Source organism: Oncorhynchus gorbuscha, linkage group LG25 (assembly GCF_021184085.1).
Source record: "Oncorhynchus gorbuscha isolate QuinsamMale2020 ecotype Even-year linkage group LG25, OgorEven_v1.0, whole genome shotgun sequence".
NCBI classification, from domain to species: domain Eukaryota; kingdom Metazoa; phylum Chordata; class Actinopteri; order Salmoniformes; family Salmonidae; genus Oncorhynchus; species Oncorhynchus gorbuscha.
Genome location: NC_060197.1, coordinates 7,434,695 through 7,578,873, shown reverse-complemented (window position 1 = coordinate 7,578,873; position 144,179 = coordinate 7,434,695). Strand labels below are relative to the sequence as shown.

The 144,179-nt window shown below is 42.6% G+C and overlaps 4 protein-coding genes across 7 annotated transcripts; 2 read left to right on the top strand and 2 right to left on the bottom strand.

Annotated features, from left to right (window-relative positions):
* Nucleotides 1-27,945: 27,945 nt before the first annotated feature.
* LOC124013644 (chemokine-like protein TAFA-2) lies at nucleotides 27,946-90,881 on the bottom strand. Its single transcript, XM_046328000.1, has 6 exons — nucleotides 90,412-90,881; nucleotides 41,567-41,670; nucleotides 37,169-37,321; nucleotides 32,512-32,636; nucleotides 31,752-31,809; nucleotides 27,946-29,230 (listed from the first exon to the last, which is right to left on the bottom strand). Exons 2-5 carry the CDS (start codon nucleotides 41,667-41,669, stop codon nucleotides 31,780-31,782), a joined length of 411 nt encoding a protein of 136 aa, XP_046183956.1. The 5' UTR covers nucleotide 41,670; nucleotides 90,412-90,881; the 3' UTR covers nucleotides 27,946-29,230; nucleotides 31,752-31,779.
* A 977-nt stretch (nucleotides 90,882-91,858) lies between these two features.
* Nucleotides 91,859-112,508, bottom strand: LOC124013708 (transcription factor ETV6-like). 4 transcript variants are annotated; one of them, XM_046328150.1, is made up of 8 exons: nucleotides 111,978-112,508; nucleotides 110,388-110,517; nucleotides 96,853-97,017; nucleotides 95,551-95,685; nucleotides 93,004-93,579; nucleotides 92,725-92,867; nucleotides 92,515-92,615; nucleotides 91,859-92,398 (listed from the first exon to the last, which is right to left on the bottom strand). In XM_046328150.1, the coding sequence occupies exons 1-8, from the start codon at nucleotides 111,978-111,980 to the stop codon at nucleotides 92,296-92,298; spliced, it is 1,356 nt and encodes a 451-aa protein (XP_046184106.1). In that variant the 5' UTR covers nucleotides 111,981-112,508; the 3' UTR covers nucleotides 91,859-92,295. The 4 variants fall into 4 exon arrangements, with proteins under 4 accessions (XP_046184106.1, XP_046184105.1, XP_046184103.1 ...); XM_046328149.1 differs by having other exon boundaries at nucleotides 110,388-110,520; nucleotides 111,978-112,507; XM_046328147.1 differs by having other exon boundaries at nucleotides 110,388-110,520; nucleotides 112,137-112,507.
* Nucleotides 112,509-114,078: 1,570 nt separating this feature from the next.
* si:ch73-252i11.1 (uncharacterized protein LOC553517 homolog) lies at nucleotides 114,079-127,248 on the top strand. The gene is made up of 12 exons (XM_046328779.1): nucleotides 114,079-114,628; nucleotides 120,445-120,580; nucleotides 120,841-121,111; nucleotides 122,543-122,593; nucleotides 122,690-122,816; nucleotides 123,011-123,176; nucleotides 123,296-123,416; nucleotides 123,633-123,729; nucleotides 125,037-125,121; nucleotides 125,286-125,416; nucleotides 125,796-125,947; nucleotides 126,095-127,248. Exons 1-12 carry the CDS (start codon nucleotides 114,354-114,356, stop codon nucleotides 126,490-126,492), a joined length of 2,010 nt encoding a protein of 669 aa, XP_046184735.1. The 5' UTR covers nucleotides 114,079-114,353; the 3' UTR covers nucleotides 126,493-127,248.
* Nucleotides 127,249-133,861: 6,613 nt separating this feature from the next.
* LOC124014247 (ubl carboxyl-terminal hydrolase 18-like) lies at nucleotides 133,862-137,336 on the top strand. The gene is made up of 11 exons (XM_046329059.1): nucleotides 133,862-133,970; nucleotides 134,139-134,278; nucleotides 134,751-134,847; nucleotides 134,979-135,109; nucleotides 135,225-135,304; nucleotides 135,429-135,563; nucleotides 135,725-135,820; nucleotides 135,915-136,079; nucleotides 136,255-136,383; nucleotides 136,484-136,527; nucleotides 136,651-137,336. The coding sequence occupies exons 2-11, from the start codon at nucleotides 134,209-134,211 to the stop codon at nucleotides 136,721-136,723; spliced, it is 1,020 nt and encodes a 339-aa protein (XP_046185015.1). The 5' UTR covers nucleotides 133,862-133,970; nucleotides 134,139-134,208; the 3' UTR covers nucleotides 136,724-137,336.
* The last annotated feature ends 6,843 nt before the right edge of the window (nucleotides 137,337-144,179 follow it).

Here is a 144,179-nt window from a genome sequence, read left to right as displayed (position 1 = left end):
GGGGCCCCAAGCAATTAAGGGCCTCCACCCAAACATTCACCTATAGCCTTCACTAGAGTATTGCATGTTTGGATATGTCTGTTGAGCATATGTCTCAATTGTTGATTACAGTGCACTTAACGCATTCATAGACGCTAAATACCTTTAGCGCCTATTAGTGATAGTATCTTCTGTCTGGGGGATTTGTTAAGAGCCCTAACACTCATTCTGAATGTTAAAATGCAATGCTTGCGGTATGGTTTTGGAAACATGAGGAACATATCTTTCACATCAGTGAGAAATATTTTTTTTTAAATGACTACATACCTTTTAAAGGGTAGGCTTCCCACACAGTCATATTTGTTACAACACTCGTTTACGGAAACAGACAGAAGACAGAGGCCTGCCGGGTCTTAATTAGCTATATGCGTCTCCGAACACCTGTGTGTAAATGGAAGACGGACGCCACAAACGTGTTGTCACTGAAATATACCGTCGGCTGCAACTGTGTTAAAACCGGTTAAAATAGTTACAGAAAATGTATATTTAGCATTTGTGAAAATATTTCAATTTGATATGAAAGTAGAGCACTTTATGTTTCAAGAACTGTACCACAATTGAGAAACAATTTGCGTTTCGATGGAGTATTTGGCTGTTTTTGGATGCCAGAGCCAATTCACCTCTTAACAGAACATGTAAGGTCCTTGGACAATAAGGAGTAACATTAGTCTCCTTTAGTCTATTATTGGGCTAGGTCTTTGTAGAATGGAGGTGTTGCCCTGGTAACATGGTCCTTTGTAGCTTGGTTGGTAGAGCATGGCGCTTGTAATGCCAGGTTAGTTGTTTCAATTCTTGGGACCAATGAAATGTATGCATGAATGTAAGTTCCTTGGGATAAAAGTGTCTGCTAAATGGCATATACTATATTAGTAGGGCTAGCTATCACAATATACATTTTGAAATAAATGTTTTTATCATCACAATGAACATGTTATTGTAAGTGTATGCTGAACACATGCAGGCTAGATTGTATTGCCAGTGTTTGTTATTCCTGTTCTGTTTTGCCTTTGACAATCAATGTGACTGTAAAATAAAATGCTAGTGAGGTACTGCATGATCTCAGTCAGCCTGCATCCCAATCAATATTACATCCTCGTTAGAGAGACAAATTACCCCTTGTCTCAGTGTACAGATGTCACCCCGTCCTCATCGCTGTAATCCTGGCTCTCCCATCTCCCCGTGTTGAGATCATTTCTAATTACACCTAAAAGGAGCATTTTGATAGAGATTAATTGCATCCCTTGACACCCTCCCTCCCATACCCATTGATCCCTTAACCCTCATTTCTCCCTGGGGTATCAATTTAACCCTGGTAAAACAGCCCATACTAAGACAGGGTACAGTATCTGCAAGGAAGTGATCTCATCCCTGGGATCAAACTGAGTCACCAGGGAGGGTTGAGGCAGTTATGGAGAGGTGGATGCGGATTTTTGATTGTGTGTGTGTGCCTGTGTGTGCCTGTGTGTGTGTGTGTGTGTGTGTGTGTGTGTGTGTGTGTGTGTGTGTGTGTGTGTGTGTGTGTGTGTGTGTGTGTGTGTGTGTGTGTGTGTGTGTGTGTGTGTGTGTGTGTGTGTGTGTGTGTGTGTGTGTGTGTGTGTGTGTGTGTGTGTGTGTGTGTGTGTGTGTGTGTGTGTGTGTGTGGAGCAGTAGTTTTACCAGTGTGTGCGCTGGTCTTTTTCTCCCCCCGGTTCATACTCCACGCCTGAGTGGCTGCCAGATCTGACAGTTGAGCTTCCCGGGAGACCGACCTCTAGAGGTTACAGGGTCCCGTTGCTATGTGAACCACACAAAGCAAGATGCACCGCACCGAGGGCTATTTTTCCTCTCCCAACGGCATCTCAGGGCAGCGAATGGAATATGTAAACCACTGGAGCCTTAGACAGGGGGCAACGTCGGACTAAGCAAAACAAAAGGACTTGCTGATGCTCGATAAACACATGCATAGTCCCTCAGGCAGAGAGAAGGAATGTGTCAGGAACATTACCATCTGTCTGCTCATCTTTCTGTCTGTTAATCTCTGTTGGAATCATCTGTCTTTGTGTCGGCCGATATCTCGGAATATTCAAAGTTCTACTTCTCCTTAATGCCAGCAGCACCCACTGTGTCTGTTTACCAGACGCAGCACGTATCTGACTATCTTCCCAACTGCAGATCAGACCCCAGGGGGTTCGTCAGACAGGGAGATGGTCAGATGTGTGAGAACAGGTGTGAGACGAATGTTGTCACTGCAGAGAATACCTCCTCAAGTCTTCATCATCTGCCTCATTTCATTACAGGAAATGAAATGTATCTCTCAGACACCCGAAAGGAAAATTGAGCTCTGGGTATCAACACATTTCACACTTCTGACTATTATTACAAGTCAACCATTTATTGTTGGATAGGATCTGATTTTTATACCTTTCTCTTACTTCATCTTTGTAAATTGTGATTTTATAATTGTTTTTTATGTTGTTTACAAGTAGTAGTCATTTTGGTAATACTGTATAGCTAGGCTATGCTTTAGAGACAATCATACCACTGGACTAGGTCTTGCTCAGGCTAGGAAATATGTAGCGTTTGGGAGGAAATGGGTTCAACAGCATTTCAGGAGAAGGTAAAATAGAAAAGGCCAGATTCAAAAGAAACCACAGTACAACAACAGGACTACAGTAATGCAGTAGTGTCTGTTGCATTGGATATTAGATTATTCCTTCCATTGTGTTCCTTTTTTAAAAGATTTATTCGGCTAGTCTGTGGGTTGTTCCTTTGTCCATTTAATTATGGACTTTACCAAACTTAACCAGAGAGTCTTCGTGGTATCCTCAGTATATTGTATTGACTAACATATCCTGCATTTTGTCGAAAAAAAAACCCTGCATTTACCCAGAGAAAGTAATTTGCACATATTTTCCGACTGTTTATGCTTCTATACCCTTCAGGTATGCAATCAAACCAACCAATGGGATTGTGGTGGCACTTAAAAATCTGGAATCGCAAACCCAGAGGTATCACAGACGGAGATGAATGAAATTAGTGGCAAATTGAAATTCATGATTAATGCTTGGTCCACATTTCTGGCTGAGCTCCAGCGAGTGTCTATAAAAAGAGCAGTGTGTGACTCTCTGGCCCCTCTCCCAGTTGTGGCCAGGTGCTTGGGCTTATACAGGCCAGGGGAAAAGGGGTGGAGGGGGTAGAGGGCAGGGAGGCTTAGGTGAAGACGTTTGGATGTCGTGAGAGGGACATCCTGTCCCTGACATAGTCACTTTTGCTTTCAAGTCATCGCCCAGGAAATGGGGGGCTTGAGATCGCCCCTATCATCAATTACCCACGCCTAGTCTCTGACGGTATTTAATCCTGCTCCCTTAGTGAGCTGTGGCGACAGTGGTGTCAGTGTGCGTGGGCAGGGCGGGGAGATAGCTCTGTGAGGGATTGAGATGGGAAGCCTCAGAGGTAAAACTGGCAGACTCTGTAAAAAGTATATTTGTAGATTTCACAAGCTAGGTAAGGTCCAAGTCATCTGGTGGCTGGCAAATCACCTTTGCATTCAGCCTGCGTCTATATTGTGCAATTCGATCACCATTTGAAAACAAAGTGTATTTGTAGTGCTTATTGGATTTGAAATGAGAAACAGAATGGAACCAGTCCAGGTCTTAGGCAAACTGACTTGCTAATGTCTACTCTACTCTACATCTCATTACTGAAAAGCAAACAGTTAAATGTAACACTGCCCTGTACTTACTGCCATAGATGCCTCACACAGCTACACAACACATCAGCAAAAAATACATTTTATCAATAGGCTGCTTTGCCAGGAAATCATTCACCTATATAATTACAAATCGACAAAAGGCAATTTGCACAGTATCTGATTGCAGGTGAGAAATGCATGTGTGCAGGGTAAATATTGTTTACCTCAACCAGATCAATATCCTCCTCAGTCCCTCTTGATGAATTCTGTACTCATGAGGATGTGTCTGTGTTTGGGTCCTAACACATAGGCCTAACCATTTTCTCACCTCAGAGAAGCAGCTCTCTTTCACCCGTTTTCACACTCTTCCTTCAGTTTTTCATCTTTCCTGGCATTCTTTCTCCCCTTCCTCCTTCCTCTCTCTCTTGCACCGTCTTTCGTTACCCCAATCTCCCCAGCTGTACCATCTCTCCATTCTTCTCTCATCCTTTCGCTGCTTGATTCTACTGAAAACCTGCCTATCTTTTCACCTCCCCCCTCCCACTCCTCTACCTCTAACCCTCTCTTCCTTTGTCTCCCCCACTTTCTCTCTGTCTGTCTACTACCCTCCGTACCTGGGATGGAATGTGTGTCTCAGAATAATAACGTGTCTATCTGGCTCGCTGCTGCTCTTGATGATAAGAGTTATTGTGCTACCTGAGTCGGGCTGCGTCCAGCCTCCTGCCTGACAGGGCCACTGGGCGATACAGGCGTGGATGAAGGTGACTGGGTATGACAGCCAGCCAAATGCCTTTTTACCTGCGGCTGATTGCTAAATGCACACGTCCTGATTTAGACAAATGGGAGCGGGGGCCAGCCATTACAGCGTGGCCGACCTTCAGCCTGTGTCTGCGTGTCGGTGTTTGTCCCTCTTTGATGAAGCTGTCAGATGCTTCATGCCCGACCCTTTACCTTACTCTCTCCACAGACAAATGTACGCACACACACACACACGCACGCACGCACAAACACACACAAACACACACAAACACACACAAACACAAATGCACACAGAATCACACACATACTCACATGCACACACTTCTCACCTTTTCACCTGGAAATACGTTTACTTCCCTGATTTCTTAGGTATTAGGTGCTTGTATATGCAGAAATATTTCAAATGAAATTGATTTGCAAGCTATTCAGACATGTTCTAATTTGATGTATTCAACATTTTCACAATAAGCACTTTGTTTTATGACTCATTTTCTCAATGAATCTTCTATTATGTTCATTTATTATGTAACAACAGGTTCTTCATCACTCTCCGAAGTTTCTCAGGAAATGAGAAAGAGACAAGGGGGAAAAGGCCCCTAAATTCTTCATGTAATGATTCAATTTAAATACAGAGGTCAAGAGCCCTCATTATTTGCACTGAAATATTAAAATACTGTTAATATTTCATGGGCCCAATTATGCAGCCAGGGATGTAATGCACCCATTATTTTAGATGGGGCACGAAGTACGTGAAGATGGAGTGGAAAGTCGGAGAATGGAGCATTTTCCAAACACCTGAAACTTATTTTTCCTGGAATCTAGAGCCATAATCATTATGCCTAATTCTATGTCAAAAATATGTCCATTTCTCTGCATAGGTTATCTAAGCATACCTCTTTACCTGTTCGAATGTTAATGAGGGTGTCATTCTGACTGTTGGAAATCACACATCTCAATATACTGCACTAACATGCCTAGGATTTCTACATCATAGTGCAAAATTACAACATAGTACATGGTGGATCATGACACACATCATTAATACATATATATCATAATATTCTCATAAGGTGCCAGATTAAATTTTAACCAAGTATTTGTCTGCATATCTAAGCATACCTCTTGAGCTGTCTGTATCCTCCTGACTGGTGAGTCTTTTTTTAAAAGAAACTAGAATGTTTCTCTGCATCTCACCTAAAATACGGGTAAAAGATTGAAAGAATTTCTTCAGTACATGCTAGTAAATGCTAGCTTTTCTCAAGTCTAGCAACCTTGCCAGCAGGCATGTCAGCTAAGATAGTTAGACAGCTACTCTAACTTGATTTATAGTGTTTTGTATGGTATGTATTCATTTGTGGACGTCCATCACACATTTCGTATGATATGTTACGAATTACAATTTGTATTATATGCTACAAATTTTTAAAACGCATGATATGTTATGAATTCTAGCTAGGTGGCTAGGTGGCTAATGTTACCTAGCTGGCTAACGTTAGCTAGACTAGGGGTTAGGGTTAGAGTTAGTTTTAGGATTAGGAATTAGGTTAACGTGTTAAGGTCAGGGTTAGGGAAAGGGTTAGCTAACAGGGTTAGGGTTAAGGGAAGTTTTGTCTAAAACGGTTAGGGTTATGGGAAGGGTTAGCTAACATGCTAAGTAGTTGCAAAGTAGCTAAAAAAGTAGTAAGTAGTTGAAAAGTTGCTAATTAGCTAAAATGCTAAAGTTGTCCTTGATGAGACCAGGCTGAGGTTAGGATTAGGTTTAAAATCCAATTTCATTACTTTTTGGCTGTGCTAGCTAGTGACCACTCTGCAGAGCTTCATCCAGGTCAAGAGTCATGATAATGAATGCCAACCTGCCAAACATGTAGCAGAGGAATTTTTGCACAAGAGAACAATATTGGGATTCTAAAATGTTCAGACGCGCAGTACATTACAGGTGTCTCCTCTTGCATCAGGTGAAACCAGCATGACGCAATGAATCATGGTGCACCTGCAGATATGTTTACCCTCAGCTTGATCACCTTCTCTTGTCTCCGTGTTTAGACAGACTGGAATTATCCAGGGGGAGAAACACACCCAGGGAGTCCTGAATTTTCCAATGCTAGACATTCAATAAGAAGCCTACTCCTTCCATCACTTGGCTTTAAATGGTGATAGCCAGAGTCACGGTAGAAGAAAATACAAATATTAATTTCAGTTAAGCATTATCGCAACTTCCTGTTTCCAAATTATGTTTAGTGGTGCTTAAAAAATAAACAAAATTGCCATATCAAATGTACTTACATACTAGCTAATAAGCAATACTGTAAAATAAAGTCTAACCACTAAGACAAGCAAGTAAATTATTCAATCACAACATCCAGAAGTAACCCAGATACTCCAAAACAGAAAAAACAACAACACAATTCTAGAAGTTTCTGAATAATAATAATAAATAATATATGCCATTTAGCAGACGCTTTTATCCAAAGCGACTTAGAACAAGCTAGCGTGATGGACAGGTTTAGAAAATTGTCACATTCAAGCAGAAGCTTTTTATAACCTTGCATACATTCGGTAAGACACGTCGTGCATGGATAGTGAGGGAACTGTATTTTTCAGCTTTAATTAGTTCTGCTCTAGAAACAGGGAAAGTGGCGAGATAATTGTCCTAACTGTGGCGGGAAAAACGCTTCTCTGGGACAATGGTTCTCTGGTGGGGCACAGGGTTATGCTGTGGCACAGTGGCATTAGCAGTATTGTACAGAAAGAGGGACAACATAAAGCATAGGGTACATAAAGAATACAGTAAGGTCAATTTAATCAATGTACTGTGCTGACTACAGGACAGCTACTGTAACCCACTGTAATTGTGTTGTGTTGAGTGTGTCACATCAAAACCATGTGTCGTGTCTTTGAGCCGCCAAGTTAAATTGCCTCTGTCAGTCACAATTTGTTATATTTACACCATACACCGGGTGTTCCATGTAAGTGCCACTGTATGAATTACTTGACATTGTACTACCACACTGTATGATTTACATTTGTGGGAGAATCTCCACATTAGTTTAATGAGATGAATCTAACAATACACTTGGACATGTCATCATTGTCTTAGGTCGGTTTTGTTCCCCTAAAACCAGGTTTTTTCCCTAGGTTTGAGGTTTATCTATTCTGCACACGTGCCATGGTAATGTTTCAGCTGCCATGCAAGCTAGTAATGTGGAAAAATGGATCCCTCTCATTTTGACACACAGTTGTTAGGCAGACAGCACAGGGGACAGATTGCTATTATTTCCCTGTATACTATCTCCCTCCCAGCACATTGTTTCACGCACAGTCACACACCCCCTGTGTACAGTAATAAGCTAGTGCTGTACGGTGTGTCGAACGATAGTTTAACAGGAAGAAAACTGACCAATCATCTTGGGTTTGCAGAATTCTGTATTCTTTATTATCATTTTGGAAATAATTGCTTATCACTCCATACTGTGTATATTTTTAACTTCAGATGTGTGTTTTAATGGGCTACACACAGCCACATTGCTATTTTTTATGTTTTCCAGCCCACACAGAACAGTTTATAAATCCATTCATGTCACTACACCACACAGCTTCTCAAAACCTGTTTAACCCAGAACGCATTGGCACTGCATTGAGTGCCACCAGGAGAGCGTCCTACAGTATACCCAGAGGACATGGCAAAACACCAAGTGCAACTGTCACTGAGGTTTGTACCTCTGCCCAACTGTGCCAATCCCTTGTGTTGAGCGACATCCTCAGTCCCTCCAGTAACAGATCACAGTGCAGTCACAATGGTCGTCTTTTCACTGAAGTTATGATTGAATCACTCCAAACTACTCCCCTTATGTTGTCCTGCCCACTTGACTCAGTTCCTGAACGAACACAAATGTTTTTCTACTTCCGGGCTGGCTCATTGACAAACAAGCGAAACCATCGTTAAATATGAGTTACATTTGTCAAAACTATTAAACAAAGTGCACAGAATTAAAAAAATATTTGAATTATCCGTTGAGGAAATGTTTTTAAACATTTTTTTTCATGTAGTACAAGCACTCGGAAGACAACGTTAGCATAATTCGAATTTCCATAGATAACATGGCAGGTTAGCTAGTTAGCTTATTTGACTGTATCTAATGGTCGTTAACCATACAGGCTGTATTCCTTTTCAATCAAAGATCAGTGTATGAAAGGCAATGTTGTTCGACACAGAATGTCAAAGACAAAAGACAGAAACTGTTCCAAAATGTTTTATGTCGATAACATTTGGATATTTGCAATCTAATGTGTGACAAAGCTAACTAGCTAACCCACCATGTTATCTCTGTGAGAATGCTTATTACGCTAACGCCGGCTTCCGAGTGCTTATGCTAGTTGAAAACGACAATTTTCCTCACCAGAGAATTACCATATATTTCAAATTCTGTGCACGTTATTTCATAGGTTTTACATTTAATTTATATTTAATCACCAACTGCGTGTCAACACGCCAGAAGTTGGAAAAACAACCGCAACAAATTGGCTGCACCCTTGTTGGAAGGCTGCATAAAGTGGGTAGGCCAATTGTTTAAGGACAGACGCTGGAGTAGAGAAGCAGGTACGGCAAGTCAAACATTTAATCGGAGCAGACATGAAACAAGACAGGAACAGCGTCAGCACACGGGTATACAAGGGCATGTGGCCATCAATGCTGAAGCGGGGAACAGAGCGGGGGAACAGACAGATATAGGGGAAGTAATGACAGAGGGGATTGAGTCCAGGTGAGTCCAATAATCGCTGACGCGCGTGACGGGGGAAGGCAGCTGTGCATAATGGTGGTGGCAGGTGTGTGTAATGCTGGGGAGCCTGGCAAATATTGATTTGGAATTCAGAGTATGCTGACTTCCAAATACACATTGTTCTTTGAGGGAATATAGGCTAGTCAATCCCTGGCTTGGTTGTCATGGCAGTCTTGTAAAAGACAACGCATTAGCTTCTAAACCTCCCACAGTACAGTAGGCTCAGAATGTAATCACTGTTACACTTGTCATCATGCAAATCATGATTTAGATTGGGGTCTTAGTGTTACAAATTGTCTTTTGTCATATCCCATCCAATCTGCCTGTGGGTTAGAGGGGTTATTTCAATATAACACGGAGAGCGGTTTGAAAACAGTAAACATTCTCACCTGTCGTGCCGTTTGAACAGCAAACATTCTCACTTTCTCATCCAACAACCTCTACTCTCAAACTCTCAACTATCGACTTTTACTCTTCCTATCTCGTCACCGGCGCTTTCCCTACCGGTCCCTGTATTACCTGTCCCCTCCCTGCCTCCCCCTCGTTCAATCTCCTCCCTCGCTCCCTCTTTCCGCTGACTGACTCCTTGAGATGGACGTAATGAGACGGGCCCATGCAGAGGGAGATGGAGCGAGGGATGGAGGAAGAGAGCACCGCGGAGGTGTGCAACCGTAAACAAGGTGAACAATAATCAGGGATTGGGTCTCTCTGAGGGCCATGTCCAGTCCAGGGCTCAGCTGAACAGGGAGCGGGGGGACAATACATCACATTCTCTTTTAGAAATGACTCTTTACCTTCAGTCAGGTATGGTTAGGTATCCCTCCAGTATATTCTTGTTTTCCTGTTTTTGAAGATCGATGTTGAAAGATTCAAACTGATCTATTATTTCAAATGAGTCATGATAACACACCCTTGGCATATAAGAGTGTTTGTGCCTGCTGCACATACAGCATAGACGTTTTAGCATTGACCACACTTGATAATGTCGTATTCTTATTCCGTAGAGCCAAATTCTTATGCTTTGTACTATTTTTTTTTTTTTTACAAATTATTAATTGTTTTGTCTTCCTTCACAACAACTCTCATGATTGTCTGCACAAACAAAACACAATTGTAGAGTTATTGTAGTCCCACATGTATTTGCTAGTTTATAGCACTGTTGAACTGTAATGCTAAGTTCAATTAAAGAAATGACTTTTTCTTGGTCAAAGGAAATGTAATAAAGTACGATTTTCTTTAAGGAAATGCAAAACAGATGACCCGTCCAAGAATATGCAAAAAAATATTTTTAAAAATGGAAGAAGACTAACGTCACAATCACACGGGCACAATCATGTCCTGTTCAAAAACACAGACCTCCATCGTCCACATTCACTCTCTCAGTATTTTCCCAGGACAAACCACTTCCAATAGACTGTTCTCAATCTCTCCACCAGTCTTGGCTAAAAACACACTACTCATTGGCATTACAGTATGTAACCGAGGGCCTCAAGTACAGTTCTATAAGAATACAAACAACCCAACACTTTTATAGGCCACTACCTCCCTTTCCCAGCCTAGAGGATTCGCTTCAAGCACCCCTAAATGTTGCTGACGCGAGGGCAGGTATAATCAGATCCTACTGTGGATGCTGCCTCCCTCCCTTGGCCGCAGATCCAGATGGGATGAGTTGAGTGGGGCCAGTGTAGTCTGCGTGGTCCCCAGGCCTAGTGTGGACTTGGAACGAGGTGTGCAGACACAGCACTAAGCCACCGTGACGAATGACCCAAGCTAACGGCCCCTGGAGGCAATTAAAAATAGCTGGCGGACAGCCTTTCGACCAGTTAACCCTGGAAAATGTTACACTTCAAAACCCTCTCCCAGAGGTACTGTAGGCTAGGTTACCCACCGGCTTGTCTTGGGATACTTTGTTGTGATTATTCTGCTGGTAAGAAGCTTGGCTTCTAAAGGGAACAAGTGAGAGTTCTCATCAGAGCTTTGGCTCTTATACTTTTTGAAAGTAGTGTTATTGAGTTACTGTGTGCATCTCAAATAATAGGCTACCTCATCAATGGTAGTAAAATAGGTCTTTGATTTGTAGCTGTTAGCTGTTTGTTGATTGGTTTACAAGTTCAGCACAGTGCCATAGTGAATAAATAGCGGCCTTGGAAGAGCTATTAAAGACACACTCATGATTCACTATTTTACGACTGTATACGGTACCTCTTTTGTCCAGTGTGTTGATGTGTCGGTGTGTCAACTCTCACTTCACTTTCAAGTGATGAATTATTGGCAGTGTAGCTACTAGCCTTGCATTGAAGAATCAGTGTGTTCTGCAAATAATCTCTCAGGGTTTAGAGTAGAGTGAATGCTTTGATTTCCTTCTAAAGTGTACATGCACTTTCTTCTTGTAGTTCCAAGGCAAAAATTATCCAACCAATCCAAGCTTAGTCATCTATATTTTCTTTTCACCGTATATACCAGGTGTATTCTGATATTACCGTACAAGGTCCTGACTTCTGCTGGTTTTCTGATAATTAATTGCACCATCCGAAGTTCCAGGTCTAATTCAGTCCTTGTTTAGAGAGGAAGAATGGGGGAAAAAGCAGTGACTGGCTTCGAATTTGAGATTTGAAATGAAGGGCTGTAGACTCTTAACACATTAAATACTCTACTGATTTGGATTTCTGCCCAAATGATTACTGCTGAGAATCAATTTAGCGGTTGGGTAATTGATTGGTAATTGATTGGATGAAAGGCCATTTCTACAACCAGCAGATCCAGTGACTCCCAGGGTGCAATGGCAGGGGCCACTGAGAACTAAACGACAGGCTACTGTTTGTGTAACAAACAGTGTAGTGGCACTTGTCTTTTGTAAAATATTTTGGTCTTGTGCAATATAATGTGTACCAGATGATTCAGAGAGATATAAAAGTTTGAAACTGCAATAGACCTATTTTTGGTCCATTACTTTACCTTGACAGTTATTCAATAATAACATTGGTTACATTGTATAACAGTTCAAACAAAAAGACTCAAATAGGTTGTTTCTAAAATATATGGGGATAAAATATTTTTATTACCCAGCGGACTCAAAGGTATCATAATGCCCTTCACGCGGTAAAATGTATTTGTGTTTTACGAGGCCTCTCATAATTCGTTTAGTGGGCTTTAACGCACAAACACTGAGGAGGCTATGGTCATTTGCTCATGTTTAGCTGGGGACTGACCCAGCCATTCAACGAGTCCCCTTTAATCCTCCACTGTTTGAATTGAAAAATAAAACGCTAACCGGCCTTGATTGCTTCCCTGTGTAGACGATTAGAGGATGCAGATACGTGATTCCCTGCCCTATTACGATACGTGACTCCCTGCGACATGAAGATGTGAAGGTCTGTTCAATTAAAGACAATTCATCCTCATTGCCGTACATTTCATTAGTGCAGGTAGCAATCTGGGCTCTAGTCGAATTTGCGAACCTGTGCTCGACATTAGTGGCCAATACCCTCAGAGGCCTCCGCCATTACAAGGGGAGAAGCCGGTTTTCCAGGAAAGCAATTATTCATTAAACAAGTGTGGAAACGAGGTAAGGGTGGTTGCGTACTGATGAATTACAGCGGCGAGTAATTTGCACGGTAATTAAAGATTGGGGGCCCATGCTGCGGAGGTGAGCATAAATCACATTTGCAAAGGTGTTGGCGGGAATCTGTGATGCACGTTACCTTACCGGCCACCACTAACCTGTGTGTGTTTTCTCTATTTGACTTAATTGTTTTGCAGCATAGTAGAATTATCTATAGATCAGGAACAAGGGAAGTACATAGCACAGTCTTCATTCCATTAGATTAGCCCATTACATTCAACAATTTGAACAGTAATATTCTATCACTGACAAGCTTGTAGCCTGTGTGTTGATTCATTTAGTGGGCAGCAGTACTGAATGAGATGTGTAGAAGAAATGCTGGAAAAAAGTCCCTCTGGAAAATGACAGTTTCTAAGAGATGCAAATGTACAGCAGCCACACTCATTATGGTATGTAGGATTTGGCAGCTGTCGAAGATGGTAACCTTCTCATAAGTCATCATCATCCATTTATGTCTAAGTTGCTTTATACAAGGTCATTTCACAAAGATCTTTAGAGAATGAAATGTATCATCTACTCCATAATGGAAAGCCTAAGGCAACAGCGACAATGCAATGTCTCCAATAAATAATGTTTGGTGGAGGAGAACATCCCACAAACTCTCAATGAAATTCTCTCCCATTCTCACATACTGTATACATTTGGCAATATGTACCACTCAAATCTCTATGACAAGGATTCAGTATGTTCCAGACCAGGACCACATACCATATCTGCCAGAGATATAATTCTACATATCTTTTCTTCCTAAAATATCTATTTGTTTTGCTCTAGCTTTACGTTGCTAATGAACTGGGGTCTCGTCTGATATGCTTACACTTTCTGACATTCTTCCTCTGCCAGACTACACAGCAGATACTTGGCATTGTTTAATTAAGAGGAGCTGCTTTGCCACAAAAGGACATACATATTCTGGGAAGATGAAGGAACTCCTCTGCTGGGATTTCTTTCTTCTGTAAAAGAAATGAGTGTGTGGGTGGAGGAGCAGAGATATGAACGCTGGAAAAACCGACTCCCTCCCCTATCGCACCAATTCCCCAGTCCCCCTCAATACTGACAGAGCCCCGGGGGAGTTTGTGCAGAGCAGAGCATTCCTCCCTCTCCCTGAATTCCCTTTTCCAATAGCTTTGGCAATGAATATGACTTGTGTGTTGCTAATTCATCAGGACCATTTAAGCTCTGTCTTTGTTAGCAGTGAAGGCTTTGAATGAGAAGGAACCGTTTTCCAGAACCCTGTCCCTGGAACTGAAGGTGTGATTTAAGGGAATGTGTACCATAGAGAATAGAATAATCATGATATAGCATTCCGATCCATCATAGCATATTTCATGCTATCATATTCATCCTTATCTTTTCTTATAGAGAGTAAAAAAACCGAAATACAATGGAACCTGCGCCTACAGGCCATGCAGCAACTGTTTAATCATGCAGTGCCTCCATCATTATTTCGTTAAAAGTTACTCAGCTATATGATAGGCCTACGTCATGTGTGCAATAGGCTATATGATAGGCCTACGTCATGTGTGTAATATTGTCTGGAATGACATCATTTGTTGAACACTCAACATTTATCTACTTTACTCCACACTAGAGGTAAACTCTTCTTTGAGAATATTCCTCGAAGGCTTCCTGGAAGTGCACGAACCGAAATGGCTCAATATTGTCATGTCAAGCTGCCAGTGTCTACTCCCAGTTTTAATTACAACCCAAGCCCCGTTAGCACTGAAAGCTAATGGAAGCTCTGAGACTATAAACAGCCAAAGGCACCGAACACCATCTGCGACTTCGGCCAGACAGTTCCCTTGCCCAGCCCGATCAGCCAAGATCACACGCAAGACCTGCTGCATCAACACTTCCTGTTGAGATCTGGCGCCGCTCTCAGCGGCGAGAAGGGCTTCTCTTTACCTGGAGCCAAGATCTGACTGCAGCACTTCCTCTCTCCAGCTCCCTCTCAAGCATTGGGGAGGGGAAGACCAGGCATGCCTCATGTTTTTGCAGAGGAGGATGCTGAGATGAGAGAGACTGTCAAATTTTCTTTGGCACCTGATCCTCAAGATAGGATCATTCAACTGCTGCATGCCTGCAAACCAGTACACAGTGCTCCAGTCTTTTCATCCTCTTGTCTTGGAGATGCCCAGAAAACTTTGAATAGACTTTAGGCAATTGTTGTAGTGTCATGTTTTCAAGTAAGTGGATTTGAAATATTGGGTTCCTCTTACCACATCTGCACATCTGAATGAGACTTGTTGTTTAGCTGCAAGGCTGAATGATTGGCATAGAGTACATTCTGGAGGGAAAAAAACAATCCCCCCCCCCCAGTTTACAGTAGGAATGAAAATATATTTGTGAATCACTTTAAGTTGTTGTGGACTGTCCAAACTAAAACAGACATATACATTCTATATTGGCTAAACAATGTAAAGGATTTGTTCTGAGCGAAGCTGGTTTACACAGTTCCCCCTTGATCTACTGTATCTTAGTCTTTCATCCTATATGGAAATAAGATGCTTTTGTTTGACCATGTAGGCTTACTGTAATTTGTGTACAAGGACTGATTTGCAATGCACGCAATGTCTTTTCAAAGGCTCCGCATTAAAGTTGAATCAAAAGAAGATTAGTAAAACACTGAACAACTAATTACAGTGTTACAAATGAAGATGTTGGATTCCCCATAAACGTGTCTTCACATCAACATGATTAAATAGCAGATGAGGGAAACAGTTGTGCCTTGAACACAAATAGCGTTTGGTTTACAGCCTCTCTGTGCGTCACAGGGTACATAAGGGAGGGGGAAGCTAGCCTGTCGTGTGGCTGATTACTTTTCGGTGCTCACAGCGCCTGGCTCTTGGAGAAAGGGCCGGTGTGGTGCCTGGTACGGCATGAGGGCACCAGGTGGGAGCCGTGGAAATGAGAGGGTCTAATGTATTCATACAGGTGTCCCAGTACCCACTTCAGCTCAGCCTCTCACTAAGGCTCCTGTCTGCAAAACAAACAGTGGCCTATAATGTAATGAGGGCATCTGTTATTGAGTAGCAGAGCTCACAATGAATCAGTGGGCTGCATCCACTCATCATGGAAAGTAGAGAAATTAGTAGGAGGGCGAGATTCATTGTGTGTGTCTGTGGATGCCCCATTTGGTGATGAATGTCGCACGGGTAACATAGAGTAACATAGAGTCTGTAACTTCCAAAATAATCTTAATGACTCACTCTCATATTACACAATACTGGAAGGAGAAAGAAGGGGATTCCTTCTAGGAGGTAGTCCTATACATCTACATTTAAGTAGCCTCTCTACCATCATTTTGTTGGTTTTATAATTTGTGGATTTTTTCATTTTGTGGGTTCCAAATAGAGGTTCCCAATAAAGAGTTCTCCTTTCTTTTGTAACCACCACTGATATGCCATGTTGCTTTTGCCCATCCACACAGACTTGGAGTGTAGCAAAGGAGACAAGGAAGTGAAACCATTAAACTTATTGGGACATAAAAGGGATCTGCCTGGTCGCAGTCCGCTGTAGATCAATACGAAACAGCTGATCAGTCTTCTCCTCTGAATTCTCTAAAGCCTCTGCGATAGGGTCACCTCAGCCAAACAAGTCCAATTTTTCGCCTTCAGTCAGACAGAATACATCTTACCAGCTCATCCCTCCAGAGGACGCTGAACCGAGTCCTCCAGCCCTGACGGCGATTGCTGTTCCGCTTCCATGGTTCCTCCCTGTTCTACCCCAGCCCACCCTCCCATCTCTCTTTCTCGAACCAAGACCTGAGCCCAAATAGAGTTGTAGAAATGAGCGAAGGCCAGGCTTAAAGAACAAAAGGAGAGGTAGAGTTCAAGGGAGCCTGAGAGATTAGAGACGTCAATCCCAGTGTCTTTTGCACCATCCAAGGCCCCCTTGTGGGATCAACCAGAAAGTTGTAATGAAAGCGCAGGAACTTTTCTCTCCCTCCCTCCCCACAACCTCCTTCCCTCCCCATTCAATCTCACTGCATCAGTGTAGAGGTGAAGAGAGGTTTAGGCGGGGGTGAGTGGGTGGGGCGATTCTGATGCGGACCCGCAGAGAACTTTATCTGAACTTGTGTCGGCTTTGTGTCTCCTGCTTTCATCTCAGGTCACTGTCAGTGGAGGGTTTATCGCAATAAAGATGAGACAGCCCTAAAAATGAGGTTGTCCGAGGCCAGGCTTCCATCAGAATCTAAAGGATCATGCTTTTCTTCTTTCAAAGTGTAAAGTCCGGGTCATGACCTGGGATGTTGTCAAGAGGCTGATGCACACAGATGAGGGCAAGTAGTTCAGTATTGTCAAAAAAATTAATAAGTGAGTTGAAACATTCTTTGAAAGGGAAAAGTACAAGTTTACTAATTATACTGTATCACAAATTCAAATGACTTCAGAAACCCACCCATAAAAGTTTGAATTATAGTATTAGAGGTTATGATAAAGTTATTGTCACGCCTTGGTCATTGTATTTTGTGTTTTTGTTATATGTTTGGGTAGGCCAGGGTGTGACATGGGTTTATATGTTGTTTTCGTATTGGGGTTTGTATTATTTGGGATTGCGGCTGATTAGGGGTGTTGTATAGGCTTGGCTGCCTGAGGCGATTCTCAATCAGAGTCAGGTGATTCTCGTTGTCTCGGATTGGGAACCGTATTTAGGTAGCCTGAGTTTCACTTTGTATTTTGTGGGTGATTGTTCCTGTCTCTGTGTAGTGTTCATCTGATAGGCTGTAATAGGTTTTCGTTCCGTTTGTTGTTTTTGTATTTATGAGTTATTTCATGTATCGTTTCGTTTTCATTTATTAAAGATCATGATTAACAAACACACTGCATTTCGGTCCGACTCTCTTCCTTCAACAGACGAGCGCCGTTACAGTTATGCTAAATCTGAACGGGTATATAAAAAAAGAGGGCAGTCGTATAATAATTATTTGATTATGATTCACCATAATTCATTAGTGACAGACTCATCTAACAATACCACAAAACGACTTGGCCACCAGGCCTTGATCATAAATTGAACGGCATGCCTTCATACCATGCTTTAATCATGCAGATAAAGAAACAGGTCAGAAAACAAAGAACCTGACAAACTTAACAAAAGACACTACCCGCTTTTTCTGATGTTCCGCCAGAAATGTGACAGTTATTAAAGTTGCCTGCTTTCATTGAAAACCCTGCCATTTCACTCACTTTAAATTGGTTATCGTCAATCTTTTTTTTCACCATTGTTGTTGCAAGCAGGGTTCTCGCAAATGATCAATTCATAACACAACAATGGGCGATACAATAGCAGTGCAAATCACTGTGGCAGCCGTTGTCGTGTCTGCTTCTCCTCCATCGGATGCGTTGTTAGACAGGTATATAGTATGCTTGATGACAGTGATAGGGAGGGTCACCGGCTCATCCAAAACATCATTCGTTTGCTTTATTTATTCACAATTGGTTGAACTGCGAGCCAACACCTAATTTACCACCCCTTTCACAGGGAATGAATCCATTTTCCACACATTAATAAAGCGGGGAATGACAGAATATGAACAAATGGCTTTGTTAAATGTCTTTTCTCCCCAAAAAGCATCCTATGTCAGATGGCCAGATTTCTATCGTATATATGTTTGTTGTGTTGTTGATTTCTTGTGCTCACACCATAATAATGTGACGCTTTTTAATACATTTATTTTGGCTTAGGAAGTTACCGCTGCCATGACGTTGGCCTCTTTGGGTATAGCAAGCCCCATCCCCCCTCTCCCTTCCTCCCCCTTGCCTCCTTCAACTAGGCTGCTGTGGTCAGAGAGAGGTTGTAAATTCCTGAGAAAACCCTGCCACATGGCCACATAGTATAAGAGGAAGAGTAGATTTTCATGGAGTTTCTTCCACCTCACAGAACTTGAGGTACTAACAAATTTCATGTTCCGGGGAAAGTATAAAAGATCGGTGAAGAATCCAGCTACGAACTGGTCCGTTTGTTACAACTTGGAGAAGCTCATGGGAGACGGTGCGGCCACATTACCATAACACTGTTTATATAATAGCCTCAGATATGAGGTTTACATCTAATTGTTATATAAGATGAATGAGTGAGTATGATACTGTTTGTATAATTGTGTAATATGATTTTGGACTGTTTAATGAAGAAAAATACAATTCCCTTTTGATTTGAACTAAATCAGAGGACTGCCCCTGAGCCCAGTTAGGGTCAGGCGTCCTGGGACAGCCCTTTTCTGCCATTCCTAATAAAACCAAACTTTGAGAAATTATCACCAGACCATGTTTTTCTCCATTAGGAGAGGACAAGGGTTGTGGACCATTGCTGAATCTTTTAACCATACCACGTGGTTAAACTCTTAGACTATCGATACCGACAGAACAAGAACAAGTCTTTGATACTAATTACTAGTCTGCAGCTAGGAATTCGGTATCATTGAACGAAGAAGAACGACAACTGCCGATACATCCATCCTTAAAAAAATGAATGAATGTCACTCTGCACTATCCCCTCTAACCACAACCGAGAGAGAGAGGGAGAGAGACGGACAATTCTACAAAATAAACAAACTTTTCACCAGTGATCAAGACGACACACTGAGTGTAAATATATATATTGATTGCAATTGTTCCCGAATGAGTGAGCGTTCATGTGCAAAGGATTAGCATTTCAATTGTTATAATTATCAACTTTGCAGTGTCTTATCTCAGTCGACCCCCACTTCCCTTTTGTCTGACAGGCCGCCATGCCGGTTTAGCCCACTAGGGCACATTCTCCTATCATTTCTTGATAACACATTTACCTTTTTTGTTTGTTTATGCATTTCTGTGAATTCCTTAGTTAGGAATAAATAAATGATTTAAGACACTTGATGTATGCATGACTCATAGTGAAGACTGGGTTTGTGCAGATTTATGACGTTTGGAATGAGACTAACGTGAGGACAAGTAAATAATCATTAATTCGAAGAATAATTGATCAGATAAAATGTCTGAAAAGTTATTTTAGGAAATGATAACTTTGTCATTTGAATATTTTTCCTTGGTGCCCCGACTTCCTAGTTAATTACGGTTACATGATTAATCAGTCTAATCGCGTAATGCTAATTACAGAGAATCTTTGATAAAAACCATAAGTCTTCAGTTTAATGATAGCAAAGACACGACACCGCCTACGCAGGTTTATATTGATAATCAATTTTGGTGTTTTTTTCCCCATAATAATTGACTGACTGCTCCTCTAACTACAAGGTTCTGTGTCCAGAAAAATTATCATAAAAATAACTGCTATGAATAATAATTAGGGTGGATGTGATGCAACTCTGAAAGCAGGAATTCTTGATGGCTGCCCTTCACTTAGTGATTCCATTGACCTGATTACATAGAAACTAAACTAGACAAACAAATCCAGTCAGTTGAACTCCCAACATCCTACTGGGCAAAAACTGGTGGAATCAACATTGTGTCCATGTCATTTCAACCCCAAAAATATATGTGATGATGTTGAATATATGTGGAAAACTGACTGGATTTGCAAAAAGTCATCAACTTAAGGCCATGTCTTTTTTTTAGCCAACTTTCAACTTAAATCCAATGACAGAGTGACATGTTTTGTTAATTTCACATTGAATTCACATTAGTTGACAACTCAACCAAATGTAAACCAAAACTAGACGTTGAAAACGATGTCTGTGCCCAGTGGGATCAAAATTCCAACGTAGGCCTACAAATATGGCAAGGGCATCCCATCTTGCCATGACACCTGGAGAGAGAGACTCCAATTTAACCATAACACGTTATCGTGTTCACTAACCCTATCAACATACGGTTATGGAAGTACAGTGGTATCAGCCGAGCGGATGAGAACTTTGCAGATTTCCCTAGGCACTTGATTAGAGAGTGCACTGATGAAATGTGGAGAGCACAGCCAAGCCTGTACTTTGACACAGAGGCAAGGCATATGAGAAAGAGGGGCGAAAAGTATTTAATCTATCACTGGAAACGAATCTCCTCCGCCTCCTGTGTTATACCAGTATGTTCCCTCACTGTGCTGTATGAACGATGTTCCGGTGAGCTCGGGGGAATGAGCCTGCCCAGCATGATCCGTCATGGTCTTAATTAGTGTCTCTCGCTCTCACTGTTGAATGTGGACTGAGATAGACAGGACACATGTTGAAATATGATCAAATATCATCCAAAATTTCTGCTCAGTCATTTCCTGATCCTCCCCCATCCCCCCATTCCAATTCAGAATGTAGCTTTCACAGGGCCGGCTCTAGTGAAATTTAGTTGGGGGACCATGATCACTACAAGTTTAGATAGCTGGCTAATTGAGTGACTGACATAACAAGAGAAAAATTGGTGATGCACAACCAAATTTTGAAATTGCATATGCTGACAGATGGGCAAAGTAAAATAGGTTAATAAAAGTATCCTCTCTTAATAATGTATCACCTCTGTCAGTGCAATGTATCAGAGATCTGTGACATCGTGTGACCTTTTATGGGGTTAGCCCAAAAAATAGATGTCGCCCTAACTACTTTTTGAAACAGTAATCATTCCAGAAAAGGTAAGACATAAGAATAAGGACTAAAAAGTTTAAATCTAGTCACTCTTTTTGAATTGGCAATGCAGTATCATTGTCAGACTCATATATTGACATTGTCAAGTGAAAATGAGTAGTGAGCTATGAACTGGAATACAACCTGTGCTAATTGACTCAGAAAGCTTACTCGTTTGGAAGTTCCCGCAACTCCTTTTGTCTTTGCTAGACTGACTTGTCTCACTTCAACAGCACTTTACTGTAACACTACCACACATGGTCTAATGTTCTAACAGGGAGATTTTTAGCCACGCTCTCCTTGAATATTAAAATGTGTCAAAGGCAGATCTAGTGGCCTTATCCTCAAGTACATAATGAAGTCGGAAAGTAACCTTCTTTCAAATAATTGCAAGTACTAGAGTACAGTAGTACCCACGGGCTATATGAGATGGACCACTCTGAAAAACTCTAGATTTACAATTACCTTGGTATGTGGAAAAAATGCTGAACTGGAGACAGAGCCTCCAATTTGACTGCTGACATTGTTGCCTTATAACCATTTTGTCTTTAATGGCTTATTCATCTAGTTTGCTATCCTGCATGGCTTACTAGATCCATGATCTATTGTATAGGATACCTCCCATCCCCAAGAGCTAATATTTAGTTAACGTTGTTGAAAATATATTTCACATCGATTTAGATGGTACAATGATTGTTTTCTCACATAAACTGAAATTGAGCGAACAGTGTAGAATGTTAGCAACCAGGAAATGACAGAGTGATTTCTACATTGGCCATTTGACCCAATTTCCACTAGATAACACAGCCACAAAGTCAAAACAGCTTTCCCATTTTGACAACAGATGCCGCTCCGGCTTGAGTAATCAATAGGCAAATATCACAGCGAATCACAACACTGGCAGGTAAGTAATACTGTGAAACACTATCATGACACTACTACTGCAGATATACACGGAGTGTACAAAACATTAGAAACACCTGTGTAATATTGAGTTGCACCCCTTTTTGCCCTCAGAACAGCCTCAATTTTTCGGGGAATGGACTCTAAAAGCTGTCGAAAGTGTTCCCCTGGGATATGGTTAGCACCTTTAAGGGAAGGGCAATGCGCAGCGAGTATCGATTATTTCTATTGATTTTGTAGGCAAATTTGGTTTCGCTCAAATAATGTTCAGCTCAATTGAATGTGTTATAGCTGTATAATGGTGTGCCATAGCATTATTGTATTCTAAGTGAACTTTGCCATTTATGCTATGCATGATATATGCAAGCAAAATGTCCACTTGGCCATTAGGAGGGTTCAGAGTTTTTTTTGCTAGTCATGGTTGACTGGGTTTGCTGTTCTTTGGTTTCAAACAAGCAAACGCACCATTACAAGCCATGATTAGATAACGAAAATCGAACACTTGAAGTCTTCAAGAAGATGAAATAATGAGGTGTTTTACATGGTCCTTTCAGGAGAAAACGTAGGATTGTGGGGCTTTTCCATGTTGTTGTTTTATACAAGTGTTGGTGTTGTTAAATAGGTCATGTCAAGATCGTATTCACGATCGAACATGGAAGCATATGCAAATGACATAATTAAGCAATAAGGCCTGAGGGGGTGTGGTATATCGCCAATATACCACGGCTAAGGGCTGTTCTTATACAAAACACAACATGGAGTGCCTGGATACAGACCTTAGCCGTGGTATATTGGCCATATACCACAAACCCCCGAAGGTTACCAAAGTAATGTTTTATCATACCTGTGGTATATGGTCTATTATAAACTGGGTGGTTCGAGCCCTGAATGCTGATTGGCTGACAGCCGTGGTATATCATACCACACACCACGGGTATGACAAAACAGTTGTTTTTACTGCTCTAATTAAGTTGGTAAACAGTGGAATATTGGCCATATACCACACCTCCTCTGGCCTTATTGCTTAAATATACCACGGCTGTCAGCCAATCACCATTCAGGGCTCGAATCACCCAGTTTAGAATTAAGCAATAAGGCCTGAGGATGTGTGGTATATGGCCAATGTACCATGGCTAAGGACTGTTCTTATGCATGACGCAACGCGGAGTGCCTAGATATTATTATAAACTGTTTACCTGTCACACCAGCCTTCGCTTTGGCTCCTCCTCCTGTCCAGCTCAGGCGTTCTGCGTTGCCGGCCTTCTAGCTGCTGCCGAACTTGCTGTTGGCAAACGCCCTTCACTCCTCAACCCCGGACTTGTCTCATCATCATTACACACACCTGGTTCCAATCCCCACTCTATCGCTGTATATATACTCCCTCGGTCATTTGTCTTTGTCGGTCATTGTAAATGTTGCTTGTTTTCCTGAGAGGAATCTCTCCTACTATTTCCTGAGCACTTTATTATTTTGCACATTGGATTTCGTCCCGCTTTTATAATTATAGTGCTTTAATAAACTCAGTAGTTCTAACCAGCGACTGCCTCCTGCCTACTCCTCTCTACACTTGTGACATTACCAACGTAATTAGAGCAGTAAAAATAACTGTTTTGTCGTACCCGATATACCACAGCTGTCAGCCAATCAGCATTCAGGGCTCAAACCACCCAGTTTATGATAGACAGTAAATCACATTCATTATTGGTTATTGTGTGAGCACTATGGTCTGCTGCCTTGAGCAATGATGCATTTTATGCCCCCAAACCAACTTCAAATACTTACAACCTCATATACACTACACTCAATTTGCGTTCTCTCTCTCTATCTCTCTCTCGCATACAAGCATGCACACACTCATACAAATACCTGTACACACAAATGTATGGTAATGCAGCAGCTCGGTGGTGGGTTGTAACACACCCTTACTCTCACACTTCCAGTGAAACCCCAGTTGCATTTGGGAGTGCCGTTTGATGATGACGAATGCCCCATGTTGATCTTTGATCTCACCATCATCATTAGAAAAAGAGCTTAGGATTGTGGGGCTTTTCCATGTTGTTGTTGTTTTATACAAGTGTTGGTGTTGTTAAATAGGTCATGTCAAGATCGTATTCACGATCGAACATGGAAGCATATGCAAATGACGTAATTAAGCAATAAGGCCCGAGGGGGTGTGGTATATCGCCAATATACCACGGATAAGGGCTGTTATTATGCAAAACACAACACGGAGTGCCTGGATACAGACCTTAGGGGGTTTGTGGTTATTTAGCTGCAACAATACTGGTCAAATTAAGATCCAACATTTGTGTGTGTGTGTGTGTGTGTGTGTGTGTGTGTGTGTGTGTGTGTGTGTGTGTGTGTGTGTGTGTGTGTGTGTGTGTGTGTGTGTGTGTGTGTGTGTGTGTGTGTGTGTGTGTGTGTGTGTGTGTGTGTGTGTGTGTGTGTGTGTGTGTGTGTGTGTGTGTGTGTGTGTGGCTATGAGTGATTAAGGTTTAATGAGGGCTCTGGCTGCTGGCTGTGCCTAAGAAAACCGGTACACCTTGGACTGACGTAGGGAACATGAAAACTATACAAGTATCGGCCAATCTGACCACCAGTCCTACCACAATGTGATTGTTTAGGGCTTTGTGTTCGAGCTTTAACTGTTTCTTATTGGAGGACATCATGTTGCAGTGTTTTTTATGATTCCCATGACCTGTTAATAGCAGCTCATTTTAAAGCGTTTGAGAAAGAAATTTGACCGAACAGGTGATCATCATTAGCAGCTGAGAAGCAGAATGAATCACAGGCTGTGACTCGTTCAGTCCGTCATGGAGCTGCTTCAATATAGCAGGTCAGAGGAGGGCAATTTGAAGTTTGGCAACAGTGAAATTGATGAGTAGGACAAAATGTTCTAGTGGCAGAAGGTTGTCCAACATACAGGTTGTAGGGACCATTAGCAATTAGAGTATTAGGACCTGGGTCTACAGAATGCATCAATATAAAAGCTGTTTTTTTGTGCTTAAAGTGCCGGCGTACTGCTGATCCTAGAGCTGTGCTTACCTGGGAGCTCTTATTATTAGCCCTGGCGTAGCAGAAACCCCTGCAGCCCCGCAAGGCACTAACTCTGGGGACCCATGCACCCCCATCTCACACCTATGTCTACATTTGATTTATTTTTTATTATAATAATTTGACAGTAACCTGATTTTTTTATTTCCACATGTAGCGAGTGAATTGTTTGTGTTGTCCAATCTGAAACAGACAGACAATATAGTTGTGCCTATTTGCGGGGGGTGTCCAGAGAAACTGTGCTCGGCCAGTAATTATTAAGAACAGGAAATGGTGTCCTTTTGCTGGTTCTCCACACATGCTGTTGACTAGTCACTACACCTACTGTCAAATTAAATACTATTAATTGTCTAGGGAATGAAAAAATAAATTGTCTGGCTAAATGCGTTATCCGAAAAGTTCATTATCGGCCAAATAATCTCCCCATATGCTGTCTCTTTTCCAAGTCCACACATATCTCCAAGCCCGAGGAAAGTTTAGGGGGGAAAAACTATAGGCTATCAACACTCCCTGTCTTAAAATGATTAGAACGATTCATTCCATATCTATACTTTTTCCAACATGTAAGCCTGACAAGTCCTTTTGTTATGCAAAACTATCAAATGAAATGAAAGTACAAAGCTGGCGATAGCATCACCAATGTTTTACACTGAGCTTCTTTGATGAAATTTTCCTTTCCCAGAGAATCGACAAGCTCCATTCCCCTGGCGGAGCATTTAATTACAAAACCCACGTAAGATTATGAAACTATACAGCATATGGTGAGAGGAACGGGATTCCTTTGATGTACATTTGTAATGGCGGCAGTGGAAAAAAGAACGAGACAAATGCCTTTACCTCATTTGAATCAAGAAGCATCAGAGAAAGAAAGAGAGAGCTTCCTAGTTCAGTTCTCTCTTCCATTGCTAACTCCACCACCTCCCTCACCTTACCCATCACAGCGTTGAGACGTGTCAGAAAGCGCCAGAGAATCTGTGAGGGTTGTTAAAATGTCAACCCGTTTTAACGCTCTGAGGCTTGCGGGGTGTCATGGCCTTCTGATGGTGGAGAGTATGTGTTGTTCTGAATGGGGCGCCCTTTGTAATCGAAGGTGAAGCTCTGTGTTTAAAGGAAGCACTTGCTCGTCTAAGAGGAATGCGCAAAACATGACAAACCGAGACGCTCGGGGCAGCAGCCCTTCGTCTTCTGCTGCCGCTTCAACACATTTCACAGACTTATGGGTGGGAGTGCGTTAGCAGGCTTGGGAAGCCATGTCATTCAAGACGGTGTTGTTTGGCATAGTCGGAAGCGGTGCGTTGCAAAGAAACCTCAGTGGTTCAGTAAGAGAGGGCATTGAGGCTGCTGGGAGATGATATGAGTCAATCGTACAAGGATTGTGCAAGAATAAAACATGTGTCCATGAAAATCTAAAGAGGAGCCAAATTAACTATATAAACATGAGGCACCACCTTTAACCTTACCGTACATCGTACCTTCGTCAAGTGGACTAGAGTACAGTAAAGGATCCATATTGCCATGACCTAAGAAAACAAAATAAGTAGCCTACTGTTTTGAGCCTAGTCCTTTCCATACAACTGACAATCTAAGTGAACATGCTGTTTTTCTATGTTATATTGCCCCAAAGCAACTATACACTCATAGAATTACTGCACTGGAAATACACATTTTAATAGCTTCAAGAAAAGCATTATTATTATGTTGACATTATGCCAGTACGCCATCCATTTACTGGTATTATTCCCGCAGTTCCATGCCTTTTCAGTTGTGATTTTATGAAGGTTTTTTCTCTCCTGGCTGTCATGTTCTTGGAACTCAATAACCCCTAGATTTCATTAGCTCCTCTCTCAGTGTGATGTATTTACTCTGGTGACATCAATGTTTGTCTGCCCATGAAAGGCAAACAATGCTATTCTTGAGGGGGAGCATTTGAAAAGGTAGGTTCTAGTTGAGTGGGGATGACAACTGATTTTGAGTTTGTGGGCTTTGCTTTCATAATGGTTGAAAATGTCCCATACATTACCAATTTATGATTTGTAGTTTGCTATGTTTTTATCTTTTATCATGAAAATCTTTAATGTTCTGGATCTGCATTTTCAAAGTGTGTGTGTACGTGTTTAACTATTCTAGCAAACAAACAAAAATTTGACCAACTGGGGACATTTTGTTCATCCCCACGGGGTCAAATGCTATTTCTTGGGGGTTTAGGGTTAAGGTTAGAATTAGGTTTAGGGTTAGGAACTAGGGTTAGGTTTAGGGTCAAGGTTAGGTTTTTGGGTTAAGGTTTAGGGTCAAGGTTAGGTTTTTGGGTTAAGGTTAAGTATAGGTGTATACACATATTTGTCTTGTGTACACTATGTGTTGTGGCATAGCCCATAAAGAGGACTCTGAAAGGAATCAATGTTCCATTCCACAATAGAGATACTCATTCTAAGGGTGGTGCATAATCATTATGAAACCTTATAAGCTTCATACTGTAGACTACACTGTGTGAAGCATAGCTAAACAGAGTCAATCACTGGTTTCTTCTTCCTACACCTGAGGAGGTTAAGGGTCACAACACAAGCATTAAGTTAAGACACAACCACAGTTTATTATTCGAAGATGTTATCACTTGCACAGACGAAGGAAGCGTCAGAGATACCTGTTGAAAAGTTATCAGCGAATCAGAAAGTAATTTTAAAAAGTACTTAACACTTAACCGGCCCCTACCAACCCCATGGACTATAGCCAGTATTGTAGAATGAATGCATTTTAGCTTGCATACATTAACATAAACATTACATGGACATTCGAATCTGAGCTTCAGCATTGTGCAACATAGACAAACTAACTGGATCAGCTAGCAGTTGATAGGAGGATTTTCAAAAGAACATAAGCAAACGCTAAGCACACGAGGGGTAACTCATTTGTGCACCACTTTCATTCATGTGTACATTTTCAAAAGTATGCACCTAGTGCCCAAATCTGCTCTAGACGTTAATGAAAGATGATGCCCTTGGAATAAAACATGCAAATCAAACATGACCTTCAGTTTTCAGTTTTGGTGGTGGAAATCCTACATTGTAGCCTGCCTTATAGATCAGTAGTCTACATCGATTTGTCCTTGGATACATCACATTCTCTCAACTGTCATTGGTTGGCCATTGATTGCAACTCTCATTTGAATAAGCCATGTTCCCTGCGCGCAGCACCATCGAGAATGGCCACCCACAATGATGGCCACCCATTTAAAAAAACATAGAGGTGTACATACGCCAATTCCAGTACCTGTGCCGTTTTTGTGCTCCTTTGAAAATCACCCTGCATGTTCAATGATTGGCTCAATACAATAAGGTTCACCAATTTTACATTACCATTTTCTGACCATCATTTAATTGATAAAAACTGGATCGAATTCGACTCGTCCCTAATATTCATGGGGGAAATTCTTGATATTGATGATACTCTGTTACAGTAATGATGCACAATGCATTCTGAGGGGGAAAAAAACTATTTCCCTAAGAAAAACTATCACTTTCCAAATAATGTTTTTAATGTTTTGGCAAAATTCACCATTGTAATCCACTATAAGCAGAACAATGTTAGAGAATAAAAAGACATCCTAATGTCCAATGTGGTGGTAGTCATGTCTGGGCTTTTCAAAATAAAGGTCCCCTCTACTGAGCAATCATTTAGTAGTGTCCACTCTTCTCTTCTCATCCAGATGTCCTTTGTTACCCTGTGCTTGTAAGTCTTCCAGAAGATTCATAGTATAGTCTCCAATAGAGGGAGTCTCTATTTACAAAAAAGGGTCGCTGCAATGTTCTTGAGTCCATGATGGTATTCCACAGGTAAAGACCCAGTAACATTTATTGATCCACCTGTAACACAAACACATTTCCATGAACATCAGGCCATCCTGATTCCATCTCACAATTAATACAGTATGTGCAATACAACCAACGTCAGTGTTTTCACCACCCAGTTGTTGAGTTAGCAAAGGATTCTAAAGAGTGTCATTGAAGTGTAGACATAAAGGTTAATGAACAAATTAATTAAAAATCCATCGTTCTACATTCAATCCCGAGTGAGTACAGAGTCAGTTTCTATCTTGTACTTTTCCCAGAAGAATTTGAGGTTATTTGGTGCAAAGTAATCACAAGTCAATCACAAGGCCTTTTGCATCTAAGGTTTACGGTTCATCTGCCCGTATTATGAAATGACCTTTTTTTGAAAAGTTTACAATTCTTAATCTCATGACCTAATCTTGTATGAATTAGGTGGTTGGTTTTCTTTGCTAGTTTTAATGAGAAAGGGCAATAAAGTGAGCAAAGGAAAGCTATCAGGAGATATTAGCGTCTTCACTCACAGTGGTCAACAAACAAAGCAAACTCATTAGCGTTCTCAGCCACTGAAATTACCTCTGTCACACTGGCTGCACAAGTCACACATGATTTTGTCCACTTCTTTTTCCAGATAGGGGCAAAACAATAATGATAAGCATAATACTAAATCAAGATTTGAAAGGCACAAGTGCTTTCCCCTGGATAAAAATGTGCTTTTCCAACAAAATGCCTATCCCCATCCGTGCTGGGAAATGATTTGTAGTTGTAGGCTACACTCAGTGGGAGGAAATTCCTTGAATAAAATTGAAACAGAGAATATGTTTTGCAGTTAAGTCCAAGTTGTTGTTCAAAAATGTTCCTGTTCCACCTTCTATAAAAGATTGTAGCCTATCCTGACAGGGATGGTGTTTTTAGGACTTGTGTGGATAGAATTTGCCTTACCTTACAGACTGAGGTTTTCTGCCTCCCCTAGTTTAATGCTGTCAGATACTCTCAGCACTTCGGACCCTTCACAAGATTAAATTGCCCGTCATGAAGCTCCAGCTCTGACTGACAGCTCCTCGGCTCAGGCAAAAGTACATTCCGGAAAGGGCTTAAGAAACGTGCCTTGCGAGGAACACCCATAACACCTTCATAACGACGTTCCACTATCGATTCCAGCAGACTGTCTCCTGACGAGGCCAGTCTGACAGCTGCCACGGGAGTTGTCAAGCTACATTTTTACTGCTGAACTTTGCAAAGAAAACAGGCACCTTTGACAGACTAATCAGACTGTGGACAGGCACATTTTTCATATGTCATAATACACTGCATTCTCTGTCTCTGAATAAATTAGCTTAAAATATAGCGATCAAAAAATTCAATGACAACCCCCAGGCATCGCCTAACTTCATATTAAAAAATATCTCATAATCATATCAAACATACTCTCAGTAAATTCCACAGATATTTAGGTTAGCACTACGCCACTTTGCATATGTGTAAGGAAAGAGCGTCTCCTTGTCGTTCATATTGCAATAAATTCTCCCCCTCAACGAGCCATTTACATTTCCGAGCTGTCACTGTGATTAATGTGGTACTAATTTGAGAATAATTCCATGCTACAAAGACAAAGAGAAGGTGCGGGCTTTTGTCAGCAGAGAAAGGAGCCAACACGAGACAGATCTAACGGCATCTCCGTGGAGTTGTCGCAGAAAGGGGGAAATGAATGCATCGACTGAGATCATCATCACCAACAGAAGACAGGAGGAATTAAATAGGAATGTGGCACCTTCTGAAGGTTTTTCAGGCGGCTTATAAAACACTTAACTCACAATCTCTTTCAGAATCATATTCAACCACATACATTGTGTTAAACCTAAGGCTGAGGGAAAACAATGAGCGGAACAGGCCTATAGCTGCATGGGTCAGAGGGTGACTCATGAAATCTGTAACAGAAAGATACCCAACCTGGCTCGGCTCATTATTCACTGTACAATTATCATTTTCCAATCTATAATGGCTAAATGGGTTATTTGGACATGTTATGCTAGATAATCATTCTCCTGTTCATTCTCCTGCATTCTCAATAGGTTTTGCCTGTGGCAGGGAAGCACATTAACGGGTAGATGGAAATATGCTTTCATTTTAATGTAAGGCAATTTTATTGAGATGGCATAATCATATTATGGGGAAGCAATGTATTTTCCATCTTCCAAAAGATGTTGAAGTATCTTGGATGGCAGGTAAAGCAATTAGAACACTCTCCCCAGCTGTTTTGTTGAATTTATCTATTTAAACCATAAATGATCCATGAATAGTCATTACTTGCATCCTAATAAGTACAATTAAGGAGCATGGTGTAAATCGTATTTCCTCATTAAGCAAATGTTCAAACTAATAGAAATGGTTTGTTTGCTGTTTCTCACCAGCACTTGACACAGTAGGATGCAGATAATGTTTCAACTGTAATATTCAATACTTGCATTAAAGGCTATAGTCTGAATTCAGAAAACAATGAACATTAACACTGATACTGGTCTAATTCAATCAAATTCATCTAACAAGATTGCATCACCTTGATTCGGTTCCCGTGGCATCAAGGGTTACCAGAGCTGATCCCTGTCCGATGAGATCTTTCCGGCGTTCCGTGTGAACAAAGACAGGGGAAAAAGAGGAAGTGAAGAGATGAGTTTTAAATTTCAACCCAGGCGGAATTAACACGTGCGTGAGGTTATTACGGTTGATCAATCCATCAATACTGCTGCAGCAATACCGGCCAGCAAAAAAAAATACATTCCATTTTGAGGTGCCGACTAATCCCTGGATCGATAATTACAGGCTCCAGACAGGTGTGGTGTGGCCAGTTTAAATAATTAAGTACATGGAAGGAGGCAGAACTCAAGTCTAGGGGTCGTCATAACCCAGGGAAGGATATGGGCATCGGGTTACCGCGTTAAAAGCATGTAATTGGAGTGAGTAATTTGCACGTTTCGGTCCTCAAAATGGCTCTGATAGTGCTAAGGAGACATGTTGGCCCCTCAGATATAGGCCCCCTGGGTCCCAGTAGTGACTGCAAACATTAGACAGTTTTAGCAATGGCACGGCAGAGTGCTCTAATTTCAGACTAAACAGTTTGACCTTGACCAATGATACAAGTAGGCAAGGTCAATAGGTTGAGAAACAACAGGTGCCTTCTTAAACTGAAGTTGACTGTACTTGATGACTATGAGGACTACTACGCCGCTACCATGTTGGTACTCTGTACAGCTGAAATTAAATGCAATGCCTTGTTGCCACTGTCTAAAGTGCAATGTGTTGATTACGATGACCCTTACCTTGGTAGTCTTTATCTTGTTCCCCGTGGCGCAGCTCCATCCCTTCAGATCTGGGAGGACTTTACACTCCTCCCCATCCAGACATGGATGCATCTGACACCACCACTTCTGCTCCACTATAGAGGCTAGGGGAGAACAGAGACATCGTTACATTGAGCAGCTTTGAGAGATTACTAGGGAGACAGGAACAGGAACAGACATGTTCCTTGTTTTACTAAACACTAGGGCTGGCAATTACTTAGGTTGCCAATACGATATGTATTGCGATTCTCACGATTCTATATGTACTGCGATTTGATGTTCCCAAACGTATTGCTCACTATATGTCTGCTGCAGAGAGAGACATTAGAGAGCCATGAGATCATTTTGAAAGTTTTGATCAGTCAGGGAAATAAAAGTGCTGAAAACATGTTGGCTCACCATTTTAAAATTAAGATGGAGAACAAGCTATAGGATGAAAAATAACGGCGTTTTGGTGCAGGTGCAGCCGACTAGTGCTACCTAACGCTTAGCTACCTACCTATTTCTTTTACAAATCAATACTTGGAGTCAAATATTGATACAATATTGGCAAAAAATAATATGGTGAAAGGTAACGGTATAGATCCACCCCCCCCCCATCATTGTATTGTATTTAATGAGGGCCAAGCAAACCATCATGCACAGGGACTTATTTGTATCCCACAGGCATGACTATATAACAGCAATTTTGTGTAAAGCACCTTTAGAAGTGACAGTAATTGTACAACGTTGGCTGTATCATACGGTTTGATGTCCAAGCAAACTGTTGGAACAGAATACATTTCAAACACTTAACAATGCTTTGAGGTGATCAGGCTCAAACTGAGATGAGAGCTCAGGTAATCCCTGGATGTATAAAAAAGAATAATTAAAAGGTTAAGTGCTGATCATTTTTCAGAGATCACCCGTGGAGCACTTTAAACTGGGCTCCATTGGCACAGCGCTTTAATTTGCTGAGAATGTCAATACTCAAATGTCATCGAATAGGTCAAACGCATCTGGTGCCAGACTTTAGGTGTGAACTGCTTTTCAATCCCAAACTGAGGCAGCTCTTTCTGCCTGGTTGGTGGTCTGACTGCCACATTAGTGTTGGTAAGTGATGTTCTGGGACTGACATGGCATAGATGTAAAGTCAACTTCAAGTGCCTTTTTCGAAAATGTGAGGGTTTCAAATCGTCCCCTTCCCTTAGAAAACATAGTGATTGCTGTGCTCTTTCTATTAATTTCAAAGCAGAAACGATTGTTCTCTTCCCACTTCCCGTAGACCTAGTAGCATAATAAGGACTTTATGGGACAATGATACAATAGTCTTAACATTCTGTTATACACCACTGTTAATCACCTACGTTCACTGTGCAATACAAGGGAACAGGTTTGAAGCCTTGCAAATTAATCTGTGAGCTTTTGAATATGATACCAGGTGCACAAGGAATGCAGCAAATATAATATCAGATTAGCAAAACTGGGAGGGTTGTGAATTCACGGTTCTGTGGTCAAAACTTCAGCCTTGTGGAATTATAAAGCGGTTTTGAGGATATGAAAAGCTGAGTTGACTTTGCAGTGAGGCCTGTTGAAGTGTAGCTAAACCTTGAATGTGGAAATCAGAGTGGCTGTGTGATATAACGCAATGAAAGGAAACATGACGCAGCAGTCGTCAGCTTTATGCTTCAGAAGAAGCACATTTACTATGAGGGCTTCCGAGTGGCGCAACTGTCTGAGGCACTGCATCTCGGGGCTAGAGGTGTCACTACAGACCCTGGTTCGATTCCAGGCTATCACCAGCCGTGATTGGGAGTCCCATAAGGCGGTGCACAATTGGCTCAGCGTCGTTAAGGTTTGGCCTGGGTAGGCCATCATTGTAAATAAGAATTTGTTCTTAACTGACTTGCCTAGTTTAAGTAAATCAAGTACATTTCTTTCTACTGGCAATTTTGAAGCACAAATGTACAGTTCACATGCAAACATACACTGATTTCATCATTGATTCAGCATTAGACCTATAAAATGATGGTCAGTATTGACATTCTTATCCTGTACATTGAAAACCTCTTACGAATCCAGAACACATAGAAGAGAATAGAAGAGATTTAAGGAAGACATTCGTTTTTGAAAGCCAAGAATACTCTTAGCATACTTCGCTCACCACATATGAATCAAATGTATATCTAATTTCACACTTATTTCACGGAAAAACACATTCCCTGCTTGCCACACATGAGATTCACTCCAAAACGTAAAAAATACGGATAAGAATAAGAAATAAAAGTAACAAGTAATTAAAGAGCAGCAGAAAAATAACAATAGCGAGACTATATACAGGGGTGACTATGCATAGATATTAACAACCTAGAGTAGCAGCGGTGTAAAATAGGGGGGGGGGCAATGTGAATAGTCTGGGTAGCCATTTGACTAGATGTTCAGGAGTCTTATGGCTTGGGGGTAGAAGCTTTTTAGAAGCTTCTTGGACCTAGACTTGGCACTCCGGTAACGCTGCTGTGCTGTAGCGGGCTTGGGCCCAACGTTGCACTGAAGGCGTAAAATTGGGTTCTGGTGGGAAAAGACAACACATTTCTGGGTGCCTGAAGATAACACTCATGAAAACGGCTCTGAGATTCACAACATCTACTTTCACGTCCTATAGGTACAGTGCCTTTAGAAAGTATTCACACCAGTAGAGGCTGCTGAGGGGAGAACGGCTCATGATAATGGCTGGAAGTGAGAAAAAGGAATGGCACCAAACCCCTGGAAACCATGTGTATTGATGCATTCTGCTCCAATCATTATTACGTGCCTGTTCTCCCCAATTAAGGTGCCACCAACCTCCTGTGATTCACACCCCTTGAGTCAATACATGTTAGAATCACCGTTGGCAGCGATTACAGCTGTGAGTCTTTCTGGGTAAGTCTCTAAGAGCTTTGCACACCTGGATTGTACAGTATTTGCGCGTTATTCTTGTTGATCTTTCCTAGACGGCCATTTTCAAGTCTTGACATAGATTTTCAAACCAATTTAAGTCAAAACTGTAACTAGGCAACTCAGGAAAATGCAATGTCATCTTGGTACGCAACTCCAATGTATATTTGGCCTTGTGTTTTAGGTTATTGTCCTGCTGAAGGTTGAATTTGTCTCACAGTGTCTGTTGGAAAGCAGACTGAACCAGGATTTCCTCTAGGATTTTGCTTGTGGTTAGCTCTATTCCATTTCTTTTAATCATTAAAAAAAAACTCCCTAGTCCTTGCTGATGACAAGCATACCAGTAACATGCCGCAGCCACCACCATGCTTGAAGAATGGTACTCAATGATGTGTTGTGTTGGATTTGCCCCAAACATAACGCTTTGTATTCAGGACATAAAATGTATTTCTTTGCCACATTTTTAGCAGTATTACTTTCTGTATAGACCTTCATTCTTTTCACTCTGTCAATTAGGTTCGTATTGTGGAGTAACCACAATGTCGTTGACCCCTCCTCACTTTTCTCCTATAACAGCCAATCAACTCTAACTGTTTTAAAGTCAACATTGGCCTGGTGAAATCCCTGAGTGGTTTCCTTCCTCTCTGGCAACTGAGTTAAGAAGGGTGCCTGTATCTTTGTAGTGACTGAGTGTATTGATACATCCAAAGTGTAATTAATAACTTAATAACTTCACAATGCTCAAAGGGATATTCAATGTCTGCTTTTTTTAAACGTATACCCATCTACCAACAGGTGCCCTTCTTTGCGAGGCATTGGAAAACATCCCTGGTCTTTGTGGTTGAATCTGTGTTTGAAATTCACTGCTCGACTGAGGGAACTTACAGAGATGAGGTAGTCATTCAAAGATCGTGTTAAACACTATTATTGCACAAAGTCCTTTCAACTTATTATGTTACTTGTTAAGCACATCTTTTACTCCTGAACATATTTAGGCTTGCCATAACAAAGGGGTTGAATACCTATTGACTGAAGACATTTCAGCTTTTCATGTTTTATTAATTTGAAAAAAAAACATTAAAACATAATTCTGCTTTGACATTATGGGGTATTTTGTGTAGGCCAGTGACAAAAAATCTAACTTTAATTAATTTTAAACACGGGCTGTAACACAACAAAATGTGGAAAAAGTCCAGGGGTGTGAATATTTTCTGATGGCAGTGTATTTGGCATGTTCAGCTCATTCTAATAGGACCACATGGAGTACAATTCAGCAAGGCCATTACTGTAAAAGGCAGAGACACTACTGAGTTGTAAAGCACCATACTCCAATAAATGTAAGGAATTTTAGGTTGAAAAACAGGAGACCAAACTAATTTCCCCTGAGGATACGACTATGGCAGAGGAGCACTTCTGGTAAATACGTTTTAACACATCTCATTACAGTTTAACACTTGTAAAGTGCATTGTAAAGTTTAAGTATAAAACAAAGTATAAATGAAGCCTCTGTGGATGACTATGACTAAGCACCTTGTGGTCTGAAGTGTTACAAAATTAACAACAATTCTTAAGAGCAGTTTCACTAAGGAAGACGGTGCGAGCTCACAATATAAAGATTTAATGATGATCTCAGCCTAACCTCCTCCTATTAGTCCGAGTGGAACAGACCATCAGCAAAAAAATGACACATCGATAGCACATTAAATATTCAGCTGGAACGTACCATCTACACAGGACGGGGCAGCTCTGGTCGTCCCGGCCACTTGTCCAGGGAAGCAGGAGCATTTAACCGTTTGGGAGCGTTCTTCTATTTTGTTCTTGTTGCAGCATCGATGCAAAGCCACAACCTCGCAAGTGCCGGTTCTGACTTGATGCACTGTAGAAAACATAAAACAGATTGAAATCAGAATTAGCCACTTGATAAGTCAGTAAATGCTTGCCAGAACTAAAATAATGCAACAGTACTTCCACATAGCCTAAAACTCAGGTTCTCGTCAAAGTTCAGCACAAGAAAAGAGCCACAACGCAAATACTATTGTATTACTTATGCTGTGTGACTGCAAAAAAAGTTAGAATCAAGCATTCATTTTTAACAGGCAATAGAGCCTACTATACAGTATGTCCATTGTAGAGTTAGCTTTGTATTAGATTGGCTAACAGCCTGTTCACATAATCAGAACGCTGGAGGCAGGTAGCCTAGTGGTTAGAGCGTTGGACATGTAACCGGAAGGTTGCCAGATCAAATCCCTGAGCTGACTAGGTAAAAATCTGTCATTCAGCCCCTGAACAAGGCAGTTAACTCACTGCTCCTAAGCTGTCATTGAAAATAAGAATTTGTGACTTGCCTAGTTAAATAAGTAAAATATACCTGTCAAGGGAGGCTCCCAAATACTTGTGCGGTATCCAAACCCTGAAGGTACAGAATAACTACAATTAAGCTTTAAAAGAGTTTTTAAATGCAAGTATCAGCCGAGGAATTAGTAGGTTATTCTGCCATTCAAAAAACAATTGAAAAATACCTATCTTAGGAGTTGCTGTATTTTGAGCCAATTTACAGCTCAGGCTACATTGTCTGAATTATTTAGAGACTGCTGCTTCCTGCTCTTTTAATTACATGTGACATTTTCACGAGGAGTCCGTCCTTCTGCAGAGGCAGTTATTGCTCATTTGGTAAACAACCATTGAAAAGTGCTGTGGAACCTTCCCACTGATTGCTTTACTTTATACCAGTGAAGCCAGCCAAGCTTATTTAATTAAATTGCTTTTGCATGCCTTGTTATGTTATTTTCTTTTTTTCTATAAGGCAGAAATGTCGTAGGAGGAGGTAGGGTATTGAGTCGACTGTATTGCAGTTGCATCAACACCTAAAGTAACATCCTCAACACCACCATCACTGGAACACAATGTGGAAGAATCACACCTCAATCAATAACATTTGAATGTCTCCAATGGCTTCGATCAAACTGAATGCATTGGTTGATGAGCTCACAGTAGCAGATAAGAGTATTATTGCTCAGGTGAGATTCCTCACACTAACTGTTAGGAGTTGAAGCAGATGAGTAGTCGTGGGGGAGGCGGAGTTCTTTTTTGATAATACACAAGTTTTGATAGCGCTTCTGCTATCGCCGTCCCCCCTGTCCCTGCTCATACATCAAAATAACTGAGGAGCAATCGCTTGAACGTAGTGGGAGTTTGACTCACACTCTAGTCGTATCAAAAAAAGATATGAAAGACAAATACGTTTCTGCCGGCGTTGCTTAGATCTATATAAAAGTAGCACCACGCTTCACACAGAGAGGAAGAGTTTTTTTGAGTAGATTTGGAGCTCTAGCCGTATGACCACTGTGCTGTCCTGCTATGAAACATTGTTTTTTTATGTACTTGGGAATGAGTCTTTGCCCAGAGTCCCAGAGAAGTGCCTTTCCCTGCTGGGCCGGTGCATGGGAAAGGAGTGAGTGGCTTTATAGACTGGTGAAAAGCATATTCCAAGGTGATGAAGAACTGGTGACCCATGTAATTGCTATGCACTGACTACAAATTGATTCTCTGGGTCCGTGTTACGAAAGTGGTACCAACACTGCAGTTCATGATTATATTCACTTTTTATTTTTTATATAGACATTATTTCTCTCTGTTTGAGAGGCTTTTGGCCAGGCCGGTCTCAGATGTACAGTACAGAATGTCTCGATTTTTTAAACCTTCAAATCAATTCTGAATATGCAATTTTAGCAATAGTGCAAGTGAAGACAACCAGCGGCACAAATAGCTTTTCAAATCATTGATCCGTATGGTGTTCTGCATCTGACATCCGTAAAGCTTGGGCCATAGATAGAAACGTTTCTTCTCGTTTTGATCATGTAAATTGGTCGTGAACACATAAGACACATTTTATTGCAGGGCTCCACTGAAGCGGACAGTCTGTGTAGTGAAATCCTCAAGGCACACTACAAATCAGATTAAGAAGTGAAATCAAATGTATTTTCCGAGGGCGACGCAATTGCTGATCTATTCCTCACCAAGAAGTATTGATTATGCTGTTTCAGAAAAAAAGAAAAGAAAAAATAAGACTCCCAAATGGTTGGGAACTGTGCTCTTGAGGAAAATAACAATGTTTATTTTTTTTTTTGGCAATCCATTTGCACTGTTACCAGCCAACTGATTTCCCAACAAACACTGGAAATCGACAAAGAAGATCAAATGCACTTACAGACATAATAGGACACTCGTTCCGGGTTGCCCATAATTAAAATAGAATTGCTCCCGTATAATGGGGGGATAAGGACATTCTCATAATGTTTTTAAGTAGGCTGAATAGGTCGTAAACCTCTGGAGTGAGACCATTGTACATTTCATTGCAATGCGCTAATGGTCTATGACAGTAATTGGACAAACTAAAGCTATATGATTAGTCTCAGTGCGAATTGTATATGTCCAGTGTTTTCCCATGGGATCAATACTTGGAATATTAGGACAAATATAGATGATCAGAAACATTCCTCCACTGACTTTACAAGGACAGTGGACCATTGTGGTGATAAGGATTGTAAAGGTCCTTGGACATCTCATTCCAAGGATGTGTATCCGGTAGGAGAGCCCATAGGGTCAAGTGCTCTTGTTGTTCCTCTCCAGTATTGCACCGTGACCGTGTAAACAACTCAATACAGTGGCAAATACAAGGTGAACCAGAGAGAGCAACTCGGAAGGCGAGGCAGATCGCTCTTCCTGCACATCTCAGAAAATTAAAGCAGACACGTCAAAGCGAAAAGAGGGAAGAGTGTTTTGAAGATATACAAATTTATGCAGCTTTTTGCTGACAGAAGCCGCTAATATAAAAAAGTATTGCGAGCACTCAAATAGGACACAAAGTGCATTAGAAAATCAATTTCTTTGCTTGCCGAAACCAACAATATTTACTAAGGGTGGATCTTTTTTTCAATGGTATAATTTATTTTTTTCTTGTGTTCTCTGGGAATATTTTTTTTTGCTTCGACTTTGAACGTGTTCTGGATTGATTTCATCCCTGGAATGATAACAGGTTTACAGCAACAGAAATAACACCCGAGGGAAATTAGAGGGCTGCTGAAGCTATCAGATAGAAATTGAACGTGTGCGAGATTATTCTGATCCAATTCCTGCAGAAATGATGAGCGCCTTGAGTAAGGATCGCTGCCAATCAAAAGCCACATGCTGGAGGCCCATGCCCTACTTTAATTGGTCGACAGAAGAAAGCGAAATATTTTCTGTCATGTCCACGAATGGCCATCCTGCATGTCTACGGAATCACCTTGCCAATTATCTGCGAAAGTGGATTGTCAGTGAGGCTCTCAGTGTTGAAACCAATGAGGTTAAAACATTCGAGTTGCCCCACACTTGTAATGTTACTGAGATGCCATAATTGATCTCACTGGGTTCTAGTGATGTTCTAGTGGTGTCCCAGAGTGTCAACAGTCTTAACAAGACAAGGGAACTATTTTGAACTATCTCTTTCACACATGTAATCCCTATCACACAATCCTTTACCGATGGAACATCAGGCGTATTTAATCACCTATAACCTAAGATAAAACGTCTAGGCATACTATAGGCTATAACAAGTTATTATAATGTGAAGGCTCAGAGATCAGACATCACCTAAACTAGCATGATGACTGGAGTTGCACCCCCTTTTGCTCTCACAACGGCCTAAATTCGTTGAGCCAAGGACTCAACAAGGTGTCGAAAGCATTCCATCGGTCCGCCTGGCACCTACTACAGTACCATACCCCGTTCAAAGGCACTTAAATATTCTATCTTGCCCATTCACCCTCTAAATGGCACACATAAACAAGTCATGTCTCTATTGTCTCAAGGCATGAAAATCCTTCTTTAACCCGTCTTCTCCCCTTCATCTACACTGATTGAAGTGGATTTAACAAGTGACATCAATAAGGGATCATAGCTTTCACCTGGATTCACCTGGTCAGTCTGTTCATAATGTTTTGTACACTCAGTACCTATACAGTAGGCATCTGCCAAAATTAGCATTAAAAAATGCAATGCGCATGCTCCACTTTGTCCATGACAGCCAACAGACGCTCATCATAACATGCCCCTTCTTACAGGTGTACCGTACTGTCCTTACCTCTGTGACCTTCGGTTGGTCTAGCCATCTCCAGCAGAGTCACCATGCAGACCATTAGAAGTAGAAACCCTTTACTTCCTTGCTGTGTGTGTCTCTCACTCATCCTGCGAGAGAAAAACAGAGAGGGTGAAGAGAGATGTACGGCTACACTTAGTTTGTTTTAACAATGGTTATAGACTTATACACAAGCATCTCATTGTCTCTTTCAGCATCTCGCACGTTAGGCATTTAGGTCATCCAAAACATGGCCGTTTCAACTCAGTGGTCTTATGAGACTTCCTCTCTCCACACAGCTATTATTCATCAACGTTGATCTGTAACAACTGGACAGGTGAAAGAAAATCATCCCGTTGGTCTCTGCCATATTACTTTCACCAATCGTGTTCATTTGGATCAGTGCGAAAAGAGGAATACATTTGACTATTGAAGTCCCATGGTTCACATTCATTCTGCTCCTGCCTTTTCAAATCCACACAAGCGTACATCTAGTAGTGTCTTCTCTAGTGTTGTTGGAGATGCGCTTTAAATTGCATCAGGCATCATGCCAACCTCTGCTGACCAGAAGCCTACACACTAGCCAACTACTCATCTCCACCTTCTCCTTCATTATCCCCCTCTCTATCGCACTCTCCCTCTCTATCTTTTTCTGCCCATCCCCTCATCTCCAGTTTCATTCACTTGCTTTACCTCCGTCTCTACCATATTTCCTAATTAACTCTCTCTCACTCTCTCTATGACGGAGCCAAAGGGCCACTCAGAGCAGGTGAGTCCCTCTGCCACCCCCACACAGGCCCTTGCCATTTCAGTAGGGCAGTAGGGCAGAGGCCCGTGGGCTGTGGCTCCACACAGGGAGGAGACGAGAGAAGATCCTGGGTTCTTCTACTCGGAATTAATCCATTCCTTCTGCCTTACCCTGGGCCTTGCACTCTTTTCTCCCTAATGAAGTGTGGTTGAGATTGGGACGGAATACATAAATCATTTGGCATTGCTTGCTATCCTTGACAGGAAATGATCAAATTTCGAACACAAGACACAAGTGGTGCAGTAATTACTGGAAGAGGCGAGGTATCAGATGCCACGAGGCAGAGACAGTTACATGCTTTGTCTACCCTTTTTATTTCACCATCCCCTGTCTTTCTCCACCTCGGTCATTGACATATAGATTGCGTATCTCTCACAGGGATTATCAGATTATTCATGTAGTTCATTTTATTTTTGCCATCATGAAACGGGAGCCGGCCTTTGAGTGCGGAAATAGTGATTAAAAGATGGCAGGTCGATAAAACATATACAAGTCTGACCACTCTAATATAGAACTGAGCTGCCATTGTGGCCTTGCACAGGATTACATTTTTTCAATGAAAGATTTGTCAAATGTACTGTTCATTCCACGTCTCCCATAATAAGTGGATGTTACTATGACGCTGAATAACTGTGCCAGTATATCAGCCATGCACAGCACAAACAAACACATTATTATTACTTTCTAGTCAACAACCCCATTTTTCACCTTGCTCTCTGACTGTTCAAAATTATTCCGATAATCATGAGGGATCAGGGAAAGTGTTGATTTAGCAAACTATTCATCCTCTTCCTAAATCTTCACTCCTCCCTGAACACTCACATATACCACTACCTCACATGAGTGGTTTCTCTGAGAAAGCACAAGTCTGTGAAGTAAAGAACCATTTTGTGCATTATTAGTATTCTTGAAAAGGCTTTTGATTGCAAGGGAAACTATGAAAGGGTGCAGATAATAACAGTCCCACTTCAAGCCGTGGGATTTGAGTTACCTCCATATTCCACATCGCCACTGTGTGAAATTACTCTTTTTAATTGTACTGTAGTTTTAGACAGAAAGGAGGAGACTCGCACTTATTTTCGAGTTAAGATAGTGTCAAAGTGCAAGCGTCAAGTTCTAATTTGTGTGTTTTATTCAAATACAACTTCATGTTTAATGCATGGTTTTGTCACAGAATAGACCCAGAGGAAATATGCATAATGTATGCCGCTGATTGCTGCAGGCACAAAACACGAATATCACACAAAAGTTTAGAGGAGAGCAAAAACAAACCAAACAGTAATAAACCACATAGAAATGTACTGTATAATTAAAATATGGTTTGTGAGGATGAGTTTCTTTTTCTTTCGCCTCTACTCTATGGATGTGCGCTGATATTAACGATACAATACCTCTATTAAAATGGTTAATTGGAAGAACATAGTATTGTTCACTTGTGCCACCTCAGTGGTTTCCCTTAATTGATATCTGTGTTCAAATTCATTTGGAATGGGACTTTTCTCCCTTTATATCGCTGTAGCAGTAAGGTCTGCTGTTCGATGTATGGCCTATGGAGCGTGGATTTGATTTTCTTTCAAGAGTACAAAGTGCATTCGTTTTAAACTGAATGAAGCAAGAAACATTTTTCCTTTCCTGTTCGTTTGCCCCTTCCTATTCTATTGACTTCTTCGCTCTCTGAAACAAATGGAATAGTTACAGACCAATGTGCAGGCTTTCAAAAGACTCAACTTGACCTTGCAGAGGGGAGCGGTTGCATTGGCTAACGAAGGACCACTTCAAAAATAGTTTTCCCGCACAGAAAAACCATGCATACACAGCTGATCTATATGTAAAATTAGTGGAAGTGAGTTCAATTAAAAATAAGGGAATTGACTGTATATTTTGATTGAATTAAATTGTAATATAAAAAGGTATAAAAGGTTATATTATATTGCATTAATAAGATGTAAATATGCATTATTACCTATTTAATGTAATAATATCTATATTTAGCAGGTTTTCATAAAGTCAGGTGTTGGATGTTAAATGCTGTTACTGTTGAATGACCAGAAATAACACAGGTCTTCATTGAGCGCCAACGATTACTAATGCAAATATGACAGAATTATGTAATTATGCTGTTTTTGCACATATTCATGTTAATTACTATATTCTTGATAAATATCTGAAACTGTGTCATAATGCATGGCTTTGATATGAAAACATTGCCACTTCTAGCTGTGAACTGAGTGTTTGCCACATAACACCAAATACTCTGGAGTACAATTATTGGTTAGACTGGGTAGTATTACCATATAGGCCAACTGTGAATGGATGAAGACCATGTGATTCATTCCTATCCACAAGCTACAATGGACTGCTTACGAGGCTGGTCCTCACTGTGGTTCCAACAGGTCATTATGTCAGCATGTGGTTCAAATCAAATCAAAGTTTATTTCTCATGTGTGCCGAATACAACAGGTTTAGACCTTACAGTGAAATGCTTTACTTACAGGCTTTAACCAATAGTGCAAAAAAATGTATTAGGTGAACAATAGGTAGGTAAAGAAAGAAAGAAAAACAACAGTTAAAAGACAGTGAAAAACAGTAGCGAGACCATATACAGTAGCGAGACCATATACAGTAGCGAGACCATATACAGTAGTGAGACCATATACAGTAGCGAGACCATATACAGTAGCGAGACCATATACAGTAGCGAGACCATATACAGTAGCACGACCATATACAGTAGCGAGACCATATACAGTAGCGAGACCATATACAGTAGCGAGACCATATACAGTAGTGAGACCATATACAGTAGCGAGACCATATACAGTAGCGAGACCATATACAGTAGTGAGACCATATACAGTAGCGAGACCATATACAGTAGCGAGACCATATACAGTAGCGAGACCATATACAGTAGCGAGACCATATACAGTAGCGAGGCTATAAAAGTAGTGAGGCTACATTCAGCCACCGGTTAGGTAGGTAGCTTGAGGTTGTATGTACATGTAGATATGGTTCAAGTGACTATGCATATATGATGAACAGAGAGTAGCAGTAGCGTAAAGAGGGGCTGGCGGGTGGTGGGTGGCGGGACACAATGCAGATAGCCCGGTTAGCCAATGTGCGGGAGCACTGGTTGGTTGGGCCAATTGAGGTAGTATGTACATATGTACATGAATGTATAGTTAAAGTGACTGTGCATATATGATAAAAGGAGAGTAGCAGCAGCATGAAAGAGGGGTTGGGGGGGGGGGGGCACACAATGCAAATAGTCCGCTAGTCATTTGATTACCTGTTCAGGAGTCTTATGGCTTGGGGGTAAAAACTGACGAGAAGCCTTTTTGTCCTAGACTTGGCACTCCGGTACCACTTGCCATGCAGTAGTAGAGAGAACAGTCTATGACTGGGATCTTTGACAACTTTTAGGGCCTTCCTCTGACACCGCCTGGTGTAGAGGTCCTGGATGGCAGGCAGCTTAGCCTCAGTGATGTACTGGGCCATACGCACTACCCTCTGTAGTGCCTTGCGGTCGGAGGTCGAGCAATTGCCGAACTAGGCAGTGATGCAACCAGTCAGGATGCTCTCGATGTTGCAGCTATAGAACCTTTTGAGGATCTCAGGACCCGTGCAAAATCTTTTTATTTTCCTGAGGAGTTATGGTCAGCCTTCCACTGAATGTTAGCCTATTCCCCAAAATCATTACTCGATTCTGCCGAGCTCCTTGGCTGATCTGTGGAGAGCGAGGTCGTGTTCACAGACTTTGATAAGTTCCCCCTGTGCCGTTGTGGTGAGGAGAAGGTCGTAGGTCAGCCTTCCCCATGGACAGACTGATGGATTCTGACCTGAGGTAAAAGCGAGATGCTGGCACTCTACGGACAGAGCAACATACCAAGATCTCTTTCAACCCAGAGTGAGTGTTTGCATCAGTAAGTCTATTCAGGCTGATACAAGAACAAAGACGAGCGATGGAGTGTTCTCACAGCCAACGGGTCAAGCTGCTGCGGGTTTTAGAACTTTTGTCAGGGATGGATAGCATAACTAGGTTACTTTTTAAGAAACTTGAGATTCGATAATTGAAGAGCGGGGCTGAAATCTAAGACCACGTTTGCCAAGGGGAACAGATAGCGGAAAAGCTGTATTCCCTTGTGAAGACAGACTGTATCAACGGGATACATGTCAAATCATTCTGTCCTATTTGTTAAACCTAAAAATATTTTGCCGCGTAACACATATGTCACTCATATCCCAGCCTTGAAGGACCAATCTATAATAGGTTTCATAATGTGGACAAAAGACTCCATCGACCTTGGCCTACATACATACTGTAAAGAGGAAAGAACTCAGGAAGGGAAGACATTTATTCATCAAGACTTACAGACGTAGGATCTTCATTTGAGCCAGTTTGCAACAGCAGGAAAATAATCCTGCGGCAACAGGAAATGTGAATTATTATGTGGATTATAATGAATGGACATTTTTGGGGGCTTGATTACATTTCATAGTGGAAATTACTATCTTCAGGAGCCTTTTTATACCTCAAATACATGACAAGATTTACATTTCCTGTATTGCAGAACAGTTCTCCTGCAACAGGGAGATCAAATTAAGATCCTACATCTGTATTTACATAGTGAAAAAAGTAAGGGCCCTATTAGCAAAGACAGAGGCCATACAGGAGAGGAGACTCTGATGGTACTGTAATGGTGGAGCCATTATAGTAAGTAAGATCTGCTGAAGTTGCAAAGCTATTACACAGTTAAGCCACGCATGATGAGAGCTGTTCCTACGCCACTGTGCTGTGCAAACCTCTTTGAGACGACCCACAGTAACCGACAGAGGGATTTGTGAGGACATAACAACAAAGAGCCCTGACACATTCGGCGAACAAACATGGGCTTTTATTCCTATAGACATGGCCCAACATATGATAAAAGCCTCAGCGTAATAAAGTGAGGGAGAGGGTGGCGTGGGAGACAAGACAAAGCTGTGGATGGGGAGATTGGCAGGCAAGCGAGTGAAATCGTTAAACTGCAAAAACCTGGACTTTCCTCTCTGTCCCTGGAGCTGGATTTGATACAGGGATTATCTCTCCCTCTCACTCCCCCCCCCCCTCTCTTTCTCTCTTTTCTTCGACCGTGACAGGGACTGTCACCTCGGACAGCTGCAGTGGGCCGATTGCACGGTCACAGAACAAGCATCTCTGCTACACAGATGTTCTCCACTGACAGTATGAAGCGAAAGTAATGCTTTTCCCCCTCTGTCACACCAAACACTTTTCATGATCCTGCTTTAATGTGAATGTAAACGAGACGTGACACCAGTCATAACAGTCTGTGATTTTTAGGTCGAAACTATCAACAAAATGACCAAACCCTGTCACAAAATATTCTCTGGTTCAATGTCTATCTTGAGCTAACCGGGTCACTCTGGCTAATGGAAATTGCAATGCATGTCCGGAAGAGATCAAAAAAAAACACAAACAACATGTAGAAGCTTCCCAATAAACTGTAAGTAACTGACATGAAAATGTAGGGAACCCTAAATGCATGACCTGACTTCAGTTTGGAACCCTTTCAAAAGTTTTCACTTCCAAGTGTTCACTTGTTACCAGACACCAACGCTGAGTGCCCTTTCCGAGTGGTAACCGTCATTATGACCTTCCGTAATGACACCTTCCGTAATCACACATCGGAGATGTGAAGCCATTTGAGAGGGCAAGCTCATAAACGTAGCAGGCTGCAACATTCAACCCCGTCTCAGACAGGCATATGGGTGCCAGTGTGATATTTCAATCCGTTTCCCATCAAGTTCACTCTGGCACCGATCAGGAGAAACCAGTGCATTCACACCAATGGATTGGATGGCTGCCTCTCTTGCTCTCCTTTTCCCACTTCCTCCTATGAGTTATGAGGTCATAGTACAATGGTCTATTTTGGAATGGACCGTAAATTGCTCTCTTGGCCGAGGCTTTATGAATTATGAATGAATGTAGTCTAAACATTTTAGTAGTAAGTCATTGCATATCTTTTGAGTGTTTACTTTAATGAAGGGTAGTACAGGAAGTAGTCATACAGGATGGGCTCCTTGACTGCTACCCAATAATGACTTCCACATGATGAAACCGATTGATCAGAGAGAGATGAATATAGGGGGGGGGACTATGAAATAACGTCTTTGAGTTCTGCCGTTTACATTCACTAGTTATGCCCTTTTGTACGTTCTATTAAGTTTGTCTTCTTGATTGATGCGACTGAAATAAATGTAAAGAACCAAGCAAGAGCTATTTTCCTTTTTACCTTTATTTAACCTTTATTTAACCAGGCAAGTCAGTTAAGAACAAATTCTTATTTTCAATGACGGCCTAGAAACGGTGGGTTAACTGCCTGTTCAGGAGCAGAATGACAGATTTGTACCTTGTCAGCTTGGGGGTTTGAACTTGCAACCTTCCGGTTACTAGTCCAACGCTCTAACCACTAGGCTACCCTGCCGCCGCTTTAACGCATATTGGTCTTGTCAAACTTGATAACAATGGTAACATTACTTACTTTTTTCTCTCTCATCAACACACATCACATTAGGCCTACCTCCACGGGACATTTCTTACGTGCACAGCTGATATTGATGAAGTGTTGATTATTGTTGTGGGTGACCTTTGTCGCATCTGCAGAGGAAGTGTGCATCACCTGCCTGTACTAGTAATGACCTGATGAGGTTTGTGTTATTTATATGCAGCATCCACACCGCCACCCAGGCTGGCGCTGTCTGCGCAAACAGACACGTTAGAATACAACCAAATTGTGGAGATAGATTATCACGCCAGATAGTCACTTCCTGTGAAATTCAGACACTGGTCTCCACCAGTCTCAAAGAGTTGGAGCCTTGACATATTTGGGTCCTTTTATCTAACCACACATCACCAATTGTCTTCAGTGTCTGTCATAAAATGTATTGGTTTTGATTTGGCATTTTTTTTCGTCTTTATATTATCCTTTATGTTTAATCATGTTGCTTTGTTATGCTTTTGTCATCTATTTATGGTAAGGCCTTCGGGCTGCACCGCTGTATCAATTACACTATTACAATAACATGTATCATGAATGCCACTAGATGAGGGTATGATGTGGGATGTCTTCCCTAACTGTATGCAGCATATTTCCCCTCTCGTCACTCTTTACCATTCTCTCTTCAGAAGTGCAACACTCGTTACGGCTATTGACATGCTAAGGCGGCCTTTTGAAATATTCATGTGCAATATTTTTTAAAGCAATGTTTCCATCCCTTTACAACCTAACCCCAGAAGACGACGCTACAGAAAGAAAGCAGTGCATTGTGTAGGGAACATAGGCTACGTCCCAAATGGTATCCTATCCCCCTATAGGCCTATATTACATAGGGCTCTTGTCAAAAGTAGTGCACTATGTAGGGACTAGGGTGCCATTTTGGGATGCTTCCATAGAGAAGTGGCACCACATTATGCCTTAGTGCTGCAGGGTGAATAGGTCCTAGCTGTTCAGCAGGGAGCAAATGACTTCAAAGATCTGGCACTTGACAACATGTCGAAAACGGAGAGCCACTTGAATTATCCAATCATGGTGAATGATGCAGATTGTTACGGAAGGTGTGAATGCGGGAGTGTACATGTGGGCATGCCTGTAGTGTGTGAGGCCGTGGGTGTGTATATGTGTGCGTTTGTGCGTGCATTCGTGTATGTAGGCTATGTCTACACATGCTGTGTGCTAGCATTAAACCCCAAAACACTGTAATTTATTATTGTATAGAACCACCTAGGCTTCGGAGTGTTTTCCCCCAGTATTTGCTTGAGGTGCAGTAGCAACATATAAAACAAACCGAGGGTGCCAAGTGGTCTGACCTTTTAAGGTAGGCCGCTTTTCACAAACACTTAACCACCGTATGGGAATCAACGCAGCCCAACAGAATCACCACAAGACGGGGGTTGCATTGATTCTTCTTAGAACAAAAGACAATGAAATGTGACCTGTTATCTGCAATTACAAGATGGGGCTCGTAAAGGACACAGTAAAGGGTACCGTTCCTGATCCACCACCATTGTTTTGTAGCATCCACGTGGGTGATGCAGCTAGGACGCTAATTTGGGACAAATAAGAAACCTGAACACCCCTCTTGTTTTCAATCATGACGTCCTTATAACCAAAACTGTCGTTATGACATCATTGCAACCAGGAACTGTCATGATGACGACACCTCCTACTTTGCCCACTTGGGAAAGTGACCTTCAATCGAGGCCCTTGGGAGAGCTGGCGGGTACACAGATGCTGAGGCGCATTCACACCTGTAGCAGTAATTTGGTTTAAACAAGCCTAATATTACATGTAATTTAAGGAGCTGTTGATGTGATCGGACAGGAGAGCTGAGAACTAATTTAGTTCCAGAAACCTCGGGATCACATATTTCACCAGTGTTAGTGCACTGACTTTGTTTATATGTCATAGCAGAGTTGTGTTGGTGGGCTTGGCTGTTTAACACACCTCTAAACAGTTGTTACCTCAGACTCCATCTGTTGTTACTAAAACGGCATTCCCTTTAAAGGTCCAGTGCAGCCATTTTTACCTCAGTATCAAATCATTTCTGGGTAACAATTAGGTCCCTTACTGTCATTGTTTTCAATTCAAATCGTCAAAAATGAATACAAATTGCTTAGCATGGAGCAGTTTCTCAACCAATCATTTTGCTGAGACAGTCTGGGAGAAGTCTGGGGAGGGGAAAACTGAAAACTAGCTGTTATTGGCAGAATTGTTTGGAACTCTCTTTCTTATTGGTCTATAAACTAATTTGATGACAGCAGGCAAGCCAAACTCCATCCCACCAAAACAGACACATTTCAGCCGCTCTTTCCAAATAGTTATTACACGAAAGGGTCCTTTAATCATCATTTTCACAGCATTATTTCAACTTCATAATGTGGAAATATATATAAATCACATTTTTGACTGCACTGTTCCTTTAAAGTTAAAGATATTGTACCGGTAAATAACGACACAATGTATCCCCCCGGGGGCCGCATCCCGCATTCAAAGTCACAGGCTCAATTTTCTTAGCCGAACTTGGTGTGATCGGAAACCAGAAATTCCTACCTCGGATTAACGGAAGCCAATAAGCGAGAGGAAACATGAATAGAGTGTCTAAGCCGTGCTCGGGCGCGCTGAGCTCCTCTTTGATGAGAAAGAGAAGGTGAAAAGTGAGGCGTCAGAGCGAGGGAGCACTCTATTTTTAGGAGGCTTGATGAAACTTCTCATTTCTGTACCAAGGACAGGCGAGAAGAGACAGGTGATTATTTAATGCCTTTAATTAGCCACAGAGACTGACTGTTCTACCTGTTAGCCAATTATCGTCTGAGCACTCTGCACCCGACTCTTAATAACTTTCTAACTGAAGCTGTAATATATCACTTCCTGGAAAACATGGAACTGAATATGTTGCTTTATTGCGCAGTAAACCGTAGCCAGGGATGGGGAAATTGATGCACAGCAAATAATGGGTAGTACTGTATGCTGTTTGGTACTGACGTTTTCATTTCAAGTATTCAAGATGTATGAATTTCTAAGACAATGGTAGCGATTTATTATGCTATCTGTACCGACTACCTTGGTGACGAATTAACTGTATAAAAAGGTGTTGTAAAGCGCCCTGCCTGCCACATTGTCAAGCTGCCCAGGAACCGTTAGGTGTGATTTTACAGTACCTCAGTTGCAATAGTAACACCTTGCAGAAAATGTCATCATGCCATTATCATTCATCAAGATCATGTGCATGATCAAGCCGGTGATTAGTCTGACATGATTCTATAGAAGAGTTGCCGTCTTCATCTGAGGTTATATACAGTAGCGTAATTGTAACTGTAGCTATTGAAGACGCTATTCAAAAGAGTGACTGGAGATTTGTGTTCTGCTGTCCTTGCCTGCCTGCAAGTGGAGAGACCTTGTGGAGCAATGTTTCAATGGCTCCTTCTTTCCCCCATTGAAGCCGAATAGAACCGTGTGTGTGTGTGTGTGTGTGTGTGTGTGTGTGTGTGTGTGTGTGTGTGTGTGTGTGTGTGTGTGTGTGTGTGTGTGTGTGTGTGTGTGTGTGTGTGTGTGTGTGTGTGTGTGTGTGTGTGTGTGTGTGTGTGTGTGTGTGTGTGTGTGACCCTGACAGCTTATCAAAACCAGGCTTCAAAACCTTTCTTCAGTGATAATTTGTAGGTCAGTGCCACTGACCATTCCGAATGCACAGCCTATGACAAGCTATGCCAGAGCAGGCCATGAATTAACAACACCTTTCATTCTCTTTCTCTCACTCATGTCAGCCTCATTCACATGTCAGCACAGCTATGTAGGCATAGGGGTGGAGTGGGTGGCTGGGGCCAACCAGGCATTGATTTAGATTAGCGAGGGAGGCTCCTCGAAGTCCAGAAGGGGATCAGGGTGTGTTCAAATGAAACAGGCAGGCCTTATTTTAATGGGGGGTGAAGGAGAGAGGTGACAAAAAAAATGTTTTTAATTACACAGAGAGTGATTGAGCGGATTAAAATGAAATGGTACACTTTTTTCTTCCTTCTCTCTCTCTCCTCTCTCCATCCTCTCCTCTATCTCCTCCATCTCCATCCCTTCCTCTCCTCCCTCTCCTCTCCTCTCCCTCCCTCTCCATCTTGCCTCCCTCCCTCCCTCTCTCACTCTCCTCTCTCCCTCTCTCCTCTATCTCCATCTCACCTCTCCCCTCACTCTCCCTCTCCTCTCTCCCCCTTCCTCTCTTCCCCTTCCTCTCTTCTCCTTCCTCGCTTCTCCTTCCCTCCCTCCTCTCCCTCCCTCTCCATCTCGCTTCTCTCTCTCTCTCCTTTCTCCCTCTCCTCTCTCCTCTCTCCCCTTCCCTCTCCTCTCTCCCCCTCCCTCTCCTGTCTCCCCCTGCCCTCCTCTCTCCATCTCACCTCTCTCCCTCCCCTTTCTCTCCATCTCACCTCTCTCCCTCTCCCTCTCCTCCCCCTCCCTCTCTCCCTCTCCCCATCTCCATCTCGCCTCTCTCCCTCTCCTTCCTCACTCTCCTCTCTCCCCCTCCCCTCCTCTCTCCCCCTCCCCTCTCCTCTCCCCTGTCCTCCTCTTCTCTCCCTCCTCCTCCTCTCTCCTCTCCTCTCTCCCTCTCCGCTCCCTCCTCTCTCCTCCCAATCTCCATCTCGCCTGTCTCCCTCTCCCCATCTCCATCTCACCTCTCTCCATCTCCTTTCTCCTCCCCTCTCCCTCTCATCTCACCTTTCTCCCTCTCCTTCCTCACTCTACTCACTCCCCTCCTCTCTCCATCTCAACTCTATCCCTCTCCTCCCCCTCCATCTCTCCCTCTCCCCATCTCCATCTCTCCCTCTCCCCATCTCCATCTCGCCTCTCTCCCCATCTCCATCTCGCCTCTCTCCTCTCTCCTCCTCCTCTCTCCCCTTCCTCTCCATCTCGCCTTTCTCCCTCTCTCCACTCTCCTCTCCCCCCTCTCCTCTCTCCCCCCTCCCTCTCCATCTTGTCTCTCTCCCTCTCCTCCCTCTCCTCTCATCCCTCACTCTACCCCCTCCCTCTCTCCCTCTTCCTCTTCCCTCTTCCCTCTCTTTTTCTCCCATTTACATCCTAGAACAACGAAGCAGAAGTTATTTGAGCTTGTGCTCTCGCGGGGGATATAATCCGGCCTAAGCGACAGGCTAATTTATGGTATTAGATTACTTTCATCAGCGCGTTTCGTTGGGGCCTCCTTTGAACGCAAAGGGGCATAAACGGCCGCTCTGCTTGGATGGCCACGGTGACTCGTGTGCTGTTCACGAGGGCTGTCAAGGGGGGTATCACAACACTGTGGTGGCTCAGAGGAGTCACACACACTTGCACATTGCCTTGTTCCAACTCCTTGATGACTCTGGGTTCTACACAGATGTGGCATGTTAGAATTGTGTCCTTTTAGCAGGTGTCTGGCATTGCATTGCAGTACTATGCAAGTGGCTCGCAAAGGTTATGTTGCCAGAGACATTGACAGAAGACTCTTACAGAGCTTGAATGTAACATTAAGGGATCATTAAGTAGACCACCTGGACAAGCATCAGTTCACAGTCCACAACAGCTGTCTAAAGCCTTTATGAAAATGGTTCAGAAATGAAAAATGACCTGCCTAGCTAGTCATCTCAAGTGAGGATCCACCAGAACAAGGTGTCACTCATTACCAAACTATAGGAGACCACACACACACACACACACACACACACACACACACACACACACACAGAGAAACAGACACACACACACACACGGACAGACACAAACACAGACACACACACACACACACACACACACACACACACACACACACAGAGAAAGAGAGAGAGAGTGAGAGTGACGGAGACGGACAGAGACAAACAGAGACACGAAGAGAGACACAGAGAGAGAGACGGAGACGGAAAGAGACAAACAGAGACACGAAGAGAGACACAGAGAGAGAGACGGAGACGGAAAGAGACAAACAGAGACACAGAGAGACACACAGAGAGAGAGGGAGAGAGAGAGACACAGAGAGAGACATAGAGAGAGAGAGAGTGAGAGAGACGGAGACGGAAAGAGACAAACAGAGACACAGAGAGAGACAGAGAGAGAGAGACAGAGATAGAGAGACACACAGAAAGAGACACAGAGAGAGACACAGAGAGAGACACAGAGAGAGGGAGAGACAGATACACAGAGAGAGACACAGAGAGAGAGAGAGAGAGAGAGTGAGAGAGACGGAGACGTAAAGAGACAAACAGAGACACGGAGAGAGACACAGAGAGAGAGAGAGAGAGAGAGAGAGAGAGACAGAGATAGAGAGCCACACAGAAAGAGACACAGAAAGAGACACAGAGAGAGACACAGAGAGAGGGAGAGACAAATACACAGAGAGAGACACAGAGAGAGAGAGAGAGAGTGAGAGAGACGGAGACGTAAAGAGACAAACAGAGACACGGAGAGAGACATAGAGAGAGAGAGAGAGAGAGAGAGAGAGAGAGAGAGAGAGAGAGAGAGAGAGAGTGAGAGAGACGGAGACGTAAAGAGACAAACAGAGACACGGAGAGAGACATAGAGAGAGAGAGAGAGAGAGAGAGAGAGAGAGAGAGAGAGAGAGAGAGAGAGAGAGAGAGAGACAGAGAGACAGAGAGACAGAGATAGAGAGACACACAGAAAGAGACACAGAAAGAGACACAGAGAGTGAGAGAGACGGAGACGTAAAGAGACAAACAGAGACACGGAGAGAGACACAGAGAGAGAGAGACAGAGAGGCACACAGAAAGAGACACAGAAAGAGACACCGAGAGAGAGAGAGAGAGAGAGAGACAGAGATAGAGAGACACACAGAAAGAGACACAGAAAGAGACACAGAGAGAGAGAGACAGAGAGGCACACAGAAAGAGACACAGAAAGAGACACAGAGAGAGAGAGAGAGAGAGAGAGACAGAGATAGAGAGACACACAGAAAGAGACACAGAAAGAGACACAGAGAGAGAGAGAGACGGAGACGTAAAGAAACAAACAGATACACAGAGAGAGACACACAGAGAGAGAGAGAGAGAGAGAGAGAGAGAGAGAGAGAGAGAGAGAGAGAGAGAGAGAGAGAGAGAGAGAGAGAGAGAGAGAGACGAGAGAAGAGACAAATAGAGACACGGAGAGAGACACAGAGAGAGAGAGAGAGAGAGAGAGAGAGAGAGAGACGGAGACGGAGACGTAAAGAGACAAATAGAGACACGGAGAGAGACACAGAGAGAGAGAGAGAGAGAGAGAGAGAGAGAGACAGAGAGAGACACAGAGAGAGACACAGAGAGAGACACAGAGAGAGACACAGAGAGAGACACAGAGAGAGACACAGAGAGAGAGAGAGAGAGAGAGAGAGAGAGAGAGAGAGAGAGAGAGACACAGAGAGAGACACAGAGAGAGACACAGAGAGAGACACAGAGAGAGACACAGAGAGAGACACAGAGAGAGAAGCAAAAACATAAGCAAACATTTCTTAAAGTCACAATGGGAAATGCATCTAAGTCAAGTTATTGCAGGAGACCATTCAGAATGTCAGAGGCCAGAACAAGTCATTAAAGGCAATAGAAAAATGAGGATTAGTTGGAATTAATCCGCAACTTTTCTCATTTTCTGGGCTGAAAATGCTGAAATGGAACGATATGGAAATGTAGCTGAGCATGGCAGAACTAATGGGGCTGCAGCTTCTCCCTGAAATGAGAAGTAGCTAATGGATGGCCAGGCCTGGATAAGATGGCTGAGTGAGATTGCATGTGGATTTAAATGATTAGGAACATGGTGGCCGGGGCTCTCTTTGTGCAGAGAAAAGTAAAATGTGACAATGAATGCTAAAATATGAAATCCGCCATTTAAGAAATACATTTTATTTTCTCTTATTCAAAATACAGGCCATGTGACCCAGAGACACAATCCATATCCACCATTCTGGAAATGCATGTCATTTAAATGTATTAGTTATCAAGGGGGGGGGGTGATAATGGTCATTTGTGTTTCGTGTAACAGTGAGCGTCTGCAAACAATTCCTTGCACCATTAAATACATTTATCGACATGATACTTAGATGTTAACAGGTTGTAGTTTGTATCATTTTTTTTTACTCAGACAGCTGAAGCTTCTATTGTGTGCACAGTATTTAAGACTCACACACACAGCTTGTTGAAAGCAAAAGCAGCTTACTCTAGTCGGAGTCGACATCAGAGACAAACACTAACAGCCTCAGTAGATGGGTGGCTGGGTGGGTAGAAAGACAAGATGGGGAATGTGATGGGCTCTGACACTCAAATGGAGAGCTGATCGCTGATGGCTGTGGATCAGAACAGGCTCCGCCCTCATTACAACCAGGAATAGAAAACTGGAAGCAGTGCTCGATGCTCGATGCTCTGTCGGGAGGGACTGGAGCAAACAGCCTGACTACTTCACTGTTCCGTACAGCTGCGACCAAGTTGGACAGGTGCGGGCCGATAATTGGTTGCCGTGTGGACGGGAAGCACGCCGAGCCTGTCTCCAGGAGCTCATTACTATCACTCAGAACACGTCCAACCCCCCCCCCCCCCCCCAAAAAAAACTGAACCAAACCTCCAAATGGCTAAACTTATTTCTGTATTAATTCTTGTGACGTGCCACTGTTTAAGGAGAGCATAAAATACAGAGCAGCGGCAGCCATCTTTGACGGGTGAGAAATGACCAGGCTGTTTATCTATTTGTGGCCTGTTGCTAGACTGTCCTAATAGGACTAATTTAAAACATGATTTACAGTAAATGAACCTGAAAGTGACTTAGCTGTTTGGAGCAGATATATCCTACAGGTTCCACCACCCTATAGTACAGTGCCATGGTTCTCTGAACCATTCTAGACCAGTGGTCACCAACCGGTCCATCTTCAAGGCATTTCTAGTCGATCACCAAACATTTCTTTTGAAAAGCCAACGATAAAGCCTTGCGCTTTCTTCGTCTTGCACTGCTGGCGGTAGGTGCACTTGATTCAGAATCCCCGCTGTGCATTGGTCTGAAAGGACAAACTCCGCCTACCTGGTGGACCAGGAGAGCTGTGGCTAAATCATGTGCACCTACTGTGCTGGCCAATCGGATAGCTCAAATCACTGTGCCTACCTACAGTTTCCACGACCCCACAGTAAAAGTTTGATACAAGCCTATGTGAGATTTCATCATTTTAAAAACCATGACGAGAGAGAGAGACTGTGAAAGAATACAGAAGACCTGGTGTTTTTATGAGGGCGTTCATGTTTAAGTTTTTATTCAGCACTGTCAACACTGTTTTAGTCAACATATTAACAAAACAAAACGCTCTTTTTCCCTACTTCCACTCGCGCTGCAGCTGCAATGAATGAGTATCCAAGTGTATAGATAGCCCTGCGTTTTTATTATCAGCAGCCTGTAGTGTCTATTTTAATATAAAATAATATTTCACTTTCTCTTGTCATGGGAACAACATGAATTGGGTGCATGAGGCAGAAATAATGCAGTGCGACTCGAGTTTCGCCATCAGGTGAATGACGGTGTCCCCTCTCTCTGGTCTCACCGGAGGAAAGGAGAGAGCAGGGACTGCGAGAGGTAAGACCATCTACTGCTCTCTCCTTTCCTCCTCTAATAATTTGCCGTTACCATCAGTCCAGTAGAATTACCTTTAAATTATCAGCAAATTACTTCAATTTATGCTCAGCTGTACCTTGAAATTGATACAACAACTGATCTAGGCCTGTTTCGTTATCAAAGCTTGAGTTTTTAAATATAACATGGTCTGAGATGAACAACATTGGCAGGCCAAGCATAGCCAATATACTATGATATTGTATTAAACCTATGGCACAACCCACCGGGCACACACTGGTTGAATCTACATTGTTTCCACGTTATTTCAATGAAATGACGTTGAACCAACATGGAACAGATGTTGAATTGACGTCTGTGCCCAGTGGTAAACCTCATTCCTACAGAACTGTTTGCATTACGTTAATGTTGCATAGGCATGTTTTCTTTATTTTTATGACCTGAGCGGTAGATCTTGGCTTGCTTTTTGCCAGAGAAAGTGATCTTGACTTGGCAAGAACACAAAGTTGGACACTTGGAGACTGAGAAAAAAAATGTTGAGCCTTATGCCTACATTCGGGGAATGTGTTAAGACCCCAAAATGATTGTCTGGTTTGTAAAGGCATACAGAAGCTGGTGCGTTGTTGGAAGTGGCAGTCGCTCTCCAAAGCCACCAGTGGATACAAAGCCAAGACTGGGGGGCATCATTAAGCTACAAAACTCAAGCATGAGTAGGAACTGTTGTCTGAGAGCCCTCTGTGGTAGCCTACATAGTCAGAGGGCTGTGAGGGACAGGCTGAAGAATTATAAGAGAAAAATCGAAGTATATTAACTGTTCAGCTCACATTTCCATGATGAACAATTGGGCCCGGATATACACTGTGATGTACTGTATGATCCAAACCAAATTGCCCCTTTTTTTCCAAATGCATGCTGGATAGTGGTGCAGGGCACAATTGTCCTGACAGCTTATGAATGTATAGCCTATAGCCACAATATTAAGATTCTAATTTAAAAATCTATCTGCCGTAACTTCAAACAATAGGTTCAAAAAATAAGCCTATTTCTTTTGAGAAGGACTTCTGATTAATTGTTTGCCTTTTCTGAATAAGAATGTGTTGAACACACTATTTCCCCTTGTGTCATCTCAACACACACACACACACACACACACACACACACACACACACACACACACACACACACACACACACACACACACACACACACACACACACACACACACACACACACACACACACACACACACACACACACACACACACACACACACACACACACACACACACACACACACACAGAACAGAAAAATGCATCGCTGAGCAGATGCTGCTGAGTATGTGTCTGATCTTGTGCCTTTAAGTAAAGTCTGGTGTGAAAAACTGACACCTCCGAAAACTGCTGCAAATTGGTGGAGTGTGGCACTGTCTGGGTAGTTCTATAACAGCAAGGCTTAGGAAATACATATGAGCATAGAGGACTGACATATGAACATAATATAATGTTGATGAACCTAATAGGTGACTGAATCAGCCTTCGGAAGAAAATACAATCAAGCTACACTGCAATAATGTCCTTCACACACTGTATACTGCAAAGACCCCATAATAGGCCTGCATTTTTCACAACCTTTAATAAACAGGAACCCACCTTTTTTGCCACCCTTTTGCAGCTTATTGATAGGATTATGGATTTGCTGTTTAAAAAGCAGACTGATAGTGAGGGGAAAAGCCTGATGCATGGACAGAAGGTGAAGCTCTGTCCTTGACAACTACTGAGATTGAACAACCATCCAATACAGATTTATCTGCTATAGGCACACATTGAGTTGACTTTGTCGTTAACTGCAGATGAGTAGCTTGCAACAACACTTGACACGTGATGGGACACACTTGAAACAGATTTACATCAGTTTGTCTAATTTCGCTCACTCTATAGTTTACAAGAAATCCAATTAGGCTAACACTCAATTATCAACTACGGTCTTAGAAGAAAAGGTACTATCTAGAACCTAAAAGGTTTGTTTGGCTGTTCCCTTATGAGAACCCTTTCAATAATCTTTTTTTTGGTTCCAGATAGAAGCCTTTTGGGTTCCATGTATATACAACAATTCCCAGAGGGTTCTGCATGGAAGCCAAAAGGGTTCTACCTGGAATCAGAAAGGGTTATCCTATGGGGGCAGCCGAAGAACCCTTTTGGAACCCATTTTTCCAAGAGTGTACATCAGGGTTCCCGAATTGGCACCTGTGGGGGATTTTGTTTGCCTCCCCAAGTTTTTTTTTTGTAAATAAAGCTAAAAAAATAAAAATGACTAAAAACACCAGGAAATCAGCTCCAAGTCATTTTCATTTTGAAAATCTATTCCAAGTATTGCCAGGCATAATAGGAAGACACATGATCGTATACATGTAAGCAAGGTTTGAAATTCTTATGTTTTAGTCAAATATTACATCTGTTTGGGCTTCTTGAGGTCAATTTGCAGTCTACAAATGATTTGTAACTCTATCCCGGCCCCCCCGACCATCCGCTCAAAAAAATAAATCTGCCCACAGCTGAAACTAGTTGATCCCTGGTGTGTACAGTATGTGGTATTGCCCAACATCCTGCATGTTGCCACAATGTGTGACCCTTTAGGGGCTGACAATGTACAGATAAAGCATGCATCATGTTAAGATGATGATATTTACAGGCAGTGAGCAAGGTATACTATACAAATCCCTCTGACTGAAGAAAAAGCAGAGCCAAACAGGTGGAGGCTGGTGTGCTGGTGGGATAACAGAAAACAGACATGCAAAGCGAGTAATGCATGTTAAAGCAACAGCATGGCACCACTAAACTCCAGCATATGGCTTGTGGGCAGCAGGTAGTGATGAATGTAATTGGTGCAATATCAGCTGAAGCTATCACTCTGGTTTCCTGCATGAACCGCCTTCTCTTGATTAATGAGTGACAAACTTCTTCATTGCTAAATGATTCATGTGACCTAGACTAGACTCCCTGCCTGCAACCATAACAACCAACAAGAGCTTGGAGTCTACTGGCTTGTGCCATTGGCTTAGCAACAAGAAGCCTTGTTTTTATGCATTCACGGTATGTTACTGTACGTGCATACTGGTGTGATTGGATTTATTTCTCTTCCCCTCAAGTCTGCCGTAGTCTGACATTCAGGAAGTGTGCCCGGGTTGACAGGGTACTACAGGGCCAAAGACGTGGCTTTGAACTCCTCAGTTTCTTCCTCCTCCTCCTCCTCCACCTCTCTCACTTTCTCTCTCTCGTTCCCTCCCTCCTCCTCTCTCTCTCCTGTGGAATCATTTCTGGTACAGTCACCCCGGTAGAATGCAAATGAGAGCATGAGTGAAGCGTCCGTGCTAGTGTGGGCCCCGCTGTGGTCCCAGATCTCGTTAGGACCCGGGTTGACATTTACCCAGAGAGTGTGTTGATTCGCCATGTGTTGCACAGAAATGTGAACACAGAAAAAGCTTTTGATAGACTAGAATTTGGTTGCACTTGGCTTCAATTTCATTAAAATATTATATGCCAACCCCTCAGCCATAGTAATAACAGGCAATACCTGCTCTGTTCCATTCAGAATAACTAGAAGTAGCAGGCAAAGTGATCCCATCTCAACTCTGCTATTTTTATTGTCTACGGAGCCCCTGGCCCAGGCAATTCGACAATCAAAATAAATTACACTAATCTCTCAATTCTACAGATCCCGTCATCTCATTATACGCAGACAATATCTTACTTAGACAATGTCTCTCAGTCCCCCCCAAAGACTTTGAAGATCATAGACAAATTCAGCTCCATCTCAAGTTATGAAATACATCTAACCAAATCTGCTCTACTGCCTCTCAAGACCACGATGAAGTACTCCATCTCTACTTATGGAATCCCAAATGTTTTCCATTCTAAATATTTGTGAATAGACATATTTCCTCCCTTAAATACAATCATTGCCAGAACCATTAACAGAAAGCTCAAATCATTTCAATCCAACCTCAGTAGAATGACTAATATCCCAGTTGCTTTAACAGGCAGAATATCTATTGTCAAAATGAAAATATTGCCATGACTGAATTTCTGTAGTTTGCTTCCCTTGGCTCCCCCTTCTGGCTATTGGAATCAAATCCATAGTGCCGATTAAACATATTTATTGCAAGGTAAGCGATCCTGGATAAATTAACAAACTTAAAATTGTAAAACTTTAAATTGTATTTCCAGGCACTAGCATTTCGTCCTAAATTGGTTTAGACATAATTCTTCCGCCCCCTGGATGAGTATAGAGAGAAATATGGTGTCTTCTATTGACCTGGAAGAGGTGGTTTTCACTGATATATTCCTTAAACAATATAAACTATGCTTTGGTCCTATTATTGCTCACACAATTTCTATTTGGTGCAAAATGTTAAAAAACGATGTATCTGGGAATCAAAATGGCATACCCATACTTCATAATAATGCCTTGCGATCCCTAAGGGTGGCATTTTGCATCCCCCACAATGGTCTAATTGTGGAATGCGTACCCTTGACGATATCATGGATAGTAATGGTTTGAGAACATTCCAAGATTTGAAAGACTCGTAAACATTACCAGTTAAAAATATTTTTTTCTATATTATTTAGGTCAGCTATGCTGGCCTATAGCGTCCCTTGGGAAACTCAACTACAGAATCATCCAATGATGAATTTTTTAAATGAATTATCTGGGCTCCCGAAAGGACTGATCTCTATAATATATAAACAACTTTTGGAAAGCTCATATTCTGAGCTAGCCATTAAAAAAGTATGGTCTGTGTGAATCCTAACAACTCTTTAACTGAAAAGGAATATGTAAAAATACTTCCTTGGCATCACGTAATCCCAACCATCAATTTATAAAAGTTTGTTCACAGACTGTATTTAACACAAAGGAAATGTTTTACAAGGAAATTGGCCCCATTTCCCAACTGTTCACCATGTCCCCTAAATCAGGTAGGCACTTTCCTTCATATGATGTTCCCTGCAGTTAAATGCTTCTGGGCCAAAGTTATTTTTTTTACATTTTGAAGTGCATGAATGTATGCGTTGCATCTACTATGTTACTTGTTGATGATAGCTCTCCTTGAATCTCTCAATCAATCAGAGAAGATGACTGTTGACAGTTAGCATGGCCGCAAAAATAATTTTGGCCTCTTAGATGGCAATCACCCCACTCTCTCCCAATTCGCCAGTGGATACAGTTACTATTAGAAGTTAGAACATTATAATTATCGACAGGGAGAATGAATAGTGCTAGTAAAGGAACAATTGAGGCCTGAACAAATATACTTGGCTCCGGGAAGTATAATCTCAGCTAAAGCCTAGCACATACAACTAAAAAATCCATAAAGCCCAACACATACATGCAATCAATGTACATGCAAACACTATACATACAAACGTATGTGGACACCCCTTAAAATGAGTGGATTCAGCTATTTCAACCACACCCGTTGCTGACAGGTGTATAAAGCACACAGACATGTGATCTCCATAGCCAAACATTGGCAGCAGAATGGCCTTACTGAAGAGCTCAGTCACTTTCAATAGGATGCAACTTTTCCAACAAGTTAGTTTGTCAAATTTCTGCCCTGCTAGAGCTGCCTCGGTAAGTGCTATTATTGTGAAGTGGAAATGTCTAGGAGCAACCGTTCAGCCATGAAGGGGTAGGCCACACAAGCTAAGGTGCTCAAACGCATAGCGCGTAATTTGATTTGTCTGTCCTCGGTTGCAACACTCACTACTGAGTTCCAAACTACCTGTGGAAGCAACACCAGCACAAGAACTGTTCGTCGGGAGCTTCATGAAAGGGGTTTCCATGGCCAAGCAGCCGCACACAAGCCTAAGATCACCATGCGCAATACAAAGCGTTGGCTGGAGTGGACTCTGGAGCAGTGGAAATTCTCTGGAGTGAGGAATCATGCTTCACCACGGACAAATCTGGGTTTGGCGGATGCCAGGAGAAAGCTACCTGGCTGAGTGCTTAGTGCCAACTGTAAAGTTTGGTGGAGGAGGAATAATGGTCTGAGTCTGTTTTTCATGGTTAGGACCCGTGAAGGGATATCTTAACACTGCAGTACACAATGACATTCTAAACAATTCTGTGCTTCCAACTTTGTGGCAACAGTTTGGAGGAGGCCCTTTCCTGTTTCAGCATGACAATGCCCCCATGCACAAAGTGAGGTCCATACAGAAATAGTTTGTTGAGATTGGTGTGGAAGAACTTGACTGGCCTGCACAGAGCCCTGACCTCAACCCCATCGAACACCTTTGGGATGAATTGGGATGTTGACTGTGAGCTAGGCCTAATCGTCCAACATCAGTGCCTAACCTCAGTAATGCTCTTGTGGCTAAATGGAAGCAAGTCCCCAGAGCAATGTTCCAACATGTAGTAGAAAGCCTTCCCAAATCAAATAAAATTTTATTTGTCACATACACATGGTTAGCAGATGTTAATGCGAGTGTAGCGAAATGCTTGTGCTTCTAGTTCCAACAATGCAGTAATAACCAACAACTAATCTAGCTAACAATTCCAAAACGACTACCTTATAGACACAAGTGTAAGGGGATAAGGAACATGTACATAAAGATATATGAATGAGTGATGGTACAGAGCAGCATAGGCAAGATACAGTAGATGGTATTGAGTACAGTATATACATATGAGATGAGTATGTAAACAAAGTGGCATAGTTAAAGTGGCTAGTGATACATGTATTACATAAAGATGCAGTAGATGATATAGAATACAGTATATACGTATACATATGAGATGAATAATGTAGGGTATGTAAACATTATATTAGGTAGCATTGTTTAAAGTGGCTAGTGATATTTTACATAATTTCCCATCAATTCCCATTATTAAAGTGGCTGGAGTTGAGTCAGTGTGTTGGCAGCAGCCACTCAATGTTAGTGGTGGCTGTTTAACAGTCTGATGGCCTTGAGATAGAAGCTGTTTTTCAGTCTCTCGGTCCCAGCTTTGATGCACCTGTACTGACCTCGCCTTCTGGATGATAGCGGGGTGAACAGGCAGTGGCTCGGGTGGTTGTTGTCCTTGATGATCTTTATGGCCTTCCTGTGACATCGGGTGGTGTAGGTGTCCTGGAGGGCAGGTAGTTTGCCCCCGGTGATGCGTTGTGCAGACCTCACTACCCTCTGGAGAGCCTTACGGTTGTGGGCGGAGCAGTTGCCGTACCAGGCTGTGATACAGCCCGACAGGATGCTCTCGATTGTGCATCTGTAAAAGTTTGTGAGTGCTTTTGGTAACAAGCCGAATTTCTTCAGCCTCCTGAGGTTGAAGAGGCGCTGCTGCTCCTTCTTCACGATGCTGTCTGTGTGGGTGGACCAATTCAGTTTGTCTGTGATGTGTACGCCAAGGAACTTAAAACTTATTACCCTCTCCACTACTGTTCCATCGATGTGGATAGGGGGGTGTTCCCTCTGCTGTTTCCTGAAGTCCACAATCATCTCCTTAGTTTTGTTGACGTTGAGTGTGAGGTTATTGTCCTGACACCACACTCCAAGGGCCCTCACCTCCTCCCTGTAGGCTGTCTCGTCGTTGTTGGTAATCAAGCCTACCACTGTTGTGTCGTCCGCAAACTTGATGATTGAATTGGAGGCGTGCGTGGCAACGCAGTCGTGGGTGAACAGGGAGTACAGGAGAGGGCTCAGAAGGCACCCTTGTGGGGCCCCAGTGATGAGGATCAGCGGGGTGGAGATGTTGTTGCCTACCCTCACCACCTGGGGGCGGCCCGTCAGGAAGTCCAGTACCCATTTGCACAGGGTGGGGTCGAGACCCAGGGTCTGTGTGGAGATGCTTTGCTGGTGACACTGTCAGCGATTTATTTAGAATTCAAGGCACACTTAACCAGCGTGGCTACCACAGCATTCTGCAGCGATACACCATTCCATCTGGTTTGCTCTTAGTCCCACTATCATTTGTTTTTCTACAGGACAATGACCCAAAACACACCTCTATTCAGTGTAAGGGCTATTTGACCAAGGAGAGTGATGGAGTGCTGCATCAGATGACATGGCCTCCACAATCAAACGACCTCAACCCAATTGAGATGGTTTGGGATGAGTTTGACTCCACAGTGAAGGAAAAGCAGCCAACAAGTGCTCAGCATAGATGGGAACTCCTTCAAGACTGTTCGAAAAACATTCCAGGTGAAGCTGGTTGAGTGTGCAAAGCTGTCATCAAGGCAAAGGGTGGCTATTTGAAGAATCTCAAATATAAAATATGTTTTGATTTGTTTAACACTGTTTTGGTTACAACATGATTCCATATGTGTTATTTCATAGTTGATGTCTTCACTGTTATTCTACAATGTAGAAAAGAGTAAAAAATAAAGAAAAACCTTGAATGAGTAGATGTTCTAAAACCTTTGGCCTGTATTTTAGAGCACACTATAAGGAGTATAATGACACCAAGATATATGTTCCATGTACAGTTCACAGATCATAGGGTCTTATAGGTGGAATGTAAACAGTTGAAGTCGGAAGTTTATATACACTTAGGTTGGATTCATTAAAACTTGTTTTTCAACCACTCCACAAATGTCTTCTTAGGGCTGCAATCCCGTTAACGGGATCGATATGACAGCAGCCAGTGAAAGTGCAGGGCGCCAAATTCAAATCTCATAATTAAAATTCCTCAAACATACATGTATTTTATACCATTTTCTTAAAGGTAATCTTGTTGTTAATCCCACCACAGTGTCCAATTTCAAATAGGCTTTACAGTGAAAGCACCACAAACGATAATAGGTCACCACCAACTCACAGAAAAACCCAGCCATTTTTCCAGCCAAAGAGAGGAGTCACAAAAAGCACAAATGGAGATAAAATGAATCACTAACCTTTGATGATCTTCATCAGATGACACTCATGGGACTTAATGTTACACAATACATGTATGTTTTGTTTGATAAAGTTCATATTTATATTTTTTAAAATCTCCGTATACATTGGCACGTTACATTCACTAGTTCCAAAAACATCCTGTGATATTGCAGAGAGTCACATCATTTTACAGAAATACTCATTATAAAATGTCGATAAATACAATTGTTAGACATGGAAATACCTCTCCTTAATGCAACCACTGTGTCAGATTTTTAAAAAACTTGACGGAAAAAGTAAACCATGCAATAATCTGAGACGGTGCTCAGAAGAATTTTTTAAAAAAAAAAGATCCGCCATGTTGGAGTCAACAGAAATCAGAAATAACATTATAAATATTCCCTTACCTTTGACGATCTTCATCAGAATGCACTACCAGGAATCCTAGTTCCACAATAAATGCTTGATTTGTTCGATAATGTCCATTATGTCCAAGTAGCTACTTTTGTTAGGCGTTTAGTACACAAATCCAAACACTCATGCAGGTCCAACCGAACGTCGGACAAAAACTTCAAGAAGTATTATTACAGGTCGAAGAAACTTGTCAAACTAGGTATAGAATCAATCTTTAGGTAGTTGTTATCATAAATCTTCAATAATGTTCCAACCAGAGAATTCCATTGTCTGTAGGAAAGCCATGGAACGCAGGTCACTATCATGTGAAATGCGGGTGACCATGACCTGGCTCTCTGCCAGACCACTGACTCAAACAGCTCCCATCCGGCTCCACAACACAGTAGAAGCCTCATTCAAGTTTCTAAAGACGGTTGACATCTGGTGGAAGCCTTAGGAAGTGCAACATAACCAATATCCCACTGTGTATTCAATAGGGGCTGGGTTGAAAATCGACCAACCTCAGATTTCCCACTTCCTGTTTTGGATTTCTTCTCAGGTTTTTGCCTGCCATATGAGTTCTGTTATACTCACAGACGTCATTCAAACAGTTTTAGAAATTTCACAGTGTTTTCTACCTCTGGGCTCCTTTCATCCAAGCTACTCAATACTGCCCCTGCAGCCATAAGAAGTTATTAACAAACTATAGTTCAGGCAAGTCGTTTAGGACATCTACTGTGTGCATGACACAAGTACTTTTTCCAACAATTGTTTACAGAAAAGATGACTTCACTTATAATTCACTGTATCACAATACCAGTGGGTCAGAAGTTTACATGTACCAAGTTGACTGTGCCTTTAAACAGCTTGGAGAATTCCAGAAAATGATGTCATGGCTTTAGAAGCTTCTGATAGGCTAATTGACATCATTTGAGTCAATTGGAGGTGTACCTGTGGATGTATTTCAGGGCCTAACTTCAAACTCAGTGCCTCCTTGCTTGACATCATGGAAAAATCAAAAGAAATCAGCCAAGACCTCAGAAAAAAAATTGTAGAACTCCACAATTCTGGTTCATCTGTACAAACAATATTCATCTGTACAAACAATAGTACGCAAGTATAAACACCATGGGACCACACAGCTGTCATACCGCTCAGGAATGAGACGCGTACTGTCTCCTAGAGATGAATGTACCTTGGTGCGAAAAGTGCAAATCAATCCCAGAACAACAGCAAAGGACCTTGTGAAGATGCTGGAGGAAACAGGTACAAAATCATCTACATCCACAGTAAAATGAGTCCTATCGACATAACCTCAAAGGCCACTCAACATGGAGGAAGCCACTGCTCAAAAAACGCCATAAAAAAGGCAGTCTAAGGTTTGCAACTTCACATGGGGACAAAGACCATACTTTTTGGAGAAATGTCCTCTGTTCTGATGAAACAAAAATACACTGCTCAAAAAAATAAAGGGAACATTAAAATAACACATCCTAGATCTGAATGAATGAAATATTCTTATGAATTACTTTTTTCTTCACATATTTGAATGTGCTGACAACAAAATCACACAAAAATTATCAATGGAAATCAAATTTATCAACCCATGGAGGTCTGGATTTGGAGTCACATTGAAAATTAAAGTGGAAAACCACACTACAGGCTGATCCAACTTTGATGTAATGTCCTTAAAACAAGTCAAAATGAGGCTCAGTAGTGTGTGTGGCCTCCACGTGCCTGTATGACCTCCCTACAATGCCTGGGCATGCTCCTGATGAGGTGGCGGATGGTCTCCTGAGGGATCTCCTCCCAGACCTGGACTAAAGCATCCACCAACTCCTGGACAGTCTGTGGTGCAACGTGGTGTTGGTGGATGGAGCGAGACATGATGTGCTCAATTGGATTCAGGTCTGGGGAACGAGCGGTCCATAGCACCAATGCCTTCCTCTTGCAGGAACTGCTGACACACTCCAGCCACATGAGGTCTAGCATTGTCTTGCATTAGGAGGAACCCAGGGCCAACCGCACCAGCATATGGTCTCACAAGAGGTCTGAGGATCTCATCTTGGTACCTAATGGCAGTCAGGCTACCTCTGGCGAGCACATGGAGGGCTGTGCGGCCCCCCAAAGAAATGCCATCCCACACCATGCCTGACCCACCGCCAAACCGGTCATGCTGGAGGATGTTGCAGGCAGCAGAACGTTCTCCACAGCGTCTCCAGACTCTGTCACGTCTGTCACGTGCTCAGTGTGAACCTGCTTTCATCTGTGAAGAGCACAGGGCGCCAGTGGAGAATTTGCCAATCTTGGTGTTCTCTGGCAAATGCTAAATGCCTGCAAGGTGTTGGGCTGTAAGCACAACCCCCTCCTCCACGTCTCCTGATGTACTCGCCTGTCTCCTGGTAGGGCCTCCATGCTCTGGACACTACGCTGACAGACACAGCAAACCTTCTTGCCACAGCTCGCATTGATGTTCCATCCTGGATGAGCTGCACTACCTGAGCCACTTGTGTGGGTTGTAGACTCCGTCTCATGCTACCACTAGAGTGAAAGCACCGCCAGTATTCAAAAGTGACCAAAACATCAGCCAGGAAGCATAGGAACTGAGAAGTGGTCTGTGGTCCCCACCTGCAGAACCACTCCTTTATTGGGGGTGTCTTGATAATTGCCTATAATTTCCACCTGTTGTCTATTCCATTTGCACAACAGCATGTGAAATTTATTGTCAATCAGTGTTGCTTCCTAAGTGGACAGCTTGATTTCACAGAAGTGTGATTGACTTGGAGTTACATTGTGTTGTTTAAGTGTTCCCTTTATTTTTTTGAGCAGTGTATAAATGTTTGGCCATAATGACCATCGTTATGTTTGGAGGAAAAAGGGAAATGCTTGCAAGCCAAAGAACACCATCCCGACCGTGAAGCACGGGGGTGGCAGCATCTTGTTGTGGGGGTGCTTTGCTGCAGGAGGGACTGGTGCACTTCACAAAATAGATGGCATCATGAGGTAGGAACACCCCAGTGTTTAATTTGCCATACTATAATAATTTTGCCACTATGGCCTATTTATTGCCACACCCCCTTATCCTACCTCATTTGCACACACTGCATATAGACTTTCTCTATTGTAATATTGACTCTATATTTGTTTATTCCATGTGTAACTCTGTGTTGTTGTTTGTGTCACACATCTTGGCCAAGTCACAGTTGTAAATGAGAACTTGTTCTCAACTAGCCTACCTGGTTAAATAAAGGTGCAATTTAAAAAAATGAAAATTATGTGGATATATTGAAGCCACATTGTCACGCCCTGGTCGAAGTATTTTGTGTTTATCTTCATTTATTTGGTCAGGCCAGGGTGTGACATGGGTTTTTGTATGTGGTGTGTATGTATTGGGATTGTAGCTTAGTGGGGTGTTCTAGTTAAGTCTATGGCTGTCTGAAGTGGTTCTCAATCAGAGGCAGGTGTTTATCGTTGTCTCTGATTGGGAACCATATTTAGGCAGCCATATTCTTTGTGTGTTTTGTGGGTGATTGTCCTTAGTGTACTTGTTCCTGTCTCTGTGTTAGTTCACACAAGTATAGGCTGTTTCGGTTTTTGTTACGTTCATTACGTTCTTTGTTTTGTAGTGTTTGTATTGATTCATGTTTTAAGTTTGTTTATTAAACATGGATCGCAATCTACACGCTGCATTTTGGTCCGACTCTCCTTCACCACAAGAGAACCGTTACACACATCTTAAGACATAAGTCAGGAAGTTAAAGCTTGGTCGCAAATGGGTCTTCCAAATGGACAATGACCCCAAGCATACTTCCAAAGTTGTGGCAAAGTGGCTTAAGGACAACAAAGTCAAGGTATTGGAGTGGACATCACAAAGCCCTGACCTCAATCCCATAGAACATTTGTGGGCAGAACTGAGAAAGCATGTGCGAGCAAGGAGACCTACAAACCTGACTCAGTTACACCAGCTCTGTCAGGAGGAATGGGCCAAAATTCACCCAACTTATTGTGGGAAGCTTGTGGAAAGCTACTCAAAAAGTTTGACCCAAGTTAAACAATTAAGGCAATGCTTCCAAATACTAATTGAGTGTATGCAAACTTCTTACCCACTGGGGATGTGATGAAAGGAATAAAAGCTGAAATAAATTACTCTCTCTACTATTATTCTGACATTTCACATTCTTAAAATAAAGTGGTGATCCTAACTGACCTAAGACAGGGAATTTTCACTGTATTTGGCTAAGGTGTATGTAAACTTCTGTCCTGTCTGGTCCAGCGACGGTGAGTTTGTGCCCATAGGCGACGTTGTTGCCGGTGATGTCAGGTGAGGACCTGCCTTACAACAGGCCTACAAGCCCTCAGTCCAGCCTCTCTCAGCCTATTGCGGACAGTCTGAGCACTGATGGAGGTATTGTGCGTTCCTGACGTAACTCAGGCAGTTGTTGTTGCCATCCTGTACCTGTCCCGCAGGTGTGATGTTCAGATGTACCGATCCTGTGCAGGTGTTGTTACACGTGGTCTGCCACTGCGATGACGATCAGCTATCCGTCCTGTCCCCCTGTAGCGCTGTCTTAGGCGTCGCATCTGCAGTCCTCATGCCCCCTTGCAGCATGCTTACGGCATGTTCACGCAGATGAGCAGGTACCCTGGGCATCTTTCTTTTGGTGTTTTTCAGAGTCAGTAGAAAGGCCTCTTTAGTGTCCTAAGTTTTCATAACTGTGACCTTAATTGCCTACCGTCTGTAAGCTGTTAGTGTCTTAACGACCGTTCCACAGGTGCATGTTCATGAATTGTTTATGGTTCATTGAACAAGCATGGGAAACAGTGTTTAAACCCTTTTACAATTAAGATCTGTTTAGTTATTTGGATTTTTACGAATTAACTTTGAAAGACAGGGTCCTGAAAAATTGAAGTTTCTTTTGTATACTCATATGTCTTTACTTTCCTTGCTTTCAGGCCCACGGGGAAGGGGTGGTATGTGGAGGGTTTTATCTGGGTGCCAGGGGGGGGGTGGAGTTGGGGGTGTAGGCCCATCTCTTTATTTATTTGTCTTTAACTACCAATTTGACTTTTACAATATCCTCAATATGGTCATTTGTATTTCTTACTATTGTTTTTCTTTTCAGTGGCAGCCAAAATCTATTCATAGAATTTGATATTGGACCTGTAAACAAAAAATAACAAAACAAATAAAAACTTTGTCAATTTTCTTTAAAAAAAATTACAATACACACACAAACACATGCATGTACAGCACGCCTGCATACACACAAAATATACAAACACTTAACTGCCAATTCCATTGACTGCTATATCACTATGTCATAGCATTTGACTACCAGATATTTCATGCTATTCTTGCTGGTTCCCGGTAACCAAGGAACAATGTTAGTTTTAATGAATTTAATGGGGTCCTCTTATTAATATTTCTCAGCATTCCTGAGGCCAGTGTTTTCCCTTGAGGAAGACTCAACCCCCCTGTTTTTCTGTGGTCTTCTTATCCTGTTAGTCTCGCTTGACTCCATGTCAGCCTTATCTCCATCGTCACTACAGTCGGCTGCCTGATAGAGCACTGGCTGTAAGCTATTAAAATGGCCTCTTCACCAGATAAGAGCAGGAAAGTGGTCACATTGAAAGCCACAGTCTCTGAGGGTAGTCTTTAGGTTACAGCCCCCGTGTTAAATAGCCTGAGGGAGGCAGAGAGCCAGATCAAGCCAGGCTCCGTGTGTGTGTGTATGTGTGTATTTATGTATGTATGTGTGTATGTGTCTGTCGCATCTTAGGGTCTCCAAATCCTTATTATAATTTTTTTTAATCCCTCATCAATCTACACATAATACCCAATAATGACAAAGCAAAAACAGGTTTTTAGACATTTTTGCAAATGTATAAATAAAAAAATACGGAAATAAGTATTCAGCCTCAAGTCTTCTTGGGTATGATTCTACAAGCTTGGCACACCTGTATTTGGGTAGTTTCTCCCATTCTTCTCTGCAGATCATCTCAAGCTCTGTCAGGGTGGATGGGGAGTGTCGCTGCATAGCTATTTTCAGGTAATTCCAGATATGTTCAATCAGGTTCAAGTCCGGGCATTCAGAGACATTTCCCAAAGCCACTCTTGTGTTGACTTAGCTGTGTGTTTAGGGTTTTTGTCCTATTGGAAGGTGAAACTTTACCCCAGTCCTAGTGCCGGAGCGAGCGCTCTGGAGCAGGTTTTTTTTATCAAGTATCTCTCTGTACTTTGCTCCTTTGTCTTTCCCTCAATCCTGACTAGTCTCCGCCGCTGAAAAACATCCCCACAGCCAGTAGTACCCAATTTTTCTACTTGAGTAAAAGTAAAGATACCTTCAAAGAAAATTACTCAAGTAAAAGAGAAAGTCACCCAGTAAAATAGTACTTGAATAAAAGTCTAAAAGTATTTGGTTTTAAATATTTATTTTATTAGGCAAGTCAGTTAAGAACAAATTCTTATTTTCAATGATGGCCTAGGAACAGTGGATTAACTGCCTTGTTCAGGAGCAGAACGACAGATTTGTACCTTTTCAGCTTGGGGATTCAATCTTGCAACCTTTTGGTTACTAGTCCAACGCTCTAACCACTAGGCTACCTGCCACACCCAAATATTCTTAAGTATCAAAAGTAAAAGTATAAAGCATTTAAAATTATTCGATTAAGCAACCCAGACAGCACAATTTTCTTGTTTTTAATTTATTTACGATAGCCAGGGACACACTTCAACAGTCAGACATAATTTACAAACGAAACATTAGTGTTTAGTGAGTCTACCAGATCAAAGGCAGTAGGGATGACCAGGATTGTTCTCTTGATAAGTGCGTGAATTAGACCATTTTCCTATCCTGCTAAAAATTCAAAATGTAACGAGTACTTTTGGGTGTCAGGAAAAATGTAAAGAGTAAAAAGTACATTCCTTTCTTTAGGAATGTGTCACGACTTCTGCCGAAGTCGAAGTCTCTCCTTGTTAGGACGGTGCTCGGAGGTCGACGTCACCGGTCCTCTAGCCATCATTGATCCATTTGTCATTTTCCATTGGTTTTGTCTTGTCTTCCTACACTCCTGGTTTCAATCCCATTCATTACCTGTTGTGTATTTAACCCTCTGTTTCCACTCATGTCTTTGTCAGAGATTGTTTGTATTTCAGTGTTGTATATATTCTTCTATTGGTGCTCGTCGGGTCCTCGTACCCATTTTTGTTATTTGTTACATTTAGTGTTTGGAGTATGTTTTGTTCATTGTTATTAAATAACTCCATTACACTCAGTTTGATTCTCCTGCGCCTGACTTCCCTGCCACCTATACACACGACTCTGACAGAATCTCTGACCCATAAAATGAAGTCAGCAGGAGAAGGTACCTCGGCCATGGAGGTGGAGGAACACGTCATGGAACAAAAGGAGATGATAGACAATCTGAGCGCCGCCATGGATCGCATTGCCCAGAATATGACCCACTGGGAGAGCCTGTGAGTTTTTTTCTAGCGCCTTCACCAGCACATCCGGGGTCTCCCTTGAATGCTTTTTCCCCTTCTGAACTCAGCAGGATCCATTTATCCCTGCCTAAGGGGTACAATGGAGATACTGCCAGGGTTTTCTCCTTAAAGTAAGCTTGTATCTGGCCACGGTCCACCCAGTTCCATCAGACTGTGAGAAGAGTTACAGCCTCGTCTCATGCCTCACCGGGAAAGCCCTGGAGTGGGCCAGCGCTGTGTGTGGAGAAGATGTGGCGTTGGACCATTTTGAGGAGTTCACCCGCCATTTCAGGACAGTATTCGACCACCCACCCGAAGGCAGAGCGGCGGGTGAGCGCCTCTACCATCTGAGGCAGGAGACGAGGAGCGCACAGGAGTTTGCTCTGGAGTTTAGGACCCTGGCTGCCGGCGCGGGATGGAGCGACAGGGCCCTGATGAACCATTACCGCTGTACCCATGGAGTTGGGAGGGATGGTGCGCAGGGAGACCGGAGGGGGTTCCCGCTCGAGAACCATATGTGGCCACAGAGGTCACACTGCTGGTCGGTGCCGGGTTGGTTCCTCTGGGAATAGAGGCAGCAGGCAGGGCACTCTAGCATCACCCCAGGTGAGTAGGCACCATTCTCATCCAGAGCCCTCTGTTGCACATTTCTTTGTCTCTGTCACTTTTCATGAATTTTCCCCGCGTTCCCAGTATAAGGCGCAAGTAGATTCAGGCGCGGCTGGGAATTTCATTTCATAAAAGTTTAGCTCATAGTTTAGGGATCCCCATTGTTCCTGTGGATATGCCTTTCCCTGTTCATGCCTTGGATAGTCGACCATTAGGGTCAGGGTTTATCAGGGAGGTCACCGCTCCTTTGTGTATGGTAACGCAGGGGGGTCACAAGGAGAAGATTATTATTTTCCTTATTGATTCTCCTGCGTATTCTGTGGTGCTATGCCTACCCTGATTAGCTTGTCATAACCCCACTGTTTCTTGGCCACAGAGGGCTCTCACGGGGTGGTCACGAGAGTGCTCAGGTAGGTGTTTACGGGTTTCCGTTGGTGCTACTAAGGTGGAAAGTCCAGACCAGGTCTCCACCATGCGCATTCCCCCAGAATATGCCGATTTGGCTCTCACCTTCTGTAAAAAGGAGACTCAATTACCACCCCATCGACGGGGGATGTGTATCCCTTGTCGCAAGCGGAGATGGTGGCTATGGAGACATATGTCTCCGAATCCCTGCGTCAGGGGTACGTTCAGCCCTCCATTTCACCCATCTCCTCAAGTTTATTTTTTGTGAAGAAGAAGGATGGCGGTTTGCGCCCGTGCATTGATTATCGAGGTCTCAATAAAATCACGGTGAGATACAGTTACCCTACACCTCTTATTACTACCACTGTAGTGGTGTATATCGATGATATCCTGATATACTCCGCTACACGCGCCGAGCATGTGTCCCTGGTGCGCAAAGTGCTTGTTCGCCTGTTGCAGCATGATCTATATGTCAAGGCTGAGAAATGCTTGTTCTTCCAACAATCCGTTTCCTTCCTAGGGCATCGGAGTGGACTTCAGGAGTGGAGACGAAGAGCGATGGAGAGCGACCGCATTGCAGCTGTGCATAATTGGCCGAATCCCACCACAGTAAAGGAGGTGCAGCGTTTTTTAGGGTTTGCCAACTACTACCGGAGGTTTACCCGGGGTTTTGGTCAGGTTACTGCTCTCATTACCTCACTGCTAAAGGGGGGGGGGCTTGCAGTTGTCGGCTGAGGCAAACAGGGCTTTTAGGCACCTGAAGACTCTGTTTCCCTCAGTTCCTGTGTTGGCTCATCCGGATCCCTCTTTGCCATTCATAGCGGAGGTGAACGCATCCAAAGCTGGGATAGGAGCAGTGCTCTCTCAGCGTTCGGGTAATCCACTGAAGCTCCGCCCCTGTGCCTTCTTTTCGAAGAAGCTCAGCCCAGCGGAGCGAAACTGTGATGTGGGGGACAGGGAGCTGTTAGCTGTCGTAAAAGCCTTGAAGGCGTGGAGACATTGGCTTGAGGGGGCTAAACACCCTTTTCTCATCTGAACTGACCATCGAAATCTGGAGTATATCCGGGAGGCGAGGAGACTGAATCCTCGTCAGGCAAGGTGGGCCATGTTTTTCACTCGTTTTGCGTTTACCCTCTCTTACAGACCAGGCTCCCAGAACGTTAAGGCAGACGCATTGTCCCGGCTGCATGACACAGAGGAGCGGTCCATGGATCCCACTCCCATACTCCCAGTTTCTTGTTTGGTGGCGCCGGTAGTGTGGGAGCTGGACGCGGACATTGAGCGGGCGTCATGTGCAGAGCCCTCTCCCCATCAGTGTCCAGCTGGGCGTATGTACATTCCGTCTGCTGTCCGCGACCGATTGATCTATTGGGCTCACACGTCCCACTCCTCTGGTCATCCTGGGATAGGTCGGACGATGCGCTGTCTTGATGGGAGGTACTGGTGGCTCACTTTAGCTAAGGACGTGAGGATTTATATTTATATATATTTAGAGTTTCCTCCTGCTCAGTGTGCGCCCAGTGCAAGGCTCCTAGACACCTGCCCAGAGGTAAGTTACAACCCTAAACCGTTCCACAACGGCCGTGGTCGCACCTGTCGGTGGATTGTTTAACTGATTTTCCACCTCCACAGGGTAATACCACGATCCTGGTTGCTGTGGATCGTTTTTCTAAGTCCTGCCGTCTCCTCCCTTTGCCCGGTCTCCCTACGGCCTTACAAACTGCAGAAGCCTTGTTTACACCCGTTTTCCGGCACTATGGGGTGCCTGAGGATATAGTGTCTGATCGGGGTCCCCAGTTCACATCAAGGGTCTGGAAAGCGTTCATGGAACGTCTGGGGGTCTCGGTCAGTCTTACCTCAGGTTTTCAGTCTGAGAGTAATGGGCAGGTGGAGAGAGTTAATCAGGATGTGGGTAGGTTTCTGCGGTCTTATTGCCAGGACGGAGGAGTGGGCGAAGTTTGTGCCCTGGGCATAGATGGCCCAGAACTCTCTACGCCACTCCTCCACTAACCTTTCTCCCTGTCAATGTGTATTAGGGTATCAGCCGGTTTTGGCTCCTTGGCCACAGAGTCAGACCGAGGCTCCTGCGGTGGACAATTGGTTCGGGCACGCGGAGGGAACCTGGGAGGCCGCCCACGTCCGCCAGAAAGTTGACGCAGACCTTTATCGCAGTGAGGCCCCGGTGTTCGCACCAGGGGACAGGGTCTGGCTCTCGACCCGAAACCTACCCCTCCGCCTGCCCTGCCGGAAGCTGGGTCCGCGGTTTGTGGGGCCTTTTAAAGTCCTGAGGAGAGTGAACGAGGTATGTTATAGGTTACAGCTACCCACTAATTACCGTATTAACCTCTCGTTCCATGTGTCTCTCCTCAGGCCGGTGGTGGCTGGCCCGCTCCAGGAGGCTGAAGTGCGTGATGTTCCTCCGCCCCCTCTAGACATCGACGGGGTCCCGGCGTACTCCGTTCGATCCATCTTGGATTTGAGACGTCGGGCGAGGGGCCTTCAGTACCTCGTGGACTGGGAGGGGTACGGTCCAGAGGAGAGATGCTGGGTTCCGTTGGAGGACGTATTAGATCCTTCCATGTTGCAAGAATTCCACCGCCTCCATCCGGATTGCCCTGCACCTCGCTCACCGGGTCGTCCTTGAGGCCGGTGTCGACGCGCGGCTCCTCGACTTCTGCCAAAGTCGAAGCCTCTCCTTGTATTCGGACGGTGCTCGGCGGTCGACGTCACCGGTCTTCTAGCCATTATTGATCCATTTTAATTTTCCATTGGTTTTGTCTTCCTACACACCTGGTTTCAATCCCATTCATTACCTGTTGTGTATTTAACCCTCTGTTTCCACTCATGTCTCAGAGATTGTTTGTATTTCAGTGTTCTTCTATTGGTACGCATCGGGTCCTTGTACCCATTTTTGTTATTTGTTACATTTAGTGTTTGGAGTATGTTTCGTTCATTGTTATTAAATAACTCAATTACACTCAGTTTGATTCTCCTGCGCCTGACTTACCTGCCACCTGTACACACAACTCTGACAGAATGTAGTGGAGTAAAAGTTGTCAAAAATATAAATAGTAAAGATACCACAAAAAACTAGAACAGTAGTACTTTTAAGTCTTTTTTCTTAAGTACTTTACACCACTGCTGTACCATCTGCTCCCAACTCACACTCTCAACCACATAGATCCCCTGAAAGCAGCTCACTTTCCAGCCCACTTTCCAGCTCACACTCTCAAACACATAAATACCCTGAACGCAGCTCACTCTCCAGATCCCAATCATTTGAATTCTGATCACCTGTTCACACACCTGTATGTCATTATCACACACTATTAAGTTCAGTTCTTTGCACCCCATCATTGTGAGGTATTGTTTGCTTTATAACACACTTCTAGTCGGAGCTCTGTTTAATCTTCCCATGTATGACAGTTTTTGCCTGCGACGCCTATTCCCTGCCTGTACTTTAGCCTATTGGATTTTCTGTTATCAACCTATTGCCTGATCTCCCGGATGACGTTACTAGCCTTTTCCCTGCCTGTACTGTTGCCTAGTTTGGACCCCCTGTGTATGATCTTCTGCCTACCCCTGGACCCAGCTACCTGCCTCCTCCTGTGGTCCTTTAATAATAAACACCTGCTGCGCCCTGCGCTTGAAACCAGCTCTCGGTCACCCATCATGTTCATTACAACTGCCCACAGCATGATGCTGCCAACACCATGCTTCACCGAGGGAAAGCAAAGTACAGAGAGATCTGCACCATTGCGCTCAGACACTAGGACTGGGGTAATGTTTCACCTTCCAACAGGACAAAAACTCTAAGCACACAGCCAAGACAACACAGAAGTGGCTTTGGAACATGTCTCTGAATGCCCGGACTCGAACATCTCTGGAATTACCTGAAAATAGCTGTGCGGCGATGCTTCCCATCCAACCTGACAGACTTGACATGATCAACAAGTGGATCTCCCAGAAACACAATGACTCCAAGCGCACATCAAAATCCATAGAAATGGTTCATTGAAGACACCTATCTTTTAGAGATTTTATTTTAATCACTTGTTTTTTCCCCTCTGATCAATTGTAGAGGTATAATAAAAATTGTAGGTTATCACTAAGCAATGGACCCTGGGACAGAACACCACCCTTTGCAACTGGATCCTGGTCTTCCTGATGGGCTTGGCCCCAGGTGGTGAGGGTAGGCAACAATACATCCGCCATACTGATCCTTTACAAGGGGCCCCCACAGGGGTGGGTGGTTAGTTTCCTCCTGTACTCCCTGTTCACCCACGACTGCGTGGCCGTACACGACTCCAACACCATTATTAAGTTTGAAGATGACAAGACAGTGGTAGGCCTGATCACCAACGACAATGAGACAGCCTATAGGGAGGAGGTTAGAGACCTGGCAGTGTGGTGCCAGGACAACAACCTCTCCCTTAACGTCAGCAAGACAAAGGAGCTGATCGTAGACTACAGGAAATGGAAGGCTGAGCATGCCCTCATTCACATCAACAGGGCGTTAGTGGAGCGGGTCAAGAGTTTCAAGTTCCTCTGTGTCCACAACACTAAGGATCTATCATGGTCCAAACACACAAACACAGCCTTAAAGAGTGCACTACAACGCCTCTTCCCCCCCGTGAAGAGGGCACGACCACACCTCTTCCCCCTTGAGGCTGTAAAGATTTGCCGTGGGCCCTCAGATCCTCAAAGTTCTACAGCTACACCACCACTTGGTATTACAACTGCTTGGTATCCGACCACAAGGCGCAAAAAAGGGTAGTGTGTAAGGCCCAGTACATCGCTGGGGCAGAGCTCCCTGCCATCCAGGACCTCTATACCAGGCGGTGTCACATTTTTTATCCAAAGACTTCAGCCACCCAAGCCACAGACTGTTCTCACTGCTACCGCATGGCAAGTGGTACCATTGTATCAAGTCTGGGACCAACAGGACCCTGAACAACTGCTACACCCAAGCCATAAGACCTCTAAACAAGATGGCTAAATACCTCATCAGATGGTTATCAGGACTAAATGCATTGACCCTTTTTTGCACCAATTCTCTTGCACTGACTCTATGGACACACACTGGCCACTACCCAAACATTCATACATACAGTACTTACACTAACACACCAAAACACACACAATACTTACGCCCACACACATGCATATTGACGCCCCCCCACACACACACACACAACACACACACACACACACACACACACACACACACACACACACACACACACACACACACACACACACACACACACACACACACACACACACACACACACACACACACACACACACACACACACACACACACACACACACTCACTGCTGCTGTTGTCTATTATCTATCATGTTGCCTGGTCACTTTACTCTTACCTATACTGTATGTAGAGCACAGGGCTACCTCAATTACCTCAACTTCTATTCCCTGTAGAAAGCCATGTTATTGTTCTACTCCCTGTATATAGCCATGTTATTATTCTACTCCCTGTATATAGTCATGTTATTGTTCTACTCCCTGTATAGAGCCATGTTATTGTTTCACTCCCTGTATATAGCCATGTTATTGTTTCACTCCTTGTATATAGCCATGTTATTGTTTCACTCCTTGTATATAGCCATGTTATTGTTTCACTCCTTGTATATAGCCATGTTATTGTTTCACTCCTTGTATATAGCCATGTTATTGTTCTACTCCCTGTATATAGCCATGTTATTATTTTAATCCCTGTATATACCATGTTATTGTTCTACTCCCTGTATATAGCCATGTTATTATTTTAATCCCTGTATATACCATGTTATTGTTCTACTCCCTGTATATAGTCATGTTATTGTTCTAATCCCTGTATATACCATGTTATTGTTCTAATCCCTGTATATAGCCATGTTATTGTTTCACTCCTTGTATATAGCCATGTTATTGTTCTACTCCCTGTATATAGCCATGTTATTGTTCTACTCCCTGTATATAGCCATGTTATTGTTCTACTCCCTGTATATAGTCATGTTATTGTTTCACTCCCTGTATATAGCCATGTTATTGTTTCACTCCCTGTATATAGCCATGTTATTGTTTCACTCCCTGTATATAGCCATGTTATTGTTCTACTCCCTGTATATAGTCATGTTATTGTTCTACTCCCTGTATATAGCCATGTTATTGTTTCACTCCTTGTATATAGCCATGTTATTGTTCTACTCCCTGTATATAGCCATGTTATTGTTCTCCTCCCTGTATATAGTCATGTTATTGTTCTACTCCCTGTATATAGCCATGTTATTGTTTCACTCCTTGTATATAGCCATGTTATTGTTATACTCCCTGTATATAGCCATGTTATTGTTCTAATCCCTGTATATAGCCATGTTATTATTCTAATCCCTGTATATAGCCATGTTATTGTTTCACTCCTTGTATATACCATGTTATTGTTCTAATCCCTGTATATAGCCATGTTATTATTCTAATCCCTGTATATAGCCATGTTATTGTTTCACTCCTTGTATATACCATGTTATTGTTCTACTCCCTGTATATAGCCATGTTATCATTCTAATCCCTGTATATAGCCATGTTATCATTCTAATCCCTGTATATAGCCATGTTATTGTTTCACTCCTTGTATATACCATGTTATTGTTCTACTCCCTGTATATAGCCATGTTATCATTCTAATCCCTGTATATAGCCATGTTATTGTTCTAATCCCTGTATATAGCCATGTTATTATTCTACTCCCTGTATATAGCCATGTTATCATTCTAATCCCTGTATATAGCCATGTTATTGTTCTACTCCCTGTATATAGCCATGTTATCATTCTAATCCCTGTATATAGCCATGTTATTATTCTACTCCCTGTATATAGCCATGTTATTGTTCTACTCCCTGTATATAGCCATGTTATTGTTCTACTCCCTGTATATAGCCATGTTATTGTTCTACTCCCTGTATATAGCCATGTTATCATTCTAATCCCTGTATATAGCCATGTTATTGTTCTACTCCCTGTATATAGCCATGTTATTGTTTCACTCCTTGTATATACCATGTTATTGTTCTACTCCCTGTATATAGCCATGTTATCATTCTAATCCCTGTATATAGCCATGTTATTATTCTAATCCCTGTATATAGCCATGTTATTGTTTCACTCCTTGTGTATACCATGTTATTGTTCTACTCTCTGTATATAGTCATGTTATCATTCTAATCCCTGTATATAGCCATGTTATTGTTTCACTCCTTGTGTATACCATGTTATTGTTCTACTCCCTGTATATAGTCATGTTATCATTCTAATCCCTGTATATAGTCATGTTATTATTCTAATCCCTGTATATAGCCATGTTATTGTTCTACTCCCTGTATATAGCCATGTTATCATTCTAATCCCTGTATATAGCCATGTTATTGTTCTACTCCCTGTATATAGCCATGTTATCATTCTAATCCCTGTATATAGCCATGTTATTATTCTAATCCCTGTATATAGCCATGTTATTGTTCTACTCCCTGTATATAGCCATGTTAACATTCTAATCCCTGTATATAGCCATGTTATTGTTCTACTCCCTGTATATAGCCATGTTATTGTTCTACTCCCTGTATATAGCCATGTTATTGTTCTACTCCCTGTATATAGCCATGTTATTGTTCTACTCCCTGTATATAGCCATGTTATTGTTCTACTCCCTGTATATAGCCATGTTATTGTTCTAATCTCTGTATATAGCCATGTTATTGTTCTACTCCCTGTATATAGTCATGTTATTGTTCTACACCCTGTATATAGCCATGTTATTGTTCTACTCCCTGTATATAGCCATGTTATTGTTTCACTCCCTGTATATAGCCATGTTATTGTTCTAATCCCTGTATATAGCCATGTTAATGGTTCTACTCCCTGTATATAGCCATGTTATTGTTCTACTCCCTGTATATAGCCATGTTATTGTTTCACTCCTTGTATATAATCATGTTATTGTTCTACTCCCTGTATATAGCCATGTTATTGTTCTACTCCCTGTATATAGCCATGTTATTGTTTCACTCCTTGTATATAGCCATGTTATTGTTTCACTCCTTGTATATAGCCATGTTATTGTTTCACTCCTTGTATATAGCCATGTTATTGTTCTACTCCCTGTATATAGCCATGTTATTGTTCTAATCCCTGTATATAGCCATGTTATTGTTCTACTCCCTGTATATAGCCATGTTATTGTTCTACTCCCTGTATATAGCCATGTTATTGTTCTACTCCCTGTATATAGCCATGTTATTGTTTCACTCCTTGTATATAGCCATGATATTTGTTTACATGTTATTTTTATTCCTTATTCACTGTGTATTCCTTTTTATCTTGTTTTTTTACCTCTGCATTGTTGGAAAAGGACCTGTAAGTAAGCCTTTCCCTGTTAGTCTACACCTGTTGTCTACAAAGCATGTTACAAATACAAATGAATTTTACTTGAACAGGAAGTAAGCTATCTGCTAAACTATTTGCACTGCATAGTTATGTTGAAGGTATGTGTGATGCCAGACATTTGTAAAGGGCGCTAGTCTAAATCTCTAGTCAGGTATTGACAGCCTGGAGGTTGTGATGTCACCTTGTCTTTGACCTAAAGACAGCAATTGCCTCCAGGAGCTACAACCTTGGCTTTGGCTCAAAGGATTAATGCTGTCAGTTCTGAAGAGCCAGAGACCTACTGGTAAACAACAGTTTGATGTAGCTGCAGATTTGCCCCACAAACCAACAAAAAGCAATGAAAAGAGTTTTCTTCCTACTGTCAAAAGTGTATTGGTATTTGTGGCGACTTCTCTGGGCCTTGCTGGCAAGCTGCGTGAAGGCCGCATGTTTTTAAGCCACTGGGCCACACGCAGAGCCCTGCTAAGACCCTGCAGGAGAGATAAAACGGCCTTGGTGGGGAAAAGGCGGACGCAGACCAGCGGTGTGAAACAGGATCACAGACGGCTGGAGGACGGCCCATGAAGAAGGAGGGGGTGGAAGAGGGGGAGGAAGGGAATGTGAGAGCCACCGCACCAGAAGAGAAGGATTCTGGGACAGCAATGGCTGCCAGCCATCTTCGGAGACAATGCACACATGGAGTCCCCATGTAATGAGCATGGAATCCGTAACGAAGCATCCCACTGGGCACTGACGTCAATTCAACGTCTAGTTTTGATTTACATTTGGTTGAGTTGTCAACTAACGTGAATTCAACCAAACACCCTGTCGTTAGATTTAGGTTAAAAGTTGGGTGACAAAAAAAAATACGAAATTCCCTTTACAATGATGACTTTTTGAAAATCCAATCAGCTTTTCACATTGATTCAATGTCATCACATTTCATTTTTGGTTAAAAGTACGTGGAAACATGGTCAACAACATGGAACTTAGAAGAGCATCAAGTTCAATAACCTACTGTTTTATAATTGTGTAAGTAATGTTGTCTGTGAGTCTAAAAAGGTAGCGGCCTCACATCTCAATTGCTGAAACCGAATGTCGACAACGGCAAAGACCTTCTCGGGCCACCCACTTAAAACCATCACCATCCACAGTAAACAGACGCTTCACAGGGCCAGTTTGATAGGCCAATGTGTTACCCTTTAGTCAGTAGAACACATAAACAGGAAGTGACTCAAAGCATGGTGAAATGCTCTATATTTCACAATAGCTAATCCTACTATAAACCTCTTTCCTCCTACTAAATTGAAACCACCACTTATAGAAGCATGTGATGCACAACACAGTGCCCAACAGTTGTGCTTCACACCATGTATTATTTCATGGTGAAATATACAATGCACCTCTCCAGAGACAAGAGGGTAAAGAGAGAATGAGAGAGAGATAATAAAAGAGTGAGAGAGCGCAAAAGAGATGGAGAAGGAAGAGAGATGCGAACATTGTCGAAAACACCACGGACAATGTGTTAAATTGGAAAAGGAACAAAGCCTTCCGCCTCTAAACAAAGACTAACGAAGGCGGACATGATGCTAACGAACGCATCCGCACGGCATTGGCAAATGGACCCTGAGAGGACCTATCAAAACCCTGGCACTACAATGCCAAAGCCCACAAATGGGAGATTGGATAGAGAGCAAGGGGGAGAGAGTAGGAGAGACGGAAATAACATCTATGAGGTGTATGTTAAGAGTGTGTGTGGGGGGGTTGTGTTAGATAGGGAAGGTGGTGAGGGGCGGGACTTGTTGTTATTTTGGCATTTCTGCTCTCTTATTTATTCTGCGGCTGGTGAATTTGTTTAAACTCCAATTGGAAAAGGCTGATCAAAAAGAATGGGGCAGGCAGAGAAAGAGGGGGAAAAAGCCCTCGCTTCCGACTTACATCAAACGCAGGCACAGCGGGTGCCAATCAACGACCAATTTTTTTCATACATTTCTATAGTTTCTGGAGAAAGGAGCGAGAGCTTGGCCTCTGAAGTCTTTTGTTTTGATCACAAAGAAAATGGAGCCTAGAACAGTCGAGAGCTACAGTATAGGTTCTCTCTTTGCGGAGTAATATAAAATGTATCACATTACAATGTCTTTCAAGTGACACCACGGATATGTCACAATGATATTAAAAGTCGTGACAAAAGTACTTAAGGTCATAGGCTACATCTATTTAGTTTGTCTGTGTGTCCTTCTGAAGGATATTCTACCCATGTAATCTAGGCCTGATTAGAGAAATTGTCTACTAGATTAAATCCAAAATGTATTGATTTTATAGAATCACCATTAGGACTATAGGTCATGTACCTGTGACCCTTATCAATCTGTGACCGTGGAATGAGTTTTACAGCTCAGAAATGTCAGCTGAACCACCAAAACTAAACATCAGCACGGTGTCAAAAGGTTGCTGTCAGTGAACTAGGAGAAGGGTTCCCAATCTTGTTTTGCATCCGGGACACCTTTTGTGATAGCAAATATATCAGGGACCCTCTCAGAATACCAGAACACAACTCTTATTTAGAGTGTGAGTAAAATAGCATACAAGCAGTTTTACTATGACTTCTGCAGTGCATGGCTAGACTAATCAAGTCTCGGACCCTGAGAAAGAACATTTTACATTCTCTGGAATCAGAGAGAACATTTTGCAGTTTTAAAGCTAATTTCTTGCAATTCTACACATTTTGCCATAGGGCAGAGTAAAAGAGCTGTCACGCCCTGGCCATAGAGAGGCTTTTATTATCTATTTTGGTTAGGCCAGGGTGTGACTAGGGTGGGCATTCTAGTCTCTTTATTTCTACGTTTTGGCCAGGTATGGTTCTCAATCAGGGACAGCTGTCTATCGTTGTCTCTGATTGGGAATCATACTTAGGCAGCCTTTTTCCCACCTGTGTTTTGTGGGTAGTTATTTTCTGTTTAGCTGCCTGACAGAACTGTGCACTTCAATGTTTCTACTTTGTTATTTTGTTGCGGTGTTCAGTTTAATAAATATGAACGCCTACCACGCTGCTCCTTGGTCTCCTTCTTCAACCCACGGGAGTCGTGACAAGAGCTGCAGTTTTAAAGCTTAAATTACACTGCATTATGTTCAAAACAACATTTTGGGGGAATACAAGAAGAATTGAGTAGAAAAAAATGGTAAATGATGGAGTACTGTGGGTACAAATATCCCTGTGAGCCTCCCATGCCCATGTTGGGAATGTAAAAGGTTAAGAACAGAAATTGTGGATGAATAATATTACATTGTATTGTACCCTCAACTTTTTCCACGCATCTCGTACAAAATTCATTAAATGGTTCTTGCTAGCAATATTCATAAAAGGGTATATAAAAAAAAAATATATAGACATATATTGAGGTCTTGCAATAGACCCCCTGCAGTATCTCCTCGGACTCCACTTTGGGAACCCCTGAACTCGGATGGCTCATTGACTCTTACTGAAAGGTCAAGCCAAACACTACAGAAAAGCTCCAGAGGGACTTGAACCACAATGGTTTATGGGTTAATATAGCAGCAGGTCAATGTAGGGTCCACCAATAAGACATTTTTCCTCATTTAAAGGCCTAATCTGTCATTTCAACAGCCTAACCCCTGCCACTTTATTTGATAAAATAAAGGAATGAGCTGAAGGAAATGTAACCACTCTCAAATTCATAGATGGATGGATCAATGGTAATGCCCTGAATGGGAAAGGGCACAGTACACACCAGGGATGTGACATTGGAGAATCATCATCCGGCTCTGGCCAGACAGCTGCAGACAGTTGGCACCAGGTCACCCAGCTGGGGAGGGCATTCCTCTGTGATATGTCCCCTCACAGTGTAGCCAGTCTGATAAGAGCCAGGGATGTGCCCATCAATTGTCTGTCTGAGGGAGTTGAGGCAGTTATCAGTAGATGTTATTGATGTTGATTAACTACTATGCATGCACCTGTGTGTGTGTGTTCACTATAACATGCGTGTTCGTCCTCCTGCGAATGCAAATTCTTCCTGTCTTTGAAATCCATATCCCCTCTCCCTGAGGTGTAATATAATTGTCACTGGTGACAAATGCTCATGTCATCTGATTAACAATGTCAGTGTGAGACGAGATGAGCAGGAGAGATACAAATATGGGATATTTTAAGAAGTAGCAGCCTGACAAACAGCTTAGATATTCTACTGACTGAGATTTATGATAACGTCATACCTGAACACCACAATGCTCTTCAGACTCCACATTTACTTGATATAATTTATAGTGTATCATGGTATGTATCAAGGCTGTCATTAGCTTGCCATGGCTGCCAGTAGGATGAGACCACATTTTGCAGTCTATTTCATATAAAGCCTCTCAGTAAATCTTTACGCTGCTGGTGGTGATGCAAGAACACCTCGTGCCTCTGAATTGGCATGGAGGGGTGTAAGGTGCAGGCACACATAAAAATAGAAAGAGACAGACAACCTATTTGATTGAAAAGCCAGGTTTTGATAAGACCAAAACACATTTGGCTTCTCCACAGTGAGAGAGCATGTTTGTAGTTTTGCATCCCTGTTGTTTTTAAATGCTATCATAGATTTCAGTTGGCCTACATAAATCCCCTATGCTTTTGTTCTCGTATACCGTCTTGGGTTGAACAGCTAGTCATTAGGTTGTATGACTATCCAGAGGACACACTTGCCCTTCTGATGCTTTTAGCCTGTGAATTTACAAGCCTATTTAGTATTGGACCTTGACAGTGGACCAATGTTGAAGCAGCAACTCTGACTTGTATGGCAGCCCACTGAATAAACAATGGTTGCACTGTCGGCAGACCAATGGACGTCTGTGCATAAAATGAGTGGATGGAGAATCACCATATATGGTTTTCCCTTATTAACGGCCCCGAGACCAAATAGACAACTAATTTGACAGTTGAACAATATTTAGGGGACATAAGGATTAAGGGATGTCTAATTTGTCATTATAATCTAAATAGTTACAATGATGCCAGAAATTTCAGTGGTTAAACTTTTGATCTATAGAAAATAAATAATGAGCGGATGCTGTTAGCATAGCCTAATAAATGCTGGTCCACACATCATTCGAGGTGCACTTTCTCGAGATGAGGGCGATTGACTGGCAATTAAAGTCGTGCTGTGAGCTAGTATGATCAACATCAAGACTAAAACGAACCCAGTCATTATCGCGCTAATTATTTCAAACCTGATTGGATATTGATGAGATTCAACTTAAGAACTTCTTGAGATTGCCCACTGGGGGGTGGTTGAATCAACGTTGTTTCCACATCATTTCAACAATAACAAATGTGATGACGTTGAATCAAGGTGGAAAACTGATAGTCAATTACTTTTTGTAAATCCTAAGGAAAGGTTCTCTTTTTTCACCCAACTTTTAACCTAAATCCAATGACATGGTGACATTGTTTAGTTCACATTGAATTCAAGTTAGTTGACAACTCAATCAACTGTAAATCAAAACTAGATGTTGAAATGGCATGTGCCCAGAAGGTGAGCTCCTTGTAGACTAATTATCTTGTATCACGCAATAAAAAAATAAAAAAATGATTGACTGCGCACACTAAAGAAAAAAAGTGTCACTAGCTAGGATGCCTCATTGACTCTTACTGAAAGGTCAAGCCAGACACTACAGAAAAGCTCCAGAGAGACTTGAACCACAATGGTTTAAAGGGCGCACAAAATTGACCAAGTATGTTCAAATCACGATTTTCATACCTGCTGCCCGCTACCTTCGCGCCCTCCAAATGTTAAGGTTGCCCTTTAATCCATCGGCACTGCTACAATCCAGCGGTGCGTCTGTCCGCGGGCGACATCAGCACAGCCTAGATTTGTGTAGGACTGGTCCAATATTGCTTGACACAGTGATAGATATCCGACAATTAAATCCACGCGCACACAAACGCAACACTGTTCGTTTTCTTGGAACAAATGCTTGACTGTAGATTGATAGAGCACATAAAATTATTCAGTGCTTTCTCTTCCTCTTATGCTTTCTGATAAGAGTCAGACTATGTATTGTCCAACGTGAGAATACACTGTCATTATTGTTTCCCCAGTCTTAACCGAGTGTGATCACCCTTGAAGTGAGAGAAAATAAAATATCATATAAAATTGAGTAATAAACTCAAAATTGAAGTGAAATTGTCCCGACTTCTGCCTCCGTTGCGGCACCAGTCTGTATTCCACGGAGTTCCATCAGAGACTGACTGCACGCACGCCGTGCGCACTAACTTATTATCATACAGACACCTACCGACCGCAGCGCTCATCACAGACTCTGGAATAACCCATCATAGTGGCACACAAGGCCACTAACACCATCAATCGCCACTGGCGTAAAAACACACTAATAAGCCTACATTAGTCAATCACATTAAGGGACTGCACAAAAATGTCTTTGCTCAGTTTTACGCAAATAAGATAAATGGGAATTTCGATTCATGACATTGAACTGCATCATGTCGTTAAATATGATTTTTGAAATTTGTAGGAGACATGACATCATAGCCTAGGTGTAATAATTGCATTGGTCTATTAACGTGCAAGATTTAATTTAACTTTGGCAGATGTGAGCCTTAGGGGACAGTTTTGCACAAATAGATATATTGTATACCTTTTAATTGTCATGTGGGAACAGGTGTGTTTGGATATCGCACCGACTTAATTAAATGAACCTCTTAAAAGGCCCAGTGCAGGCAAAAACGTGATTGTCTTGTATATATATTTCCACACTATGAGGTTGGAATAATACTGTGAAATTGTGAATGAGACATTGCTCTTTGCCATGAAGTAATTTTGACCATTATCATTTTAAACAAAATCACAGTAAGGGACCTAATTGTTAGAAAACGATTTGATATTGAGATAAAAATGGCTGCACTGGACCTTTGATTCCTTGTGAACTTCAGCAGAGCTGGACTTGGACTACAGTGCAGTGAACTATGTTGGTTTTACAGTCAGAAGTGGTGCAGCATTGCCACCATGTGGATTGTTTCAGAATAAGTTCCAAACTTCACGTTGGCAGTAAAAAAAAAAAAAATGAAAAAAAAAAAAAAAACATTTAGCCTACATATCACTTCATTCAATCGTTTCAGGAATGATTGCTAGACTTAGGCGTCAAGCAATAAGGTCAGATGCATTTTTAAGAGATCAGCCATACAAATTGATCAAAAAGATTTATTCTGTGGTGAAAACGTTCCAGCTACACACCCCCTCCCATTAGTTGCACAAATTGCAACATTTTCTTATAGTTAATGCACACATGGGGAAGAAAAATCAACAATGTATGACATGACAAGCATGAAATGATTGATTTGCTGTGGCAGTTCAGGGAAAAGGAATGTCTTATGAGATATACTTTTCACCAGGTCCTTTGAACTCCTTGCATTAAGACAGAAAACAACTGATAAGATTTGTCTGGAAAGAAAATCTTATAAAGTTTTAAAAGGCAGAGAGGCGTCACCTTCAAGTTCCTCTGAGTTTTGGATAGAGTGAATGTCCGGGCGCTCTTGGTTTGAAACGATTGTTCGAGCAGCTTTCTGAAAGGCATCAGCGGCTGTAGTAGTTCATCGCTTTAGTGGACTCCATTTCCCAGAGGCCTCAGCATTCCTCTTTGATGTAGATTTGATCGTCTGTGTCCGACTCTATGTGCTCCAGCCTGTCAGTTTGTCCACTCATAATCTCATCTGGGGTTTTCATGAACCTGAACCACACATACACAGTGGTTAATCATTAGTTAACTCAAACTGGACAAGTGTATATACATTTTGTTTTTATTACTTCAAATAAATATTGGGTTTTAACTAAACCCTACCATACCTGAATAAGAGTCTCTGTCCTGGCTCTTTCCTGATAATGTTCAGTTTGTAGTAGTGTCTCAGTGCTCGTGACATCTTCTCGTACGTCATATTGGTCCTGTTCTGTTACAACCAATAGAACAAGATAGAATGTTAACACAGAACTTTAAGAAAACCAGCACTGCGGGAAAATGCCTTTTCCAATCAAACACTGTGGGGTGTAGTTCGTTACCTTGTGGTTCCCCCACAGGCGAGCCAGGCCGTTGGGGTCCATGATGCGGAAGACTTTGGTCTCTGTGTCCTCCCAGCGGATGTAGTTCTCGTACCGGCTGTCTGAGAGGAGCTGGTAGACGTAGTCCCACAGCAGCCTGCAGTCTGGGAACACAAACACGTCAGAGGTGACACATTTCAGACAGTACCTGTTAACTTCAACTTTAGCCACACTTCCTCCAGAGTTGGTTGAAGCTGTGAACACCACCCTCTAAGATGAACCTTTAGGAGCGTTAGTTACCTGCTATCCGTCCAATGGGCATTGCCTGTTCCTCTGGTGGTGAGACGGGCACAATGACGTGGTGGTTCCTGTAGAGCGCCTCCTCCTGCTGATGTAGAGCGTGCTGCTGGTGGTGGGCCAGTGCCAGCTGGATGTGGCCCTTCCCCTCACGCCCATTTTCATGGGGGGCCTGAAGTGGTGGCCCCCCACGACCGTGCCTGAAGTCTCCAGCGACACCTCCTCTCCCTGGGCTAAGCAGCAGGGGGTGCATGATGGCGCTGGGCATGAGCTGGATGACACGAGGGGGGGCAGCGTCCTGGCACCCGGGGCTGCCTGGGCAGGGGGCTTCGCGGGGCGTGGCACAGCGGCCGTTAGGGGCAGCAGGGGACACCGACAGAGTGTACAAGTCCTCGGGCAGGTGGTGGTTGCTGTCGGGCAGCTGGGAGGACGTCTGGAGGTGGTCCTCGGCACCAGGGCGTGGGTAGTTGGGGTCCAGGGGGGAGAGGCGGGGAGGCGAGCGGGAGCGGTGTCGGAGCTCAATGGTGGGTGGGTGCTGGGGTTGGGGCTCTGTACCACGTGGTGTTCGCCGTACCGTTTCTGCATAAAGGGGAAAGGAGGATACCTAGTCAGTTGTACAACTGAATGCCTTCAACTAAAATGTGTCTTCCGCATTTAACCTAACCCCCCGAATCGACATCCACGGTGCTTTGGGAACCGTGGGTTAACTACCTTGCTCAGGCACAGAATGACAGATTTTTACCTTGTCAGCTCGGGGATTCGATCCAGCACCCTTTCGGTTACTGGCCCAACACTCTAACCGCTAGGCTACCTGCAGCCCCTAGGATATATGTTTCCAACATATTTACATGATGTCCAGTAGATGTCACAACACACATTTACAAACTTCATCATGTCTCAATGTATGTGGGTGGTAGATTATTAGTGATTGGTTTGGACTGCCCTCTACTGGGTAGAACATTACAACATGTTGAGTACACATTTACTTAGTGTTAACATGTGAATAGCTAGTATGCTTTGCCTCTAAGCAACAAAGAAATATCTTTGCTTCTGCATACCAAAACTAGCATACCGAACAACAAGGAAGTCCTGAGCATCTGAATCGTCTAACCCAATCACTTCCCCTATAAAACATGTAGAGATGAGGAACTGTAGATAATCAACTCCTAGACCAAAGGTTGTTTAAATATAGAAGCATTTCCTTGTGGAGCAGGTTTCAATGTCAACACCTCTCCTCTCTTCTCCCATTTCATTCTAACCATTCCAGTGAAAGGAGTCCAAAGTGTAGCACAAAGAAGGTGAAGTCCCTCCTCTTTTCAGGTGGATAGTAAACAGAGACTTAAACACCTCTCTAGAGTCTAGAGTAGACCATTGCACCACTTGCTACTTTTGTCAGATTCACTTAAAGCATACTTGCGATGCTTTCTTGCAATTGTATTGCTACATTTACATTTACATTTAAGTCATTTAGCAGACGCTCTTATCCAGAGCGACTTACACATGACCAACTGATTTTCTCTGATCATGTGTAATTAAATACTTGAATTGAAGCAACTGTAGAAGATTGTTGAGTAACTCCTGTGAAACAGAAGTCAGATCAGTTGGGTTCTTCAGGGGAAATGACTCACGACAAATTCCCCTAGGCAAGAACAGAATTGTGAAATCCTTCTGGCAGAAAAGTTGGATGAATAACAAAAATAATATTGTCAGGAAAGTGACGCAATGGTAATGCGTTCATTATTCCACTCCATAATGGGCCTCAAATGTAGTCTTCCCCCCCCCATGTGCTAATAAGTTGATTTCATATTGGTCTGAGAAATGCTTTCCAATTGGACTGGCTCTCTAAGATCATGTTACAATAATGAACAGCCATCCTAAGGATATTGAACTCAATGCCACTGCACCCCCCCCCCATTCAATGCTCTCCTGTAATCACCTCTCTCTATTCTTCCTTTTTTATTTATTTATCTGTTATTTTACCAGGTAAGTTGACTGAGAACACATTCTCATTTGCAGCAACGACCTGGGGAATAGTTACAGGGGAGAGGAGGGGGATGAAGGAGCCAATTGTAAACTGGGGATTATTAGGTGACCGTGATGGTTTGATGGCCAGATTGGGAATTTAGCCACTCTTACGATAAGTGCCATGGGATCTTTAATGACCGCAGAGAGTCAAGACACCCGTCTAACGTCCCATCCGAAAGACGGCACCCTACACAGGGCATTGTCCCCAATCACTGGCCTGGGGCATTGGGATATTTTTTAGACCAGAGGAAAGAGTGCCTCCTACTGGCCCTCCAACACCACTTCCAGCAGCATCTGGTCTCCCATCCAGGGACTGACCAGGACTGACCCTGCTTAGCAAGCCAGCAGTGGTATGCAGGGTGGTATGCTGCTTCCTTCAGTAAGTGTGATCTCAAGAACATCATCAGGCTGGTGTTCAGTAGGGAGAGTGAAATGTAATGTATAACCTGAACTTGTCTGAACACAGATTTACATTTGCCATTACAAAGCCTTTTGCTACAGTGTGCCCTAATGAACATCACTGACCTTCCAGTTTGTGGTGCTGGAGAGCTCCCTCTGGCAGAGGGTGGAAGGAGTTGCCGGGGAAGTAGGCGGAGGGGTAGGAGGCGTGCGGCTTCCTCTGCTTCAGGATGTGCTGCAGCAGCTCGTACAGGACGTCCCCTGCAGGATACACAGGTCAGTGGTTAGAGGTCAGATGTTAGCGTATGAGCCCCTCCAATGGTGCACCCCATAGACAGGGCAGCAGCTGTCAATCAATGTCATCAAAAGGATCAGGCTCCGACCAGAGATCTTTACTGGAGTTTAAAAACATGGTCTGGACCAAACAGATGGTAAATGAGGCCAACAGACCAAGACAAGAGTCATAGTGTTGCTAATGAGTCAGCCTGCCAAGAGGCAGTTCAAGACTTGATATTATTGCCTGGCAACTTCCATACCTCATCTGTTCTCCTACAAAGCAGCCTACTTGAGGTGGTCATGGACGTGACAGAATCCTAATGGCAAGTCTAGTCGTAAACCAACCATGCGACTCACTTTGTAGCACCTCCAAGATTCCTGTGCTAAGGCACGGTTGATTGTGTCAAGACAATATGAACAAAAGCCTGTAGTATCTTCTACAACAGAGATGGCATTAGCATAACATGGTTTATGCTCAATGTGTAAAAAATTGTATTATTAAGCCACCCTGAAAGATTTAACTTGCTACCTGTATATGAAGGGCTCTGAGAGCGTATTTCCCTCAAAGAGAATCAATAGAACGGAGGGAGTTTTTTCACTTCAATTTGCGAGGCTTCCCGTCAGATCATCAAGGAAATAGTTCTCATAAAGGAAGTGAAGACGCCACAGGCACACGCACTTGCACACATAAACCCCTTTCAGTTCTCACTTTCTGGCTCTGCTGTTTAACACGGCACTGCAGGGGAAATTCCTGGTGTTAGCAGGTGACGGTTGAGTTTGGTTTGCACTTCCTGATCGGCCGTTTACCCAACCAGTCTCCTACTTCCTGCCCCCAACAACAAAGACAGACCGCAACGCCACTAAGGAAGCTGCTGAGTCACCTGATATTGCTCTTCCGCTTGCTTTCTTCCAGCTGAGCAGATCTATCAACATATTTGACAAAGATAGGCTAAAGGTCAATCAAAAGACACTCATTGTATGCTCTAGACACATGGCCATTATCTTAGGTCAGTGTGCCATTTCTCCAAAGTCATTCCCCCTTCAAAATGCATTATTGTTAAACGCGAGCATGTTGTTAGAAAAAAAAATGTGTTCTAATAACATAGCAACCATTTGAATTAATAAGGGCAGAGGCGTGGGAGGTGGGCGTACCGGAGTGGGGCGACCGGTAGCGGAAGTCCTCCTTGGTGAGAAGGAGCAGGGCCTTGCCGTTCATCTGGAAACTGCCACTGGTGTTGGGCCGCAGGGCAAACTCCCTCTCGGCCCAGCGCAACCACTGGCCCACGTCCTCCCTGCTCCAGAACACCGGCTGCAGGCCTGGGGGTGGAGGGAGCGAGGGGGGGAAATGAGAAGAAAGTGATGGGAAGGAGGGAGCCCGGGGGAAGTAAAAGGAAGGAGAAAAGGGAGCAAGGGAGGAAGGAGACAGAGGTGGCAGTAAAAAGGGAAATGAGGGAAGGAGATCAAAGTAAGAGGGATTGATTCGAAGATTAGCGGAGAGGGGGGGGGGGGGGGGGGGGGGAGGGTATGAGGGGAGATAAGCAGAGTGCAGGAATGGAGGAGGTGTCGAATAAGAGTTCACTTCAGTCAGGCGTACTCACATACAGTATGTTCATTTCATATTTGCTTCATGTTTGTCAGTACTTTTGAGTTAACCTTGGTAGATTGCAAAGGAAATCCTGTGGCTTTTCTCAGTCAGTCTAAAAGGTAGATTAGTCTGATACACATGTATTTATACACTAACACATAGTGGATAAATGGCAAGGACACACTGAGGAATACCAAAGGAAACAGCTCTGACGTTTTTCACCCTGCAGGCTCTGAAATATTTATTTCACTGCCGTGGGAACTTACGAGAGCGAAACATCTGCACTGATGGATCGCCCAAACGCATTAGTGACTGACTGCAATGAGCAATAGCCCAGGAATCAACACTCACCACAAATGTGTGTCCGACACCATTACTTAGAAAATTATAAACTTGTTCCTTGTAACCTAAACAATAACAATGTGGTTGATTCAAACCTGGAGGTACATTCCATTCATTCATTTAGGAAACTGACATCATAAAAAAAATATTTAAAAAAAATAACTTTACATTTTTCGTTCAACCCACACATGGACAATACAATAGTATTCAAAGGGAAAACAATGGTGTGGGTGAGTGCGGGAATCAGAGAGCAGTGGATGTCTAGAAAGTAAAACGCATGTAATTCATATCAGCTAGAAAGCCTTACAATGGGTTTATACGGCATATGAGTGAAGTTGTATTGTTTTTCCAGTCTTGCTCATCGTATTGCAATTGAGAGTACTAGATGTTTAGCACATAAATCATTGACAGAAAAGTCATTGTTGTTTGTCAGGAACTGTTTCTTTGTCTGTAGCAGGAGGGTATCTCTCCAGGAACAGCATTGGAGAGCCTTGATCTAGATGACTTCATTGGGTACTGGGTGACCTATATTTACATTCATACTAGGCTATAACCTTTAACCTGTGAACAGATTTACAGTATTGCTGTGCTTCACCTCACACACACACACACACACACACACACACACACACACACACACACACACACACACACACACACACACACACACACACACACACACACACACACACACAACCACACACACCACCACCACCAGAGCAGCATCCATCACGCGTACACCAGACAAAGGGCAGCAGTTTCTACGTCTCACTTATCACCAGGCCTCAAACACTTCCTCTTGGAATGGGACAGCTGTTATCTTTGGCCAGCGGCGCGCGCAATGTCACTGTCACAGGGGTAATCGGAACCAGTGCGCGGTTTCAGAGCAATCGCCCCCTCCCCGTCAAACAAAGGACGTTTTATACAGGGAACAATCAATATAAAAAGAAACTGCTCGTAGACTGCCAGTTTCCCATTTCCCTTCCATATTCAGATGGAGAGAAGAGACATTGGCAGGGCTTGTGGTAGACTTGTGAAGGGAAGTTCATCTAGAATATAGCGGATGGACGTAACTATATAGCCAGTGAAGAAGCTGATGTGTAATGGAATGTGTTATGTGGCCCATTCCATCACTACAAAGGGTCTACTTACATAGTCTCCACAAACAGTCAAGCCAGAACCAGTCTGTGAAAAATACTACAGATTGTCACAGGGGCCATGCATCTGGTTGTGCTGGATTTTCAATCAGGGGCCAATTGGCCCCCGATGGGTCACATATGACAAGTAAAGAGCCCTTTTATGAGTAAAGGTGTAAATCATACAACAGTTGGATACCGGTGTTCAAGAATAACATGAGGACTACAGCCCATTGTATGTAGGGATTTTAGAATGACTCAATGAAATGTGTTTTTATATCCTTTCAACTAAATTTATTTTTCTAATGGCAGCTCTAGATTTTAGATTGAACAACCGAACAACGCCATTGACTGTCATGGTGAGAACAAATACCATCAGTAAGTTACCGGTAGCCCCTAACAAGAGAACAGATCTAATTACCATATGCTTAGCATCCACCAGCTGTGTCGCCTACGGGTGACCCCTTAATCACGTGACCTTAGTGATGCGTACAGCATGCAGGGAGGACCTGGTTGTGAGGTGACTGCAGTGGTATGTTCTATCCAGGGCTGGATTGAGAGAGGGAAAAGAGAGAGCAAAAGAGGGAAGGCACAACACTGCCAAAACTCCTCTGAGATCCGGCCTGCCGGACCAAGCCATCTGCACAGGGCCCAGCGGAGGAAGGAGTGGGGGAGGGAGGCCCAAACAAACGTGTCCCACAACGCACTTGGGCAGGAAGCGATCCAGCATGGGCTCCGTTTCAGCACAGGAAACTTCCTGCGGTAAGGTTAGGGAGCAACGCTGTGAGGTTTATCAACAGTCAGCAGCAAAGTAGAGAGCAGAGAGAGAGAAAAGGATAGAGCAGGGAGAGAGAAAAGGATAGAGCAGGGAGGGGAGGAGAGAGATAGTGATGGGAACCAGAAACAATAACGGAGAAGTGGTAGAAAAAAGAAGACCAACAGGAAGAGAAACGGATATTAAGAGTCAGCACACACACACACACACACACACACACACACACACACACACACACACACACACACACACACACACACACACACACACACACACACACACACACACACACACACACACACACACACACACACACACACACACACACACACACACACACACACACACACACACACACACACACACAGAGGCAGCCAGAAAAAGAGCGGGAGGAAAGAGAGTGGCCGTGCCTCTTTGATTAGCCCTACATCTTACTTTGTCCCTCACAGGCTCAGAGAAGTTTCCCTTTTTGACCAATCCTGTTCACATTCACAAGAACCTGCAGATTTATTGTTTCAGTGTTCATGACCAAATCAATTTCAGCCCCCGCTCTCGTTTCACCATCCGTGTCTTTGTTGGACACCATCTCGGGTTTCTGGTGTGCAGCGTGTTTGTGTATGGGATGAAACACTCTCGAACACCACCGGCGAATGCACCCGAAAGGCCCTTGACTAAACCATGGGCTACTAATCCTCTCTGATGACATATAATTTTCACTCTGTGGATTTGCAGGCCCCCGCACATGCACACACACACACACATAGTGATGCACGCTGTTGCCGGGGCAACTCGTAAGCGCATGGGATGAATGAAGGAGAGGAACGGATGAGATCACTGGTATCTTGTTTCGTTGTTACCCTCCACAAGCTCTTTAACTCCTCTCTCGGCAAAACAGAACATTCAGGGGAAATATGTGTCCATTGTGTAGACCGCTAAAGGTCTGACCGGTAGTGTGTGTACAGTTTTACCTGGAATGAATAACAAAATATGTTTTGTACATGCTGTACTGTAAATGCTATAGAAGTTTGCAAATGCTTTTGACAGCTCAGGACGTTGGTCAAAACATCAAGTACGTTTCCTCTCTGTAGTCATTCACCTCCTGAATGAGAGGCGGATATTGCTCTTTCATTCTTGATTGAAAATAGCTTTTCATCATGCAGAGTCGGAGGACAAGGGAGGCCTTTTGACCTTGTGAGTCAGACATGGAGGGTGACACCTTACACATTTCCCCTACTCACACCCTCTCTTCTCTCACTCTCCCTGCTTCTGTCCTTCACTTCATCCCCTCCTCTCTTTCTCTCGCTCCAGGTCAATATGCAAACAACATACTTCACCTCATCAGAAACTGTGTTCCAAATGCAGCCAGATTGGACTTCATCCAGTCAAAACAAGCGTAAAAACAGGTGACCAATCAAACGCTCGGTTATTGGGCAGGAAGTTGCGCAACCTGTTTGATAGTATGTTGCGCATTGGGGGCAAGCTGGCTCATGTACTGTAGTTTGTTTTCAATAGGTTCCCGCCTTCACTGATTCTATTTATGCTTTTTTTATGAGAGAAGGCCAACCCTCTTTTAGAAAATGCAGCAACGAGTAGTACTGTACTAATGCTGTACCTCATAAGCTACACTTGTGAATCTTAAAATGCACACCTACCAGCTACCATGCTTTCCTTCTCTTTGGGTAAACAGACCACTGAACATGTACGTGCTAGATAGAGGTTATTGTTCAAACAGACCAAACAGGGCCAGCTATGCCCTTGAATGTTTCAACTGACTGCTTTTTAAAATCTTATTGTGGACACTGGTTCTCAAATGTGAGCTTAGAGCCATAGAATAACAACCAAGAAATTAGAATAAATACAATGTTTCACGTTAACAGACGCTTACAGGATTGAAGATCACACACACACACACACACACACATACAGTTGAAGTCAGAAGTTTACATACACTTAGGTTGGAGTCATTGAAACTTGTTTTTCAACCACTCCACAAATGTCTTGTTAACAAACTATAGTTTTGGCAAGTCGGTTAGGACATCTACTTTGTGCATGACACAAGTAATTTTTTCCAACAATTGTTTACTGACAGATTACTTCAATTATAATTCACTGTATCACAATTCCAGTGGGTCGGAAGTCTACATAAATCAAGTTGACTGTGTGTTTCAACAGCTTGGAAAATTCCAGAAAATAATGTCATGGCTTTAGAAGCTTCTGATAGGCTAATTTACATCATTTGAGTCAATTGGAGGTGTAATAATAATACTAAATGCCATTTAGCAGACGCTTTTATCCAAAGCGACTTACAGTCATGTGTGCATACATTCTACGTATGGGTGGTCCCGGGAATCATGTGGATGTATTTCAAGGCCTACCTTCAAACTCAATTCCTCTTTGCTTGACATCATGGGAAAATCTAAAGAAATCAGCCGAGACCTCAGAAAAAAAATGTAGACCTTCACAAGTCTGGTTCATCCTTGGGAGCAATTTTCAAATGCCTGAAGGTACCACATTCATCTGTACAAATAGTACGCAAGTATAAACACCATGGGGCCACGCAGCCATCATACCGCTCAGGAAGGAGACACGTTCTGTCTCCTAGAGATTAACGTACTTTGGTGCGAAAAGTGCAAATCAATCCCAGAACAACAGCAAAAGGACCTTGTGAAGATGCTGGAGGAAACGGGTACAAAAGTATCTATATCCACAGTAAAACGAGTCCTATATCAACATAACCTGAAAGGCCGCTCAGCAAGGAAGAAGCCACTTGGGGCTGCACATGGGGACAAAGATCGTGCTTTTGAGAAATGTCCTCTGGTCTGATGAAACAAAAATAGAACTGTTTGGCCGTAATGACCCTCGTTATGTTTGGAGGAAGAAGGGGGAGGCTTGCAAGCCGAAGAACACCATCCCAACCGTGAAGCACGGGGGTGGCAGCATCATGTTGTGGAGGTGCTTTGCTGCAGGAGGGACTGGTGCACTTCACAAAATGGGAAGCAACCAACATCTCAAGACATCATTCAGGAAGTTAAAGCTTGGTTGCAAATGGGTCTTCCAAATGGACAATGACCCCAAGTATACTTCCAAAGTTGTGGCAAAATGGCTTAAGGACAACAAAGTAGATGTCGACCGATTCATCGGAATGGCTGATTAATTAGGGCCTTTTTCAAGTTTTCATAACAATCGGTAATCTGCATTTTTTTGACACCGATCATGGCCGATTACATTGCACTCCACGAGGAGACTGCGTGGCAGGCTGACTGACTATCTGTTATGCCAGTGCAGCAAGGAGCCACGGTAAGGTGCTAGCTAGCATTAAACTTATCTTATAAAAAACAATCTTAACATAATCACTACTTAACTACACATGGTTGATGATATTACTAGTTTATCTAGCTTGTCCTGCGTTGCATATAATCAATGCGGTGCCTATTAATGTATCATTGAATCACAACCTACTTCGCCAAACGGGTGATTTAACAAGCGCATTCGCAAAAAAAAGCACAGTCGTTGCACCAATGTGTACCTAACCATAAACATCAATGTGTACCTAACCATAAACATCAATGTGTACCTAACCATAAACATCAATGTGTACCTAACCATAAACATCAATGTGTACCTAACCATAAACATCAATGTGTACCTAACCATAAACATCAATGTGTACCTAACCATAAACATCAATGTGTACCTAACCATAAACATCAATGTGTACCTAACCATAAACATCAACGTGTACCTAACCATAAACATCAACGTGTACCTAACCATAAACATCAACGTGTACCTAACCATAAACATCAACGTGTACCTAACCATAAACATCAATGTGTACCTAACCATAAACATCAACGTGTACCTAACCATAAACATCAACGTGTACCTAACCATAAACATCAACGTGTACCTAATCATAAACATCAACGTGTACCTAACCATAAACATCAACGTGTACCTAACCATAAACATCAATGTGTACCTAACCATAAACATCAATGTGTACCTAACCATAAACATCAATGTGTACCTAATCATAAACATCAATGTGTACCTAATCATAAACATCAATGTGTACCTAATCATAAACATCAATGTGTACCTAATCATAAACATCAATGTGTACCTAATCATAAACATCAATGTGTACCTAACCATAATCATCAATGTGTACCTAACCATAATCATCAATGTGTACCTAATCATAAACATCAATGTGTACCTAACCATAAACATCAATGTGTACCTAATCATAAACATCAATGTGTACCTAACCATAAACATCAATGTGTACCTAACCATAAACATCAATGTGTACCTAACCATAAACATCAATGCCTTTCTTAAAATCAATACACAAGTATATATTTTAAACCAGCATATTTAGTTAATATTGCCCGCTAACATGAATTTATTTTAACTAGGGAAATTGTCACTTCTCTTGTGTTCTGTGCAAGCAGAGTCAGGGTATATGCAGCAGTTTGGGCCGCCTGGATCGTTGCGAACTGTGTGAAGAACATTTCTTCCTAACAAAGACAGTAATTAAATTTACCAGAATTGTACAGAATTATGACATAACATTGAAGGTTGTACAATGTAACAGCAATATTTAGACTTAGGGATGCCACCCGTTAGATAAAATACATTTTCACTGAAAGAATAAACGTTTGGTTTTCGAAATGATAGTTTACAGATTTGACCATATTAATGACCTAAGGCTCGTATTTCTGTGTGTTATTATATTATAATTAAGTCTATGATTTGATAGAGCAGTCTGACAGTGGTGGTAGGCAGCAGCAGGCTCGTATGCATTCATTCAAACAGCACTTTCCTGCATTTGCCAGCAGCTCTTCGCTGTGCTTCAAGCATTGCGCTGTTTATGACTTCATCAACTCCAGAGATTAGGCTGGCAATACTAAAGTACCTATTAGAACATCCAATAGTCAAAGGTATATGAAATACAAATGGTATAGAGAGAAATAGTCCTATAATAACTACAACCTAAACTTCTAACCTGGGAATATTGAAGACTCATGTTAAAAGGAACCACCAGCTTTCATATGTTCTGAGCAAGGAACTTAAAACGTTAGCTTTTTAACCTCTACAACAAAGTCAAGGTATTGGAGTGACCATCACAAAGCCCTGACCTCAATCCTATAGAAAATGTGTGGGCAGAACTGAAAAAGCGTGTGCGAGCAAGGAGGCCTACAAACCTGACTCAGTTACACCAGCTCTGTCAGGAGGAATGGGCCAAAATTCACCCAACTTATTGTGGGAAGCTTGTGGAAGGCTCCCTGAAACATTTGACTCAAGTCAAACAATTTAAAGGCAATGCTACCAAATACTAATTGAGTGTATGTATGTAAACTTCTGGGAATGTGATGAAAGAAATAAAAGCTGAAATAAATCACTCGACTATTATTCTGACATTTCACATTCTTAAAATAAAGTGGTGATCCTAACTGACCTAAGACAGGGAATTGTTACGAAGATTAAATGTCAGGAATTGTGAAAAACTGAGTTTAAATGCATTTGGCTAAGGTGTATGTAAACTTCCAACTTCAACTGTATGTATGTATGTATGCATGCATGTATACACACATGCATGCATACATACAATGCTGCATACAAAATTATACAGATGTAATAGGAACATACATCAGCCCAGCTAGAGGTTTCAGAGATGTTCAAGTGAATAGCTATTCTCAGTTTGATCTCATTGTTCAATCCAGAACTATTCTGTATTATACCACAATGTCATGGAAATTAGCATGTCATCTATGCTAATGAAATCTGCAGTAGACTCTTCATTTTAAAAAGGTCAACTGCCGCCTAGGCCGTTTAAAACCAAAGTTGGTTATATGTGGCATCGATATGAGTTTGAAACATGAATTCTAGGGTCAAAAACATCTACAATGTGTAAATACGATAATTTTGGTCATGAAATCAGTCTCATCCAAAACAGTGTTCTGTAAAATAGTTTGTTGCGACTTACTGGGGGGGGGGGGGGGGTTGGGTATGGATTACAATCATCATGGCTACTAACACGAGAGAAGCAGCTGTACTGATTGCGCTCCATCAGCTGCACGCGCTCTATCCAATCATAGCAGCCAGAACCTCCAGACAGTGAAACAGATCTGCCCATTACACAGCGCCTCTTGACTTGTTTACATAAGACGACTGATTCGCCAATGTTACATTGAAATAACCCTTGACCCTAAGCCCTCTATGGAGTGGCCATTTCCTGATGTTTGATAGTGTCAATCACTCAAGTCAGCCACTTTTTTCGGCAAAATGAGTATTGAGATCAGAGACCACTTTTCAATATTCTGAAACCCACCTTGTGTCCCCCAGCGACCTGTTTTGTAACACGATTCCCTATTAAAACACTGCCAGGCAGACTCACATTCTGGTAATAGACACTGAGAAAGTAAAAAAACATATTTTAAAAAAATAACATCACCGAAGCACACAACTCTCCACTGACTTGATAAGCAGTCTAGCTTCCATTTGCTAGCTTCCACTTGCTAGCTTCATTGACAAACACAGAGTTAGCAAGTGATTTTGTACACTGATAAACAGTGTGTTGCTTGTGCTTTCTTTACAATAATTTGACAGCTTGCAGATGATATTGTAAAGATATTGTTCTCAGAAATCAGTACTGAGCGCGGAGTCAAACTTTCCCGGCTCGATAGACTGTATGCAGTGCAGACTAGTTTTTCATGCAAATGTTTTGACTTAAGAATTACTGCACCAAACACCTTAGCTAGATGCTAGATGCAAAATTGCGTGACTAAGACCTCTGCAAAACCGTCTAAATTAATTAACATTTTGATGAAGTGGTTGTTGTTGCAACAGTGACTCAGGAGGGACAAACACCTGCCAAGGTACAATAGACACATTTCTGTGTTGCAAACATTGTCTCACGAGGGCGATACACACAAGTTGGTGGAAGAACACGGGGGAGTTCTTATAGAAAAAGCCTCTATATTTACATGTTGCTTTTGATAGCATTTCACACTACTTTTGGATGATAATTGGATTAAGGCTCATATGATTGTTTGTCATCATCACAAATCAACTGCATTTTACTTTTTTTTTTAAACACTTCAACAAGTAAAATGGCTCTTTGGCTAGCTTTTGCTACAGACTATGTCAATGAGCGTTAGCATTCTAGCTAACAAATGCGGCATCCAAAATACTTATTTTGCAAAGATCACAAACAAATATAATCTTAGCGACTGTTCAAGCTATAATCAAAACATCAATGTAAGTGTATGAGAACCACAAAAAGTTATTTTGTTTAGAAGTAATAAAATCTAAATCTAGGCTGTTGAATGGGCACAGATGGCAATGGCTTTCTTACTGCAGCCAAGAGCCCCGTGCATCTGTCAGTGTGTCGTGTACTGGTAAGGGTCTATATACAAACATACACACCCACATCAAACCACACCCCGAAGACAACTCTGGTTTGGCTTCAGTCATGGTCTCCATTGAGCAACCTTCAAAACAAAGCCAAAGGAAGTGCAGTCGCCCTTTAAAAGGGAGAATGGGTAGCATCCGCAACATAGCGATGTCTTTTAAGCATCAGTCTGTCTGGTGGGCTCAGTTTGCTCCCTGTCGGGTTTGGGAACTATGACCCCCTTCCTTCCATGATTGCATGTGGAGTGTTTCATACAGGAAGAGAAGGGGCTTCTCTCCACTTGGCTGTTGGCATGTGAGAACAGTTTCCCCTTTCAGAGGGAGAAAAGGGAACGAAGGGGGGAAAAACAACATTTATTCAGGAAGCGCAGTCTGCCCACTCAGGAAATTCCTGAGGATGAGAACGGCTTCCAGGGGCAGGAAATTTCCCCTCTGAAAGGCACTGGGGTATACATAGTCACACACACACACACACACCCTTTGTATGTACTGCACCATTGATATGCACGCAAACATCTTTACACATACAGAAAGACTCCACAAACGAATATGCAGGCACACGCACACTGTACAATTACTCACAGAGTGACATGCGGACACACACACACCAACATGCCTGTGCACAAAGACATTCTCACACACACCCACACTCTCAGCCACACACACAGTAGAACCCCAGCTGTGAGCAAAGCAAACACAATCTATTGAGAAAGGTTTACAAAGAAAAACAGCAGCAAGCCAAGTTTCCAAGAAGAGGCTTCATTCTCAGTCACCCAGCAAGTGATTTCTCATGCTCAATAAGCTTCCATGTTCAATGTAAACTGTACTCTCCATACACATTCCCATAGACACTCACTCCCTATTCTTTGAACTTGTCCCTTTGCACAGGTGTCTCAATGTTACCTCCCCATCAGTGCCCACCCGACTCGCTGTGACGTCAGTAAATAGCGTGAATCCCTGACTGCAGTGAGCCTGAATGACACTGCTACGCTTCTTAGTGGCTGCTAGGTGGGTGACCTTGAGGCTGACACATCACAAGACAATTAAGTAAACACGATTAATGGAATGGAATTGTGAGTTGAAAGGTCATCCACTTCACTCAAGTGCTGACATCTAGTGCAACCAAACAGTAGAATTTAATAGTGTTTTACAGCTGTGCTTATTTTCTTTTCATTTGCATGTTCTATAGTTCAACAATGAGACAACTAACAGAAAGGAAATTGGGAGGATTAACGTGAAAATGCGCCAATGTGATGGAGAAATGTAACTAACTTCACCACTTCAAGAACATTCACCCAGACACACAGGGAGAGGCAAACCTCTCCCATTCAGAGTGGGGTGGTTTCTAACACTCCTGGCTAAAAGGGTTCAAAAGAAAAGAAGCCTTCTTTGAGTGTGGGGAGAAGGCTGCAACTCTCACCCTGATCTAATCCACTTCCTCCTCAGGAAATAGAGAAGGCGGATTTCTGCCCACAGTGCAATTCTCCCTCCCCCCCCTCTTTCATTCTTTCTGTCTCCGCAGTATGTGTGCCAGTTGGATCCAGCTGTGTGATGTGTTCGGAAGGGGAGCAAACGTGTTACAAGTTGTCTAAAAGATCATTGTCAGGAAGAGTGATGGCTTTGAGCCAAAGAAGGTTCCAATAAGAAGTTTGGGTACTGTAGGTGAAGGGTAGTTTATATATTCAACAGAGTTAAAGACATGTAGAAGAGAGGGAAATCTTGCATAATCAAAAGATTCAAACAAAAAGTTGAATCGAAGCTCACAGTCCAGCAGACCACATTCACCACGCCCAGATAAACGGCCCTAACAGACAACCTCAGACCAAAACAGACATGTTAAACGTTCTTCCTTTTTCTATGACAATACAAAAGGGGAAGTGGAAATGGGGAATTTCCTCTATATGGTCCACATGCATAGACACTACAGGTCATTTCTTTTAGATGTTGAGATTACCACAAAGTGTGTTAATATACTGGTCTAATTTATGAGTACTGCACCATATCTTTGCCAAACACACATCAACAAACCGCCAATATTTAGGTCAATTACCCTCAAAAGTTCCCACAACAACTCATTGGCACATACTGGTATAATTAACGTGGTTTCCACATAGTTTTAACGAAATTGCGTTGAACCAACGTGGAATAGACGTTTAATTGACGGCTGTGCCCAGTGGGAAGATTTATACCCAAACTCACTGAAGAACTACAAAGATGAATCTCTCTGTTAAAAGGTGCCTGGTTAAATATGAATAGTGTTTCACACAGAGCAGGCCCAGTGACTCTACAACTCTATAAACACCCAGTCTATATCCTGGCCGTGATCCAACCCCGCCTGTTGTTTTATTGGGTCAGGCAGTGGCCGGTTGAGACCTGCCGTCAGCTCCACCAGACAGCACACGGTTGTCATGTTCCCTCCTCTCCTTGTCCCTCTTGATTCCTCTCTTTTTTGAGGCCCTTGGTGATTTTACTGGTCTTAAGAATAGGTCAACAAAAAAAAATTTAAAACATGGTTTCGAACAAAATGCTCTCACTTTTCCAACCGTGTCAGATCAGTAAACACCTCAAATCGAAGTGTATTTGTCACGGGCACAGGATACAGCGGGTGTAAATGATACAGTGAAATGCTTACATGCCACTCTTCCTCATCAGTGCAGAATAATGTAAAGTAGCAAAGTAAATCAATATACGCATCTGCCCTCTCGATACAAATCAAATCCTCTCTTCACCTTACCTCATATTTACAGTCATCTCCCTACTTTCCTTCTTGTCCACCCTGTCCTATTCTATCCTGTAATACCTCACTCTCTCTCCCTAATTCTAGACTCTCCCCAGCCCAGCCCATCTCCTACTTCCTCTCTTCTCCTACCTTTACATGTTATACTCCTCCATTACACTGGGCTATTGTTCTGTGCTGTTCGCTATCCTCTTGTACTGATCTATGTTGTGTTGTGTGCTGTCCTTTAGTACCCTGAGGTGTTTTTGTACTGAACCCTGCTGTACTGCAGTGTACTGAGTTGTGTTGGCTGTCACTGCCCTGCTGTGTTCTACTGTGTAGTGTTCCAGTACAGTGACTCTGTTATGGTCCAGGAAAGACGTCTTGTGTTGGTCCTTGACCCTGGGTCTGCTGCACCTCAGAGGAGGGACACATGAGTAGGTCTGTCTGTCCACATGGGGAGAATGATGCCTGTTGGAGTCATGACGTGACATGCAAGTAGCTAAAGTAAATCATGGCTTTCAATCTGCCATTTTCTGAGGTCAAAAGCTCTCAAAACAAATGTTTATGGAATAAGGGAAATGCAGGCTGAAAACACCACTTTTGTTTTGTTGATTATGACTGTCATGTATTCTCTGTGTGTGCCTGTCATGAGTTGTGTGTGTGTGTGTGTGTGTTTGGCGTGTGTCTGCATGTTTGTGTGTGACTCACGCAGGTGCACGGGCAGCCTGGCAGGCTCATCCTCCATTCGGCTGGCTGGCCTGGCTGTGGGAGCATGGACGGGGGAGGAAGTGGAGTTTGGCAGGGGGCTCGCGGAGGAAGGACTGAATGAGCTCCTCTCCTGCTATGAATAGATACACAGAGACACAAAGCATGCCTTAGTTACAAACCTCCCCGAAAACCATCTTTAAATCCAAACAGCCTGAGAATCACCACGCCGAGAAACTATAACACCATTTAAAGACATTCTTTATCTACGGGATAAAGGTACCTACACATAGCCAATCTTTTTATTCATAAAAAGGTCAATGCAGCCAGTCACTAAACAGGAGGTTGAACTTACTGGTATTTGTGCAAATTTACTTATACAAAATGTAACCCGTCAACACAACAATATATGCATGTGCTGTTGTTTACAACGATATTCTAACATTATTTTGCCTCTTTCTACTCTGTACCTTCTATAGACAGCAATAGTTAACAGGTGAGTATGTATGGGCCAATCAGTGCTGCTGAATATGATGTTTATAGGCGTGTTTGCCAACAGCAACATCTTATAACATGGATTGGTGATTCATCCAACCAGTCAATCTAAAATGGCTAGTTCCTATTAGCTTACTGTACTAGGAACTCACTGTGGCTGGTTAATATGTAGCAATGAGCTTTTAATCTCATTTTATTATGCAGACTGCCCTACTCTTCAAGAATACTTGGTGTTTTCAGTAGCCTATAGCCAACAGTAACACACTATATCAAGTGTTACTTTTACAAGATTTTGCATTTGTACAGCCCAGATTTGACAAGGTTGTATACGGTCAAAAAGGGGTTCAGGTACAGATAGGGCCAAGAAGGGAGCAAGAGACTGAGTTTCCTACATTATCTCTGCAAAACATTATCATTCCAAAATATCTTTGGGCCTACTCGTTTAGGCTGCATCCCAACAATACCAAATGGTTTCCTTGTCACTTGAAAATTTGAAGATCCATCTTTAGACCATTATTGTAATGTAATAACATGATAAACAGCATGCATTTTTGCACTGGAACTGTTTTACATATTTTAGGCCTACATATTTCAGGTTTACATATACACAATGTATTGTATAGAAAATGAGTTACCTGTGTGTTTGCTATATAATAGTGACAGATACATGTATGTTCCCATTAATAGTTTCAACCGGTAACATTAATTGTAGGCTAATATGATCCATAAGGATAGTAACATTTCTGGTGGTTTTAAAACAAGACATATGGTGCGTTCAAAACAACTGGGAACTCGGAAATCTCCGACTTTAGCGCGTTCAGGACAACTGTTAACTCGGGGAAAAAACGAGCTCCGACTGGGAAAAAAATCGTTTCAATGGTCATCCAACTCGGAATTCCAAGTCGGAAACGCGGGCTTCTTTCTATAGCTCCGACCTGAAGATCACTGACGTCATGATTTGACCTCGTTTTTTCCCCCCGAGTTCCCAGTTTTATTGAAAGCACCAATAGCCTATGAAAATGAACGTCGTGACGAAAAACGTTTATCTCAGGTGTGCTGCGAAGTCGGTAAACTTGCGCACAGCATGGATGGACTTACCATGCGCTGATATAGTCTACAACAGAGCGGCGAAACGTTCCCCTCAGCAACAGATGATTACCGACACATACGATGCAGTTGTCAACAACACGACTGCGTCAAGCGCATCTCACCCCGGGGTCCTAGAACTTGATTCTGCTTTATAAAATCAACAAATACCTTGGTTATGATCTGCGATGGGGATTCTGACATGTCTCGCTAAATTCAGGAAGTTCTCCTCTTCCCACTTTCCTTTTCCCGTTCTCCTCTTTGAAATAAACCAGAAAAAACACCCACACCCGACTCCCTGACTTGGAGGGTTACGGGCCACGTAATAAATACGTTTAAGGTTTGTTATCAATCCATTATATGACCATGTTCATCATAAACGCGTGAAAGTTCTTTGTTTTCTGTTGGTACTGTGCTCTACATTTCGGCGACGCGTTGGTTAATTCTCTTCCTGGAAGACTGGACTAAAAGGCGGACATCTCCGTGGTGCTGCTCATTGACTTGGATGTGTAAACGGCGAAATGACGTGAATTCCCAGCATTGAGCCCAGCCCCCTTGTTGCAGAGGGTTTGATTGCAGCCTAGATAAAAAGGCGTTCCTTGTGCAAAATTATCTTATTGGCTTCCCGAGTTTCGTAGGGGTTTCTTATTGGGGAGAAAGATCTCCAAATTGTTCATTGCTAGAAAGAGACGCCTACGAGATCCAGGGAGCCAATTCAATAATAATATTCAAGAAACACACTTAAGTCTACCCTGCAGCCAGACTCCTCTGTAGCCACTACTCTCTTAAAGGGATACCCCATATCTGGATATTGCAGATTATATTTATACAGGGAAGGCCGAGTGTCAGCATGTCTTCGCATCACCCTTGTACTTGAGTGGTTGGTTGTCTAGGTCTTAAATGAAAGGAAAAAACTCAAACCTGCAGACACTCGGCCCTCCATGGAATGAGTTTGGAATGAGATGTCCATTCATTGCCATCAAAAGTGGGCCCAATAAAAATGTAAATTAGTGGCCCAGGGGCCACATAGGCCCCTCAAACGAAACTCGGGACCTCGAAGTCAGTTCCACTGGATTTTTTAATTGTTCCTCTCTAATCGGGGACTGATTTAATTATCTTCCTGAAAGACTGGACTAAAAGTTGGACATCTCTGTGGTGCTGCTCATTGACTTTGATGTGTAAACGGCGAAATGAGGTGAATTTCCAGCATTGAGTCCGGCCCCCTTGTTGCACAGGCCTAGTGTTGTGACCTAGTGGTTAAAGTGTTGGGCCAGTAACCAAAAGGTTGCTGGATCAAATCCATGAGCTGACAAGGTAAAAATCTGCTATTCTGCCCCTGAACAAGGCACTGTTCCCCGGTAGGCGGTCATTGTAAATAATAATTTGTTCTTAACTGACTTGCCTAGTTTAAAAATAATAATAATAATCATTTAGACCTGGGAATTAATTATTAGGTAGAAAAAACCCAGCAGACTGAAAACCAGAAGACTCCGAACCGCGTAGGGTAAGAGTTGAGTACCACTGATGTAGGATATTATATGCTTAATATTGGCTAATTGGCCCTACTCTCCCTATGTGTACGTTTGCATGAAGCCCAAAACGGCACTCAATAGTACACTTACAACATAAGCCAGGCAACAGGGGCGATCCCACCTCTGCCACCAACGTAATATGAGAGGGTTTCAATCCTGCTGTGCAGCCGTGAGTGTAGTGTGTAACTCCCTGGCATATGGTAACAGCAGCACAATCACCAGTGGAGGCTGCTGAGGGGAGGATGGCTCATAATAATGGCTGGAATGGAGTCAATAAAATGGTATCAACCACAACCACATGTTTGATACCATTCCATTCCAGATATTATTATGAGTCATCCTTCCCTCCGCAACCTCCACTTACACTCACGTAGTATGCAGCATTACACTAGAAAAATTATTCAGACATGTAAAGGATGGACATTACAACAAGTTCATGGAAATATATTGACAATGACATGTTGAAGAATTCTGATCACTCAAAGTGATTTGACTGACATAAATGTCCCCTAGGCCTAGAGTTTGGATGGGATGCATCTGACATCTACTGGGCAGAGTTGGTATTTTTATTACAGTAGACAGGCGATAGTAGACCTCCAGAATGACGTTCCAATGATAAAGATTCCAGGCCTATTTATATAAATAGTATATAACACATTGGCTAGTGTCAAGATCTTGCTAATTATTTTGTGCAATATGAAGGCTTCATTGCATTTGCAGAAAAAGGAAAGCTCATGAAGGTTATGCTAAGTTTCAGTTTCGATTCACTGACCAGCTCCCTTCTAAACACATAGTGTTCTTGTTAGTGTTTCGAACCAATTGGAAAGAATATAACGTTTTTTAACCGATTGAAGAAATGACGGAATCGACCATTACTAAACGTATTTGTGCTAACCATGGATCAATGACCGTCGATGAATTAGATGCGATTTTTTACAGTGACTTGCCCGTCTCGGTGCGGGATGTAATTACGAATCAAGCTAAATTTTGTTTTGTTGTTTTTGACGAAGAGCAAAGGGTGTTAGCCAGGACTGGAGTTCGACTGTGCAGATCCAGCGATTGCCAGGGATGCCGAAATTTACATTTTTGTAAACGATTCCTGCTTGGAGATTGCCCGTTCAGTCGGAGAAGGTATGGAACTTCAATTCTTCGCAATTGTGTTACTGTTGTTATAATCGTTTGTGAGTGACGTTATTTTAACCACAAGGCCCGCTCTGGGGAACTTTTGGCACATAGCCTTTCCCTTTGCTTTATGGCAGGGATCATAATTACCAATATTTTTGCTGCAAATTGACCGCAAGTATCCCACACATTTGTAGACGATCAAGTGTCTCTCCTATTATGCGTGGGAATACTTGGGAACAGATTTCTGAAATTAAAATAAATTGGAGCTGATCTGCTGGTGTTATTAGTCTTTTATGTAAAAAATAAACAAATCATTAAAAATATATATATATCTTTGTTTTTTTTTGCTCAGAAAACTTTGGGGAGCCAATAAACAACAACCGTTGCTGCCAGTTGGAAACCCTGCTTTATGGCGTTATTGGTGTATATAGAGAACCACTAGGGTTGCCAGGTGTAGCTAATATTTTTAACAAAGGACCCCTCAAAACCAACCCACACGGCCTGAGATCTAGCCCCGCAGTAGTTTTTTTACAGCAAGAGAGGAGTTGCCACATTTATCCAATAAACTCTTTTTTCTAAAATTAGGGTTTATAATTGCAATTCAACTTTGCCATGGTTTGCTGAACTAGATGCAGGTAGCCCATAGCCCCTGATAGGCCACCTACATCTAATTTCAATGAAACTGACATTGAGCTGTGATCATGATCACAATTGATAACTTCCAATTTAATTAACTTAACATTGCCATTAATAATTGCATAATAACACAAGGCTACAACAACAAACTGAAGTTATAGGCTATTTATTAAATATGTTTTTCAGCTCCAGGTAGGCAACACAAGTGGCACAAATTGATTTGCAATGACTCAAGTGATATCGTAATTTCAACGTATTTATTGTATCAAATGGCATAGAAATTAATAGCCTACTTGATGGCCAACATATACAAATCTATCTATCATTCTCCATATTTAAAGTCACGTTGTCCTACAACAGAAGCACATAGGGGAATTCCATAACTTCCATTTCAAATTTCCACTTGCACAGCACTCGAGACCCAAGAACTGCGCATGCATAAAACCCTTTGCTTGATTTGGTTTTCCCTAAGAAAAGTAAACATTAGAATGCAGTTTACGTTAAACCAACAATCTAAAGCACTCTAGTGTGCCTAAAGTCGTTTTCCAATGCTTTGTCTCCGTCATTTCACTTCTTGCACATGAATATGTTTTATGGAAAAAGATTTGGAAATAGGTGTCTCCATAATGACTAATCTAAATAACCTACCTACAACTGGTAAAAAGTTGTCACAACATGTGCGTGTGCTGCTCTGTCACCATGACTCAGCTGCCTGCTGCAGTGCTCTCTCAACTAGTGCTCTCAACACACACAAGCACCTCTTCCCACCACTCACTCAGTAACAACCTGCTCACTGACTGATAGTCAGCAGCAGGTCACAATGAAATTTCCACCATACATTTTTCCTATAGGGGATTTTAGAAACATTTAAAATAAGGGCTGTGTTCTGTGTATGCTTACCCTGGTGTGACATTTTGATAACCATGTAAATCTCTCTAGGACAAGGTGACTTTTATCAATATATTCCCCTGTATTTAACCCCCCAAAATGAAATGCTAATTAGCTGCTAACTTGGCTATCATAAGGAACTACAAATGCTATGATGATCTGGATGAAACTGCCGAATCGAGGCAAAGGTAAGAATCTCTGAATTAACTATCTAATGTTATCTAAATTGACTAATGAATACATTGGCTACATTTCTTTTAAATTGACAATTCTGTGAACTGTCTTGTGTAAGTTTTAAATTGACAAAATACCTGTTCGCAAAGGTGTCAGCGAGAGATGATGTGCAGGAGTTTGCTGGGATTTGTAGTCCTGTATGATGTCTACTTTGAAGCCAATTAGCATTTTCGAATATGAGAGTAAATAGGGCCAAATATCTTGATAAAAGTCACCTTCTCTGAGAGAGATTTACATGGTTATCAAAACGTCACCCCAGGGTGAGCCGACACAAAACACAGCCCGTATTTTAAGTGTTTCTAAAACTCCATATGGGAAAAATGAATGTTGGAAGAACCATTTCCCTGTTTGACCGCTAGTTTTTTGGGGGGGTATAATGACACCTCCACTGTGGGGCTCTATTAGGTATTTGCAATTAGATAACATGTTGGGCCTAACCCAGGAAAACAATATAATCTGTAGCCTAGTTTTAGGGCCAAGTGAAGAGAAACAAAAATGGTGATGGGTGGTGGCACTTTGATTTGCACGGATAGTACTTTGAAAATATACATTTCATGAATAAAGTGGCAATATTTTGAGAAAGTCAAAATGACATTTTAATAATAAAGTGGCAATATTTCGAGATTAAAGTGAAAATATTTTGAGAACAAAGTGTCTATAGTTCGAGAATAAACTCACAGTTGTATTTCAAGATTAAAGTAGGGGTTTTGGTTATTAATTGGCTGCCTGTTGGCTGCCTGTTGCTGTGCGCGCCACATTAGTACATGACTGTTAAAACTATACTTTAGAATTGGCATTGGTAACAAGGAAATCCTTGCTCTTTTAGCTAGAGGTCGACCGACTATGATTTTTCAACGCCGATACCGATACCAATACCGATTATTGGAGGACCAAAAAAGCCAATACCAATTAATCTGCCAATTTTTATTTGATTTTTTATTTGTAATAATGGCAATTACAAGAATACTGAATTAACACTTATTTTAACTTAATATAAAACATCAATAAAATAAATTTAGCCTCAAATAAACAATGAAACATGTTCAATTTGGTTTAAATAATGCAAAAACAAAGTGATGGAGAAGAAAGTAATATGTGCCATGTAAAATATGTGCCATGTAAAATATGTGCCATGTAAAAAAGCTAACTTTTAAGTTCCTTGCTCAGAACTTGAGAACATATGAAAGTTGGTGGTTCCTTTTAACATGAGACTTCAATATTCCAAAGTAAGAGGTTTTAGGTTGTAGTTAATATAGTATTTATAGGACTATTTCTCTCTATACCATTTGTATTTCATATACCTTTGAATATTGGATGTTCTTATAGGCACTATAGTATTGCCAGTGTAACAGTATAGCTTCCGTCCCCCTCGCCCCTACCAGGGCTCAAACCAGGAACACATCGACATCAGCCACACTTGAAGCATCGTTACCCATCGCTCCACAAAAGCCGCGGCCCTTGCAGCACAAGGGGAATAACTACTCCAAATCTAAAAGCGAGTGACGTTTGAAACAGTATTAGCGCACACCCAGCTAACTAGCTAGCCATTTTACATTGGTTACACCAGCCATTAGGCTGATAGGCTTGAAGTCATAAACAGCGCTGTACTTGCGAAGAGCTGCTGCAACCGCACTTTGGAATGACTTCGATAGCAACAGTAAATCTATTTGGTTATTAATTCTCTTAATAATACTTTTCACAATAGCACATTGGTTGTAGTCAGTGACAAATATCAGGGCTGGGCTTGGTTAAAATCCTGTTTGGGAGACCAAAGGGGAGCTGTAAATCAATTATCCAGTAGGATATGCTGTCCAGTCTGTTTTTTAAAATCTGATATTGGATATAACGTTGAAGATCTGACATGATTTCAAAGGTACATATTCAACATATTTTATACAAGCTTTGTCTACATGGAAATTTCACCCTCAAAAACTTTTCAAATCAAATGTACTGTCACAACTTCCACCGAAGGTGGTTCCTCTCCCTGTTCGGGCGGTGCTCGGCGGTCGGCGTCGCCGGCCTACTAGCCATCAACGATCCTTTTTCTTTTTCTGTTAGTTTTGTCTGGTTCTTTCACACCTGGTTTCATTTGCTTTAATTTCTGTGTGTATAATTACCCCTGTTGCCTGCTTAGGTTTGTGCGGGATTATTCATGTTATGTTGCTTGTTTAGTTTGTGCCTGTTTATTTTCACATAATATACCGAGTGTGTATAAGTTCTGGGAGCGTTTTTTTCCTCCTTCCGTGAGTAACTGGTTTCTTTTTTGTCGAGAGCATTTATTTTGGTATTATACCTGACCTATCTGTTTTTGTGGACTTGCCTATTAAAAAACGCTACTCGGACATCTCTGCTCTCCTGCGCTTGACTCCTTCACCTACATGTAGACACAATATCGTAACATGTACACTGAGTGTACAAAACATTAGGGTCACCTGCTTTTTCCATGACATAGACTGACAAGGTGAATCCAGGTGAAAGCTATGATCACTTATTGACTTGTCAAACCCACTTCAATCAGTGTAGATGAAGGGGAGGAGACAGGTTAAGGAAGGATTTTTAAGCCTCGAGACATGGATTGTGTATGTGTGACATTCAGAGGGTGAATGGGCTTGACACATAAGATTAAAGTGCCTGTGAACGGGGCAGGGTAGTTGGTGTCAGGTGCACCGGTTTGAATGTGTCAAGAACTGCAACGCTGCTGGGTTTTTTATGCTCAACAGTTTCCCGTGTGTATCAAGAATGGTCCACCGCCTCCCGAGTGGCACAGCGGTCTATGAGGTGTCACTACAGACTCGGGGCGATCCCAGGCTGTGTCACAACCGGTTGTGACCGGGAGTCCCATAGGTCGGTGCACAATTGGCCCAGCGTTGTCCTGGTTATGGGAGGGTTTGGCCAGGTGCTCTAGCGACTCTGTGGCGGTGTTATGTGGAGTGGAACAGGGGAACACAAGAGCAGACCCAGACGAGGAGACTGGGAAGAAGTAACCAAGGTATTTATTGAAACACAGGGGGGAGCTGGAGTGGAGGTTAGGGGACGCTCGGGCGGGTTGCTGGAAACCAGGTGCTGAGGCGCGAAGGGTTGAGACAGGGTAAGCAGGTCCGGAGGGGAATCCAAGGGAGTAGTAGAGTGGGGAATCCAGGACCGAGTAGAAGGATGACAAGACGTGGGACTGGATACAGGGACCAGAGTCAGAGCGGGCAGGACTGTAGAGGAAAGGAAAACAGGCACAACAGGATAACAGGATCTGAATAGTAACAAACGGCTAGAAACGTAGACTGACTGATCAGAGATTACGATCTGGCAGCGTGGAAGTGGCAGGGCTGAGTATTTATAGAGGTCTTGATTCTGGAACAGGTTGCAGCTGGTGGGGATATGCTCTGACTCCAGCACACCTGTCTCCACACACACACACACACACACACAGAGCAATGGAGATGGAGAGAATACTGGGGGAGTGGCGGCAGGTCAAGGAGACACAGGATGAGCAGTAGAGGGCATTGCCGGAGCAGATGTGACAGGCGGGCCAGCTGCCTGCAGACTGACTTCGGTCGTCAGTTGAACGGTGTTTCCTCCTACACATTGGTGCGGCTGTCTTCCGGGTTAAGCGGGCGGGTGTTAAGGAACGCCGTTTGGCGGGTCATGTTGCGGAGGACACACGACTCGACTTTCGCCTCTCCCGAGCCCGTTGGGGAGTTGCAGCGATGAGACAAGATTGGAATTGGATCGTAATTTGGATATCATGAGAAAAAGGGGGTAAAAAGAAAGAAAAAGAATCGTCCACCACCCAAAGGTCATCCAGCCAACTTGACACAACTGTGGGAAGCATTGGAGTCAATGTTGGCCAGCATCCCTGTGGAACGCTGTCGACACCTTGTAGAGAGTCCATGTCCCGACATATTGAGGCTGTTCTGAGGGCAAAAGGGGGTGCAACTCAATATTTGGAAGGTGGTTCCTAATGTTTTGCACACTTAGTGTATTTTCCACGTAGATTTCACGTTACAATACATTGACAAATAACGCTGATTCAACCGGTGTATCAAGAAAATGTTTCCTTTTGACAACAGAGGAGGATGTCGTTTCAACCATGACCTGACTTCGGGGGACAACAGCAGAGTCCTGAAAGAACACGGACTGGAGAAACTGAACAGATCTGAGCTGTGCACCCTGCTGCTTCAGAATGATGGATTCCTCTTACCACCAGTACGTAACACTGCAGTAGGCCCCTTTGCTAAAGTATACTCTGTCTGGTTAAGGCCTTGTGTTTAGTGATCATGATCTAAATTAAGTTCATGTTCCTCCAGTCTTGTGCTGTAGTGTGCAGAAATATAAATGGAATATCCCAGAATATTGTGTGTGTGTACTCCTACATGCATGTGTGTGTGTGTGTGTGTGTGTGTGTGCGTGCATGCATGTGTGTTTGTGTGTATTTTTTTCTCATACAAACATTTTCCTTCTGCTAGGTGTGCCACAACTACAACAACGGTGTTGGAGAGTATGGCAAATGCCAGGATGGCGAGACATGCAAGAGGCTCCACGTCTGTGAGATGTATCTCAGGGGTAGCTGCAACTGTCCCAGGTGTCATGATTTCTACGAACCCCACCCATTAAAAATCCTGCAGGACAGAGGGGTGCCCAACGAGCTCATTGCCTCCCTGAAGTCTGTGTACATGAACAGGGAGTGGTTGCAAAAGCAAGACCATGCCAAGCAAGGCAAGGGGCAACATCAAAGAGGTAAAGCTAATGCAACTGCTTAACACAAGTAACAAGTCTATCAGAGGCCCAACGAGTAGTCACGATAAGGGCTACACTGTTATTAGCATGTCATAAGTCATTAAATAGTCATTAAATAAAGTGAGTTTTTATAATTTATGAGAACATAGCATTTAGTGGAACCTAATGCTACTTCCTGATATATTGTAGGTGTTAGAAGAAATAGTGTGTGATTATAGATGCATTCTCATAACAGCAACCCACCGCTCACATGACAAGGGCCCACTTTGGGGCCCAACTCATTGTTTAAGAGAACGTGGGCAAGAGTATAGGTTGCTAAATAAAATATCCATTGGCACTGGCTTACCCATTGTTAAAGAAGGCATGAATAGTAGGCTACTCACTGCCGATTCGCTTGTGCCAATAAATAAAAATGTGCTGTTCGCTTAATATTGGGAGTTGTTGAGAAAACAGTTGGTAGCATCTGCAGACAGATTAGTCTTCTCTTTTCAGCAAGAGGCATTTTCTTTTCAAACTACATTTTTCCCGCGATTGTATTTAGACATTTACAAAAGGCCTATAGCTGCTCTTCGCTGACAACCGCAATGATAGAAATAGAATCCATAGAACGGTTGTGTCCATTGAAGTCAGGACTGGCAGCCATCTTGAATGTACTCATGAGTTTACCAGACAAATTGCCAGGGTTAGAGGTTCCAAGACCCTTCCATTGATTCTATTTCTATGGCCACAACGCAACAAGCAGTTGAATATTTGGTGCGCTTGCTGCCCAAATTGCGTCTCTTTGGTGTATTATTTAGACCGGAGTAGGCTAATTATATATTTTTGGAGGGTGCTGCAGCAACTCCAGCACCCCTATTCCCCACTCCTATGCTTGCCAGATTCAGGGCACTCCAAGAGATTGAGCATGATGCTGCTATTGCCACCGTTAACATAAGCCAGCGGTCCGACAGACCTCGTCATGGTAATGGCAAGAGGAAAGGGGGATACCTAGTCAGTTGTACAACTGAATGCATTCAACTGAAATGGGGATTAACTGCCTTGCTCAGGTGCAGAACGACAGATTTGTACCTTGTCAGCTCAGGGATTTGATGCGGCAAACTTTTGGTTACTGGCCCAACGCTCTAACCACTAGGCTACCTGCCGGCCCAACGCTCTAACCACTAGGCTACTGCACATAGCATGGTGGTCATGCAGTCATAGCCCATAATTGATGACAAGAATCAATACGTAGGTTAATTGTGGATTTCTTGTTTAAATTAACCTAGAATTTAGCAGAAACTGTGTCATGCGCTCAGTTACATTGTATTCACATGGTTATTAACTGGTATTAAGAGCCGATGAATGATGAACATTCCCAGTCGCAAGCTATCAAAATGTATAGATGTTGATTCTATTGGCAGGGGAAATTAAATATCCTGTTCTCTTTTTCAGATAAATCTGAAATATGTATGTACTTCATCAAGGGCAGTTGCATACACGGTGGTAAGACAGCATTTTCAAAGCATAATTTTAAGAATAATCAATGCGTACAGCTTAATAAACATAAGACTTCAACACCTAACTTTACTCATATTTCAGATAAGTGCTTTAAAGCCCACTCTACCATGCCCTACCAATGGGAGGTGAGGGAGGGACTAAACTGGACAGCTCTACAAGACAACGAGGTGATTGAGAAGGACTATTGCGACCCAGCAAAGACATACAGGTGGGCTCTACCTTTAAGAAGAATGAACTTGAATGAACAGTAACACGTAGGCCACTTGGTCAATGGCGGGCAAATGTTGCTAGTTGCTAATACGATGAGATGTTAATGCCGTATACACTTCTAGTTAGTGTGATATACAGCTTCTCCTATTGTGATTGCTGATTGTTCGCTGTGTTTTGTTCTCTCTTGTCTAGTCGTGGAGTCCAGCCTGTGTGTTTCGATACGATGACCTGTGGCCTGAACAAAGCCCGGCGTCTCTCCACCGTCTCCTCTGTGCTACAGCCTATATACATCCTCACCACAGAGTGGGCCTGGTTCTGGGAGGACGAGTTTGGAAACTGGATCAAGTACGCATCAGCAGTGAGTGACGACGAGCACTGTTGAATAGTGATGGTTGAATAGGACAGAGTTCAGTCCCTCTTTGAATCACAATTATGCCCACAATGCATAACCCCCATGTTTTCTGTCTTGCCCTACAGATCAGTGGACACAGGGCAGCCACCATCACCAGTGAAGACCTGGAGAAGAGGTTCCAGGAAGACAACAAGGCTGTGATGGAGTTCACCGCGGGGTCACAGACCTATGAACTCAGTTTCCCAGGTGAGCACAAATGACATGATATCCAAGATAAACCAACTGCATCCTTAAAACCATATACACCATACATAGTGTATTACGAACAGATATGCAGTGATTCTTACAGCTACTACTGTATGTGACATATTGAGATAGTTCTGGATGGTCACTATGGCAAGAGAATGACATCTGAATGTAAAGTGAACTGTCTGTTGTTACAACAGCTCTGCTCCTTTTCAGACATGATTCAAACAAACAAGCAGTACAGCACCAAGAAAGTTGTGAGAAGACGGCCTGTGTTTGTCTCTTCAGCTGATGCACAAACTATCAAAACCAGGTAAGATAAAGCTGTAAATGTTTTTTGTATGGATCAATTTTGATCTATAAATGACTCTCCTGGGGATTGTTCACTCACTTCACCACTAAGCTCCTAATGTGTTCTCTTGCCTTGAAAGTTAGTCTATAGAAGAGGAGTAGCTGACCGGGTGCACGTTTTGATTTTTGCCGTAGCACTATAGCCTCGTACGAACCATCCTGATCACGCAAGCTTACATTCTGTTTCGCCACACGGATACAGTCTGTCAACAACCAGATTAAGACCATTTGAGCACATCCCTCTCCCTCCACCGTATGGCTGGACCAATCAGCGTCCTCTGATAATCTGTGGGGGTGGTTTAGTTGATGATGACAACGAGAAGCGCCTGGAGGTTGGTGTTGATGCTGCCATAGCAGCAGTTATATAAGAACTGGAGGGACTATCTTAATCGAAAGAACAGCAAATATCTGCATTGAAGGATTTTCTTGGGGGAGAATATGTTTTCGCTCTCCTCCTGACTGGATTTGGCAAGAGCTCAATTTATCAGCTAGCTCTGCTGGTAGGCTGGCCAATAGAATAAGTAAAAATTCACCCAAGGCTGAAAAATGGCCAAGGAACGTTGGCTGAGCTGGAACACCAGCGCGAATAGCAAATGAATTGAAACAAACCTTCGATAAGCCTCTTCTGACTGAAGTGATACTTAGAATTCCATTTCCCCTAAATGGCACCAAAGAAAGTATCCCTTTTTATTTTACAACTACAATCTGTACTTAGGACAAAACTGATAAATAACAACTCAATGTCAAGTGTGCTTACATCTAACAAGGAAGTAGGGAAAAATGTTAACTTTGGACTATTTCTGGTGTAGCGATCGGTGACCGCAGAGCTCGCTGCCCAGACTTGGTGCATCATTAAAAAGAGGAGATTCTCCTGATAAAATTATTATGTCCCGTGTGAAAAAAATCTAAATATACACATTGTGAGATATTTGGGGAAGTTGACAGACATGTCATGTCCTTGTACAATTTCCCCATAGAGAAACAATGGGGCAGCCTCATTCCAACAAATGTGTGATTTCTGACATTTTAAAGACTAGCGTTTGATGACAGCAGAGCTCGCTGCCCAGCCTTACATCATTACAAAGAGGAGATACTCCTGATTAAAATGGTGTCAGATGTCGTGTCTTTGGCATCATTAAAGTGAAGACTGTTATTTTATCAAGTTAATTCTCTGTAATTGTTATTACGTGATTAAACTAATCATGTAAATGTTATTAACTAGGAAGTCGGGGCACCAAGGAAAATATTTATTGTTCTTCTACATTTCAGCAAAAGGGCTCCGATCAGTCACTCAAATTTCAGAGCTTTACCAGGAAACTGGGACAAGGCACAAACTCCTGAAACAGGATACAAGGTATTATATACAGTACATACCAGATGCAAGGAACCTGCTATTTAGACGGCTGGAGATGGCTGTTTGTTTTGTTCCTGGGCAAATAACTGCTCCAATCTGTCCCTACATGGTAGGCTAATGGTGTATTATGACAGTTTCTCTTTCTCCCATCATGTCCCTATTAGAGAGTCGACCTTCCGTGCTTGTCAGTGGAGTTTAAGGAGATTCAAGGGTTTTTTCAGAAGACCATGAGAGGCTTCAGCATCCGCCAAATCGAGAGGATTCAGAACAAAGCCCTTTGGGAAGTCTTTCAGTGGTACGTTCCCTAAGACTACATACACTTTCAACTGACAATCACCTGAGTTATTGATTGGTCTAGAATAGATTTATTTTTTCATATTTTTTGCTGATATTTTTTTTAAATGTATTTGTGTATGTCAGTTTTAAGAACAAATTCTTATTTACAATGGTGGCCAAACCATAATTGCACATTATACAAGCATTCTCTCTCTCGACTAACTTTCTGTCACAAATATCATCTCAAAATAATTTTTTATTTTTTATTTCCAATACATTCTGTACACTACCTACAGTGCTTCTAGAGGACATACGCTGATTGCAAGGCAAAGAGATGTATTTTGTGTAATTCTGATTGCAAGGCAAAGGTATTTATTTTGTATTATTCTGATTGCAAGGCAAAGGGATCTCATGAAGAAGAACAACAGAGGGAGGAATGTGACGGAGAAACAGCTTTTCCATGGCACAGACTCCAAATACCTCCATGCCATCTGCCTTAACAACTTTGACTGGCGGATCTGTGGACTAAACGGAACAGCCTATGGGAAAGGTGAGCTGTGTCATGTGCTTGTGCTTGTGCTATTACATTTCTTTCTCATTATTAACATAAAGCGAGATGATATATCATTGATATAATATATTGTCCTGTGATTAATGATTACTGCTTACCCCTTCATCTCCTAACATCCAATTTCAGGGAGTTACTTTGCCAGGGATGCCAAATACTCCAACAGCTACACTGGCCAATCAAATATGAGGTCCATGTTTGTCTGTCGTGTGTTGGTGGGAGATTACACCGAAGGGCACTCCCACTACCTCCGGCCCCCCTCGAAGGACGGAGGGGACACCATCTTCTACGACAGCTGTGTGGATGACGTCAGCAACCCCTCCATCTTTGTGGTGTTTGAGAAGCACCAGGTGTACCCAGAGTACCTCATCCATTATGGTGATGACGACGCATGGTCGCAAGACTACCAGCAATACTACCGTCCAGCTCCTGTACCTGTACCTGCTCCAACACCTAGACCAGCACCAAAATACAGACCAGCACCAACCCCTTCACCTAAATCTGACAACTCATGTGTCATTAGTTGAGGCTGACTGTGAGGTGTGAACTGTGAACCCTTTGATATTAAACTGAGGCAAAAACGTATGCTTTCTTGAATTAGAGAAATGGATTTAGCACTCTGTTAAATGTGTTTGACAAATTACAGCTAATCTTGAGATGCACCTTACTATGATTACTAGATGTGCAATTATCCGTTTCCGACAATGCACACATTTTTGTAGTGCTATTGACTTTATATAATGGCAAATTGCGAACCTCACAACATGAAGTAGTTGTGTACATTTTAAGCTTTATACCTTTACAGTACAGTACTTTTACAGTATCTGCTGATGTGCATCAGTTCAACAGTTACGGGTTTCATTCATTTTATGAATATAATCAGTCTGTTTTCTTTGCATTGATGGGTTCTGACTTAAAATATGAAATATCCTTATTCATGTCACTGAGGGAGGGAAGGGAATGCAGAACATTTACATTCTGTCAGAACATGTTATGGTTAAACATCAGGTATCCTATGGAAAGGAGAAGGGCCACAGTCTGGTACAAGTCAACAAGACACCCGTGAGTTGGGGAGAAGTGAGGAATTTGGGACGAAATCAAGTCAGATGAAGTGAGAAAGAACAGGAATCACTGAAGTCCTGTCTAGCAACGGTGATCTATTGGCTGTCCAGATGTGTAGGGAGGAGACTCGGCATAGGAGGAGGGTTTAAATACCAGTGTAAATATGTCTTTGTCTTTCAGCTGTTTGAACCATTGGGTGAATAAACTTGGTTTGAGCTTTACTACTTGTCCGTGAGTTTTTACTCTGTTTATTTAGAAGCTAACAGTTGGTGCTGCGAGCAGGGTTCACCAATATTTACAGTTGAACTAGAGTCCGAATCAGTGAAACAGTAGCCGGTACCAGAAACATGGTAGGCACAGTTCCTACACCTGTTACCACTCATTCTGAAATCTTGGGGAGTTGAGAATTGGACCGAGAAAACCTGAGTTTATTCAGTAGGCCCATTGTGTAACGAACGGTTGTAAGTAAACTCGGCAAGAAAAGAAACGTTCTCTCACTGTCAACTGCGTTTATTTTCAGCAAACAATGTGTAAATATTTGTATGAACATTACAAGATTCAACGACTGAGATATAAACTGAACACGTTCCACTGACGTGACTATCAGACATGGAATAATGTGTCCCTGAACAAAGGGGGGGGGGTCAAAATCAAAAGTAACAGTCAGTATCTGGTGTGGCCACCAGCTGCATTAAGTACTGCAGTGCATCTCCTCCACATGGACTCCACCAGATTTGGCAGTTCTTGCTGTGAGATGTTACCCCACTCTTCCACCAAGGCACCTGCAAGTTCCCGGGCATTTCTGGGGGGAATGGCCCTAGCCCTCACCCTCCGAATCAACAGGTCCCAGATGTGCTCAATGGGATTGAGATCCGGGCTTTTCGCTGGCCATGGCAGAACACTGACATTCCTGAGTAGCAGGAAATCACGCACAGAACGAGCAGTATGGCTGGTGGCATTGTCATGCTGGAGGGTCATGTCAGGATGAGCCTGCAGGAATGATACCACGTGAGGGAGGAGGATTTCTACCCTGTAACGCACAGCATTGAGATTGCCTGTAATAACAACAAGCTCAGTCCGATGATGCTGTGACACACCGCCCCAGACTATGACGGACCCTCCACCTCCAAATCAATCCCGCTCTAGAGTACAGGCCACGATGTAATGCTCATTCCTTCGATGATAAACGTGAATCCGACCATCACCCCTGGTTAGACAAAACCGCGACTCGTCAGTGAAGAGCACTTTTTGCCAGTCCTGTCTGGTCCAGCAACGGTGGGTTTGAGCCCATAGGTTACGTAGTTGCCGGTGATGTCTGGTGTGGACCTGCCTTACAACAAGCCTACAAGCCCTCAGTCCAGCCTCTTTCAGCCTATTGCGGACAGTCTGAGCACTAATGGAGGTATTGTGCGTTCCTGGTGTAACTCGGGCAGTTGTTGTTGCCTTCCTGTACCTGTCCCGCAGGTGTGATGTTCGGATGACGATCAGATATCCGTCCTGTCTCCCTGTAGCGCTGTCTTAGGCATCTCACAGTACGGACATTGCAATTTATTGCCCTGGCCACATCTTGCAGCATGCCAAAGGCATGTTCACGCAGATGAGCAGGGACCTGGGCATCTTTCTTTTGGTGTTTTTCAGAGTCAGTAGAAAGGCCTCTTTAGTGTCCTAAGTTTTCATAACTGTGACCTTAATTGCCTATCGTCTGTAAGCTGTTCCACAGGTGCATGTTCATTAATTGTTTATGGTTATTTGAACAAGCATGCGAAACAGCGTTTAAACCCTTTACAATGAAGATCTGTGAAGTTATTTGGATTTTTACGAATTATCTTTGAAAGACAGGGTCCTGAAAAGGGGACTTGAGTTTACTGAGTTTATATGGTGTAGGGTAGGTTCCATGTAGGATAGGTACCTAGTGGGGGTATTCCCCTCTGAGATCTGTAAGAGGGACGAAAGTCCCAGCCACAGCGACATTGAGGGAGTAGAGTGTATGAAGATAGTGGTAAAAGATTGCCTATAAGTTCTGGAGGAAATCCTCATCCATGGTTAGAAAAGGAAAAAGATATTCAAATGTTGTTTGAACATGATTTGAGTGTATTAGCAGACAGCGATAAGGAGAGATGTTGGCTTATGCCCTATAGGGGCGCAGGACCGTGACAGATTATATGGAAATGAGAAGACAACTGTGAATAATTTTGGTTACATAAATTGTCAACAACAATGATATTTGAATAAGACATGTGGTCACCTGTATTCTCCAGTAGTAGATTGTGTGGTAAAATTATTGTAATCAAAAGGAGAGGCTTAGATTTCTTCAAAACAATCAAACTTTATTATTTAATTAGTGCAGTAATGGAGCTGGTCGGTAATCACCCCTGGAGGTGATCACTAAGAACTGAACAAGCTTGTTTCAGTTACAGCATTTTATAGCAAAGTCCATCCTCCTTCAGTATACATGGTAAACAACAGATGTATGGAATGGGCCACAATGTAAAGATTTGTATGAAAGATACTTGTAATTCACAGACAGTATCTGCTGTAAAAACTGTGTAGAGACCAGGGTCTGGCCCCCCAGCTCCATTCTGGAGCCATCTCCCCCTGGTACCCCAGTACAGAAACATTAACTCTGGAATACGGTGTCATCCAAAGACATCATAAATCTCCTGTCAGTGTTAAATCCCCCAGAGGCCCACTTTCAGTTCACACAGACACAGTAGAGTTATAAGAACCCTCTATTCTGTTCCATAAAACAGCCAGTTGATGCAATTACAGAATTATAACATAATCTTGCAATTTTTCTCCCACAATTGTCAGAAGCTTCAGTATTGTTTATAATACAAAGTATCAGATCCAGTGTGTCATGTTTTGTCATATATTGTCTTGTCCTTGTGCTTTCCCTTCTGTTCGTTTCCCCCTGCTGGTCTTATTAGGAGTCTCCAGTCTGTCCTCGTTACTACGAGTGGATTTAAGTTTTTTCCTGTTTTGTTTTCTTCTTGAGTTTTCCAGGATTATTACTTTTGCCATTTACTGGAATAAAGACTCTGTTTTCGCTAAGTCGCTTTTGGGTCCTCATTCACCTGCATAACACAGTGACCAAATTATTAGGTACCGATACCGTAACTACCCTCAGCAAAGTGGGATAGCTACATAAAAATATACAGTACCAGTCAAAAGTTTGAACACACCTACTCATTCCAGGGATTTAAAAAAAAAACTATTTTCTACATTGTAGAATAGTGAATACATCAAAACTATGAAATAACACATGGGATCATGTAGTAACCCAAAAAGTGTTAAAAAAACAAAAATATAATGTATATTTGAGAATCTTAAAAGTAGCCAGCATTTGCCTTGATGATAGCTTTGCACACTTTATTAAATAATGGCAAATTGCGAACCTCACAACATGAAGTAGTTGTGTACATTATAAGCTTTATACATTTATAGTACAGTACATTTACAGTATCTGCTGCTGTGCATTAGTTGAATGTTTGCATAATTAGGGGTTTCCTTCATTTTTAAAATATAATCCATCTGTATTCTTTGCATTAAACACAATTTTGTAAACATTTTGAAAAGTATATTTTTGCTCATTAAAGTAGCACTTTATTCATGAACACACCAGAATGTAAGTGTAAAGTTATGCGCCAAGAATGACATTAAACCAAGTGATTGTAATTGTAATGATGGGTTGGCTGACAACGTCACATAAATAATGCATGAGCATTAATGTGGACGGAAGCTGTGCTTCTAAACGGTGAGATAGCTGTTAACAATGACAAGAAGTTGCCGTGTGGGGAATTGTAGATGGCTCGTTTCAGCTAGTTTTATCTTGTGCTTGATACCATGTCTTGTTTAGATTTTTGGGGGACTGATTTTATGTCAGTGCTAATATGGCAAAAATTCACTAGCAAGCCAGTCAACAACTGTAACGATGTATTTGAGAGACAACAAGTGCTCATTATGCAAATATATTTATGTTTCCATTAAACATTTGGAGAAATAATAGAGTTAACATGTTGTCGACCATCTAAAATAACCTAATCTGTTTTGCCCCATAGTTGCGCATAAATCGATTTTGTTGCTAAACATCCAAACCGTCTATGAGGACTGCTCCTGCTGAGGAGTACCAATATGGCGGACGGTGGCTTCAAAATCTCTCATTGGGCAATACAAATATCAGCAATTTAGGGTTTATCATCATTGGTTAAAAATTTTAAAATTTAAAAAACAAGTGACCTGGTCCAAAAATCGGTCTGGTCACTTTTTTATTTTAAATGACCGGATCCGTTTGGATCTGGGTCTGATTGTCCTCGTTCGGGTCTGGGACCAACGTTTTGGACCTGTGAAGTAGGGTGTCATTTGGGTATGGCAGAGTATGGCAGTCACCATATCCTACCTAGCTCAACAATTTAAAATTGGCAACTAAAATCATTCCAATCCCAATTAAAAGGTAAATCCAGTTTAGCTGTATTATAGGGCTGGCTTTAGGGACATGCGGACTGTTTGCCCGGTTAGCTAGCTTTAGGACTATGGTTAGCTGGCTAACCCTAGGATTAGGAAATGACGCCCCTGACATTTTTTATGTTTTATTTCACCTTTATTTAACCAGGTAGGTAAGTTGAGAACAAGTTCTCATTTACAATTGCGACCTGGCCAAGATAAAGCAAAGCAGTTCGACAGATACAGCGACACAGAGTTACACATGGAGTAAAACAAACATACAGTCAATAATACAGTATAAACAAGTCTATATACAATGTGAGCAAATGAGGTGAGAAGGGAGGTAAAGGCAAAAAAGGCCATGGTGGCAAAGTAAATACAATATAGCAAGTAAAACACTGGAATGGTAGTTTTGCTACCATTAAATAATGGGGTGCAAAGGAGCAAAATAAATAAATAAATAAAATACAGTTGGGAAAGAGGTAGTTGTTTGGGCTAAATTATAGGTGGGCTATGTACAGGTGCAGTAATCTGTAAGATGCTCTGACAGTTGGTGCTTAAAGCTAGTGAGGGAGATAAGTGTTTCCAGTTTCAGAGATTTTTGCAGTTCGTTCCAGTCACTGGCAGCAGAGAACTGGAAGGAGAGGCGGCCAAAGAAAGAATTGGTTTTGGGGGTGACCAGAGAGATATACCTGCTGGAGCGTGTGCTACAGGTGGGAGATGCTATGGTGACCAGCGAGCTGAGATAAGGGGGGACTTTACCTAGCAGGGTCTTGTAGATGACATGGAGCCAGTGGGTTGGGCGAGTTGCTGTTGGGGGTGCAGTGCTGTTGACCGGGGTAGGAGTAGCCAGGTGGAAAGCATGGCCAGCCGTAGAAAAATGCTTATTGAAATTCTCAATTATGGTGGATTTATCAGTGGTGACAGTGTTTCCTATCTTCAGTGCAGTGGGCAGCTGGGAGGAGGTGTTCTTATTCTCCATGGACTTTACAGTGTCCCAGAACTTTTTTGAGTTAGTGTTGCAGGAAGCAAATTTCTGCTTGAAAAAGCTAGCCTTGGCTTTTCTAACTGCCTGTGTATAACGGTTTCTAGCTTCCCTGAATAGCTGCATATCACGGGGGCTGTTCGATGCTAATGCAGAACGCCATAGGATGTTTTTGTGTTGGTTAAGGGCAGTCAGGTCTGGGGAGAACCAAGGGTTATATCTGTTCCTGGTTCTAAATTTCTTGAATGGGGCATGTTTATTTAAGATGGTTAGGAAGGCATTTAAAAAAAATATCCAGGCATCCTCTACTGACGGGATGAGATCAATATCCTTCCAGGATACCCCGGCCAGGTCGATTAGAAAGGCCTGCTCGCTGAAGTGTTTCAGGGAGCGTTTTACAGTGATGAGTGGAGGTCGTTTGACCGCTGACCCATTACGGATGCAGGCAATGAGGCAGTGATCGCTGAGATCTTGGTTGAAGACAGCAGAGGTGTATTTAAAGGGGAAGTTGGTTAGGATGATATCTATGAGGGTGCCCGTGTTTAAGGCTTTGGGGGGGTACCTGGTAGGTTCATTGATAATTTGAGTGAGATTGAGGGCATCAAGTTTAGATTGTAGGATGGCTGGGGTGTTAAGCATGTTCCAGTTTAGGTCACCTAGCAGCACGTGCTCTGAAGATAGATGGGGGGCAATCAGTTCACATATGGTGTCCAGAGCACAGCTGGGGGCAGAGGGTGGTCTATAGCAGGCGGCAACGGTGAGAGACTTGTTTTTAGAGAGGTGGATTTTTAGAAGTAGAAGTTCAAATTGTTTGGGTACAGACCTGGATAGTAGGACAGAACTCTGCAGGCTATCTTTGCAGTAGATTGCAACACCGCCCCCTTTGGCCGTTCTATCTTGTCTGAAAATGAAAACCTCAACATGAAAACCTCAACGCCTGGGAGCTTCATCCTCATTCTCCATGGAATAAATTACAGTTTGATCAGGTTTGTCACTAGGGAATGTCATCCAACCAACTATGTGGGTTTCATACTGTACCGCTCTGAGGCAGGTCCCCATCAATCATGTATCTTGTCCCATAATAAGTCCCATATTTTCTCTTGCTGCGCACGGTTGCCTCCATGCTGATTTAAAATTGTTGCGTACACAGCTGTCTAGAACTATGTGGACAACCTTTTACATAACAGAAGGTCATTTTGTGTAAACTGTCGCTGTCAACTACTTTATAGTTCTGACATGGAATTTTACAGGCAAATGACACCCAATGCTGTTTTAAAATACTGTATGTGGCGACCTCAACAAAGCCCAACAATAAGATAAGATAGAAATCGGTAGAAATGAATGGCACTTAGCCCAAAGGCCGGCAGATGGCGATATCATGGACTCATTTTCGTTAGTTTCGTTTTTACCTAAAGTTTGCCAGAAAGTGAAAGTGATGCTGCGGTAGTCGCGTCAAGTCGCGTCTTTTCCATATGATTTTTTCCCCCAAGGCTGTGGGTCGTCAATGAGATCGATAAAGTAAGTGAAATAGTTGCTGAAAATAAATACATATTATGCTATACGCAGTGTTTTGGATTCACAAAAAATGCACCTCTAATGTTAGACGAGTTTCTCAAAGTTGAGTAAACTCAGCTATGTAAGAATGTATGATGACGATCCAGTTATTAATTTGTATTTCACTCACAGGGAGGAGGACCCCTTGGACTTCTTAACTCAACAACAGTAGTCCAGCAATAGATCAGCTAAAACGATAGCCATGATGTCACGAAGAATGTTCTCAATGGGCGGCCGTAGTTGGAGTCTACCTATCGGGAGTAGGTCACAAGGTACGGGCTTGGATTGAATGCATATGATGGAAAGTAGATTCTGAAACAAGCCAATGGGCTGGTTATTTTTCCCTGATCACGGGACCTGTTTTACACTTTTCCCTATAACTGAACCCTACTGAGGCGCTATAGGGTCCTGAGTTTTGCCTGTTCAGATCACATGGTCAGGAAGAAATTCTGACCATAATCAGCAGTAGCATCACTGCAATTTACAGCACACACTTTGCATTGATCAATGTGGACATAAGCACAGAAGCCTGCTGAGTGAATGGAATGGCATCAAACACCTGGAAACCATAGGTTTGATGTATTTGATACCATTCCACTGATTCTGCTCCAGCCATTACCATAAACCGGTCCACCCCAAATTAAGGTGCCACCAACCTCCTGTGAGACATTATTATTATTACTTAACTGTCTGGATAGAATTGAGGCATTCAGCTATATGTTCTGATCATATTGATGCCCATAGGCCTAAGAGGTCTGAGGAACTATGGCCTGTCATGCTGTGTGAACGCTCTGCTGCAGTCCTTCTCTGCCACCCGGGAACTGGTAGATCTGCTAGAAGGGTAAGCCAGGTGGCAGGTTACAATACTTTGCTATTAAGAATCAACATGTAACAAAGAGATTAGTTAGCTTACTGGTAGTTATCAGGCTGCTTGTGGGAAAGCATTGAGTGCTGGGAATGCTATGTTCTTAGGTGGAACCCAGTTGACAAGGAGAGTGTCCCTCTGTACCTGAGGAAGGCGCTACTAGCCATGCAGAGTGACCAATCTCAGCCTGCTCCTCATCGAGACTTCCTGCACTCCCTGGACAGAAATGACATCTGCTGTATGAATAGTCTACGTGACATTACATGGAGAGAAAAAGCAACAACATTTATGGATTATAAAGAATATCATTTTTCTGTCTGCAACTTTAACATTGACAAGAATGTGTTTCTCAGTCTATGTTCAGCAGGATGCAGATGAGGTATTCCTCTCCATTCTAAACCTTATCCAACAACAGATGAGTGACAAGGCCTTGGTATGTACTACTTAAATTGACATAATATTAGATCAACTAAAAAATAACAACAGGGACACCCAACAAAAAGCATGTTGGAGATGATACGATAGGACGTTTCTCTGTCTGTGTTCTCCATCCCCAGGCTCAGGAGATTCAGTCTCTGTACAAGGTTACCATGGAGACATACCTTCAGTGTCTAGAATGTAAACACATCGAAACTGGGACCAGCTTTCTACTCAGCCTCCCCATGCACATAAGGGAGAGCCATGACTCCCTGGTGAGGGTTCCCTTAAACTTGGCTTGAGTTTTCTCTTATATTGGGATTCTATTCAATGTACTTAGCCCTGAATGTTACATTGCCCTTTCTTGATAGCTGTCAAAGGGAGGATGTGGTTTGTTTAAAAGTCTCTGTGTCTTTCCTATTCTGTGGTCTTCCAGGAGGACTGCATACGGTTATTCTTCGAGCGTCAGGAGCTAAGGGATGGAGATAAGTGCTACTGTGAAAGGTGTGGAGAAAAGAAGCCATCCCAACAGGTCAGCTCTTTATAACTGAAAGGATGTTCCATTGTAGAGACTGTTGTGATTTGCCTGTTCACTGAATTACTCCATTTTGTTCTTTCTTATGTAGGGCTTCAAACTCATCTCCCTGCCCCTTGTCTTGTGTCTTCACCTGAAGAGATTCCGTAATTCCCATGGTTACACCAGGAAACTACACTACAAAGTCACCTTCCCAGAAACCCTGAACATTTCTGAGATCTTGACAGCAGAGGCACTGTCAGAACGTTATGTACAGGTAGATAGGCATATGTTTACCATTTTTGTTTGAGGTATGCTAATATACTACATTATGCTCACAAACAAATTACACATGGACCTACAAACACAATTACATTTTTTCAGAACATAATTGGAGGGAAATAGTACAGCTTTACTGACAGACATCGAATTGTATTTGTTCGTTCTTTCAGAGTGACAGCCAGTACAGTTTGTGTGCAGTCATAGTGCACTCCGGCGTTGCCATGTTTGGACACTACACAGCATACGTTCGTCACAAGAACCAAAGCTGGTACTACGCTAATGATAGTTCTGTACGGCAGGTAAGAGAAAATGAGTGGAAGAATGTTTACAGCAATTTTGTATTGTGCATATACCTTTCTTTGGTATCATTAAAAGGTAACAACATTTGCACAAACACAGGTTAGCTGGAAGGAAGTACAGAACACCTATGGAGGAAGTCAAAGGTAAGGTTTTAACACACAATTGCTTCTCTTTAGAATGGCGACATCTCTCAGTAATATACATGATCAATTCTGTGGGGGGGGGGGGTGGCATCAGTTGACAGGTGTCTTATCCTTTGTTAACAGAGAAGACACAGCATATATGCTGCTCTACAGACAAACCCCAGAGGGAAAGCAACAGGAGTGGTCCTCAGGCTGACGGAGCTAAATGGATAAAGAGTGGAGACTGGAGACCTTAGGAATCAAGGACCAAACACAAGGTGCACTCACTGCAGGGTGAACTACCTAGTGGAGGGGTTGTTGTCTTCATGTAGCATTGGGGATGTCGTTTATCTTGATGATTTTCACTTTAAAATGATGGGTAATGGGTCATTGTTTATGTGCAATTATATGGATTGGTTTAAGTATATTTGGTGTGGTGTGTATATGTTTATAGGTCTTGTTTATGCTGGATACGTTGGACATTCATAGGGCATTACTGAGTTTAGCCAATAGGTGGCGGCAAAGACCCTTCACCCTGTCATTAGTACAGTCATCTTGTAAGCTTCAGAGACCACACATTCTGAAACCACGATAAGACGGGTGGTTTGAAGAGTGTGCTGAGTTGAGGTATTCTGGGGGAAAAACCTGAAAAAGGCCATTGACTCATTGGTGATAATATTTGCCTGACATGGAAATATGTGACTCACCTTGTTTCAGAACAATTGGTTTAGACAGTAGTTACCAGTACTCTGTTCTGTTTCAATTTCACTACCAATATAATGCTGTCAACAGAGAAATAAACTGTAATTTTCCCAGGCAACACCTGAAAATGTTTTGCGTCTTTTTACAGTTACTGAAGTGAGCTCTGCAAGACCTAAAACACTCACCGTATGTGCCACAGGCTCTCTCAATACTCCTACTTAAATGTGGTTTGGAATGACATGCATTGAAATGTTATGTTCTTCTGTCGTCTTCTCTATTCTGTTATTTTCTGTTCTTCTATATTATTTTTCTTCTATTGGCCCTTTGCCGACCATCTTTCTCTCAGAGAAGGAGAATGAGGGGCAGATAGAATATCTCCAATCCACCTATTCCTTCTCAACATACTTCACAGTACATACTTTAGAGTACATGTAAAACTTGGTAAAGGCCGTCTGCCTGGGGAATCTCACACATAGTTAATAAAAAACTGTTCCCACTACCTTAGCCAAGACACTGAGGACCAGTTGAAATGGTGCCCGTGTGCTCGCAGCCTGCCTCGCACTGACAGAATGGAAGACATCTGCACAGTGCCACTGGTAGTAGCCTACATGGGCATCTCCCACCCCCAGTCAACGGACAGTAGCAGAGTAATGCATTCAGTGTGTACAGTGGTGATGTACATGGGGCGGCAGGATAGCCTAGTGGTTAGAGTGTTGGACTAGTAACTGGAAGATTGCGAGTTCAAACCCCTGAGCTGACAAGGTACAAATCTGTCGTTCTGCCCCTGAACAGGCAGTTAACCCACTGTTCCCAGGCCGTCGTTAACTGACTTGCCTGGGTAAGTAAAGGTAAAATTTAATTAAAATGTACAGTGGTGATGTACAGTGCTTTTGCTGATGTTGCATTTCTAGAGTTGACGCTTGAGTCTACTCTCGACCCTACATAACCGTGACAGTTTTGTATCTGCGTCTTAAACCTCACTCTTGATTGGCAGATATATATTTTTGGGCTGCCCCCTATAAATGCTGCTCTGTTTTTGAATAAAATGTCATTTGTCACATGCTTCGTGAACAACGGGTGTAGACAAGCAGTGAGATTCTTACTTACTTTCCAACAATAGAAAAATAATAACACGAGGAATGAACAGAAAAATAGGACGCAGGTGTGTTTGCATCTGGAGATATTTGACCTTGTTAGTTCAAATAACAGTTTTGAATTTCAGTAAAACAATGACATAGAACAATGCGTCCAAAATAATGCTGAGCTTGGAGTAAGATGACAGACCTCTTTATTTATGTCTCTTTCTCTTCTGTTATAGTTGTAAATTAATTATTGATGTCCAGTTACAATGAGGTCAACACTAACCAGGTGTTATTGCATGAATTATATAGTCACAAGATGGCTGGCGTGTGCCACAATTTTCACTCGGGGAGAACACCTGCCGTGACACACCCCTCCATAGCACATCATGTGGCTCCAGTGTACACTTAACTTACCTTAACACAGGCGACACATTAGCTCCTATTCATACGTGTGGCACACGCTACATGTCTGCACCACCATTGTTGAGCCTCCCAGTCTGTCGTCTGTCCTTTGTACTGTCATTACCCACCTGGACAGTGGACACCTTATGGGAGGCACCTTATGGGAGGCACCTTATGGGAGGCACCTTATGGGAGGCACCTTATGGGAGGCACCTTATGGGAGGCACCTTATGAACCCTCCTTGTATTTGGAAGGCTTTCAGTCGGTCTGGAGGGTATTGGTTACTGTATTGCGTTTACAGGATCTACTCTTCTAGATCTTGGCAAGGTGACTTATGTCTGCCCATAAGAGTGACAGTTCTTGACATGCCAAGAGCGAGGGAAGAGACTAAACTAGCATGTAGGTCAGCTGAACTCATTGCCTGACCACAGTGTCATCTATTTCCATGGGCACAAGCACTGTTCGTGACACACACTGTCCACAGCCCTCTTGTTGGTAGAGAGAACATTTTGCAGGTTTAAAACGTATTTCCTGCAATTCTACACATCTTGTCATGGGGTGCAGAGAACATTTTGCAGTTTTAAAGCAGATTTTCTTGCAAATCTATATATTTTGCCATGTCTAATGTGTATTGATGTGATATTTGAGGGACTCGAACATCATTACAAAATCTATGGGCTGAAACACCTAGCTAAAAAGCTTTAGCTGACATGGGCTACTTCATCTGGACATTTCTGACAAGTTATAAATAGCTCTCTAAGGCATGCAATGACTGACATGACAAAAGGAAAACTGATAATGTACTACCCAATTTCGAAATTGCACCTTGTGCATTCGTTCTACCATTACAAGTTTCTAGAGTAAGTTGAAAGCTGGACTGAATTCCCCCCAAAACTGATCTAGGCAATGATATTCTACAGGCTTTGCAGTGTGGCAGCGCTCAAGTGCAAGTGTTGTCTTTGGACAAGGCTTCCTAATGCTTTGGGTTCTTTGTTTATGTGTGTGTACCAGTTACTAAGAGAGTGTGGATGGTTTATGGTGGGATTCAGGAACTCAGGTCAGTGGTTTGCTTGAGAATGTGAGTGAGTCTTTGTGACATATCCCTACCCATCCCAGTATTCCGTCTGTCTTGCCAAAGATGGCAGTTTCAGAATTCAACATGGCTTCCTTCGGGCATTTCTCACTGCTTTGATCGACTTAGTAGCTGTGAAAGAGGGGTGTTACATCACTGGTGTCATCCGTCCAGTCTTCCTTCCTTCCTCTTGAGCAGTGTTTACAGTATATGCTGCTGTGCAGAGGATTCCATTCACAGAAATGCCCGTTGACTCTCAAGGCTTAGTAGTCTAATGCAACATTTTCTAATTATTCAGAGGACAATGACTTTTGTAGGATTGAGAGACAAACCACCCCTTTGTGTTGCCTTTGCAGTCACCATCTCGTATCTAGAACCAGGACATTGCCAATGGCGTTAGTTAGAATAGTTTGATTTAGTGCTGAATTTTCACTTACTTCACCATGAAGAAAAGCCTATGTTCCTCCATATGTCCACTGACCACGACTTTCATCTCTGACATTCACCCTGTCATGACTAGGCCTACTCTTCTACTTTCATCTCTGACATTCACCCTGTCATGACTAGGCCTACTCTTCTACTTTCATCTCTGACATTCACCCTGTCATGACTAGGCCTACTCTTCTACTTTCATCTCTGACATTCACCCTGTCATGACTAGGCCTACTCTTCTACTTTCATCTCTGACATTCACCCTGTCATGACTAGGCCTACTCTTCTACTTTCATTCTACTTTCATCTCTGACATTCACCCTGTCATGACTAGGCCTACTCTTCTACTTTCATCTCTGACATTCACCCTGTCATGACTAGGCCTACTCTTCTACTTTCATCTCTGACATTCACCCTGTCATGACTAGGCCTACTCTTCTACTTTCATCTCTGACATTCACCCTGTCATGACTAGGCCTACTCTTCTACTTTAATCCAAGTCAACCTGTCATCGTGAAATCTCTAGCTCATCTACCGGCTGTCATGAAATGGGTTTTCAAAGAGGAAATGATTCTGCTTTGCTCTCCGTGTTGAGTGTGCAGACCCTGGTGTCCATGGTGAAGGGAGGATGTCAATAATAACAAACAAGAGCTGAATGGGAATGTCTTTTGCATGACTTTGATATTTCCATTCGTATCAATGAATAATAATATAATGGAATGTAGCACTGAAACACTATCCACTTGTTGTCTCTTGAAAAGTAAAGGTGCATGATTCTGACCTGCCACAATAGGTTTATCAACAATTATAGCTGTACCGTCTAGTGGTAAATTTAGGCCAACGCCTAATTCTTTTGAGATGGTCTTCCATCTGCTGAGCAGTGAGACATCCATCTGTCAGTTCATTGTGGAGGTATCCCTGTGATGTACTTTGATTGGTGGCCTGTGACACTTCACCGTTGCTTCTAGGGTCATGACCCTTCACTTATATTGATGTCAGAACTGACTGACTGTGAATGCAGGCATGTGTTCCTACAATACTCTGGCTAAATGGTATTCCTAATAGTCCTAGGTTCTTACCAGTAACCCTTGTCTAAGATTCACTCATAAATTAAACTGTCTGGGAACATCTATAGGTCATCTATAGGCTACCGTGCTTCAGCTTTCCCCTTCTGAGTTCATAAAATATATCCTCTCCAGAGGGAGTCTGGACCTCATGAAGTTTACCGCTCCCCTCGGTCAGCTTTGCTCCCTATGAGTCTAGTCGGCGTGAGGGTCGTAAAACTAAAGCCGCACGTCTGCATTTTCTAATAGGATGTTGTATCATATGTCTGACCACCAGAACTAAAGATTCGAGACTGAGGGAGAAGTGTGGTTCGGATTTGGTTCACTTTGTGTTTGTAGACAGTTGGCAGTGTCTGCTGCTCACCCAGGAAATGAACTCAGACAGTCTAATCTTCTTCAGCGCGTTGGCTAACAGCTAACATGATACGATGTCCCAGTCTCTATTCATTCTACCTCTATTACTACCCCTCTGTTAGCACCTTATCTTCGTTAGTTGTCAGACCGGGATTCCAGGCCAGATCAGTGATCTGTCTCACTCCGTGAGATAGGCCTTCTCGGGTTACAGGGGAGAGACGGTCCTCTCTGTTGACTTCACACAGGGCCCTTATAGCTGGCCCTGCCTGTGCATGCCATCGCAAAAGCCTCTGTATTCTCTTGCTCCAACATGTACAGCGGCATTCATTGGTTCCAACACATACAGTGGCTTTTTATTTTGGCTGGTATTGGAAATGATTGCAAATGTTTAGATTCCTCCCAAGTTTACTTTGAGAATGTGGGTTTCTTGTTCAAGGAGTTACTCATGTCTCATGTAGCCTATCAAATTTAACAATATTCATACGCTATCAGAAGAGCAGCATGCTGCCATATCATGTCAGGAAATAGGTGCATAGGTTTAGGAATTTCATCACAGAATTGCTGTGAATTTAATGAATTTATGCACCGATTATAACCCTTCTCTTTTAATGAATTTATGCACCGATTATAACCCTTCTCTTAGCAGTGCTGAAAGCCCAGACTATGTTTATTTAATCTAGCATCCTCAGGTCTCTCTCACTGTGCTGTACTGTCAGCATGCAGGAACGTATGGAATTAGAACTCCAGGCTAAACGACTGCCTCGTCATTCCAAGCTCTGGGCTGAAATGATAAGTCCACAGCACAGTGTTATATCGGCTCCTGACACATTTGGGCTGTGTCCCAAAGCACCCTATTCTCTATTCCTTGTCAAAAGTATAGCACTATATTGAGAATAGGGTGCCATTTGGGACGCTGCCTTAGATAGTGATCGTGTCGAGTGTGCTATGCGTGCAATCAGTTCTCTCATCAGCAGAAAAGTTAATGATTTGTGCGGGGGGGGGGGGGGGCGTGTGGGGGGAGGCTCTTGTGACCCGTGACTCCAACTCTTGTGACTCAAACTGAGCAGACATGCTTTTTTTGCCTCTCTGCTTGTGCCCCTTTTCCATGTTTAAACTTTGATCCAGACTGTATGTACTGTTCATTTGCTAAGGATTGTGGACTTGTCTCCTTCGAGCCGAGGTATCAACTGTCAAAGCTCTTTGACCTGTTCTCTTCTTCAGCTGCTCCTATTTCCGGACAAAGGCCCTCTAATGCAGGTAGCTGGTGTTGGCATTCGGGCTGCATTCCTACCATGGGGAAGTTGCTGGGATCTGGAGGACAAATGCATGAAAACAAAGGCAGACTCTCATTCACAGGGTTTAAAGTTCTGTGGGAAAATGTGGGCAGGGCAGGAGGTGGATGGCAGTGGAATGTGAACCATGGCATAGCACACCAGTTACTATGACAGTGACACACACACAGCCTTGCAGACTGAAAGGGTGGAGGTCCATAGAGAGAGAGAAGGGCAGCTATATAATAGGGTGTGATCTTAGTCAAGAGGACAGAGCAGAGTTATTATTTTAACATTTAGGCATAGACTGTCGTTTTCGTAGTTGTGTAGACATTCAACAAACCATCAGTCTATCATGAGCCATGATTGACTGAGATTTAGCGAGGGGACTTCAGATTATGAGGTAATTTCCTCTTAACCCCAGACCAGACTGTCCTATGGGTCTTCTCAATGGTGTTCTCTTAAAGATGAGGGGGATTTTGAACATGGCGCAGCATACGAATGATCAGTCTTCTGTTGAGCTAAGTTACATTGTCTGAAGCACCACATCGTTCTATGGTAGCCAGGCTAGTTCTACCACACACAATCACACTTTCAAAGGAGTGAGACAAGGAGAGTTCAAAGTTTATTGAGGTTTGTTAAGGTTCTGACCTCACCTTACTCTATGACCCTCCTGTGAAGATTAACAGAGGGCTTTCCATTGGGGCGGCAGGGTAGCCTAGTGGTTAGAGCGTTGGACTAGTAACCAAAAGGTTGCAAGGTTCAAATCCCTGAGTCTGTCGTTCTGCAGTTAACCCACTGTTCCTAGGCCGTCATTGAAAATAAGAATTTGTTCGTAACTGACTTGCCTGGTTAAATAAAGGTTAAATTTAAAAAATCAAAGTGCTCTGCTCTCAGCAGCAGAAGAGGAGCCCAGATGCTCTTGAAAAAGCATTTTCAACTTACGTTGGAAAACGTTCCCTCAGTGAAAGTTATGTGTCTACCATGAAACCTCTTACTTCTGAGGATGATAAACATTGGGCTTAACCTGATGTCATCCAGGAAGATTGATAAACATCCTGAATGTAATCTGTTGATAAACACCCCAGTCATTTTCAAATGTCATTTCGTTTAGCACTTTCTCTTGTCTTAACCTGCCATCTATTCATCTTGTTTTATGTATGTGTTGGTTGGTTCTTCTTAGACACAGATATAATTAAGTGCATTCCTGTCTTGCAGTTTCTGAGACCTTCAGGGCACTGCTATATTTAAAAGAAAACTCCACCCGAAAACAATATTTTGGTATTTGTTTCAT

What these genes read in the sequence shown, in the direction of transcription:
- LOC124013644 (XM_046328000.1), bottom strand. Translation starts at nt 41,669, where the DNA reads ATGAGTGAGAGACACACACAGCAAGGAAGTAAAGGGTTTCTACTTCTA. An exon ending in ACCAACCGAAGGTCACAGAG is followed by an intron (nt 37,322 to 41,566) that starts GTAAGGACAGTA and finishes TGTTTTCTACAG; the next exon opens with TGCATCAAGTCAGAACCGGC. An exon ending in TGCCCCGTCCTGTGTAGATG is followed by an intron (nt 32,637 to 37,168) that starts GTACGTTCCAGC and finishes GTTCTCCCCTAG; the next exon opens with CCTCTATAGTGGAGCAGAAG.
- LOC124013708 (XM_046328147.1), bottom strand. Translation starts at nt 112,169, where the DNA reads ATGTCAGAATCCCCATCGCAGATCATAACCAAG. An exon ending in CATCGCAGATCATAACCAAG is followed by an intron (nt 110,521 to 112,136) that starts GTATTTGTTGAT and finishes ATCTATTCATAG; the next exon opens with CAGGAGAGGAGCTCATTCAG. An exon ending in CCAGCACCACAAACTGGAAG is followed by an intron (nt 93,580 to 95,550) that starts GTCAGTGATGTT and finishes CCCTTTATGCAG; the next exon opens with AAACGGTACGGCGAACACCA.
- si:ch73-252i11.1 (XM_046328779.1), top strand. Translation starts at nt 114,354, where the DNA reads ATGACGGAATCGACCATTACTAAACGTATTTGTGCTAACCATGGATCA. An exon ending in GGGCAGTTGCATACACGGTG is followed by an intron (nt 122,594 to 122,689) that starts GTAAGACAGCAT and finishes CTCATATTTCAG; the next exon opens with ATAAGTGCTTTAAAGCCCAC. An exon ending in CGGAACAGCCTATGGGAAAG is followed by an intron (nt 125,948 to 126,094) that starts GTGAGCTGTGTC and finishes ATCCAATTTCAG; the next exon opens with GGAGTTACTTTGCCAGGGAT.
- LOC124014247 (XM_046329059.1), top strand. Translation starts at nt 134,209, where the DNA reads ATGATGTCACGAAGAATGTTCTCAATGGGCGGCCGTAGTTGGAGTCTA. An exon ending in CTGGTAGATCTGCTAGAAGG is followed by an intron (nt 134,848 to 134,978) that starts GTAAGCCAGGTG and finishes CTATGTTCTTAG; the next exon opens with GTGGAACCCAGTTGACAAGG. An exon ending in ACCTATGGAGGAAGTCAAAG is followed by an intron (nt 136,528 to 136,650) that starts GTAAGGTTTTAA and finishes CTTTGTTAACAG; the next exon opens with AGAAGACACAGCATATATGC.